Source organism: Delphinapterus leucas, chromosome 2 (genome assembly GCF_059928025.1).
Source record: "Delphinapterus leucas isolate spDelLeu-1000000601 "Yukka" chromosome 2, BTC_Dleu_Yukka2, whole genome shotgun sequence".
Classification (NCBI taxonomy): Eukaryota; Metazoa; Chordata; class Mammalia; order Artiodactyla; family Monodontidae; genus Delphinapterus; species Delphinapterus leucas.
The window spans coordinates 145,126,830-145,271,008 of NC_143130.1; the positions used below are offsets into that span (position 1 = coordinate 145,126,830).

Below are 144,179 nucleotides of genomic sequence, written 5' to 3' on the forward strand. Positions count from 1 at the left end.
GACATATGGACTTGTGTGAGTAATGCAGTGAAAGCGGTTCTAAAGCTTACTCTAGAAGCTACTCTAGGGTCAGAAGTGCCCTCTAGTGGTTCATTTAGACCTTTACTTTTTTTTCTTATTTTCTTGCTCTAGATAGAAGTGCAAAATAACACTATCCACATTTTATATTATTTTTTAAAAAAACAATTACAGTTCACAGTTTAATTTAGAAAAATATCATACACTGGGTAAAATAAACCCAAACCATCTGCGGTCCAAGCTGGAGTGACTATTAATTAATTATCATTGCTAAGACTTTCTCTTGTAAATACATCATTCTCCGCCATACTGCCAGTATTTATGTACATTCTGCTTCTTGAATGAGTCATTTTATTAAACTCAGAGGAAGGACAACTGGTGGGCCGCCGCTGATCCAAGGCTGAAAATTCTTTTTGATGCTCCGAAGAGTATAAATTCCTCATATTTTCCATTCCTTGTTTCACTTGATTTTGTTGTCATTGGGTTTCCTCTGCCTGGTATGTTCTCTCAACCTGGGTGGGTTAACGCATTTCCTCATGATCTTCCAGACTACCTTCAGTCTCCCCTGCTATGCAATCTCACAGCGTGCCGTGCTTCTTTCTCCCTCATGCCATTTCCCTCAACTGCAATAAAACAGTCAATTCTGTAATGATCGTTTAACGTCTGTTTCTTCTGGTAAATCACGAGACCCGTAAGGGCTGAGAATGTGTGTGTCTTGTTCACCACTCTCTCCTCAGCACTTAGTTCAGTGCCCAGCACATGAACAGACACTATCCTGCAGGAGACTCTTGCCACGGCTCCATTAACATGGTTCAGATCCCACCGTGGAGGAGATTGCGTTTCAGAAATAGAATTCTATTTCCTGAATACAATTGGCAATTGCTTTAGGTGCACCAGTAACAGATGTAATAATCTGTTACAAAACTGTTCCAGCTACTCTTTCAGTAGTTCAATTTAAATTTCTAGCTGGCAAAGCAACACTTTACAAAGAAGGCAGAATCCTTAGATATGACCCAGACCTTAACAGATCATTTTTTCCAAAATAGAACTAAGGCAAAGACAATAAGATGCCAATGCAGAGGAAATAATAATGAGACTATTTCACGTTGTACAGCCATATCTGTGACCCTAACCCACACACCTACTTATTCCCAGATTTAGAAATATTCCGGCACCTCCAGGACTTAACTCAGCAACGGTATCTCTAAAATGGACAGGGCGATAGTGTTTACCTACCTGAGGCCCGTAGGCCATCCCAGCCTCATCCTTAGACACTGGAGTCTGAGAACAGGGGAATGGCTTGTTGTGAAGGATGGCACCACGGTCCCCTGGGTCCTGGACATGTGGTTCGGAATTTAGTGGGAACAGAGTAAAATGCTCCGAGCAGGAAGTTGGGTTTGTGTCTATCTGGAAAGTCTGTTATTATCTTATCTTCTCCCACCCCCAAAACCCTCACCCCCACTCTAAATAGTTTAACCTCTTGGTGTTATAATTTTGGTGCAGTCTTTTTGTTGTGGGCCCTGAAAGAGGTCCTCTTCTATTGCTTGTCCAAAGGTAGCAGGGTTTTCCTAAAATCACAGCTTGAACATTTAATGGAGGCATATATGATGATTAACTCCACTCAATAGGAATTTCTTTTATTCAGAACACCTTCAGATTAAACATCAGAATGAATACAAACACACATGAGTATATTTATGGCGTGTTCTGTCAAGCTTGCTGGCCCTTCCCTCATGAGGCGCTTCCCCATGTTGTTAACACGGTTGTCTCCTTGTCATCCTTCAGGTCTCGGCTTACATGTCACTTACTCAGAGAGGCTTGGCCAGACCACCCAATCTAATTAGTCCCCTCCTCGTTTACTTTCTCTCACAGACCCTGTTATTTTTCTTCATACAATTCATCACTAGCGTTCACAGATTTTTTAGTGTTCGTTCACTTAATTCTATCAATTCCATTAGGCTGTAAGGTTCTCGGGGGGGGGGACGTTGTTTGTTTCGTTCACTTTTGTATTCTTGAGGCCTAGCACGGGTGCCTGACATGTAGTAGGTGCTCTATAAAAAAAATTGCTGAATAAATGAGTGAATACTTTCTTGGTTGTTTCACTTACACTTGTCCCTTCTACTGAGTTTTAGTTCCTGCTACTGCACTCTAACCCCCAAATTGATAGGAGAGAATTGCAGTGCCACGTCCCTCCATCACTGACTACTGAGGTGGCAATTCCTTTGTGGAGAAGCTGCTGGTTTCTCTTGGGCGGTTGTCATGTACCCAAAGGTGTGCAATAATTCTGTTCATAATAGTATGACTGAGGCAATCAGGAGAGCTGTCAGAAATGCCTTTTTAAAAGTTACCCTCATTGGGTTCTTGGGCACCCGAAACTGTGAACTACTGACATAAGTAAGTGAGAATGAGCAGAATGTTGAAAAGGTGTGTGTATGGGAAATGAAATTCAGATGTACACATCCTTCCTTGCGCGCCACGAAACTGAGCCTCTTGCAGCAGCTCCTCTGCCCAATGGGGGGCGGCAGCATTCCAGCAACTCACTCCCTGAGGTTGTGTAGGCGGCAGGAGCGATTCGCGTTCAAAATCTTTTGACTCTACCCGCTCTCCGTAGCGCCTTAGCCCGCTAGAGTTTCAAGGCGCGCTGTTCTTTGACGAAGCTGAGTCTTATACACCGCCTGCTGCTTTCCAGAGCATGGCTTCTCCGAGTTCCTTCACCTACTGTTGCCCTCCATCTTCCTCCCCTGTCTGGTCAGAGCCGCTGTACAGTCTGAGGCCCGAGCACTCGCGGGAGCGGTTGCAGGACGACTCGGTAGAAACAGTCACGTCCACGGAACAGGTGAGCTGGCTTGACTGGGCGAGGCGCCCGCGCGGGGGCTTCTGGGAGCGGGAGTCTGGTCCTCAGGGCCGCCGGGGTGCGGAACCCACCCGGGAACTACAGCTCCCACAGTGCTCCGCGGCGCCCCCCCCCCCACCTCTGGGACGCTCCCGGCGCCCAGGCTTGGGCTGGAGAGTGGAATGCTTGTGGGGCCGGTTGGGGAGGGGTCGTTGTCAAGGTTGGAGGGAGAGGACAGTACCTGGGCCCCCTCTGCCTTAGGGAGCGGAGAAAATCTTGTTCTGTGCCTGGAGGACTGAAGCAGCCCGGGTGGGTCGGACAGCCCACTCCATTTTGCCAGACATCGGGAGGTTCTCGTATGGATAATGCACTTTCCCCACCCTGCTTATAGTTTTGGGACATAGAGGGGAAAAGAAGTGGCCAGACTGCGGTCATGCCATTCCATGATGTTTAATTTATAACCCACAGTGCCAGGTTTGACGCCTGCATCGTGGGGGGACATTTTAGTAGCCATTCAATCATTTGAGCACCAGCAGTGTGTTGGTCACAATGTCGAACAATGGAAATGCAAAGAAATAAAACAGCCCCTGATCAGGAGCATGGCACAGCCTGGTTGGGGAAGACAGAGAGGAAAACAGCACAGTTTGGGAAGTGCTGTAATAAGAGTGTGAATTTTGTACTACTTGCCATTCACTGAGGCCTCGAAGTAGATGGGACCTATCACTTTGAAACGTGTTTGCGGAATGAGTAGTGAATTATAGTTTTGTTTTTCTTCTCGTTCCTCAATTGGAATTGGTCCCAAGTTAGTTATTGTGGAAATGGTTACCCATCTGTCACTAGAAGTGATCAGAATGATTTTTTTTAGCACTAACAAGTAAGCATCAGGCTGCTTACTAAAATAAGATCTCTTAGTAAGATCAATCCCTAGGCTTAATCTTGGAGGGACCTGCTTTGATTTTCATGCCTGAGGTTGGAAGCCTCAGTTTTGGCAAAAATTAGTAATGATAATTATTATATTGTATATTTATGACTAAAATAACAGAAGCAAGGGCTTGAATACACACGTATACACATAGTAGCAGAGGGAATATTTTAACTGGAGATTTAAGTTTCATGGGTTTTAGGGTAGAAAGGAAACTTACCTTTTGAATCTAGCTTCCCAGGTTAGTTAGCCCACCAGTGTGTCCTTCTACAGAAATCTTCTGCAAAAAATTGCAAAGAAATCTCCCATCAATGAAAAAGCTACTACAGGATCTTTGCAGTATTCCTAAGTGATGGATTGTTCAGTGGATTCAGGTCAAGCCTTTTTCTTTTTATCTGACCTAAGACTATGGGGTCACCTTTTGCGTAGTTAACTGAATTGACCCAGCAGGTGAGGCTATGGATAGATAAAATGTTAGTGGAGAAAAGGGAATCAGAATTTGGTCTAATTTGCGGACCAGAACAGAGACCTCCATGGTTAGAGGGGTAAGTCAAAAACAGGAGCATCACCAGGAGCTTTACTGATCTGCTCTTTCTCTTTTGCTTACACTATTTTTTCAGTCACATGCCCTGCTTAATTCCTATGAGGGAAAAACCAGCACTTATGTTCTAAGTGCTTAGATATAATGAGCGATGCAGAAATGGATGCAACAAGGTACCGGCCTGCAAAAGGGTTGGCCAAAGTCTGGGCCAGGTGTGGAAACTAGGTTCTGATATGGAGCACTGGTACTGTAGGATGTCTTTCAGATCTAGGCCCAACTGTGTGGTGGATAGCAAAGCATCTTATACTTCTTTTCCGTGTCATTATTCCAGCTCACGTTTTAAAAGTCTAAGATAAACAGTTCCAGATCATAGGAAGATAACATGGTATCTCATTCTCATGGCTTCCTCAATGTTTTAATCATTATAGTGTCCATTTATTGGGTTCCATACACAATAAATGCTCTCCATACATTGTATCATTCAATCCTTACACATTTTACAGAGGAGAAGACTGAGTCTTATAGAAGGACTAGGTTGGTAGGTTAATGATCATATAGTCGTAAGAAGAAACAACCTTGCTAGGAGTTGTTTACAGAAGACACTGCTGTCATTCCTTTGGTTCTGACTGAAGATTCCATTTATTCTTAGGGGTTTACTGACAGCACTCAATTTTGTGCCATTGCCAATAAAAAATGCTTGCCACCTGCTTCCTGTCTGATTATCAGGAGCCTATTTATTTGCTTAACAATGATTTGATAGTAGGAGTGAAACCTCTGAACAGTGGAAAGAGTCCTTAGCTATGGGTTCTTCTGTTCCATTCATTCATTTTCATTCATGCAACAAATACGTGAGTGCCTTCTTTGTGCCAGGCACTGTTCTAGACACTGGGTATAAGGGAGTGAACAAAAGAGGCCAAGTGGACGCCTTTATGAAACTTTTGTTCTAGGCCAGAGAGGCAGTCAATTAAAAAGGAGAAAAAAATATCTATCCATCCATCTATCTATCTAATGTTAGAGAGAAGTGCTGTGGAGAAAAATAAAGCAAGATAAGGGAGATAGATGTGCCAGGCATGGGTGGGATAGGAGCGAGGGAGGTTTTTATATAAGGTGGTAAAGGAAACCTCTGCTGATGTAACGTTTTAGCTGAGAGCTGAAGTAGGTGAGGGGACAAGCCATGTGTGTATCTGGGGGAAAAGCATTCTGGGCAGAGAAGGCAGCAAGTACAAAGGACCTGAGGCGGGGTGTGCCTGGTGAGTGGAGAGCTACTGAGTAGAGAGGTTAGCAAACAGAACAGGAGATAAGGTTGGATCTCGTACTTTCAGATACACTGATTGAGATGGGAAGACATTTGGCTGAATAGCTTCCATTTACCTCCCCACATTCACTCTACCCTTTTCTACCCTGCTCTGTAGATGTGCCCCAGGAGGTGGACCTGCACTGACAGGCAACCTTGCTTTCTGCCTTCTGTTTGCATTTGGCCATGGGGAGTATTGATAGGGGATGAGAGTGAGGGAGAAGGATGAGATTGGCGTATATATTCCCTTCCCGCAGGATTGTGTGGGCTGGAGTGTCTCTAGACTTAGGGTCACATCTCCAATTAGGTGCCTTCTCGGTGGAGCTCTCTGTCTCCCTCTCTACCCCTTCTCTTCACATTTCAGGTCTAGAAGGGGATGAAGTACCTTTGTGTTGCTAGCCGCTGTGTTATGATGTGAACTCTCCTCAAATCACCCACTTTGAATGTGCCATCTGTTTCCTCCGAGGAGTCAGACTGATCTATGATTGAAGGGTTTTGACACAATCTGTTGAGCATTTCAGCAGGCTCATTTAGGTCGCTGTTGAGAGTAGATTGTGAGGAGGCCAGCGTGGGTGCAGGGAAACCAGTTAGTGGCTGTTGCAGAACTGCAGTTGACACGTGATGGCAGCTTCGCTCAGGGCTGTGGTAGTAGAGGTAATGAGCAGTGGTGAGATTCTGGGTATCTTTTGAAGGTCTCTGTTGTGACAGGCTGTTTTATTTCTTGACAAGCTGATGAATTTGATGCTCGGAGAACCTTTTATGACTCCAGAAAGCAAGATGTGGTTGTATTATTAGCGATTGTCTTCCTTTTTTGTGCCACCTGCCGTCACCCCATTGCAAATGCTCTGTGATTCAGGCCGGTAGGGTAATACCGGTACAATCTCAGAGGTAGCAGGTTTGCCAACAACAGTTGTTACTGAAGGTACTACTTTTGTTTTCCCTTTAGACTGCCCTTGAACAGGGGCAGAAATATTCTCCATTTGAAATGGCATGATGTCATTAGACGACATTCAGTCAAGTGCCAGTCAACTCTGAGGGGAATCTAGAAGAATTATTTGTCTCAGTCAAAATTCTTTTCTCTTAGAGGGAAAAAAAAAAAAAGAAGAATATGCCGGAAGCAATCACAGAATGACTCAGCAGAGCATGTAATGAAGTGCTAAATTATGACTGCATTGCATGAGGATTTCAGGGAGTGGAAGCCGATCTGTTGCGGGGTGAGGCGGTCAGGACAACTTCATGGAGGATGTGGGACTCGGGTTAGGCTGTAAAGGATGGAGTTGGGGCGGCAGCCATGCCAGTGGGAGGAGCCGTTACGAGGGAAAGACCAGGTTGGCTGTGGTAGGGAATTAGGTCAGCTGGATGGGTGGGGCTGACCTGATGACGAGTGAGTGCTGGTGGCGGGTGGGGACAGGATGGAGAGCCAGGCTAAAGAGCTGGCTGCAAGTGACGGGCATTGCACCACTGCAGATCCTGAAGGAGGGAACATTAGGGATCCAGGAATGAATCCCGAACTCCTGCTGTTGACTTGTTTCAAGTTCTAGTATCTGAAAGATTATTAAACAGAGGTGGAGCAAGTCCCTAAATATAGTCACACTAACTAGATTTTTATGCTTCTGATAGATGGGACCAGAGCTCTGCTTGTTAAGTGGTCAGTAGGCTAGCTATGTGAATCAATTTTATCTTATTGAAATTCAGCATATACCATGTTGCCCAACTATTAGAAAGTGCAAATATCAAAATTTCCCCATTTTCCCTATTAAAAAGTCCCCTAAAGTGTTTTTTGGTCAACTTGAGAATACACATACTATTAGGTATGTAGGTAAACAAACCAAAGGCTTGTTTACACGATTTGCATTTTAAATTTAGGTACCTGTGCCTATTTAAAATCACATACTTTATAAAATCACACTAATTTAGAAATATTGTTCTTTCTCCTCCTCATAAATTCATAAAACATTTGTCTTCAAACTCTTCACATCCATCTTTGACCTTTGTGTTTTTATCATCACTGGAGCTATACTTTGGGTCAGTGAATATGTTTTTGCAGACCACACTTTCAGTTTTTTGAGATCCATCCCTTTTAAATATGGGGAAGATATTGAACATTTTATCACAAATTACAATTCTAATTGTTTTACAGTGTGTCCAGTTGGTGCATATCTTTGATCATCGCAACTTAAACACTTTATTAACTTTTAAAGCGATCTTTAAAAGGGTTTACAGTGGCAGTTTGCACGTGCAAGTGTGAGTTCATATCCCCAGGAATTAAATCTGTGTTTAATTTGTCTCCTTTCATTGATACCATCAGCTGACTTCTGTAGGCAGCCAACACCAGACCTTGACTGAGGTTGTTTCAGGATGATGTGTCAACCTCAACTCATACTTTGTATTCAAAATAAGGAATTGAAAGAACTCCCCACAGCAAGAGTTACTTTGTAAGGATTTCTTATAAGGTGACTTGTTTTTTCTGAGGGATAATTTTTTTTTAGGAAGAATCCTTTTCTTATAGTTAATCTATTAATGATTCTTTTACCACATCTTCAGCAATAGCATGAGTCTCAGGCAGCAAATCTGCTTTCTGGAAGGGTCCTCCTCTGGGAGAGAGGGGGAGATGTAGGGAGAAGGGAAGGTCTATGGTACGAAAGTTGGTGCATCATGAGATTTGCTTTAGATAGAAGCTGTGAAAGAGAAAATTCTAAATGCATTTGTTGTTTTTTACCACTCAGCTATGAATGGATATTATTCTGTGCTTCCGATTGGATTTCTAGAAGAATTCCAGGAGCTATGTTTTAAACAGAGCTGTCAAGAATGCAGGCAGATGGTTAGATCTGCATCTATGTTGCCATGGCACCTAAGTCTTGGGGACGTGGGTGCAGTCACTTCATCTCTGACCCCTAGATTCTCACATAATCTCTCCATCGTTGAAAACCACAAAGTAATATACATACTAGTTTATAGCATGTACACAGACTATACACAACACAAATATATATTTATTAGTTTATATTATATAAAGATACATGTGCATATACATCCACATAAATATATAGTAGGGGAGGAAAAAACCTTTTCCTCTATCCAGCTTAGGTTCTCTAGCTGGGGCCCTGTAAATTAGACTGACCAAAGACAGATTAACAAGAGAAAAATAAACAGAAATTTATTAACATGTGCATTGTTGTGTACACATGGGAGACCTATCGATGAGTCACCCAAAGGGGTAGTTAGAACTTGAGTTTATATGCCATTTTAGGCTAAAACAAAGAAAAGCGTTTGGGGCTTCTGGGTTAGGGAGACAACTTATGTTTCCCCTAAGTCCAGGAAAAGTATGGTAAACAAGAGTTGTTTAGTAAGGTTTGTTATTCAGATTTAAGTCCGTGCCTTCTCCATAGATAAGAGTTGTTAGGAGTTCTCCACTTCCTGGTGTGGAGAGGGAGACATCTTTGCAAAAGGAAACTTAATGCCCTGTTTTTAGAGCTTTTCCTTCACCTCCTGGTTATCAATGGCCTTTAGCTCAAAATAATCTATATGCCAACGAGGCATATTTTGGGATGGCATATTCTAGGACTCCTCAATATGTATAATCTTACTTCGGCAAACGTAAAACCATTCTGTACGTAGCAACACCTAGCCTGTGCCCTGTCAGAAGCAGGGGTAAACTTCTGACAAACTAGTAGACTTACCTCTGAACTCTTGTGTTCCCCTTTCGTCATATCCTAAATGATCAAGTGCCTCATGACTGGAAAAGTGAGAGATGTACTGTTAGGACTAAGTTATGTTATAAAGAGGCTTGGGAGGGCAAGCAAGGGTTTTCTAGGTATGTCTCTACTGGAGAGTTAGAATTGCTGGGTTGTAGGGTCTGTGCCTCTTCAGTGTTATTACCTGCTACCATGTTGCCCTCCATAGTGACTCTAGTAATTTAAGCACTAGTTAGTGGTGTACTGGAGATCTGTTTTGTCCACATCCTCTGTAAGACCTGATATTGTTGGCGGTCAGCGGTCTTAATTTGGGAAAAATAGTATCTTTTACATATGTTCCAAATATCTTCCCCTAGGCTCTTGTTTGCCTTTAACCTTGCTTATATTTATGTTCTTCTTTGTCTTTTTCCTTATAGTTTGGGCTTTTTGAAGAAATCTTTATCCCAAGAATATAAAGATATTCTCCTATATGCTGTTTTAATGACTTGACTCAAGTTTTTCATGTTCAAATTTAATCAACCTGGAATTTATTTATTTATTTTTAGGGTGAGAGATAGGAAGTAATTTTTACACTAGCAACACTTACTGTCCATGTTTTTTCCTTTGATATTGGATTTTCCCATCTCTGCCTTAAACCAAGTTTTCATATATGCATGGGCTTTTAGGAATTCTTTAATGAAAAATGCTGTTAGAGGAGGATTATTGAATATTATAGCACAGCGATGATAAGCACCTGTCCTTTGAATGAGGCAGGTTACTGCTGATAACATAGCCTGTGGATCTGTAGGCCATTGGGAACTTTTTTCTAGTGTTCATTTTGGTTTATGATTTAAACTTAGTTTTCCTTCATTACTTCTGGAACACCTGATGTTAAAACAAGGTTTTTTTTAAGGGAATTGGCAGTGAGGGCAGTGGGTCTCAAACCTGGCTGACCATTAGAATCACCTGGGGAGCTTTTGGTCTTGCCCACCACCCCGGGTTGTACCCTAGACCAATTAAGACAGAACCTTTGAGGGTGGGACCCAGGCATCAGTATTTTTTAAGCTCCTCAGGTAATTCTAATATGCAGCCAGGGTTGAGAACCCATGGTTCATAAGGGATCTCAGCCTTGATAGAGAGGAATGCCAGCTGGTTAAGGAGACTAGGTCAACTCTGACCTCCCTCTGAATTTTGTACTCAAAGTATTAGGATATTTGTTCAGAGGAATGTTTTACCTTCTCACCTTCGTTTATCCTTTGCTAATTAAGAAGAAGAAAAGTGTGGTGAGCAGGTTAAAAAAAAAACAGCAATAATTATAAGTTAAGAAAGTCCTGGGCTTCCCTGGTGGCGCAGTGGTTGAGAGTCCGCCTGCCGATGCAGGGGACGCGGGTTCGTGCCCCGGTCTGGGAAGATCCCACATGCCGCGGAGCGGCTGGGCCCGTGAGCCATGGCCGTTGGGCCTGCGCATCCGGAGCCTGTGCTCTGCAACGGGAGAGGCCACAACAGTGAGAGGCCCGTGTAACGAAAAAAAAAAGAAAGTCCTATTTGACGTCAAACTCAAGCATCAGCCTCTGAGCTGAAATCCAGTGACTGTTACCACTACTAAAAAAAAACACCTTTGATCTATCAAACATCAGCATGCATCAGAATCCTCTGGAGGACTTGTTAAAAAGAATCCTCTGGGTGGGCCCCATCCCAGTAGTTTCTGATTCTATACGTCTATGACCTGAGAGTTTACATATTTAACAAGATCAGCTTGGTTGCAGGTAAACTGCCTCTGAGCTACTTGATCTAATGGTTGCTGTTGCTGGTTTTTTAATCCATTCTCCTATTGATGGACAACTGAGCTGTTGCCAGATTTTGGATATAATGAATAATGCTGCTATAAACATTCTTGTAGAAGTCTTTTTATGATCATGTGTTTTCATGGGTAAAAACCTACAGGTGGAATTGTTGGATCACAGGGTAGGTGTATGTTTAGTTTTAAACGAAACTGCTGGCCTTTTCCAGAGTGATCAGACATGTTACATTCTCATCAGCAGTGTGTGAGGGCTCTGGTTCCTCTACATCCTTGCCAACATTTGGTGTTTTCCCTCTTTTCAACTTCAGTCATTCTGCTGGTGGGTGTGGAGAGGTATTGTTAAAGAAAAAATTATTCATGACAGTTGTTAAAGGAAGACTTTGTTCAAGGAGGACTGCTATGATGGGGTTTTGCAGTAGGGGAGAGAGATTGGGCTCAAGTCTGAAAACAGCAAGGAAAGGTGGGAATTTATAGCCAAGGAGCAAGGTGGGGGGATTGGTGGATGGTAAATTAGTAAGAGGAATCATCAAAGGTAGGTGGGGAATCTGGCTAAACTGACTTAAAAGGATTCCTTGTGAAGGCAGGTCAAGGTGGTCAGACATCACTGGGGGAAGGTGGAGGATGGGGAACCTGATCAGATAGTGGGGATGGGGGATTCTGGCTAAACCAACTTAGCAGGATTCTTGCTAAAAATAGGTAATACAAGGATGGACACAGAAGTATAAAAGTCAAGGCGTAGTTGGGAGGAGGATTCAGAGGAGCCTGACTAAAGTTTGGTCAAGGAAAGTCTCTGCTGGTGTCACACTGTAGAGTATTTGCTTTTAAATGGACAGAAACACTCTCTAATTGGTTTAAACATTTATTTAGCTACTATACATATAAAGTACTGGTGGATGTGTGTGCAGATGTATTTGACTTTTCAAAAATCTTTCTTATGCCTAGATAACGTAGTTGTGATGCAATCTTGGTTCCTCCAACTTTTTATTACAAAAAATGTCAAATATACAGAAAAATTGACAGTATCTGTTTGTCCTCCACCTAGTCCCCCCCCATATAAACTGTTCAAGGATAAATTTTAAAAGAAGATAAAATCAAGACTCACACAAATATAAAATGAACACATGTCCAAGATTTTATTTGACTCATGGACCCAGTAAGATATTACAGCTAGTTCAGACAGGAACTCAACATACCACCTTTAAAGTCAGATAGGGATGCTGAACTAAATTTGCAAATGGATGCAAAACTGGGCAATATTCATTATTACTTGCATTTACAAGTACTTCCATTTTACTAGATACAATTTGTATTTCTGTGGACAGAAATTGTTTGCATTACTATCAGTTTTCTGCAAATTCTACCTCTACAGAACTGTGAGATAGTCTTGTCAAGGACAAAAGTGGAGGGACTTCCCTGGCGGTCCAGTGGTTAAAGACTTCTCGCTTCCACCACAGGGAACATGGGTTCCATCCCTGGTCGGGGGAACTAAGATCTCACATGCCGTGCAGCTTGGCCCCCCCGCCCCCCCCCCCACAAAAAAAGGACAAAGGTGGAGATAACCCAGTTGAAACCATGCAACTCAGATTGGGACTCAAACCCAGCCAAAACTCGGATTGGGACTTGAGCCCACGAGGCTGGGACTTGAACCTGGCCAAAACCCCAGTCTTCCAACTGAGATCACACACCTGGTTTCAGAACTTAATGAAGCTCAGGTTCTTGATGTCTCATTGCAGAAAGAATTCAGGGAGAGACAAAGTGATAGATAAGAAGTGGATTTATTTAGAGAGAACCACACTCCACAGAGTGTGGGCCATCTCAGAAGGCCAGAGTGGCACCAGGGTACGGGGTTGTCAGTTTTTATAGGGGTGGGTAATTTCATAGGCTGATGAGTGGGAGGGGTATTTCAGCTATTTGGGGAAGGGGCGGGGATTTCCAGGAGTTGGGCCACGGCCCACTTTTTTTTTTTAATTTTTTAAAAATTTATTTATAGTTGGCCGCGTTATCTTCGTGCAGCGGGGCTACTCTTCGTTGTGGTGCTTGGGCTTCTCATTGCGGTGGCTTCTCTTGTTGCAGAGCACAGGCTCTAGGTGCACGGGCTTCAGTAGTTGCGGCTCACAGGCTCAGTAGCTGTGGCGCACGGCTCTAGTTGCTCCGCGGCATGTGGGATCTTCCCGAACCAGGGCTCGAACCCATGCCCCCTGCATTGGCAGGCGGATTCTTAACCACTGCACCACCAGGGAAGCCCCCGCCCACTTTTTGATCGTTATGGTCAGTCTTAGAACTGTCTTGGTGCCTGTGGGTGTGTCATTTAGCTTCCTGATGTGTTACAATGAGTGTATACTGAGACTCAAGGTCTAGTGGAAGTTGACTTGTCTGCCATCTTGGACCCATTTGGTTCTAATCAGTTTATGTCATGTCCTCCGGCTATGTCATTCTTTCAAGGGTAGTGCCTTGCCCCCTTCCCTCCTGTTTCATTCCCCCCTCAGAGATTTTATCCCATATTCTTTTTTTTTTTTTTTTTTTTGTGGTACGTGGGCCTCTCACTGTTGTGGCCTCTCCCATTGCGGAGCACAGGCTCTGGACACGCAGGCTCAGCGGTCATGGCTTACGGGCCCAGCCGCTCCGCGGCATGTGGGATCCTCCCGGACCGGGGCATGAACCTGTGTCCCCTGCATCGGCAGGCGGACTCTCAACCACTGCACCACCAGGGAAGCCCCTATCCCATATTCTTATGGGAAGCAGAAGGGCGATGGTCCGTCTTCTGTAACTGCTTCACCCTGCCTGTCAGGGAGTAAAAATCTCTGGATGCCTGATCTAGGGGCCCCAGGGGCAATACAGCTCCTTGTTCTAAGTCAGTATGGGCTGGAGTCCTCGCATAGCCATCATCTTGGCGTGGAACTGTTGTAACTGCTTCCAAGGCCTTTCTGTGAATCTCCTTGAGGATGAAGCACTTTTTGTAACAGCATCAGAGTACAAAAATATCAGTAAATGACAAAAGGCTTAAAAGGCATGGTTAAACATCTGGTAACAGTGTAATCGATAAAGAGATGTGGTTATAATAGCCAGAGTTACAAATGATTACATTTAACTTAACATACGAAATAATCCTAGTTAAATATTTCTCTCTAAGATACCTCAGGGGCCCTCTAAAGTACCCCAAAGTTAGCTGGAAATCAAAAGAAACAATTAAAATTTGACATTTGGGAAGCTTGTCAAAAAGTTTCAAAACACTTGGTCAAATAAGATCATAGGTCACTGTGAGACAATACTTATTCCCTAACTAAAGTTACAGGAGATCTCAAAAACAAATACAGATCACTTAAAAGGCAAAGAAACATACCAAATCCAGTCTTGTCCCAGCCCATTCCCAGCAAAATCCATTTACCCAACTAAATTTAATCCAGTCTTAGAAAATCCTGATCATGTATAACTCTTTTCAGTATTCTTCATTCTTCACACCTTCTTTTACTAAAAACACATATCTTACTTTTCTTAAAAGTTTTTTCACATTGAGTTACTTGTTGACAAAGTTGTAACAGAAAAAGGTCTTATTTGACCTCTAATAAACCTAAGTACAACAGAAGGATTATACTTGACATTGATCATTGATGACTCTAACAGGTCTGTGTTAATCAAACCAACAAGCTTAAGCCACCTTCAATACCAGGTATCAGTTTAGTACTGAATATTTTTCAGATGACATGAACCTGAAATGCACTCTGGCCATATTATTTTCTATTTCTGAATATTTACTTAAGCACTGAATTTTTTTTAAGCCAGTTAAGTAGAGCTCTTTTACGAATTCATTTTTGGCAATATCACATGCCTACAACACACATATAGATACATATGAACACACAAACAAACACAGAGGCCTCAGTTCCCATTCCAAAATTTCAGTCCTGAGTCAGATACAACATAAAACCTATCAGTTACAAGGGGTTGGATTCAAATTGGGCTTCTGGCAGATGGAACAAATCAAGGTCACCTTATGTAGATGGTTAAACCCTTTTTACTAGTGTTTACAGAAAAGACACTTAGGATTTCTATTTATCCTTGACAAGTCAAGTTCTAAATTATTTTACCTTCTTTTTTAAAATTTGCGTTTAAAAAGATGGCAGAGATAAGGGTTCCTGAGAAGACCCGATAGGACATTTGCATCTCAAAGATACTGGCAAGTTCCTCCTAAGGATGACTGTTTCCCCTTTGTTTAACACTTACAAGTCTCTTAAGATAAATAGGGAAGGTTTGGGGAGTGGTAAAAGGATTGGTGGGTTTTGGATTATTTTTGGAGCCACACCTCCGGTCCTGTAAAGACTACATTTGTGAAACAAGGGCAGTCTTGTTTTCTTTCTCAAAGAATTGGGTGGTTACCTCAATGATATTGAAGGACTGACATACCCATTCATTTAGGTTGGAAAGTTTTACTTTTCCTCATTTAGCTTAGGGGAGAAGGCCTCTTCCAAAATTCCTGTCAGGCTCTGAATATCAGCTATGGTTAGTTTAGTCAGACCAGTGGCCTCCTGTTTTGGTAATCTATTTACAAACATTTTTGAGGATCTTCCCTAGGTTTAAGAAATTTGTATCTTATATTTAGACACTATATAACCCTTTTTACTTAATAACCACTGGCTGGATACCTTTGGCCAAGCCCAGAACCTCGATAGTCCACATTCCAGGGTCTACTAAGTCTTCTATTTTAGCTTCAGATGATCTGTTCCTTTTTGCTTTTTGTTAGAACCATTTGGTGATGAGGGTGGTTCCCTTGCCCCTCAAGAAACAGAGTGGCCCCTAACTTAGTTAATAGATCTCTTCCCATTAAAGGGATGGGACAGTCAGGCACAAACAGGAAGGAATGTAAAAACAGCTGGCCGTTGATCTTGCACAAAAGGGGTTCCAGGAAGGTGTGCCCCTGTCTCTTCCCTAACAACCCCATTATGTATTCCTTATGACTGCTAAGGTTTCCGATCCTCTGGGTTAAGACCAAGGTTGCACCAGTGTCTTTAAGAAATTCTGTCATGTGGCCCACCACATCAATCCACCCAAGGCTCTACATTAGTTATGTAGATGGTATCTGTAGGCAGAGCCACTTTTGGCCTTGGGCCCCTTCAGTCTTCTGATTGCAAAACCATCAATGACTGAGGCCCCCCCGTCACTCTCTGGCCCATGGGGCATTCCCTCTTCCAATGCCCTGGCTGTTTGCAAAGAGCACATTGATCACAATCCTCCCTCCAGTCCGTTTTATCCACACAGGGTACACTGGCCTTGTATGGCTACCCATGGACCTTGTGGTCTGCCAGGGCCAGGTTGGCCCAGAAAAGCCAACTTCCCCTTTGGTGGTCTCTGAGTGGACAAAGCCACTGCCGTCATCTGGGCCTTTTGCATATTTCTCTGGGAGCGTTCAGCCTTTTTGACCATATCCCAATTACCGAAAACCAAATAAGCCAATTGGAACAAATTGTTCATCAGAGTCTGAGGACCAGCAGTTGTTTTCTGAATTTTGCTCCTGATGTCTGGGTCAGACTGGGCTATGAAATGCATAGCCAAAAGGGCCTGTACTTTGGGGGAGAAGGGAACCACGTTCCTTCGGGATCCATGGCCCTGTAGGGTGGGTCAGTTAAAATGTGCTCAGTGTACTTCCTAGAGTTATCCCTCCAAGCTACACATGCCTTAAATTCCTTTTGGGTTCCATTGCCTAGATACAAGGCCATGGAAATTTGAACACAGGGTACTTCACTCAATTTTAAATTTCCTAACTCATATTGCGGCCAAACCTGATTACATAACCTACTAAGTTTTTTCCGTTTAATTCCTGTTGTCCAAATCTTTCCCAATCCCAGAGTATATGGCCCAGAGGGGTATTGGTTGGGATTAATGCAGCCTGACCCATTTTAGACAAGCTCCTGAGCTGTCCAAAACTCCACTCTTAAGTAAAATCCACGTGCAATTTGGTGAAGATTTGCACTTATGATTTTAGATGCTGTCCCTTCCAGGGTAGTCTCCCAACCAGGTGTTAGTGCCGAAAAAGTTGTTACAAAGAAACAGCATTGAAGACATCCCCAAAGGTGTTGATAATGAGTGGGAGTTGGTCTAGCTATAAATTGGAAATAAAGGGTCAGCACTTATGGGGCTTCCCTGGTGGCGCAGTGGTTGGGAGTCCGCCTGCCGATGCAGGGGACACGGGTTCGTGCCCCGATCCGGGAAGATCCCACATGCCGCGGAGCGGCTGGGCCCGTGGGCCATGGCCGCTGAGCCTGCGCATCCGGAGCCTGTGCTCCGCAGCGGGAGAGGCCACAACAGTGAGAGGCCCGCGTACCGCAAAAAAAAAAAAAAAAAAAGGGTCAGCACTTGTAAGGGTCAGAGGGAGGGGAGTAAAAGCAATAAAAAGTACACCTTGGTGGTCACACAGGTTTTCTGGGGTTAATGGAAGAAAGAAAGAAATGGAGTAGGAATGAACAAGAATGTAAGAATGTAGGAGAAGAACCTCAGAGTCAGGGAGATGAGTATAGAGATTAACAGTTCTGTCCTGGATCTGCTGTTGCATGTGCACAAGCAACAGGATTGACCTACCGGTCAAAAATGAGCAGACATTGGCAGAGCGTCCTCCCCAGTATACCTGGCTCGCAGCATCACAAGGGCCTCTTTAGGACCAAAACCTAACTCTCAGCATTCTTACCTTATCACCATCCCTTCGTGGTTGCCAGCTGAAACCATGCACCTCAGATTGGGCCTTGAACCCACGTGGCGGGACTCGAACCCGGCCAAAAACCTGATTGGGACTTGAACCCGCGAGGCTGGGACTTGAACCTGGCCAAAACCCACAGTCTTCCAACTGAGATCACACACCTGGTTTTAGGACTTAATGAAGCTCAGGTTCTTGATGTCTCATCGCAGAAAGAATTCAGTGAGAGACAAAGTGATAGATAGGAAGTGGCTTTAGGGACTTCCCTGGTGGTGCAGTGGTTAAGGATCCACCTGCCAATGTAGGAGACACAGGTTCAATGCCTGGTCCGGGAGGATCCCATATGCCATGGAGCAACTAAGCCTGTGTGCCACAACTACTGAGCTTGCGCTCTAGGGCCCGCGAGCCACAGCTACAGAGCCCGCGTGCCACAACTACTGCAGCCCGCGTGCCTAGAGCCTGTGCTCCGCGACAAAGAGAAGCTACCGCAATGAGAAGCCTGCACACCGTAACAAAGAGTAGCCCCCTGCTTACCACAACTAGAGAAAGCCCCGGGCACAGCAACAAAGACCCAATGCAGCCAAAACGTAATAAATAAATAAATTTATTAAAAAAAAAAAAAAGTCGATTTATTTAGAGAGAAACACACTCCACAGACAGAGTGTGGACCATCTCAGAAGGTGAGAAAGGCACCAGGGTAAGGGGTTGTCAGTTTTTATAGGGTTGGGTAATTTCATGGGCTAATGAGTGGCAGGAGTATTTCCGCTCTTTTGGGAAGGGGCGGGGATTTCCAGGAATTAGGCCACCGCCCACTTTTTTTTTTTTTAAAGAAGATGTTGGGGGTAGGAGTTTATTAATTAATTTATTTATTTTTGCTGTGTTGCATCTTCTTTTCTGTGCGAGGGCTTTCTCTAGTTGTGGCAAGCGAGGGCCACTCTTCATCGCGGTGCGCGGGCCTCTCACTATCGCGGCCTCTCTTGTTGCGGAGCACAGGCTCCAGACGCACAGGCTCAGTAGTTGTGGCTCACGGGACAAGTTGCTCCGTGGCATGTGGGATCCTCCCAGACCAGGGCTCGAACCCGTGTCCCCTGCATTAGCAGACAGATTCTCAACCACTGCGCCACCAGGGAAGCCCCACCGCCCACTTTTTGATCCTTATGGTTAGTCTTCGAACTGTCTTGGTGCCTGTGGGTGTGTCATTTAGCTTCCTGATGTGTTACAATGAGTGTATACTGAGACTCAAGGTCTAGTGAAAGTTGACTTGTCTGCCATCTTGGACCCATTTGGTTCTAATCAGTTTATGTCATGTCCTCGGGCTATGTCATTCTTTCATGGATAGTGCCCTGCCCCCTTCCCTCCTGTTTCACAATGATGGACACAGCTTTTCCTTTGGGGGTGTGTGTGTGTGTATGTTTATATGTGTGTGTATGTACACATGTGTATATATGTATATGACTGGTTTTTTTTCCCCGAATCTTTGAAAGTAAGATGAAGATATTATGACACTTTACCCCTAAATAATAAAGCATGCGTCTCTTGAGAATAATGTTCTTCTACATCAGGGCTATAATATTACACCTAAGAAAATTAAAAGTAATTGTATTATATCATCTAATATCCAATTTATTTTTATTTTTAATGTTTTATTTATTTATTTATTTTTGTTTGTTTTTGGCCAAGCCATGTGGCTTGTGATATCTTAGTTCCCTGACCAGGGATTGAACTCTGGCCCTCAGCAGTGAAAGCACGGAGTCCTAACCACTGCACCACCAGGGAATTCCCTCCAATTTATTTTTAAATTTCCCCAATTGTCTCAAGATTCTTTTTATATCTTTTTGGTGTGTGTTTTGAATCAGGAGCCAATCAAGGGTCCTTTATTTCAGGCTGTTTAAAATTTTTGAAGAGCTAATCCCTTGGGACTGAATTTTTTGGTTACTAGTCCTGATGGCGTTTCTTATAACATTTCATGTAGCAATGTTTCTGAAACCTAACAGATGCTTTAGGATGTCATCCTCTTCCCAAGAGAGCCATATCACTTTCATTAACATGGTCACAAACTGTGTGCTTTGTGCTCAAGGGAAATGAACCTATGGGCTTTTTGCTGTTTATGCAAGAGAAAATTATCTGCTATTGTAGGGCTGTTAATAACCCTTTGTATTGTACTCAGTTGATAGCTGCCTTGCTTGTGGGAGCTCTCATGCAGAAAAGAGAAATTAACTAAAATACAAGAGTCCCTTCCTTCGGGATGGAAAGGAAACATGGAAATTCAAGATAAAATGAAAGGCCAGGGAAAGCAGACATGCTTTAGCATCCCTATGTTGAAGCCAATCCCTCCCTCCCTCCTTCCTTCCTTCCTTCCTTCCTTCCTTCCTTCCTTCCTTCCTTCCTTCCTTCCTTCCTTCCTTCCTCCCTCCCTTCCTCCCTCCCTCCCTCCCTTCCTCCCTCCCTCCCTCCCTCCCTCCCTCCTTCCCTCCATTCCTCTCTCCCTCCGTCCCTCCCTCCTTCCCTCCATTCCTCTCTCCCTCCGTCCCTCCCTTCCTAATTCTGATTTGAGAGCTGTGTAGTGTTAGAGTTCTTCATGACTTAGGTAACTTTGTTTTTTAATAGCTACCCCCAGTTCTCCTATATTTAAAGTGAGAATTTCGATAAAATTTTAAAAAGGAATTTAACTATAGATCTTGCTTCATAGACATTATGCAATTGTTGTGACTGCTTCTCTTAATTCTGTCCCAAAGGCTAAATTTTTAATTCTCCTCATGTTTTGGAGGTCCCCAAGACCACTCCTAGGTTCACTGATTCACTACTAGTGTTACCTGAAAACTGGTTTGCCTCTTGGTGGGTGTTGAGCCAAAAGACACAACGGAGCCAAAGATGGGGAGAAGGAAGGATTTATTACTTGCAGCAAGTAAGGAGAACGCCAGGGGTCTTTCCCAAAGCAGTGTCTCTCCCAACAGCAAAATTGGGGAAGTTTTAAGCTAAGGGCACATGCATATTCATGATGGGGCTTGGGTGGTCAACAGAGTCCAAGCTTTAGTTGATTGAAGTCAGAAGTTCAGAAAAGGTCAACATCATCAGCCCTTAGGTTCCAGTACATCTGGTGGTTGAGGCTTCAGGCTACTCTTTACCATTGAAAGAGAACTGGGAGTCTTTATAACTAATATATTATCTTTGCTGTTGTTATTTCTCTTGCTTGATAACAGTCAGCGTCTGCATTCTTTCTTCTCTTAAGATCATTGATTTCTAAGACCTATTAAAGGGCAAGCATTGTGGCCAGGATTAGATCCCAGAATGGCTTAGGCCAAAATGGCCTCTCTTATGTCAAGAAAGCCATGACTGGTTTTCTTTCTCCGGGGGCCCTCTACCTTATCTGCTTACACAAAGATTCAGAGAGCTCAGCATATAGCTGTACTCATGGTTATGATTTATTACAACAACAGGCTACAGAACAAAATCAGCCAAGGGAAAAGGCTCATGGGGTGAAGTCTGCAGGAAGCGAGGCACAAGCTTCCAGGAGTTCTCTCACAGTGGAGTCACAGGGGACGTGTTTAATTTCTCCAGCATTGAATTGTGACCACACATGCAGAGCTACCAGGGAAGCTCATTAGAGACTGGGTGCTCATGGTTTTTACTGGGGCTGGTCACATAGGCACCCTCTTTCTAGCATAATTCCAGACTCCCAGAAGGAAGATAGCTGTTCACCATAAACCACGTTGTTTATACAGTTTAGGCTCAGTGAGCCTCTCTTATCAGTTCTGGGAATGGTGAGAGCCCTCCCGAGATCCAGGCTCCCAGACTCCAGCCAGGGTCTACCTTTCAAGTAGGCCTTTCTAAGGATAGTAGTCTCAGGCCTGCTGTGTTAACTCTTTGTATACAGCTAGCTTTCTTCCTTTCCTTCCACTATGCAAATCAGAACATTCAAAGAATGCTTACATCCTCCCAGTGACAAAATTACTATGATTTATATCACATTAGCAGACTGTATGTGGAGAAGGAGAGGCAAAAGAGGATGTTGCATATTTTGGGGATTACTTTCATTTTCTTATCCTCAGATGACTAGTTTTAAATTTCTACATTAATCCATTACTATTTGTCAAAAAAGATACAGGCTTATTGCTAGTATTATTTTAAAAGTTGTACTTTAAAAATCATACTTTGTGCTCTGAAGTGATCTTTTTCTATTAAAAAATACACTAGTTCCTAAAGACAACCCACAGAATGGGAATATGACAAGGAACTTGTATCTATTGATAGAATATATAAGGACTTATTACAATTCATTAATAAAAAGACAACCCACTTTAAAAAATGAACAAAGACCTGAATAGACATTTCTCCGAAGAATATCTACAAATGGCCAATAAGCCTGTAAAAAGATGCTCAACATCATTAGTCATCAGGGAAAGGCAATCAAAACTATAGTGAGGGCTTCCCTGGTGGCTCAGTGGTTAAGAATCCACCTGCCAATGCAGGGGACACAGGTTCGAGCCCTGGTCTGGGAAAATCCCACATGCCACGGAGCAGCTAAACCCGTGTGCCACAACTACTGAGCCTGCACTCTGGAGCCCGCGAGCCACAACTACTGAGCCCACGTGCTGCAACTACTGAAGCCCACACACCTAGAGCCCATGTTCCGCAACAAGAGAAGCCACCACAGTGAGAAACCCGTGCACCGCAATGAAGAGTAGCCCCCGGTCGCTGCAACTAGGGAGAAGCCCACACGCAGCAACGAAGACCCAACGCAGCCAAAAATAAATAAATAAAATAAATAAATTTATTTAAGAAAAAACAACTAGTGAGATACTACTTGACACACACTAGGATGGCTATGATCAGAAACATAGATAATAATGTGTTGCTGAGGATGTGAAGAAGAAATTGGAGCTCTCATATACTGCTGATGGGAATATAAAATGGTACAACTGCTCTGGAAAACAGTCTGGCAGTTCCTCAAATGATTAAACATAAAGTTATCATAATGATCCAGCGGTTCCACTCCTAGTGATGCCGAAAACTCGACCTCTGTGCACTGGGGCTGAATCGAATCTTGGAGATAGAGTTTCGGGTGAAGTAGAAAGAATAGCTTTACTGCTTTGGCAGGCAAAGCGGGAAACAGTGCGCTCCTGCCCAGAAAAACTGTGTGTCCAAACCTGGTAGGCAAATATTTTTATTTCATGATCTTCCTGACATATGTTTCTCGTATTTTTTTTTTTATCCTTTTCAACGTATAGCCAAGGAAGGCACGACTGAAAAATGCAGTCTGTGTTTCATTTAGGCTGGTGCTTTGTATTAGTCCCACATCAGTGTCTGGCATGGAGAAAGCATCGTGAGGGGTCTGGGAGAACTTTCTTACTTCTTCTGAGTCGAATTCTCACAGTGACTTCAGTCTGTTTTTTGAAGTATTATAAATTCTTGGCCAGGTAATCCCTGAAACTCATGTTCAAAGGCAAATACCAAAGCATATCCTAAAACCAAATATAAATGAATTTTAGCTGACTCACATCACTGCTCCCCTCATCGTGATTTTTGGAAGCTTGTCAAAAGGACTGGAAGCTCTAACTCAGGTGTTTCAGAAAAAACTAATGCATTTTTGATATTTCCCAGAGAGGACATTATTATATATCTTGAAATCTCAGCAAGGACTTGCCTCACCACAAAGCAGGGATGGTCGTGAAGGTGAAATCCTGTATCCCGTTGACCAGCCCCCTCCTGCACTGCCGTACCCTTTCCTTACAGGAGCTGTGCTGTGTGACCACATCATGGTGTGATCTTCAGAGGAGACAGGTCATCTCATTCCTTTTGTGACCTAACTTTCCGAGATCCTTTGTTTTATGGGACTGTGGAGTCTGGTGTGTGACACAGGTCCAATGACAAGATGTGCTATTTCTTTGGTGTTTCCATGATTGATGTTCTTGTAAATCCCTTTGGGGATTTTAATACTGTTCAATCTATATTTAAACCATTAAATCTGACAATAAGAAGTAGGACCCTTGGCAGAAATTAATTGCATATTTGAGAATGGCCGGTTAACGAACACCTAAACAACTTCATAGAGCAGGCAAGAACAGGTCTTTCAAGCAAAAGGGGTCCATCTTCACCTGCTCCCTGAGTAACTGGTGACAGGGTGCCAAACTCCAGAATCGCCATTAGTTTGGATATCATGGATTAGTTTTCTGGAGAAGTCGGTTGTGATGCTAATGTGGTACAGGGCATTCTTTCTTTCTCTGTCCTTGTCCCAAGCCTGTCATCCTGCAGAGCCCCTGAATGCAGTCTTGTTATGCTGTGAGGTACAAAGTCACACCAAGGAACTCTAGCCGGTAGGCATTTGTGGCAGTAGGAACATAAAGTTGATAAAGGTCTCATCTGTATTTGTTTTCTCTCTCCCATCTCCTGCATCCTTACCAGGCAAAAGTAGAAGAAAAGATCCAAGAGGTCTTCAGTTCTTACAAGTTCAACCACCTTGTACCAAGGTAAGCTGTGGTTAAGTGTTTGAGGGGATCCGGGAAATACCATCTCCCATGGGAGCCTTTCTTCTTTCCTCCTTGAGCTTGTCCAACCTCAGGGGATGAGTCTGATGTGAGGCTGGTGTTCCCTGACCTTGTGGCTCCCTGGAGATGCTCCTGACCCCAGCTCCTTCCACTATTAGAATACTGTCTAGAGGAGCCGCTCACTTGAACTGAGCCATCAGGTGTTACATGGGGATGCCCTCAGGGCCTGAACTCTGAGCTCTGAAGGTGGAGAGAGGAAGTTCATGATCTTGAACCTTAGTTCTGACCTGCTGTGCTGGTGTTCAGAACTCTCAAGCTTTTCATATAACACTTTGAAACAGATGTAGAGTCCAGGGGGATGGCAAAGGATGGCTTCCTTTGATGTGTATTATGACTTGACTGGGAAAATGTGAGAAGTTTGAGCTTCTCCCAGCCTGGCCTTTACTGGTGACTGTGCAGCAGATTCCCAAGGGCGACATTTCAAGTGAGAAATAGAATGCCTTTTGTTTTCCTTGGTGCTTAGTAAGTTGAAGCCTTCTGAGCTCTTTGATGTCAGAAATTCCAAAAGGAGGATTATAAGCAGAAACTTATTAATTTGAACCTTCATTTTCTCTTTTTTTCCCCCAATTTTGTAATGTATCACACTAGGATTTCATAAGGTTATTTTATTTATTAGCATTTCTCTTCTAATCATAGATTGCTTCTCTGAAACTGTCCTGTGTTATCCTTCCTGATCAATAGTCCAAATTGTGTTTGGTCATTGTTTTATCTTAATGTTATAGCACTTTTCCTTGACAGTCTCTGGACGTAGTCTAGTTGGGCCGCTGGCTGATTCTCTCTGGATGGGAAGCTGAAGGGTCTGAGGTCCAGCCTGACCTCCTTTATCATGTCTCCCAATTTCCTGAGGCCTCCTAACACACTAACTCCTGGCAAGTCAGTCTCTGGGTACTTCTGCTTACTGGAGTATTACATATATTTCTAGCCTGAGTTAACTTTGTGTCTTTTTTTGCCACCATTCCATTTTGCCCTTATTTCCATGAGAAGAAATTTAGTTAAAATATTCTGATTAGCCAAGGCAGAAAACAGTTGGAAAAATGGAAAGACAGGTGGAAAAGTTCTCTTCATCTTTCTTCCCTAGAGCAGAAAAGGAAAGCATCAACTAACCAGAGGAGTCTTCTTCCAAACTGCTAACCTAAATTTCTACTTTAACTCGTAGCCCAGACCTCAATAAATGAATTATTGCTTTTGTCGTGAGCCACAGTTGGAGCTTAGCAAATGACACCAGTTGTGTAAACAGCTTGGGGAGAAGGAGCTCTCTGCCCAGTACAGGCTGTTTCCCCAGAGGTGGTAGGACTTGGTGATGGTGAGGGGCATGGTGGCTTCAGGAGGGGTTTGTGGTTAGAGTTGCATCACGATGACTCACCTGATTGTGCTCTGAGTCACTGTGCCCTGTCTCCAGCTCTGTGGACACATATCCTCTGTATTTCCAAAGGGACCTTTGATCATTTGACGTTCCTTTTTCATCCACCATCAGAATAGAGCCCTTGGACTTTCCTTTTATTCTTACTGAGACGGGAGGGAGAATAGGAAGTTACAATCTGGGAAGAAGCTCTGTTTTGGGAGTGGTGGTAGAGGACAGTAAAGGAGTAAAATCCCCTGATTCATAGGTCTTAGGTCAGGTGTGGGTGGAAAACAAAAATGTTTCTGTTGGGTTTGTATCCTTTGTGGAAATAGAATATACCAGGGCTCTGGGTTTATGTCAGGAATCTGACATTTCCCATTTTGTCATTGTTGCCTATGAAAATGAGTGTTTTACAGGATGCTAATTAGCATCTTATGTCACGGCATGCTAATTAATATTAGAGATATTACACACTGTGGCCAAATGGCTGAGAATGTAAATCAACTTATCAACATAAGGCTGGAGCCAAACATCTTCACCATAGAATGAACTTCTGGGGTTTAAGAATAAATATGAAAATTTATCAGCATTTTAAATTACTATCACAATTACAATATTTAACATTTTAGTAGTCAAATTTTAAAAGTCTAGTATTATATTGCAGGAATGAAACTTCCTTGTTAGCTAAAGTGAATATTCAGATAGAGCAATTAATCTAGGTGACGTGGCTTGTTTGTGTTTCTGAGGTCATGCTGCTGATCAGATGTGGCAGAATCACACACACTCCCAGGATCACTGACCATGCCCAGGTCCAGGGATGCCAGGAATGATGCTGAGCGAGGCCTCCATGTATTCAGCCTTTCAGAGCCACTGCCAAATGGAAGATTGGGCTGAAGTTCAAGGCTGAAGCTGAATGTTGTTACATTCTACAGTTTATTCCGCATCCCAGAAATGGTTCTCCTTACTCTCAGACTGTGAAACATGCATTCTCTCCTGGAGTGAGGTGGGCCCTCCCAAGGAGCTTTTGGACCATGCTTTGAACAGTTTTGTTTATCAGTATCCTGCTTTCCCATAAAAGTTAATTTTTCTTTCCCTGTGGTTAGTCATTCTCACAGTTTCACATGCTTATGAATTTACCCTTTTCCATGTATTATATTAGCTTTAGTAAGACACCTGAAATGCATAAACCACACACACACACACACACACACAGTCACATAAAATTTTTAAATTGTCAGGGGGTTCCCTGGTGACCTAGTGGTTAGGATTCCGGGCTTTCGCTGCCGTAACCCAGGTTCAGTTCCTGGTCTGGGAACTGAGATCCCTCAAGCTGTGCAGCATGGCCAAAAAACAAACAAACAAACAATTGTTTTTTTCTTGGGAAAAAGTAGCCTGGTGCTCCTTGTAAGGGGGAAATATTGATAATGCTAATAGAGCACTAAAGGTTAAGTGTTGGCAGTTGCTCTGAAGCCAAAATGCTCTGAGTTAAGCTCTCAAAGCAGTTTTCATACGGGCACCTGCTCAGCTTCCATGTTTTCTGCCATTTCGCTATGCGATGATACTTTAGCATTTTCCAAATCCTGAGCAGTTAAAAGATGTGGACCTTCATACTGTTGTTCTTTCCAAGGTTCATACAAGTAAGTTCATCTTCCCTCCCGCCCTCTCTCAAGTGACTTACTGCTTATGTGCCAGAGGCTTACTTTTTGACTGGAGAAGCCCCTGGCTTTCGTGGGATTAAAACCCTCCCAGCAGCCAACAATGGACTGAATCCCTGTTCTCTCATCTGTCACAAACAAAGGCATGAGTCTCAGGGATGGTCCACGTTTAGGGGGAGGGAGTGTGTTTGCTGTCATTCAGTTTGCTGTGTTCATTTAAAGTCATTCATTCCTTCACCCATTTGGCAACGGTATCTAGGGGCTCAGGCACTGCTGGGCTCTGGGAACAGGGTGAGCAAGGCTGACCCAGGTCCTGCTCCTGCTGGGCTCTCAGTCTCATGGGGAAGGTAGTTATTAAACCAATGAATTCAAAGAACATAGTTACCAAGGGGGTGACTGTCTCTCTCTTTTTTTAAAATATAAATTTCTTTTATTTATTTATTTTTGGCTGCGTTGGGTCTTCGTTGCTTCTCCCTAGTTGCCGCGAGCGGGGGCTACTCTTCGTTGCAGTGCACGGGCTTCTCACTGCGGTGACTTCTCCTGTTGCGGAACACGGGCTCTAGGTGCGCGGGCTTCAGTAGTTGTGGCTCGCGGGCTCTAGAGCTCAGGCTCAGTAGTTGTGGCGCATGGGCTTAGTTGCTCTGCAGCATGTGGGATCTTCCCGGACCAGGGCTCAAACCCGTGTCCTCTGCATTGGCAGGCGGATTCTCAACCACTGCGCCACCAGGGAGGCCCGGAGGTAACTGTCTTAAGAAGGGCACGTGGTGCTCCGAGAGAGAGTAACAGGGAGGGTGTAAATTAGGTTGGATGTAAATTAGGGAAGGTGTCTCAGTCTATTTGGGCTGCTGTAGCAACTTCCTGTAGATCGGGTGACTTAACGTTTATTTCTCACTGTTCTGGAGCCTGGGAAGTCCAAGATCAAGGCACCAGCAGATCTGGTGTCTGGCGAGGACCCGCACCTCTGGTTCATAGATGGCATCTTCTCACTGTATTCTCACCTGGTGGAAGAAGCTCTCTGGGGTCTCTTTTGTAAGAGCACTAATCCCTTCATGAGAACTCTACCCTGACCACCTAATCACCATGCAGAGAGGTCCCCACCTCCTAATACCATCACACTGAGAATTAGGATTTCAACATAAGAGTTTTGGAGGGATGTAGACATTAAGTCTGTAGCAGAGGCCTCTCAGAGAAAGTGACTCTTAGGCTGAGACCTGGGGGGTGAGTAGGAATTGGCCAGTTTAGGAGGTGGTGGGACTTTTCCAGGCAGAGGGAAAACATGAGCTACAGCTCTGAGACTGAAAAGAGCAGAGTGCAGCCAAGGCAGTGTGACTGGAGCTTGGTGAGGGCATGGGACTGCACTGTACATGCTGCACGGTACACAAGTATTTCTAAGTTACTTCTCCAACAGTGGAACCAGGCTGCCAGTACCCTAAATATATGCATTTATTTGGTCATTCCTGTGTGTCCCAGTCTCCCACCCCTCTCTCCGCAGCCACACAGATGCCCTCCTCAACCAGTTGAGCACTTGTGCCCTGCCGCGTGCCCTGCCGCATGCCCTGCAGCGTGCCCTGCCACCCTACTCCTGCGCAGAGCCTGGCTTGTTCTGCTCCACCTGATTGAATGGCTTTGGGGCTGAATTATTCAGAAAGGAAAGGGAAAGAGCTCTAGCTTTTCTTTTCTAATGCCCTACACAGAAAAGAGTTTTAGATCTAGAGGTGACTTTAGAATAAAAGAATGGTAAGAGTATTAGTTTGCTAGGGCTGCTGTAATCAAATACCACTGATGGGATGGCTTAAACAACAGAAATTTGTTTTCTTACAGTTTGGGAGGCTGGAATTCCAAGATCAGGGTGTTGGCAGGGTTGGTTTCTCCTGAGATCTCTCTCCTTAGCTTGCAGAGGCCGCCTTCTCACTGTGTGTTCACATGGCCTTTTCTCTGTGTGGACTCCTCCCCAGTGTCACTTACTCTTTTTATAGGATCACCAGGTCCCATTTAACCTTAAATACCTCTTTAAAGCTCCTATCTTCAAATGCAGTCACACTGGGGGTTAGGGCTTCAACATATGAAATTTGGGGATGGGGGGAGACACAATTTAGTCCATAACAGTAAGGCTCTTAGTACAGTCTCTGGCTGACCAAAAGAAACTGGATATATGTCCCTTCAATTTAAAAGAATCATAAACCTCAAAGAAGAAGTTAAAATTCAGTCAGCATTGTGGCCCTTGAAGCTCTAGATAAACAAAGAAACATTTCCCGAGATTTTAGAATAACATTTACATATTAGCATTTTTGTGTGTGTGCTTGCATGCATGTGTACGTGTGTTTATGATTAAGTGGATGAAAGTGAAAGGACAGTTTCCCTTGTGGAAAAAGTCACGGAAAGAAATTTCTCTTCCCCTGCTTGTGGCTAAAGTTGGTCTTCAGATGAAGCCAGCTAAAGGAATTCACTAGTTCCCTCTTAGCAGGGCTCCCAGGGCCTGGCTATCTGTGAGTGAGGCTCGGGGTGGGAGGAGAGCTATTGGGGAGCCCCCTTTGGGCTGCCTCAGGTCCCACCTCTAGGGACCAACTCAGAGCTGCAGAAAAGGTGCCTGAAGCTTCTTTCAGTTAGATGTTTCTGGTCAGGTGAGGCTTCAGGTAGCTTCTTGTCACTTCAGGGTCCTGAGGAGTAGCAGAGTCTCTTCCTCCTTACACATAGAAAAGCCTTTGCCTCTGAGGTCTTTCATTTCCTAGGACGGACAAGCCCCTTGTCAAATGAGAGGAGTGAGAAGACAAGGGAAAGGGTTCATTCTCCAGGGTTGGTTTTTCCTTTTCCCCACAATAAGGGGAAGGATTTGTTTGTGGCTTAATTCAGCTCTCTAGAAATATCGAGTCCTCCAGGGAAGTTTAACCCCTGGCTGACAGGTCTCCTGCAGTGTGGCACGTGTGACCACACGAGAGACTGATGGGAAGCACCCCTGAGCCAGAGTGGATGCCATCTGCAATCTAACCAACCCCTCCTTGTCCTCTCTGCTTGCTCGCATTTTAACTTTCCCTTTGAGGTTTGTCATTCTTTTTAATTGACAGGACACGTACCCAGGGAGAAGTCTCTTTGGGCTAGTCAGAAACTGACGCTACCATTCCTCTATTCTTTCTCTTGTTCATTTGACAGTAAATGTTGAGAGCCTGCTCTGTGCTTGGCCCAGGTGCTGAAGCTAGATGCGAGCTCCCTTCACGGGGTTATAAGGTATGCAGTAGGCAGGCAGACCCAACAGGGAATTCCAGTCAGTACCTGGTCCCTTTCCCCAGCATTACACTTAGGATCACAAAATTTTATTCGCAAGAAACCTTTAATGCTGTCTTGCCCGACATTTTAAATGAGGTGGAAAGTGTTCTCGTTATTGGAACAGAGTATTTTCCCTTCTCTCCTCTGTGGCCTAGCATCCCAGGGTATTTGGCATATTCAGATTCCTCTGACTGTTTTTCAGACTGAAAAGAACTGACCTGTAGAAAACCCTCTGTGACCTGATCCTTTCATAGTTAGAAGTCAGGAGTTCTGCCTCCAAATTCTGTGCTTGCCCTCACCTGGATTGGGTTTCTCAGCCTCCTCTCACTTCTTGAGTGGGTCCCTGCCTGCCCTGTTAACGGTCTCCTGCGCCCTCCTGGTTTTTCTCGTCCATCACACCTATGCTGGCCACACTCAGCCTGCCCAGCCAGGGCCGGGCCGCGCGGTGTGCTCTCGTCAGCTGTCCGCTGATCTCATTCCGCTCCCTCACACCTCTACCTTTCTGCTCTTCCCGTCTTACGAGCCCTAACCACAGTACCCCTGTCACTGCTTCTGCTAAAGGGTCCTAGCAAGATTGCCAAGAAAAAAAATCGTACAACAGTGCCTTCTGAATGGCTTCATCAAAAGCTTATACTCCTCAGCTTCAGCTGGGCCTTCACTCCGGTTTATCGTCCTTCATTCGTCTTGTGTAGATTTCCTAACATATTCCCCCTTACGGGCAACGCACACTCTCCCAGGTCTTGCCTCCTAATTCCTGAGAAAACCGAGGCCGTCCCACGTTTCCTTGGTTTCCCTCTTCCCCACTTCAGAGTCCTCTGTTTGTCTAACTTCACACTCTCCCATTGTTTCTGTCTCTGAGAATGTAGACTCATTCATTATTTTCAGACTCACCTCTCCTCCTGACGCCCTCACCTGAATACACCTCCAGTGCTTAAAGCCCACCTGTCCCTGTGCTCACTGAGCCCTGACCCCTGGACCTCCTTGAAAGAGAAATTGAGTCTGGCCATCTCTTCTTTATGATCTGGAATCTGCTCTTCTCACTCCCTGACTCTCTTGAAGGTCACCAGCCACTTTGTAGTTTGTCCTCTTTTTCCTCACTCTTACTGCACTGTTTGCCGCTGTTAAAAACCTCCGTGAGGGCTTCCCTGATGGCGCAGTGGTTGAGAGTCTGCCTGCTGATGCAGGGGACGCGGGTTCGTGCCCCGGTCCGGGAAGATCCCACGTGCCGCGGAGCGGCTGGGCCCGTGAGCCATGGCCGCTGAGCCTGCGCGTCCGGAGCCTGTGCTCCGCAATGGGAGAGGCCGCAACAGTGAGAGGCCCGCGTACCGCAAAAAAAAAAAAAAAAAAAAAACCTCCGTGAAATTCTCTCCTCCTGCTCTGCCTGTGAGGCGACACTGCCTTTGTCCTTCCTCTGCTTGTGTACTGCTCTTTACTTCTCTCCTCTGGCTCCTGGTCCTCCAAGCCCTTAAAGATGGGTCTTCCCTCAGTTCTGCCTTCAAACTTTTCTCTCTGCTCTGTCCTCTACTCCTGCAGCTTCACCTGTTACCTGCTTGCAGATAAATGATTCCCAGTTCATCTGTGTCACCTGGATCCCTCTCCAGAGTCTCACATGTGTTTCCAGCGATGTGACTGACATCCCCACCTGAATACATTTCCAGTGCTTTAGCATCCACCTGTCCACAGTCAGCTTGTCTTGGGCACCGTGCTAGGTGGAGCTCTCAGAACTCTAAGTTCTTCCCACCTGGTTGACTCTTAATAGCATCTTGCCCTGTCTTCCCACCTCATCTCTCTCCCCACTTACTGCTTTCACCAGTACAGTTTGTAAACACAGATTGAATACCTACTGTGGTCAGATAATTTTTCTAAAGCACAGTTCTGGTCATTTTTTCTCAGCTGAAAACCCTCAGGGTTTTCCTTTGCCTATTTTTTTAAATTGAGGTATAACTGACATAACATTATATTCATTTCAGGTGTGCAACGCAATGGTTCAATATTTGTATGTATTGCAAAATGGTCACCACAGTAAGTCCAGTTAACATTCAGCACCATATATAGTTATAAATTCTTTTTCTTGTGTTGAGAACTTTTGAGACCCACTCTCCTAGCTACTTTTAAATATGCAGTACAGTATTATTAACCATATCACTGTGCTGTACATTACATTTTCATGACTTATTTATTTTATAACTGGAGGTTGACCCCCTTCACCCATTTCACTGCCCTCCCCCTTCACTTCTCACGTCAGGCAACCACCAATCTGTTTTCTGTATCCACAAGCTCAGGGCTTTTGTTTGTTTTTTTTTTTGGTGGAAGCCCTAGAGTGCCACATATGAGTGAGATCGTCCAGTATTTATCTTTTTCTATCTGACTTATTTCACGTAGCATAATGTCCTCAAGTTCCATCCATGTTGTTGCAAATTCCCTTTGTGTATTAAATTGAGTTAAATTCCTCAGCTGGCATCCCAGATCCCTGTAAAAAGGGCCTCTTGACCATTCCTCTTTCATTCCTAATAGCCAGGCCAAATCCCCGACCTGCACTCCCTCTGCACACTTTATCCCTGTCTGCATGGTATAGTAGCCATTAGCCACTTGTACCTGTTTAAACGTAAATTAATTAAAATTAAATAAAGTTTAAAATTCAGTTGCTCAGTCACACTAGCCACATTTCAAGTGCTCAGTATGCACATGTGGCTCGTGGCTACCTATTGGACAGCACAGGCAAAGACACTTCCATCATCACTGGAAGTTCTTTTGGACGGCCCTGGTCGGTTCCTTTTGTTTTTGTTCCTTCTTGGCTAAACTGTCCTCCCACCAACTCCTCCCTTCCTCTGCCTGTTACAATATTCTCCTTCTTCCAGGGCCCCTACCTCAAATTCCACCTGTTCACACAACCTTCCCTGATCGTTGTTTTCTGAATGAGATGCCCTCCCCCAAACCCTTTAGAGCTTCTAGTATTTTGTCTGTTTTCCCTTTATGAAACCTACCCAGGTTTGCTCATATTGTAACCGCTTATGTCCTTATCTCACTTCCAGTACTGAATTAGACGTTTTGGAGTAAAGACTACGTCTTCTTGACACAGTACAGTGGGAGTTCAATAAACAATTGTTGAATTGAATACCTAGGAAAGAGACTGGCTCTTCTTTCACTTTATTTCTGGAATCAGCAAACACAGTGAATGTCTTAAATTCTTTACTTTTTTCTTTCCTTCCGTAATCACACAGACCCCTTCTGTCAGACCCAGCGAGAAGTGCAGCCCCTGTCCTCTGCCTGCCTGTGCAGGTGGCCATGGCCAGCACAGTCCATCTTAGAGCCAGTGTTGCTGACATCAGGGCCGAGGAGAGCGACTGGCTGCAGAATACACACATGATCCTCAGGCCAGGGCTGTGGGTCAGCACGTGGGAGGTGGAATTTCGGGGAGGGAATACTAGACGGATGAGTGAGGGGCAGGCAGGGTACAAACCACAGACTTCAGAGAAGTGACCCCAGAAGAAATGACCAGAACGACAGAGGCTAACCAAATCAGGGAAGTGGCGAGGCTCAGATTTAAATTGCTTACAGGATGGGGAGCTGCAAGGTATCTGTTCTCAGCTAGACCCTGGAGGAACTTTCTGGGTGGTTTGTTACCGCCTGGCTAAGTGTGCTCACAGTGGCATTTCTAGCCCAAAGCTACCGGCCACGAAGGAGAGTTTGTTTTTAACATTTTATTTATTTTTTGTCTGCACGAATTTTTTATTTATTTATTTTTTTTGCGGTACGCGGGCCTCTCTCTATTGTGGCCTCTCCCATTGCGGAGCACTGGCTCCGGATGCGTAGGCTCAGCGGCCATGGCTCACGGGCCCAGCCGCTCCGCGGCATGTGGGATCTTCCCGGACCGGGGCACGAACCCGTGTCCCCTGCATCAGCAGGCGGACTCTCAACCACTGTGCCACCAGTGAAGCTCTGATTTTTAATTTTTTTAACATTTTATTTATTTATTTTTTGGCTGCGCCGTGTGTTTGTTGCGGCACGCCGGATTTTCGTTGAGGCATGCAGGATCTTTTGTTGCAGCGCACGGGCTCTGTATTGGGGTCCAGAGGGCGTGGGCTCCACAGTTGGCAGCACGTAGGCTCTCTCTCATTGAGGCGCGCGAGCTCGGTAGTTGTGGCGCGCGTGCTTAGTTGCCCCGCGGCATGTGGGATCCTAGCTCCCGACCAGGGCTCGAACCCGTGTCCCCTGTATTGGAAGGCGGATTCTTTACCACTGCGCCACCAGGGAAGCCCCGCCCCAGGCACGTTAGGGACGTTCAGAGGCTGGGCTCTTTTCTCTGGTTTAGCCGCCCCGTGGAGCTAAAGAAGTTGCTGTTTTCTGCTCATTGACTGTGGGGGGATGACCAGAAGGTGTGAGTGCGTGTGTGCGTGTGTTCTGTAGTGGGGGAAGCCGAGGCTGTTAAGAGTAGGTTTACAAAGCTCTTTATCTTTCCAGGCTTATTTTGCAGAGGGAGAAGCACTTCCATTATCTGAAGAGAGGCCTCCGACAGCTGACAGATGCCTACGAGGTAAACACCTTGCCCAGGAGCTTTCTCTATCAAATTATCAGTCAGATCTTTCTCCTTTTTTACTGTTTGGATGTAAAAGACACTATGGGCTTGCCCTGTCGTAGATTCACTCACCGTCCCGTGTGGCTCTGGTGAGAACCGGGTCCGCAGCAGCTCTGCCCCACAGAGCCGGGACTCCTACTTCCGAAAGGACAGAACCCGATCTCTAGTCTCGTCCTCCCTTAGAGCTGGTGGAGGCCCCAGATGGGGTGGGGCTTTCACCCCTATCGTGGCTGAGGGGGGTTCACATGGTGTTCTTCTAGACACCCCTTGACCGCTAAAAGGTGGTCTAGATACCTGTTCATCCCCACCCCTTGGCCCTGTAAGCTGATCTAATTTCTCTACTGGCCAAAGGACCAGTATATAAGTCCCTGCGGTTTAACACTGTAAAAGTGCCCAAACGTGGAGTGGATCTTAAATCAATATTCCTTAGAGCCCTAGGGGTCCAGAGAGGGGCTCAGGGGAGGCCAGCGGAGGCGGAGGGGAGGGGTGTTGGGAATAGGGGTGAGTAGCAGCCAGAGGGTGAATGTGAACCAGAGGCCGCCAGTTTCCCTGCCCCACTTTACATAGAGCAGCTCTGCTTTGAATTTGCTTTTATTTGGGGGTTCTACATTTGATTATTTACAGCAGGAATTTGGACGTATAGACCCAAGCGGGTAGCATAAACGAGAGATGTGGGCTTGGTTGGGGGACGGTGCGTGGGGTGGAACTGAGGCAAAGCAGAGGACCCATGCTTTTACTCTGTTTCTGCCAGTTGCTGCCAAACAGCAGTGCAGACCCAGGGTTGCCAGATCTCTTCTTGTTTTTTCAAATGAAGCCAGAAATTCAGATTTCTCTGTGGATCTCTCAACACGTAAATGTTACAACCAATTCTAATTAAACAAACAAAACACTACAGGGAACAAGCAGTATGCATCCCTGGGTTACGTTTGGCCTGTGGACTTTCAGTATTCAATCCTCAGTGATTAGGGTCCAGGCAACCCTGATACAATTAATACCGTGACAGCTAACAATTCACTGAAGGGTGCGCTAAAAGCTTGCTGTTCATTGTCTCATTTAATCCTCACAGCTACTCCAGGGGGTAGGTAAGTCTTTATTTCTTCATAGATAAGGAAATAGGCATAGCAAGATTAAGTATTTGCTCAAAGGCACATAGCTAGTGAGAGGAGCAGCTGGCACTGAAACCCATAGCAGTGTCTTCTGTCACCATACCAGCTGCCCCCAGGTGGGGAGCTAGCACATTTATGTGCACATTTATGAAGAGGGCAGTTTGGGACAATGGAAAGAGCACTGGACTGAGAGTCTAGAAACCGGCAGTCTTATCTTATCTCTGACGTTTACTCTCTGTAATCTGGAAAAAGTTCATCTCTCTGGATCTCATATATACACTTTGGATTTGTAAAACTGGGGCAGTAATACTGCCTGCCCGCCTAGCCTTGAATGCTTGAATATTTATGGCTTGAGTTAGGATCAAGACCTGCTCACATGTCACCTTTGGAAACCTTTCCCAGCTCCCCAGGCAGAGGTAGTCAGTTTCTTCCATGTGCCCATTAATAGCGTTTATCCAGGTATATGTATGCATTAGTTTTGTTCTGCCTTGTTTCAGAAAGACACTTGTACTTACATGTCTTTCTAATTGCCCTCTTCCTCTACAGAAAACCACACACATCCTAAACAAAGTATCTTAAGAGTAGGAACTGAATTTTACTCATTACTGTGCCCCCAGAGCTTGGCATGAGGAGATACTTACTGGATGAGTTACTCCAGGTAATCCCATCCTGAGGTTGTGTATCTTCTTGGGTCTGCACTGAGAAAATAGTAGCACTTAACTTTCTGGCATGTGAGAAGTCCTCTGCTCGGCTTCTTTGGATGTCTGTCAGGGAAGGACCCATTGGGTTCAGGTTAAACTCCTTTGTCCCATTGTCCTTTTCTCACATATGGTCATTTCAGCTCCTGGCTAAAGCCACCAGGCAAAGTGTCCTTCATTCACTGTTCAGAGGTTGTCCTCCTCCTCCTTGCCAGGCTGCCAGGAGGGAGACAGATGTCTCCCTTTTCACACTGAACAGTTGGAGACCCTGCTGCCTTTTCAGCAGGGTCTTGGAACGATTCTGAATAAGGGGTGTGTTTTCTGCCCTGTTCCTTTTGCAGTGTCTGGATGCCAGCCGCCCATGGCTCTGCTACTGGATCCTGCACAGCTTGGAACTCCTAGATGAGCCCATTCCCCAGATGGTGGCGACAGAGTGAGTCTGGCTTTGGGGAACCTGGGGTGTTCTCTGAAATTGTATTTTGACTTTGGGGTTCTTTTTGTTTTGTTTCTGTTTTATTTATTTTGAATGAAAAACACAGAGCACTACAAAGAAACCGTTGCCCTTCTCTTGACCTCCAGTAACTTCCTGAAACTCTTCCACTTCAGAAGCCCATTGTATGCTCATGGGTAGAATAAGACTTTGAACTCCCAAGATAAGGATTCTATTTCTTCTGTGGCCTTTTCTTTTGGCTCTTGCTCTGGTCTTTGAGAAAAGTCTTCATCATCAACTCTGGAGAAATATGATTTTGCCAGAAAGTACAGTATGCAATTGAATAGCTTCTGTGGGGAAACACGTGGCAACCCAATGGACAAAAATGCCTTTGCTTTCAGTAAACACCTCCATAGAAGTCCCTTCTCACCAATGCCTGGGAGGGACAGTATGGCTCTTGATGGCAGTGGATGTGTTACCGTCTTGGTGTACAAATGTCATGACATCGTTTTCCTAAGCTTCTGATTTATGGTTAAAGATCTAAGCAACTAGGATTCTTCCCAAAGTGCTGGTGCACATGGTGTCCTCAGTGTGGCTTCTCATCCTTAGACGCTCATCGTAGTTTGTATTTTAAAGAAGAAACCGATCATCACTCTAGTCTGAGGGGTACCTGAGGTAGCAGAGAGCTGCCAGGAATTGGATCTAATGCTCCAGTTCTCACTGAGAGAGATCGCATCCCCTCAGCAGCACCTCGACCTCATCTCTCCTGCTGCTGCTCCGGAGGGAGAGAGTCAGAGGGAGGCCCCTGAGCCAGGTTCGTTTGCCCGCAGCACACAGGGGCAGCTGTGCCGGGATGCGTGGAGGCCAGCACATACCCCTCCCTGGCCGCAGTCCCCCTGCCTGGGTCACACTGTCAGGTCAGAAGAACAGAGCCACACATTGTCTCATTCATTCCGTCTTAACAATAACCTCTCATTCTTGCCTTCCTGGGCAGGGTGTCTTGTGATGAATGTGGATAGGGAAGATAATAAAGAATTAGGCCATTAACCCTTGTGATGTGTATGATGCTTTCAGAGGGAGAGGAAAAATATGCATTGTCTTCCACATCACAGAGCTGCTGCAAGCCTAGTTGCTTCTAGCTCTGGATGTAGAGTTGGACACAGTTTCTGCAGTAACAGGAATTTAATTGTCAAAATAAAGGCCTGTGTGTTTTTGAAATACCAGTTGGGGGTTGTGGATTGTTTGGGAAGTTCCCCCCGTCCTCCACATACACAATCAGGATGCACGCTGGGGGAATGGGAATGGGAAAGTCGTATGTGACAGAAGACAAAAGACATGGGAGGATTTTGTGAGTGAAGTGCAGATACCCCCTAAAGGAGCAGTGGTTTGGAGCAGGAAGGATGCCCCCTAGAGGTGGACGTAAACCGGTCTGAAGTGGGAAGATGGTGATAAGGGGCTTCCTGACGTGGAAAAACTCGGGTCAGCATCGATTTTAAGTTTTGTCCAGGTTGTATACTTGGTATTTTATATGTAAGGCTTTTCTGAGGGAATAAGTGTCAGAGCAGCTTTTGTGGCAACATCAGATAGGAAGAGAGGACCCCCTTAGAGGGCTTTTCACACTGAACGATTGGAGACAACCTAAATATCAACAGTCAGGGATGCTATAAGTGTAAAGTTTAGGTCAAGTATCTATGTCATGATACATACAATGAAATACTATGCAGCCACATAAAAATTTAAAAGTTAACAGGTGTTAAATAGACTTATTGTGGTGATCATTTCCCAGTATATACAGATATCAAATCATAATGTCAAATCATCTGAACCTAATATAATGTTACATGTCAATTATACCTCAATTAAAATTTTATATATATATATAAATGTGTATATTTGTATATAAAAATGTATGTATTTATATAGAAAGATATTTAAATGAGAAAAGATAAAGATTCATTTTTTATAGATTAAAAATAAAGGTGGTTCTATGCATAGAAAAAAACAAGGATATATACACATATGGTAGTAGTTATTTGTGCAGATGGTGGGGTTGAAGGTGATTTTTTTTCTTTTCTTTTTTAAGCTGATTTGCATTTTCTAAAATTTCTACAATGAAACTATTGTTTTGTAATTAAAAGAATGTTTTAAAACTAAAAAGCTGATTTGGAGGAGAGGAGAGGAAGATGGCAGAAGAGTAAGACGCGGAGATCACCTTCCTCCCCACAGATACACCAGAAATGCATCCACACGTGGAACAACTCCTACAGAACACCTACTGAACGCTGGCAGAAGACCTCAGACCTCCCAAAAGGCAAGAAAGTCCCCACGTACCTGGGTAGGGCAAAAGAAAAAAGAATAAACAGAGACAAAAGGATAGGGATGGGACCTGCCCCAGTGGGAAGGAGCTGTGAAGGAGGAAAGGTTTCCACACACTAGGAAGCCCCTTCACGGGCGGAGACTGCGGGTGGCAGAGGGGGAAAGCTTCGGAGCCGCGGAGAAGAGCACAGCAACAGGGGTGCGGAGGGCAAAGCGGAGAGATTCCCGCACAGAGGATTGGTGCCGACCGGCACTCACCAGCCCGAGAGGCTTGTTTGAACACAGCCTGCAGGGTGTTAGTGCGCCACGGCTAGCCGGGAGGGAGTCTGGGGAAAAGTCTGGACCTGCCGAAGAGGCAAGAGACTTTTTCTTCCCTCTTTGTTTCCTGGTACGCGAGGAGGGGGGATTAACAGCGCTGCTTGAAGGAGCTCCAGAGATGGGCGCAAGCCACGGGTAAAAGCGTGGACCCCAGGGACAGGCATGAGACGCTAAGGCTGCTGCTGCCACCACCAAGAAGCCTGTGTGCGAGCACAGGTCACTGTCTACACCCCCCTTCCGGGGAGCCTGTACAGCCCGCCACTGCCAGGGTCGCGGGATCCAGGGACAACTTCCCCAGGAGAACGCACGGCACGCTTCAGGCTGGTGCAACGTCACGCTGGCCTCTGCCGCCGCAGGCTCGCCCCGCACTCCGTACCCCTCCCTCCCCCCAGCCTGAGTGAGCCAGAGCCCCTGAATCAGCGGCTCCTTTAACCCCGTCCTGTCTGAGCGAAGAACAGACGCCCTACAGCGACCTACATGCCGAGGCGGGGCCAATTCCAAAGCTGAGCCCCGGGAGCTGTGAGAACAAAGAAGAGAAAGGGAAATCCCTCCCAGCAGCCTCAGAAGCAGTGGATTAAAGCTCCACAATCAACTTGATGTTCCCTGCATCTATGGAATACCTGAATAGGAAACGAATCATCCCAAATTGAGGAGGTGGACTTTGAGAACAAGATTTATTATTTTTTCCCCTTTTCTTTTTGTGAGTGTTTATGTGTATGCTTCTGTGTGAGATTTTGTCTGTATAGCTTTGCTTCCACCATTTGTCCTAGGGTTCTATCCATCCGTTTTTTTTTTTTCTTAAAAAAATTTTTTTTCTTAATATTTTTTATTTTAATAACTTTATTTTATTTAATCTTACTTTATTTTATTATATTTTATCTTCTTTCTTTCCTTCCTTCTCTCCTTCCTTTCCCCCTCCCTCCCTCCCTCCTTTCTTTCTTTCTTTCTTTCTTTCTACTTTTTCTCCCTTTTATTCTGAGCCGTGTGGATGAAAGGCTCTTGGTGCTGCAGCCAGGAGTCAGTGCTATGCCTCTGAGGTGGGAGAGCCAACTTCAGGACACTGGTCCACAAGAGACCTCCCAGCTCCACGTAATATCAAATGGCAAAAATCTCCCAGAGATCTCCATCTCAACACCAACACCCAGCTTCACTCAACGACCAGCAAGCTACAGTGCTGGACACCCTATGCCAAACAACTAGCAAGACAGGAACACAACGCCACCCATTAGCAGAGAGGCTGCCTAAAATCATAATACGTCCACAGACACCCCAAAACACACCACCAGACATGGACCAGCCCACCAGAAAGACAAGATCCAGCCTCATCCACCAGAACACAGGCACTAGTCCCCTCCACCAGGAAGCCTACACAACCCACTGAACCAACCTTAGCCATTAGGGACAGACACCAGAAACAATGGGAACTATGAACCTGCAGCCAGCAAAAAGGAGACCCCAAACACAGTAAGATAAGCAAAATGAGAAGACAGAAAAACATACAGCAGATGAAGGAGCAAGATAAAAACCCACCAGACCTAACAAATGAAGAGGAAAAAGGCAGTCTACCTGAAAAAGAATTCAGAATAATGATAGTAAAGATGATGCAAAATCTTGGAAATAGTATAGACAAAATGCAAGAAACATTTAACAAGGACCTAGAAGAACTAAAGATGAAACAATGATGAGCAACACAATAAATGAAATTAAAAATACTCTAGTTGGGATCAATAGCAGAATAACTGAGGCAGAAGAATGGATAAGTGACCTGGAAGATAAAATAGTGGAAATAACTATTGCAGAGCAGAATAAAGAAAAAAGAATGAAAAGAACCAAGGACAGTCTCAGAGAACTCTGGGACATTAAACGCACCAACATTCAAATTATAGGGGTTCCAGAAGAAGAAGAGAAAAAGAAAGGGACTGAGAAAATATTTGAAGAGATTATAGTTGAAAACTTCCCTAATATGGAAAAGGAATAGTTAATCAAGTCCAGAAAACATAGAGAGTCCCATACAGGATAAATCCAAGGAGATATACGCCAAGACACATATTAATCAAACTGTCAAAAATTAAATACAAAGAAAACATATTAAAAGAAGCAAGGAAAAAAAAAGAAGCAAGGGAAAAACAACAAATAACACACAAGGGAATCCCCATAAGGTTAACAGCTGATCTTTCAGCAGAAACTCTGCAAGCCACAAGGGACTGGCAGGACATATTTAAAGTGATGAAGGAGAAAAACCTGCAACCAATATTACTCTACCCAGCAAGGATCTCATTCAGATTTGATGGAGAAATTAAAACCTTTACAGACAAGCAAAAGCTGAGAGAGTTCAGCACCACCAAACCAGCTTTACAACAAATGCTAAAGGAACTTCTCTAGACAAGAAACACAAGAGAAGCAAAAGACCTACAATAACAAACTCAAAACAGTTAAAATGGGGAAAGGAACGTACATATCGATAATTACCTTAAATGTGAATGGATTAAATGCTCCCACCAAAAGACACAGACTGGCTAAATGGATACAAAAACAAGACCCATATATATGCTGTCTACAAGAGACCCACTTCAGACCTAGAGACACATACAGACTGAAAGTAAGGGGATAGAAAAAGATATTCCATGCAAATGGAAACCAGAACAAAGCTGGAGTAGCAATTCTCATATCAGACAAAATAGACTTTAAAATAAAGACTATTAGAAGAGTCAAAGAAGGACACTACATAATGATCAAGGGATCGATCCAAGAAGAAGATATAACAATTGTAAATATTTATGCACCCAACATAGGAGCACGTCAATACGTAAGGCAAATACTAACAGCCATAAAAGGGGAAATTGACAGTAACACATTCGTAGTAGGGGACTTTAACACCCCACTTTCACCAATGGACAGATCATCCAAAATGAAAATAAGTAAGGAAACACAAGCTTTAAATGATACATTAAACAAGATGGACTTAATTGATATTTATAGGACATTCCGTCCAAAAACAACAGAATACACATTTTTCTCAAATGCTAATGGAATATTCTCCAGGATAGATCATATCTTGGGTCACAAATCAAGCCTTGGTAAATTTAAGAAAATTGAAATTGTATCAAGTATCTTTTCCGACCACAACACTATGAGACTAGATATCAATTACAGGAAAAGACCTGTAAAAAATACAAACACATGGAGGCTAAACAATACACTACTTAATAACAAAGTGATCACTGAAGAAATCAAAGAGGAAATTAAAAAATACCTAGAAACAAATGACAATGGAGACACGACAACGCAAAACCTATGGGATGCAGCAAAAGCAGTTCTAAGAGTGAAGTTTATAGCAATTCAATCCTACCTTAAGAAACAGGAAACATCTCGAATAAACAACCTAACCTTGCACCTAAAGCAATTAGAGAAAAAAGGAAAAAAAAAACCCCAAAGTTAGCAGAAGGAAAGAAATCATAAAAATCAGATCAGAAATAAATGAAAAAGAAATGAAGGAAAGGATAGCAAAGATCAATAAAACTAAAAGCTGGTTCTTTGAGAAGATAAACAAAATTGATAAACCATTAGCCAGACTCATCAAGAAAAAAAGGGAGAAGACTCAAATCAATAGAATTAGAAATGAAAAAGGAGAAGTAACAACTGACACTGCAGAAATACAGAAGATCATGAGAGATTACTACAAGCAACTCTATGCCAATAAACTGGACAACCTGGAAGAAATGGACAAATTCTTAGAAATGCACAACCTGCCAAGCCTGAATCAGGAAGAAATAGAAAATATGAACAGACTAATCACAAGCACTGAAATTGAAACTGTGATTAAAAATCTTCCAGCAAACAAAAGCCCAGGACCAGATGGCTTCACAGGCAAATTCTATCAAATATTTCGAGAAGAGCTAACACCTATCCTTCTCAAACTCTTCCAAAATATAGTAGAGGGAGGAACACTCCCAAACTCATTGTATGAGGCCACCATCACCCTGATACCAAAACCAGACAAGGATGTCACAAAGAAAGAAAACTACAGGCCAATATCACTGATCAACATAGATGCAAAAATCCTCAACAAAATACTAGCAAACAGAATCCAGCAGCACATTAAAAGGATCATACACCATGATCAAGTGGGGTTTATTCCAGGAATGCAAGGATTCTTCAATATCAATCAACGTGATACACCATATTAACAAATTGAAGGAGAAAAACCATATGATCATCTCAATAGATGCAGAGAAAGCTTTCGACAAAATTCAACACCCATTTATGATAAAAACCCTGCAGAAAGTAGGCATAGAGGGAACTTTCCTCAACATAATAAAGGCCATATATGACAAACCCACAGCCAACATCGTCCTCAATGGTGAAAAAGTGAAAGCATTTCCACTAAGATCAGGAACAAGACAAGGTTGCCCACTCTCACCACTCTTATTCATCAAACTTTTGGAAGTTATAGCCACAGCAATCAGAGAAGAAAAGGAAATAAAAGGAATCCAAATCGGAAAAGAAGAAGTAAAGCTGTCACTGTTTGCAGATGACATGATACTCTACATAGAGAATCCTAAAGATGCTACCAGAAAACTACTAGAGCTAATCAATGAATTTGTTAAAGTAGCAGGATACAAAATTAATGCACAGAAATCTCTTGCATTCCTATACACTAATGATGAAAAATGAAAGTGAAATCAAGAAAACACTCCCATTTACCATTGCAACAAAAGAATGAAATATCTAGGAATAAAGCTACCTAAGGAGACAAAAGACCTGTATGCAGAAAATTATAAGACATGGATGAAAGTAATTAAAGATGATACAAACTGATGGAGAGATATACCATGTTCTTGGATTGGAAGAATCAAAATTGTGAAAACGACTCTACTACCCAAAGCAATCTATAGATTCAATGCAATCCCTATCAAACTACCACTGGCATTTTTCACAGAACTAGAACAAAAAATTTCACAATTTGTATGGAAACACAAAAGACCTCGAATAGCCAAAGAATCTTGAGAGTGAAAAACGGAGCTTGAGGAATCAGGCTCCCTGACTTCAGACTGTACTACAAAGCTACAGTAATCAGGACAATATGGTACTGGCACAAAACCAGAAAGATTGATCAATAGAACAGGATAGAAAGCCCAGAGATAAACCCACACACATATGGTCACCTTATCTTTGATAAAGGAGGCAGGAATGTACAGTGGAGAAAGGACAGCCTCTTCAATAAGTGGTGCTGGGGAAACTGAACAGGTACATGTAAAAGTATGAGATTAGATCACTCCCTAGCACCATACGCAAAAATAAGCTCAAAATGGATTAAAGACCTAAATGTAAGGCCAGAAACTATCAAACTGTTAGAGGAAAACATAGGCAGAACACTCTATGACATAAATCACAGGAAGATCCTTTTTGACCCACTTCCTAGAGAAATGGAAATAAAAACAAAAATAAACAAATGGGACCTAATGAAACTTAAAAGCTTTTGCACAGTAAATGAAACCATAAACAAGACCAAAAGACAACCCTCAGAATGGGAGAAAATATTTGCAAATGAAACAACTGACAAAGGATTAATCTCCAAAATTTATAAGCAGCTCATGCAGCTCAATAACAAAAAAACAAACAACCCAATCCAAAAATGAGCAGAAGACCTAAATAGACATTTCTCCAAAGAAGATATACAGACTGCCAACAAACACATGAAAGAATGCTCAACATCATTAATCATTAGAGAAATGCAAATCAAAAGTACAATGAGGTATCATCTCACACCAGTCAGAATGGCCATCATCCAAAAATCTAGAAACAATAAATGCTGGAGAGGGTGTGGAGAAAAGGTAACACTCTTGCACTGCTGGTGGGAATGTGAATTGGTACAGCCACTATAGAGAACAGTATGGAGGTTCCTTAAAATACTACAAATAGAACTACCATATGACCCAGCAGTCCCACTACTGGGCATATACTCTGAGAAAACCATAATTCAATAAGAGTCATGTACCACAATGTTCATTGCAGCTCTATTTACAATAGCCCGGAGATGGAAACAACCTAAGTGTCCATCATCGGATGAATGGATAAAGAAGATATGGCACATATATACAATGGAATATTACTGAGCCATAAAAAGAAACGAAATTGAGCTATTTTTAATGAGGTGGAGGACTTAAAGTCTGTCATACAGAGTGAAGTAAGTCAGAAAGAGAAAGACAAATACCGTATGCTAACACATATATATGGAATTTAAGGAAAAACAATGTCATGAAGAACCTAGGGGTAAGACAGGAATAAAGACACAGACCTACTAGAGAATGGACTTGAGGATATGGGGAGGGGGAAGGGTAAGCTGTGACAAAACGAGAGAGTGGCATGGACATATATACACTACCAAACGTAAAATAGATAGCTAGTGGGAAGCAGCCACATAGCACAGGGATATCAGCTCGGTGCTTTGTGACCGCCTGGAGGGGTGGGATAGGGAGGGTGGGATGGAGGGAGATGCAAGAGGAAAGAGATATGGAGACATATGTATATGTATAACTGATTCACTTTGTTATAAAGCAGAAAGTAACACACCGTTGTAAAGCAATTATACTTCAATAAAGATGTTAAAAAAAAAAAAGTTGATTTGTCCTGATTGCAAGAACCACTTGATAGTTAATGACCAAAATTTTCTGTTTCACAGCCAACTTAAAAGCTTTACCTATGGTTCTTCTGAGCATTGGTTTAATAGACTTTTAAAGAATTACTTTGACTTCCCAATAATGTACTTTGTTCTGTGCCTAGCAGGCAGTTAATCCTAGGTGCAGATAATATTTGTAATGAATAGAGCCTAGTAGCGCTGGCTTATAAGGGAATAAACTATTTTTAGTAAGAAAGAGAAATCTTAATGCTTCTATAAAAATATGGAGATTTTTTTTTTTAAAAAGACTACCTGATTTTGGATGTTGCCTTTTTATTTATTTTGCACAGGGAAAAGAAATGCTTTGAAAATGTGATTAGGTTTTTTTTGTTTCCCTCTTCTTTATACAAATATTAAGGTGACCTAGAGGTTGAGTTTAGCTCTAGAGTTTAGTTATTTTTCTGATGTCCTCTCTTCCCCCTCCTCAGCCTAGTGTGCAGCACACTCACTCACACACACACACACGTACGCAAGTTTCTCTCTCTTTCCTATTTTGTTCACTGTTGTACTTCTGTTTGTTCTGGGAACAATATGACAAGCTGAGTTCCCTCTAGTGGACAAAACCACTTTTGTCAGCTACTGTGACTGCTGACCAAAGCCAGCAAGGCCAGGCTTTTACTGCTGGTATCAGACCTTTCAAGAATAATATATTCATAGGTAGGAATTCAGTGTGACTCTCTTAAGAGATTGTATCCACAAATTTATGCATGTGTTTACCTAAAATAAATTAATATTTTGGAACCATACTAAGTGCATTTGCTTTGTTAATGATTTTGGAACTAAAGGAAGCATCTTTTAATGAGAATCCCATGCGTTGTTATTGAATGCTACGTTAATGAAACACACAGAGTAAAATGAAAACCGCAGGGAAACTACTGTACTGTTAGGTGTTTTAGCTTTTGTAAGATCTGAAAAGTATCTTTAACTTAAAAATTGTTTTAGGACTTTTCCACTTGTAAAGTTTTTCTAAAGATTAAATTAAAATTTTCATGTGTCAGTGTTTTATTATTTCCCTTTTGAAAGGTTATTAGTTGCTTGTCCCCTGGATAGCTCCTGAAATATCTTTCCTTTTAAATTTAATTGGTTTCCTTATCTTTCAATGAAGATCCTTTACGTGGTGATTTGTCTTCTGGGCATTTTTTGGCCAGGTGCTGCTGGCATCTAGTAGGTGGAGGTTGGGGAAGCTGCTAAACATCCTCCACAGGACAGTCCCCACAACCAAGAATTATCCAGTCCAGAATGTCAGTAGTGCCACGGTGGAGAACCCCTGCTCTAAAATAACCAACTTTAGACTTGACCACACTTCCACAACAGCAGCACACCAGGCATCGCCTCTTGATGAAATCAGAGAACCTGTCGTCCTCCCCAGGGCGACACTGGCCTCCTGGAATCGACAGGAGAGCCTGCCTGTCTTTCCCCTGCTCAGTGCTCTCCTCTACCAGGGAAGGAGTTTTCCTCTCCCTTCTATCAGCTGAAGCTGTCTTACAGTATGAAAATCGGAAGACTTAGCATAGATGTCTTAGCCTGATGTCAAGTCATCCATCCTGCCTTTGCATCTGCTCCTAAGTTATCTGTTCAAGGGTGACTGTGCCTATTTCCAAAGCTATCATCTTTCTAACTTATTCTAGGCCTTAAGTCTATCTGTGGTAACCTGTCTGGTGCTGAAGTTTTTCTTAAATCTAACCTAAATTCTTCTTGCTGCGGATTAGCTTCAATTTTTGTTTCTTTTTTTTTTTTTGCGGTACGCGGGCCTCTCACTGCTGTGGCCTCTCCCATTGCAGAGCACAGGCTCCGGACGCACAGGCTCAGAGGCCATGGCTCACGGGCCCAGCCGCTCCGCGGCATGTGGGATCTTCCCAGACCGGGGCACGAACCCGTGTCCCCTGCATCGGCAGGCAGATTCTCAACCACTGTGCCACCAGGGAAGCCCCAATTTTTGTTTCTTTACTAGAAAGTTTGCATAATTACCCTTTGTATTCTTGAGGTATTTTGCTGAGTAGCTTCCACACTGTGGTTTTCTCTAATGGTAAGCCTTTTAATCACTTTTATACTTAGCCATTTTTACAAGTCTATTCTGAAATTCCTTTGAGTTGGAAAATGGAGGCTTGAGCCAGATATAGTTTTGTGTTTATGATGCTTTGAAAAAGCATTTTCTGTATTGTTTACAAGTCACGGACCCTAACCTCTGGTCCTTTTTCTGCTGTGTTCCTAGTTATTTCTTATATTTATATGCTTTATATTCTTTATCCCCTACTCCTGCCATCTCTAAGCATATTACTTGCTACTTACACCTGTTTCACTTGTTTTATTCTTATTGGCTTCTGATTTGTTTTATATTATTCTGGACTTTCACTCCTTGGAGGGTTTCCCTGCTCGTTATGTATTATTTGCTTATATACTATGCATGCTTTTGAGTCCTCCATCCACACGGGTCACAGTGATGTCCAGAATCAACCACTTTAAGGCAGTCCTCAGCCATCCCCTACATCCCCTAAAAGTCCAAGTAAATCATCGATAATCTTGCTTTGAACTTAATCCTCTTACAGTTTTACATACTTTTTAATAGCTGGATGATAAAGCAGTAGTGTCCAATAGAACTTAACAAGGTCATGGAAATATTCTATGGTTTATTGCAGCCACTAGCCACATGTAGCTATCGTACAGTTGCAATGTGGCTTGTGTGACTGAGGAGCTTAATTTTAAATTTACTTAATTTAAATTGAAATTTAAAAAAGCCTCATGTGGCTAGTGGCTACCTATTGGACAGTGCAGATGTATCACATTGCTACCCAAAATGTGGTCCTCAGACCAGCAGCATTGCCATCACCTGGGAGCTTGCTAGAAATGCAGAATCTCGGGTCCCTTTGGTTCTACGGAATTAGATCTGCAGTTTGACAAGATCCTCAGGTGACTTCCACGGCACACTCGAGTTTGAGAAGCACTGATACTTGGCTGTACATTGGAGTCACATGGGGAATTTTTAAAACTATTGCCACTTTGGCCCACCCTCAGCAACTCTGATTTAATTGGTATTAGGTGTGGCCTGGGCTTGGGTTTGTTTTTTTTTAAAACATCCGCAAAGTGATTCTAATTATACAGCAAAGACTTGTGGTATTCAAACTTCGTGTGTATCCACATCACCTGGGAATTTGGTAAAAATACAGAGGCCCAGCTCTTTCCTGCTTCAGCAGGTCTGGGTCTGTGTTCTTTATTAGCCCTCCAGTGATTCTGATCTCCACATTTGGGGTTTTTAAAGTCCTGATCTGGAAGATAGTTTCCCACTTTGTTGGAAGTCGTCATTTAAGCGAGAATGAAATGCCTTGCTGACTTGAAAGAAAATTGATCTACTAGATCTTTCAGTCATATGACTAAATGAGTGATTTATGAATACTTGTTTTTCACAAAGTGTGCCACTCTTGGTGTTTGCTCAGTGTTTCCCGCGTGTGATTTTTAAAATTAGTTGGTGAATTTCTGGTCTCTAAGACAAGTTTTTCTTCCCCTTTGGACCGTTAGAAGTATCATTCACATTTTGCTTTTCAGAATTGCTAGGAGTTCTGCTCACGACAGCTGGTAGCTTCACTGTCAGTTTGCCCGTTCCTTAAGGTACAAGTTGGAAAGACTCTGGATCAGAATGTTCTATAGTACGGAAGCGTCTCAGACTCAAGAAGAGCCCAACCCCTGTTCCCCACATAGCCCTCAGTCAGTCAGATGCAGCCTGTCAGCTGGGGGCAGTTGGTGTGGAGGGGTGATTTAATGGTGTCTCTGGTACATTCAGATCCCGGCCCATACCAGACTTTAGGCTACAGGGTCAGGAGTATTGCATTTGCCGTAAGTCTGTCATGGGAGCTGGGGAAGGGAATGGATAACTAGATGACTCTTTTCCTTTTTCTTTTTAAAAATGTGCTGTTAAGTTTTATGTCAGCCAAAAAACTTTATTTTTGTGATCAGGAAACTTTTTGTATGCTAATGCAGCCAACTTTTGTTAGACCAGGAGTTTATTAGCTATTTGTTTCTGGGAAATAGGATAAGAATTGATGAGGGTTTGGGAAACATGTTAGTAAAAAACTCATTTTTCTCTGCAAAAATTAATTGCTATTAAAAACATGTCACAGAACTGTCTTCCTTCTCTGATTATCAACTTCAGTTTCAATCCTTGTGTTTCCTACCGTAAAATTGTGGGTGGAACGTGAAGTGAGTGTGGATTGCTTTTAACCTGTGATGACTTCAGGGCTTTCCTAGGAAGTCGGCAGCTTTTCTATGGCTGTCCCTGCCCAGATAATGGCACGTCTGAAATCAAAAGTCATCAAATATGACGTGGGAAAGGCGCAATCAGCTTGTGTCTTAGTGGAGATTTAAGTAGACTCTGTGCGACCTCTCTGGCAGCAGTAGATAAGAAAAAATGAGACAAAAGAGCCCAGGAAAAGAAGGCTGTCTGAGCACTAGAAGGACACAGATTTGCAGCTGGTTCTCTTAACTGAGGACTTGTCCTAGTAGGAAGCTGTGATCCTGCTACGTTGTGCGGAAACAGCTCGAGAACCAGGACTCTCCGGGGGCACCCCTTTCCGATGAACTTTAGAGGGCCTTAGACACAGAGGGGCTCTCTTGGTTTCACTTAAAGCAAGAAGATAACTTCTGGGCAGACTGATGCCATGCTTGGAAGCAAGGGCTTGGAGGCCAGCCCTCAATAAACAGTTTCTCTCAGTGAAGGAACTGAAGCCTCTGTGAGAAACTCTCCAAAAGCCTACGGCCTGGGATGCATTCCTGTGATAGGAGTCAGCAGTGCTTAAGTTTGCCACAGTGAGCTGAGCAAGCAGAAGCTCACCTCTTTCTTATTCTAACCATGGAGGCAGACTCCATTGGAAGCTTGTTTCTTGTCGGTGAGCGGAGTAAAAATCAGTAGCGCACTGGGGCTTACACGGCAATGGGGGTGAGAAGGCATCTCTTTAAATATTCCTGGTAGGCCTAGGTGATGGCTCTAGACCAGCAGTTGAGTATCACCATGATTTAGGCAAAATCCAAAACCTGGGAGGTACTCTACAGACAAGGAGAACGGGCTGGTTCCATAGATCCAGGGTGGCAAATTGAGAGAAAAGTATGGGAAAGATTGGGTCAAGAAGCATGAGACTTACTCCCAGTTCTAAGAACTGCCCGGCCTTATGTTCCTTGCTTCACGACTAGGCGAATGCTTAAATACAAAACTCAGAAAGGAGGGCACACAAAGCTGATGATAGCAGAGAATCAGGCTATCATTAGAGAATTAGGCCCTTTACAGGTGTTGACTGTATCCAGTATATATTCACTAGGTGGGGAGGGGAGGTTTCTTCCCTTTTGAGGAAGGCGGAGGCTTGGAAAGGCATGGACTGGTGGAATTTGGTGTTTTGAAATGAATGCTGTCTGACCTTGTCTTTCCCTTTGGCTGTGTACCTAGCGTGTGTCAGTTCCTGGAGCTGTGTCAAAGCCCAGAAGGTGGCTTTGGAGGGGGCCCTGGCCAGTACCCACACCTTGCGCCCACGTACGCAGCAGTCAACGCGCTGTGCATCATTGGCACCGAAGAGGCCTATGATGTCATTAACAGGTACAGTCAAAGCCAGCAGGACTGGACACCCAGCTGGGCTCCCGCCTGCTGACAGTGCACTGACCATCGCCATCTCCTGCCTCTCTCCCGTTCATTTCTCAGAGAGAAGCTTCTCCAGTATTTGTACTCGCTGAAGCAACCCGATGGCTCTTTTCTCATGCACGTTGGAGGTGAGGTGGACGTGAGGTGAGTGGGGTTTTTCTCAGGCAGCTGCGTCAGCAGATTCTCGGGTTTATCTGCCATCAGAGATGCCAAGCCCGGAGAACAACACAGGGAAACTGCTGCCTTGTCTCAGCGAATGACATGCAGAGTAAAGTGTCAGTGGCACGGTTCATAATCACTGCAAATATGATACAGATGTCCTCAGGGGTCACTGTCACTTGACTTCTTTTATGTAAATGCCAAAATATGAGTAACACAGAAATAAAATCAAATGCTTTTGTTTTAAAAATGAAAAATACATTTGTTTGGTATGAAAGGATATACTGTAAGATGTAACTGTATACTGTAATATAATCTTTCATCTCTCTGGCATGGGAATGGGAGATATTTTCTGAATGAATTTGATGAAATCATGAGAATGTTTAACAACTGTGTGAGAATTGCTTTGGGTGGTGCAGAAACCCTTAGGGGCCAGTAGGGTGTATGACACACAGTTGCATGAACTGATGGAACCAGCGGGCTCAAAATGATCATTTTTCTCAAGAATTACAAGTACCTAGCAAGTAGTTTACTCACCTGGCAGGAGGTTGCCTATGAAGCATATAGGGAATTCACTGAATTAGTCAGTACTCAAAGGCAGTGTGGATCATTGAGATTTTATACCAGATTATTATTCTTTAGTCTGATAAATACATTTTTTATGAGGTTTCTGTATCAAAGCCATCTTATTGCCTATTTGTAAATGTATTTTCCTCTACACAAGTTGATTACTATTCTGGCTTAACTATTGGTTTGAAAGTATAGGGGAAGAAAAAAACATGAAAGTTGTGGAGCACAAAACACGTTGCAGATAAAAGTAGGTAACCAGGCTGCAAAGACCTTCAGTGAAGGATATTCTTCTGTCTGTAAGTAGCCTAGGTATCTGGAAACCTAGGTACCTGGAGAACTGTCTCTCTACTCCCAACGCTTCTGACATGAAACGTCGGGGTGTTTTTTCCTCGTATTAAACAGTTCCGACCCTAACTACCCAGAGTTAGCACAGACATCACAGGTTAAGGGCTCAGTCCCACAAGACTGCCCCCATCTCAGACAGTGGTCACAAGTAGTGGGTTACCTACACTTCTGCCTGACTTGGCTACAAACCAGGGGTTCCTACAACCCCGTCCTCCTTTCAGTAATTTGCTAGGAGAGCTCAGAATACTCAGGAGAATTTTTTACTGTTTAACTAGTTTATTATAAAGGATGTCATAAAGAATACAAATGAACAGCCACATGAAGGGGTATATAGGGTGAGGGCTGGAAATGTCCAAGCGTAGGAACTTATGTCCCCGTGACGTTGGGATGTGCCACCCTCCCAGCAGGCACAGAGGTGCGTCCACAGCCCAGAAGCTCCCCAGACTCCTTCATCTAGGGTTTTTATGGAGGCTCCCCTATGTAGGCATGATTGATGAACTCATCGGCCACTGGGTGATTAACTCAGTCTTCTGGAGAGTGGGCCTGAAAGTTCCAACCCTCGAATCCCATGGTTGGTGCCGCTGGTAACCAGCCCCCATCCTCCAGGAGTCACCTCATTAGCATAAACTCAGGTGTGGTCAAAGGGCGCATTTTATGAATAACAAGACTCTCCTATCGCCCATCAGTCAGGAAATTCCACGGGTTTTATGAGCTCTGTGCTGAGGAGAAGACCAAATACATATTTCTTCTTATATCACAGTATCCGGGTATCTGTTGTTAAAAGATAAATGGAGGCCTATTAACAATTCTGTGAATTTATTTGAGCAAAGATTGATTTGAATGAGGCAGCATCCCATCTAGCGCACAGAAAGGAGCCCTGAGGAGCTGTACAAAATGAGAAACTTTATGGGCAGAAGGGAGCAGGGACAAGGAAGTTAAACCAGGCAAAAAAGCGGGTTGGCTATGTCCACCAGGCAGATTCCCTCACCGGTGCTGGTCAGGTGATTCCTGATTGACGGGTTTAAGATTCCATTTCTGGGAGGGCAGAAACCACAATGAGGTCCCGGTTTGGCAATGTGGAGTTTAGCACAAGGGACTCCCTTTTGGGCCTGTGGTCTTGTTTTTACACTGTGTATGCCAGTGAAGCCAATATAACTATTGAGGAAAACAGTATTGTCTTGGGACTTCCCTGGTGGTGCAGTGGATGGGGCTCCACGCTCCCAGTGCAGGGGGCCCAAGTTCGATCCCTGGTCAGGGAACTAGATCCCACATGCTGCTGCGGCTGAGAGTTAACATGCCACAACTAAGGATCCTGCGAGCCGCAGCTAGGGAGCCCACGTGCCTCAACTAAGGAGCCGGCGAGCTGCAACTAAGGAGTCCACCTGCCGCAACTAAGACCCAGTGCAACCAAATAAATAAATATTTAAAAAACAAAAAAAACAAACAAAAAAAACAGTATTGTCTTGACATCTAAAGAAAAAAGTTAAAAAATGTTTTCCCCCTCTTGTTTTGTTGTTTTTTTTTTTTTTTTTGCCGTACGTGGGCCTCTCACCGTTGTGGCCTCTCCCGTTGCGGAGCACAGGCTCCGGACGCGCAGGCTCAGCGGCCATGGCTCACGGGCCCAGCCGCTCCGCGGCATGTGGGATCTTCCTGGACCGGGGCACGAACCCATGTCCCCTGCATCGGCAGGCGGACTCTCAACCACTGCGCCACCAGAGAAGCCCTGTTTTCCCCCTCTTGGTCACTACATTTTCATCCTGTTCTACAAGTACTCCAAATTTAGCTTTTTAAAGTTTCCTGAGATTATAGGTGAAAGCAAAGAAACCCTGGCGAGATTGCTTTGGCATTTTATCACATACCTTTTTCAGATATGATTACTCTCTAACTTATTCGTTCTGGCGCCGGTTTCCTTCTGTTTTCTTTTTTTTTCTGCAAGAGGTGTCCATTGAATTCTGGAGTTCAAAGAGACCCAATAATTGGTTTTTTGTTTGTTTGTTTTTTTACTCACAAATAACCTGTGTATGTTTATTTTGTATTTATTAATTTTTATTAGTTATCCATTTTATACAGATCAGTGTATACATGTCAGTCCCAATCGCCCAATTCATCACACCACCACCACCACCCCTCTGCCGCTTTCCCCTCTTGGCGTCCATACGTTTGTTCTCTACATCTGTGTCTCAATTTCTGCTCTGCAAACTGGTTCATCTGTACCATTTTCTAGGTTCCACATATATGCGTTAATATACGATATTTGTTTTTCTCTTTCTGACTTACTTCACTCTGTATGACAGTCTCTAGATGCATCCACGTCTCTACACATGACCCAATTTCGTTCCTTTTTATGGCTGAGTAATATTCCATTCTATATATGTACCACATCTTCTTTATCCATTTGTCTGTCGATGGGTATTTAGGTTGCTTTTAGGTTGCTTCCATGACCTGGCTATTGTAAATAGTGCTTCAATGAACATTGAGGTGCATGTGTCTTTTTTTAATAAATAAATTAATTAATTTATTTTTGGTTGTGTTGGGTCTTCGTTGATGTGCGTGGGCTTTAGTTGCAGTGAGCAGGGGCTACTCTTAGTTGCTGTGCACAGGCTTCTCATTGTTGTGGCTTCTCTTGTTGCGGAGCATGGGCTCTAGGCGCGCAGGCTTCCGTAGTTGTGGCACATGGGCTCATTAGTTGTGGCCTACGGGCTCTAGAGCTCAGGTTCAGTAGTTGTGGTGCACGGGCTTAGTTGCTCCATGGCGTGTGGGATTTTCCCAGACCAGGGCTCGAACCCGTGTCCCCTGCATTGGCAGGAGGATTCTTAACCACTGCGCCACCAGGGAAGCCTGCATGTGTCTTTTTGAATTATGGTTTTCTCTGGATATATGCCCAGTAGTGGGATTGCTGGGTCATATGGTAATTCTATTTTTAGTTCTTTAAGGAACCTCCATACTGTTCTCCAGGGTGGCTGTATCAATTTACATTCCCACCAACAGTGCAAGAGGGTTCCCTTTTCTCCACACCCTCTCCAGCATTTGTTGTTTGTAGATTTTCTGATGATGCCCATTCTAACTGATGTGAGGTGATACCTCACTGTAGTTTTGATTTGCATTTCTCTAATAAGTAGTGATGTTGAACAGCTTTTCATGTGCTTCTTGGCCACCTGTATGTCTTCATTGGAGAAATGTCTATTTAGGTCTTCTGCCCATTTTTCGATTAGGTTGTTTGTTATTTTAATATTGAGCTGCATGAGCTGTTTATATATTTTGGAGATTAATCCTTTGTCTGTTGATTCGTTTGCAAATATTTTCTCCCATTCTGAGGGTTGTCTTTCCATCTTGTTTATGGTTTCCTTTGCTGTGCAAAAGCTTTGAAGTTTCATTAGGTCCCATTTGTTTATTTTTGTTTTTATTTCCATTCCTCTAGGAGGTGGATCAAAAAATATTTTGCTGTGATTTATGTCAAACATTCTTCCTATGTTTTCCTCTGAGAGTTTTATAGTGCCCGGTCTTACATTTAGGTCTCTAACCCATTTTGAGTTTATTTTTGTGTATGGTGTTAGGGAGTGTTCTAATTTCATTCTTTTACATGTAGCTGTCCAGTTTTCCCAGCACCATTTATTGAAGAAGCTGTCTTTTCTCTTGTATATCCTTGCCTCCTTTGTCATAGATGAGTTGACCATAGGTGTGTGGGTTTATCTCTGGGCTTTCTGTCCTGTTCCATTGATCTATATTTCTGTTTTTGTTGTCTTGATTACTGTAGCTTTGTAGTATAGTCTGAAGTCAGGGAGTCTGATTCCTCCAGCTCCATTTTTTTCCCTCAAGACTGCTTTGGCTATTCGGGGTCTTTTGTGTCTCCATACAAATTTTAAGATTTTTTGTTCTAGTTCTGTAAAAAAATGCCATTGGTAATTTGATAGGGGTTGCATTGAATCTGTAGATTGCTTTGGGTAGTATAGTCATTTTCACAATATTGATTCTTCCAATCCAAGAACATGGTATATCTCTCCATCTGTTGGTATCATCTTTAATTTCTTTCATCAGTGTCTTACAGTTTTCTACATTACAGGTCTTTTGTCTCCCTAGGTAGGTTTATTCCTAGGTATTTTATTCTTTATGTGGCAATGGTAAAAGGGAGTGATTCCTTAATTTCTCTTTCAGATTTTTCATCATTAGTGTATAGGAATGCAAGAGATTTCTGTGCATTAATTTTGTATCCTACAACTTCACCAAATTCATTGATTAGCTCTAGTAGTTTTCTGGTAGCATTTTTAGGATTCTCTATGTATAGTATCATGTCATCTGCAAACAGTGACAGTTTTACTTCTTTTCCAATTTGTATTCCTTTTATTTCTTTTTTCTTCTCTGATTGCCATGACTAGGACTTCCAAAACTATGTTGAATAATAGTGGTGGGAGTGGACATCCTTGTCTTGTTCCTGATCTTAGAGGAAATGCTTTCACTTTTTCACCATTGAGAAGGATGTTTGCTGTGGGCTTGTCATATATGGCCTTTATTATGTTTAAGTAGGTTCCCTTTATGCCCACTTTCCGGAGAGTTTTTTTCATAAATGGGTGTTGAATTTTGTCAGAAACTTTTTCTGCATCTATTGAGATGATCATATGGTTTTTATTCTTTAATTTGTTAATATGGTGTATCACATCGATTGATTTGCATATATTGAAGAATCCTTGCATCTCTGTGATAAATCCCACTTGACCATGGTGTATGATTCCTTTTAATGTGTTGTTGGATTCTGTTTGCTAGTATTTTGTTGAGGATTTTTGCATCTATATTTATCAGTGATATTGGTCTGTAATTTTCTTTTTTGTAGTATCTTTGTCTGCTTTTGGTATCAGGGTGATGGTGGCCTCATAGAATGAATTTGGGAGTTTTCCTTCCTCTGCAATTTTTTGGAAGAGTTTGAGAAGGATGGGTGTTAGCTCTTCTCTAAATGTTTGATAGATTTCACCTGTAAAGCCATCTGGTCCTGGACTTTCGTTTGTTGGAAGATTTTAAATCACAGTTTCAATTTCATTACTTGCGATTGGTCTGTTCATATTTTCTATTTCTTCCTGGTTCAGTCTTGGAAGGTTATACCTTTCTAAGAATTTTTCCATTTCTTCCAGGTTGTCTGTTTTATTGGCATAATGCTGCTTGTAGTAATCTCTTATGATGCTTTGTATTTCTGCGGTGTCTGTTATAACTTCTCCTTTTTCATTTCTAATTTTATTGATTTGAGTCCTCTCCCTCTTGATGAGTCTGACTAATGGTTTATCAATTTTGTTTATCTTCTCAAAGAACCAGCTTTTAGTTTTATTGATCTTTGCTATTGTTTTCTTTGTTTCTATTTCATTTATTTCTGCTCTGGTCTTTATGATTTCTTTCCTTCTGCTAACTTTGCATTTTGTTTGTTCTTCTTTCTCTAGCTCCTTTAGGTGTAATGTTAGATTGTTTATTTGAGATTTTTCTTGTTTCTTGGGGTAGGCTTGTATAGCTATAAACTTCCCTCTTAGAACTGCTTTTGCTGCATCCCATAGGTTTTGGATTGTCGTTATTTTCTTTTTTTTTTTTTTTTGTGGTACGTGGGCCTCTCACTGTTGTGTCCTCTCCCGTTGCGGAGCACAGGCTCCGGATGTGCAGGCTCAGTGGCCGTGGCTCACGGACCCAGCTGCTCCGCGGCATGTGGGATCTTCCTGGACCGGGGCACGAACCCGTGTCCCCTGCATCAGCAGGCTGACTCTCAACCACTGCGCCACCAGGGAAGCCCGGATTGTCGTGTTTTGATTGTCATTTGTCTCTAGGTATTTTTTGATTTCCTCTTTGATTTCTCCAGTGATCTCTTGGTTATTTAATAACGTACTGTTTAGCCTCCATGTGTTTGTGTTTTTTACGTTTTTTTCCCTGTAATTGATTTCTAATCTCATAGCGTTGTGGTCAGAAAAGACGCTTGATATGATTTCAATTTTCCTAAATTTACTGAGGCTTGATTTGTGACCCACGACGTGATCTATCCTGGAGAATGTTCCGTGCGCACTTGAGAAGAAAGTGTAATCTGCTGGTTTTGGATGGAATGTCCTATAAATATCAATTAAATCTATCTAGTGTATTGTGTCATTTAAAGCTTGTGTTTCCTTATTTATTTTCATTTCGGATGATCTGTCCATTGGTGTAAGTGAGGTTAAAGTCCCCCACTGTTATTGTGTTACTGTCGATTTCCTCTTTTATAGCTGTTAGCAGTTGCCTTATGTATTGAGGTGCACCTGTGTCGGGTGCATACATATTTATAATTGTTATATCTTCTTCTTGGATTGATCCCTTGATCATTACATAGTGTCCTTCCTTGTCTCTTGTAACATTCTTTATTTTAAAGTTTATTTTATCTGATATGAGTATTGCTACTCCAGCTTTCTTTTGATTTCACATGACATTTGCATGGAATATCTTTTTCCATCCCCGTACTTTCAGTCTGTATGTGTCCCTAGGTCTGAAGTGGGTCTCTTGTAGACAGCATATATTTGGGTCTTGTTTTTGTATCCATTCAGCAAGCCTGTGTCTTTTGGTTGGAGCATTTAATCCATTCACGTTTAAGGTAAGTATCAATATGTATGTTCCTATGACCATTTTCTTAATTGTTTTCGGTTTGTTTTTGTAGGTCCTTTTCTTCTCTTGTGTTTCCCACTTAGAGAAGTTCCTTTAGCATTTGTTGTAGAGCTGGTTTGGTGGTGCTGAATTCTCTTAGCTTTTGCTTGTCTGTAAAGCTTTTGATTTCTTCATCGAATCTGAATGAGATCCTTGCTGGGTAGAGTAATCTTTGTTGTAGGTTCTTCCTTTTCATCACTTCAAGTATATCATGCCACTCCTTTCTGGCTTGTAGAGTTTCTGCTGAGAAATCAGCTGTTAACCTTATGGGCATTCCCTTGTATGTTATTTGTCGTTTTTCCCTTGCTACTCTCAGTAATTTTTCTTTGTCTTTAATTTTTGCCAATTTGATTACTATGTGTCTTGGCGTGTTTCTTCTTGGGTTTATCCTGTATGGGACTCTCTGCACTTCCTGCACTTGGGTGGCTATTTTCTTTCCCATGTTAGGGAAGTTTTTGACTATAACCTCTTCAAATATTTTCTCGGGTCCTTTCTCTCTTCTCCTTCTGGGACCCCTATAATGTGAATGTTGTTGCATTTAATGTTGTCCCAGAGGTCTCTTAGGCTGTCTTCATTTCTTTTCATTCTTTTTTCTTTATTCTGTTCCCCAGCAGTGAATTCCACCATTCTGTCTTCCAGGTCACTTATCCGTTCTTCTGCCTCAGTTATTCTGCTATTGATTCCTTCTAGTGTAGTTTTCATTTCAGTTATTGTATTGTTTATCTCTGTTTGTTTGTTCTTTAATTCTTCTAGGTCTTTGTGTTAAACATTTCTTGCATCTTTCTCGACCTTTGCCTCCGTTCTTTTTCCGAGGTCCTGGATCATCTTCACTATCATTATTCTGAATTCTTTTTCTGGAAGATTGCCTATCTCCATTTCATTTAGTTGTTTTTCTGGGGTTTTATCTTGTTCATTTATCTGGTACATAGCCCTCTGCTTTTTCATCTTGTCTGTCTTTCTCTCCTTCTGTTTTCTTATTCATATCTGCTAGACATAAAAAATGTTTGTTTCACTGAAGAGCACTGTAGCCATATTCCTCCTCTACCTGAGCTCCTCTGGTAATGTTCTGCCATTCGAGCCATGCTTTTCATTTACAGAGGATTAAAGATGCGAATGATGGATGAAACCTAGCAGGTCTCATGCAGTTTCCCTGCTTTGCGTGGTTTCTAGTGCCCCAGTTCCATCACGTTTCACTTTGTCTTCCTTTAATTGTCTTTGCCTGGAAGCATCAGCAGTTACTCCTGAGTGCTGTTGAGTGGTTTGACCTGAAGAGAAGCAGCAGTTGATGGGGACAGTTTGGCATCTGGAGGCTAGCTTGTCTCATTCTGGGTTAGGCAGAACTGGTCTCTTGATCTTTCAGGTCTGTCACAACTCCTTCCAGTTTCTGAGATGAGCTTATTCCGGCATTCACAGCTCCTGTGGACTGCCACTAATCCAGTTGCAATGAACTCATAGCAAGCACCATTTTTTTCTCAGTTCTTAGGAAAGGAGCGGTTATGTACTCCTGACCTCCTAATCTAGGTTATATAACCGGAAGCATTCTGGGTGGGTAGTGGGGAGATAGGGACCCAGCATTTGCAAAAGTTTTGGCGACAGAGCATAGAATGTGTTCAGGAAAGGAGAAGTTCAGTGTGGCTGAAGTGCAGAGGCCTGGTGGGCAGGGGGAGAAATGAAGCTGGACAGCCAGGCTGGGAATAGCCCGAGGGGCCCCGAAGCCTCCTTGAGAAGGCTGGAGTTTATTTTAAGGGTAGTGGGAAGCCACTGACAAGTTTTAAGTAGGGAGTGACACAATCTGATTTGTATTTTATTAGAAGTTCTGTAGTTACAGTGAACAGATTGTAGTGTTTTAGTGAAAATGCTCTGGTTTCAGGGCTAGAGGGAGACTGACCCAGGTTAATGGTGACTTGGATTTGGGTAACAGCAGAGAGGATGGAGGGTAGTGGACAAATCTGAGAGATGTGATGACTGGATAGAGGGAGAGAGGAAGAAGATGCTCGAAAAAGGTGTGTTTTGTTCGCTCCCGGTCTCAGTATGAGATCTGGCAGCAGGTCTCAGTTCTTCCATTTATGAGGCGACCGCCCTGTGTTCGCCGCCTCCCTACCTCAGAGGTTATGTTCAGATTCAAGAGCAAATACCTTTGAAGCCCTTTGAGAGGCTTGAGACCTGAGAGCAGTTAGGTCAGGCTTTTGAATTTAGCTTATGGTAGATAGTAACATTTGGCAGAAAGGATTCTTTATGCTTCTGATGCCTGCTGGTATAACTCAGCCTCTGCTGTGCCTTTGGCCGGCGTGAGCAGGCTGATAAAAATGCTGGGAGGAGAATAATGCCTGTGGCTCACTGGAAAGCCCCAGTACACTTGGCTTAGTGTTATGTCCATACTGAACAATACGGAAGCTGGACCCTTCTCTCTCCTCCCTTTTATATTCCTTAGGAGCCCTTAGGAAAAGGATCTGTAAACAGAATTAGAACAAACTGGTTTTGTCTTCAACATAAAACAGAGCTGAGATGTCGGATGTTTGAAAAGACCCTGGAAGGGAAGAAAAGACAGTTTGTAGACGTGTTCCATAATAGAGGGATCAGCTGAAATAAAAGGTGTCCTGAGAAGAATTAGGGCTGGCAGAATGGAATGGCAAGAATTATTCCAAATCATGTAGGATAACATGGGGGGGAAAAGAAAAAGACATGTTCTTTCTTTTCCCTTTAAAGAGTGTGTGTGTGTGTGTGTGTACTGGTGGGATGCTTGAAATCAAAACCCTTTTCTTGCTCTAGAAGCCTAAGGAATGGATCTGAGTGGGCTCATACCTTTCAGTCCCTCTTGCCTGGTCTAAGCAGCCAGTGTGGTCTGGCGGCCTGCTTTGGAGTTGTGTCTGTTTGGAAAAGATACAGTTAACCTTTAACTTGTCCATGCCGTAAACAGACAAGTCCTGGACCTAAAAACAGTACTGACAACTGAATGAGCATGTCAGAAATACCTGAATGACAGCATGGAGTTTTGGGAGCTGTTGTAGGTCTTTGAAAGAAGAGCTGAATTCACTGTCGACAGGAATTGTTATGGCTGTTATTTCATCTGGTGTAGATTTGACCATGTGGAGGTAGGGAGAATAGAATGTCATGTTCTTTCACTGAGGCTGTGCCATGAGCAACTCTATTGAAATAGAATGTCAGAGCTCCTGGTTGGAGACCCAGGAGGACTGACCATGGGCTTGGAGTGAGGCCAGGCAGTGATTACAGCCTACGAGGCAGAGAGCAGTCCGTCCAAAAAGTTCAGTGAGCCTTGTTCAAGCTCCTCCTTAAAGCTTAACACTTCCCCCTCTATTTCTGTCCTTCCAGAAGTGCATACTGTGCCGCGTCAGTAGCTTCTCTGACCAACATCATCACTCCAGCCCTGTTTGAGGGCACTGCTGAATGGATCGCAAGGTGAGAGAAGCTGGGATTTGTCCTGCCTCTTAGACAGCAGGCGGTCAAGACTTCTGAAAAATAAAGTGCAGAAGGACCAGAGAAGGGAATATAAAATTACAAGAGATGTCTGGGTTGAAGGATTGTGCATTTCAAAAATACTTTAAAAGTTTTCTTTTTTTCCAAACTTTCTTTAATGTGATTGGCAAGGATCAAAACCTTGCATAAACAGTATTGGTCAGAGTCTAAATGGAGTTCAACCAGTTTGGAGAGCAATTTGGAAATATCTCAAAGATACCCTTGCTGATGACCCCAAAATTCCACTTCTCCAGAAACTCACACCCCATGCATGAGAGAGACAAACATAGGACTTGTTTATAATAGTAAAACGCTGGAAACAGATTAAATGTTCACAAGCACAAGATGGATAAGTGAGTTGTGGTGTAGTCATATTGAAATATAATATAGCAATTAAAATGAATGAACTAGAGCTACACGTATCAATACGGGTGAATCTCAAAAACACTGTTGAGGAAAAAAAAGGATGTTAAAGAAAACATGCAGATCACATTTGCTTAAAATTTGAAAACATGCAAAACAATTCTATACTGTTTATGGGAAGAATCACATGTAGTAATATAAAAACATGCTGGGAAGGATAAACACCAAATTCAGGATGGTGCTTACTTCGGGGGAGAAAGTAAAGAAAATGAGATTAAGGGAGGTCTGTACTTCTACTCAGGAGACTTCAGTTGTATCTGTAATTGTTTGTTTAAAATAAAAAAACCTGAAATGCATATGGCTAAATCAAAGCTAGGTGTTAGGTACATGTATGTTCTATAAATTATTTGCTATACTTTTGTGGATCCTTCAAATTATTTCATAATTTTAAGAAAAGGTATAGTAGATTTATATATATTATTGAGGAATTGTATCCAAGCTGTATTTTATTTTTTTACATTTTAATTTTTATCAAAGCAGTACTTACTACTATGAAAATACAATTTTCAGCTAAACCAAATGAGATACTATGATCATATTTACTTTTTTTTTTTTTTTTGGCGGTATGTGGGCCTCTCACTGTTGTGGCCTCTCCCGTTGAGGAGCACAGGCTCCGGACGCGCAGGCTCAGCGGCCATGGCTCACGGGCCCAGTCGCTCCGCGGCATGTGGGATCTTCCCGGACCAGGGCACGAATCCGTGTCCCCTGCATCGGCAGGCGGACTCTCAACCACTGCGCCACCAGGGAAGCCCCATATTTACTTTTTTGTATAACTTTTACTTTCCTGGAATTAATTATTACCTCTTAATTCCCGAATTTTCTGCCAGAGCTATAAAATTATTCTCAATACAGTTAAACACTTCAGGTAATGTATCAGTTCTCTTTTGTGTGTGTGTGTGTGTGTGTGTGTGTGTGTGTGTGTGTATGTGCGTGTGCACGTGCATTTTGAGTTATCCCTCCTGGGGCCTCTGCCCTCCTGCTTCAGACTGGACAGATTGCCCTCAGCTTGCTGCACAGCAGGCATCCAGCAGCTTCCTTTCAGCAGGAAATTCACTTCACTTCTCTGCTTTGTTAAAGCCCCATCCTCCTTTTTCCTGGTTTACTCACTCATTTTAATGAATCACATATCGTATTCCAACAGATCCCCAATAAGAGAACTTCGGCGGTACATTTTAAAGATTTTGCATGTATTTTTATTCTAGTCTCCCACTTGATTTATAGTTTATTTGGTTAGAGACTTCTAAATTGGAAACTGGATCAATTGTATTCCTTCAGAATCTTTAAGCATTCCTCCATTATCTTCTGGCTACCAGTGTCATTGTTAGAAAGGCTGATAATAATGGTAACCAGCATTTACTGAGGATTTGGTTATGTAATACTCAATAGTAAGAGAGCGATAGTTTAAAGATTGAGAGTGTATAGCCTTTTGATCTGGACTACCTGGGTTTGGTTCTTTTTTATACTTTCTGTTTTTCTCAGTTGAGATTTCCCATCTTTTCATTCATTACAAGGGTATTTTTCTTCACTTCACTGAGGTAAATATAAAATTATAATATCTACTTTAAAATTCTTGCCTGGTCATTTCAACATCTGGCTGTCTTGGAGTTGACATGTCTCACTTGCCTGAGTGTCTATGTCAAGTAATATTTGGACTGTACCCTGGACATTGTGATGTTATACTGCAGAGATTGGATTCTGTTAGATTGCTTTAAAGAGTGTTGGTATTTTTCCTTTAGCAGGCAGTCAACTTGGTTAGACACACCTGCAGTGGGCAGGGGCTCAGGTCTTGGATCAGTTCTTGGTCAGAAGCTGCTTTCAGTTTGCCCAATGCACGTGTGATTCAGGGTCAGGTAAAATTTTAAGCAAAGTTTAAACATGGAATTTGGGTTTTCCTTCTCTGGCTCTCCTCTTTCTGGGATTCCTCCTCAATTACTGTCAGCCTGGTTCTTCTTGCCAGAAACATGGTGGGCCTTCTGTTAGCTTCAGCTGCCTTCCCCTGACCTGCTGCTGCCACTGTTAGGTGACTGTAGCCATCCTCAGGGCAAATCAGGAAGAAAAAAAATAGGGTGGGGGAGGGGAGGGACTGACTGCTCCAACTTTCAAATCCCCAGCTTTTTTCAGTTTGCTGAGCCCTCAGGAAGTTGTTTTGTCCATAGTATATAGTTATTTGCAGGACTGGTTTGTTAGGCACTTAACTAGATGTGAAATTCTGACTGCCTGGGTTTGAAGCCCAGTTTTGTCATTTATTAGCTTTGTGCCTTGGATAAACTGTTTAACTTCTCCATGTCATAGTTTCCCTATATATAGCAAATGATGGGATATTGAATATGACATTAAGCTAAAATACAAAGAAATTAAGTGACCAAAACCTGTTAGGGTAACCACTGTGCTTTACTGCCTCCCAATCTACTGTATTCCCAATCCATTGTTGTTTTTGTTTTGTTTCTCTTATTCTTGCTGTTTGAAAAATTCATGATGATGAACCATGATATGGATTTCTTTTTGCATTCATTGTGCTGGTCACCCAGCAGTTATCTTCAATCTAGAATTGCATGTGCTTTACTTCCAAGAAACTTTATTATTTCTTTGATAACTTCTTCCCCTCCATTTTCTTTGTTTGCTCTTTTTATAACATCCAATAAGTGGAATTGGTCTTCTAATTTTTCAAAAATTTTTTGCCTATCTTTCATCTCTTCATCTTTCTTATTGTGCTTTCTAAGAGATTCCCTTACCTTTTATCTTCTAATCCCTCTGTTGAGTTTTTATTTCTGCAGTTCTATTTTAACTTTTAATCTCCATTTATAAAGAATACTTCCTTTTTATATTCTCTCCTGTTCTTGTTTCAGGGATATTTGTCCTTGCAGTGTTTTTATTTTGTATATAATATTTTATCTAAAGAAATAACTTAAAGTTTACTTCTGCTCCCTACATTATTTCCTCCAATTTATTTTTGTTTATTTGTCTTATTTTTGTTTCATGTTTTACATAAAAGTCTCTTTCACGTAAGAGACTTTGCTCAAATGTCTGGTGTTCATATTTAAGTGTCAGGTGCTAAAAATACTGTGTGTGCCACGGTGGGCTGGGATGCAGCCATTCATGGGGGAATTCTCATATATCAATATCTGTAGGGTTTTTCCCTTGGGCTTATCCATTTCCCTAGAGAAGAATCTTCCAGATTCCTGGTTGGGGTATGAAGTTAGCGGCCAGCTGTGTGAAATACTAACAGGGAAAGGGGTTGAGGGTGCTTGTGCTCAGATCTTAGACTCACTTAATCCCCCTGCTCAGTACAGCGCCTCCACCTGCTCTCAGCTGTGCTGGAAATCCTGGAATTCAGTTCCTCTTCATTCAGCCCCTGAAACCTCCCATCTTCTGCTGGGTACCTGGAGGTATAGCTGATTATCTTATAAATTTACCACCAGAAAACTTGGTTCAAACTCATCCCACTTTAGGGGTACTTTGTGTCCCCCGGCTTGTCATCGGAACATATCACCTTGCTTTCTATTTCTTCTTCCCTCCTTTCCTCCCAGGGCTGGTGTAGGTTTGTCGGTTCTGTTAAGTCAGTTACGTCTTACCTCTCTCCTTTTCCAGCTTTCACAATTTTGTTATCTCCTGTCTGTATTCATATCCTCTCCTATTCTCTTTACCCTTGTGGGTTTATCCTTTTTTAAAATTCCTTTACTTTCATTTTACTGGACTCTTGTGTTCAATCAGTTATATTTAACTAGAAGATACTCCCAAAGAATTTTACTAAATTTCTCTCATGCATGTAAAAACAGGGATGGCAAGTGGAATATGTAAATAAATGTATATTGTGTGTGTGTGTGCATGCGTGTATGTGTGGAGAGAAAGAGGGACTGAGACATAGAAACTCAGCTGGTGAGAGGAACTAGGAGGCCAGGCTCAGCAGGAGTTGTAACTTTTTATTGTTTATTCTTTTATACTGTTTTATTTTTTTTTTAACTCAAAAAACATTTTTAAAGGTAAGTTAAGAAAAAAAAAATTCAGAGGTCCTTTGCATGTTCTTCACTCATCAGACCTTTCAAACTTGAGCTGTTCCTGTGTGCCATGAAGCCAAATGCACTGGAAAGAAAACTTGGATTGTGTGTCTTTGGGTGGTGGTGGGGTTAGGGGATAGAGGATGCTGAAGAATCTGTTCAGGGGATGGTAGCCAGCTCTTGACTCTGCACTCTGCTGTGATCTCCCGGGATCTTGGGCCTCTCTGAAAAGGGCCTCTGAGTTCCCAAGGCCTCTCCTTTAACGAGAGGTACCTGGAAGACAGGAGGTGTTACAGGTTCCTTTCTCTTCTACCCGGAAGTTGGATTAAGTGCGCATCCACCTGTGCACCTGTCAGGATTTGTGAGGCAGACACACCTGTAGGGAGTGTGACTCTACATACCTGTAGATCATTGGAAGTAAAGTTCTATATTATATGAAAATATACTGAAAAGAAAATCTCTTATTTCACAGATAAAACATGTTTATTATAAACAAGCAAAAAGAAAATCTAACTGCTTGTAACCCACCACTAACCGCTTATTTGCTGTATATGTTTCCAGAATTCCAGAAAAATCATGCAGTGTATTATCATTTTATAACTTTTTCATGTAATGTATTTGGAACATTTTTAAGTATACTTCTGTAGCATTATTTTAAATGACTGTAGTATTCTGTTATACGGATATACCATAATTTATATAACGAGTCCCTTACTGTTGAGCTTCTGAGTTGTTTCTGATATTTCACTGTTATAAATGGGAATACAGTAAACATTCTTACAATCTGACTTTTGAACACATTTCTTACTTTATAAGATTCATTCCTAGAAATGACCCTATATTGCTGAGCCAAAGATTACTCATGTTTTTATGACTAGAAAATACACTCTTAAATATATAGTCTAATCCCAAATAATTACTATGATAATAAAGTAATTTGAAAATGTAGGAAATTGTAATTAAAAAAAATAAGTTTACTTTGAATGGTTATAAAGGTATGTATTTTCACTATAGAAACTTTTTGAAAATACAGAAAAATAAAGAGGAAAAATATCAGCAATAGACCTGTACTGAAAGATAACCAGAATTAGCAGTTATTTTTCAATTTTATTTTAACCTGACGGTTATCACACTATACGTATGATTTTATAACTTTTTCCAAAAAGTAGTGATTTGAGGTACTATGTTTGTTACATTAGTAGACTATGTCTGAGTTTCCTTTCTTCTTTTTTTTTGAGGAAAAGGCATTTCTAAAAGTTAATTAGCATCTTTCCATTCATAGTTGCAATGTTGTTCATTTTTTTAATGAAGTATAGTTGATTTATAATGTTGTGTTAGTTTCTGGTGTACAACAAAGTGGTTCAGTTTTATATATATATTCTTCTTCATATTCTTTTCCATTATAGTTTATTACAAGATATTGAATATAGTTACAGCTATTGCGTATAGTTGCATTAAACTAAGCAAACTCATCCTTTGCCATCCAGGGTGGTCCTGCACTTGTGCTCATTGGTTGACACTCAGTCTGCTTTTCTCAATCTCCTTCCAGGTGTCAGAATTGGGAAGGTGGAATTGGTGGGGTGCCAGGGATGGAAGCCCACGGTGGCTATACTTTCTGTGGCCTGGCCGCACTGGTCATCCTCAAGAAGGAACGCTTCTTGAACTTGAAGAGCTTATTAGTAAGTACTTGGTGATCCGTCTTCCTCTCAGGCCCCAGGCCCCTGAGATGTGACTGCTCAGGCATGCCGGCTTAAGGGACGGTTGGCTGTGGGAAGGGCTAACAGTTCCTGCCTGGAGCTGTGAACTAACAGTCCTGTAACGAAGCTTCAGACGCAGTTGTTGGAGTGCTCAGCACTGTACCAAGAAAGTGCAAGGGGTGAACATCTGTGCCCAGTTTCAGTTCCCTTCTTCCTGCCTTTCCATCTTCCTGCTCTGAACTTTCTGTACAATGTGTTAGGCCAATTCCAGAGGCTTCTTGACTCCCTCAGACATCTGGTATGGGCCAGAGTACCTTCCTCCTACTTCAAAGAGAAGTATAGCTTCAGCCTCTTAAAATTAGAGGTTATCATGTGCCTTGGAAAGATTCTCCTGGGAGAAGAAATTATGAGAAGAGTTTTGAGGCATTTTGAAGCTGAGCTTTTATTACCTGCTGCACTATGTGGACGTTTAGTAACCACCTTGACACGAGCTATAGGCACAGCCGGGTCATGCACAGAGCAGGTGGCCCAGGCATTTCCATCTCAGCTCCAAGCTCCTGCCCAATATTCAGCATGAACTCAGAGCACAGTCAGCTTCAGGGACTTGTTAGATTATAGCTAAACTATCATTGGAGGCCTAGTACATAAACACACACACACACAGAGCCACGAAGGAGCTATCTTTGGGGAAGCATTTATTCCCTCACCATGACCTCAAAGCAAACCAGGTGCAACTGATACTCATCTCCTCTCCCCAAGTTCAGATGTCAGGTTCCCATCATAGGAACCATTGTGAGACCCATCTTGAGCTTCCAAGACAGTTTCTATTATACTCTATAAGATATGACCAGCAGCATTTTGTCCTCACCTTTAGGAAGCCTCCTATAGCATACTCTTCCTGAAGGTTCTTACAGCCTTGAAGGTTTATGCCAAAATGGCCAACTTTGTGCGCAGACTTCGAGTTTATCAGACATTTTGAAAACTGATCACCAACAAGGCGTGAAACATAAAAGCTCCATTTCCAAGGCAGAGATAAGGAATAAGCACATGCCTCAGTTACAGTAACAGTGTTCTGGATTTGAACCCTGTCTGTGCCACTTCACAGCCATATGACCTTGGGAAAATGGTCTAATCTCCTTTAACTTCAATTTTTTTCCTCTGTAAGGTAGAAGTAACAGTTCTTTGAAGGTCAAAGGAGAGAACAGGTATAAACAGCCTGGTACATAGTAGGTGCGACCTTCTTATCCAAACTACTCCCTCCCCTCTGTTTGCTCTGGGAGCACTAGGACCCATACTTGAAGGATTTTATGAATTCATATAGGCAAGGGAAACAGCATAAATCCATGGACTTAGGCACTGGAAAAAAATAATTAGGTTAGAAACACTTCATCTGTGGGGTAAGTAAAAGTGAAGAATGGACTCCCTACTGTAGTGCCTGTTTTCTTGAGTAATGCTTCGCCTGCTTTCATTGAATGGCATCGATCCTAAAGCGCTGGTTCATTTAAGACTGACTGGGGATACGTTAGTGCCTGCATCTGCAGTGCAGTTTTTCTGTGTCTTTTTAAGAATTTTGGATTGTGACTCTCTATGGGTGGGTGTTACTTTGAACAGGGATATAATCTAAAGTCTACAATTATTAATTAAAGGAGGGCTGGACTCCTTCTGAAGAGGGTCCTTAGTGACTCCTTTCAGGAGCTCAGTCTAGTAAGAACGTAGGTACAGGGGAAATACCGTACTCTGTACCTTTCAGTTTGGTGAGGCTGCTCCGTGAGTCGCTGGCAGGTGGCTGGAACTGCCTTGGGGGGCTGGGAGGGAAGTGGAGATATTATCTGCTCGGCTAGTTGGTTCTACTCATTCCTCGAGGCCAAACCCTTCACTATCTCCATATTCATAGCAGAGTGTGTTTAGAAAACTTGGAGATAAGTATGCATCATGTGTGACACCAAGAGCCATCTTACAGGTTCAAAGTAAACTCTTTTCTTCTGTCAGCCAGCCAGTTTCTCCTGGGATAGCAGAGAGGCTAGACCACACAGAGCCATCCTCGTTCACCAGGGCTAACGGCTTCTGCCCCCAGTCCTGCGAGGGACAAGGGCCATGCTAAGAAATCTTGGATGAATTTCCTCAGGTGCCAAGTAAAAGTCAAGAGTAGTTTGAGATCAGCTGATGACTTGTAGCACAAAATTCCATTTATCTGCTTTTAATAAACTTCCCCGAGCAGGGAAGGTGAATAGAAATGAGCCACTGGTGGTCTGGCCTTAAACTTCCTAGTTACACCTTATTTATTAAGAGATGTTTGGGCTTCCCTGGTGGCGCAGTGGTTGAGAGTCCGCCTGCCGATGCAGGGGACACGGGTTTGTGCCCCGGTCCGGGTGGATCCCACGTGCCGCGGAGCGGCTGGACCCGTGAGCCATGGCCGCTGGGCCTGCGCGTCCGGAGCCTGTGCTCCGCAACGGGAGAGACCACGACAGTTAGAGGCCCGTGTACCGCAAAAAAAAAAAAAAAAAAAAAAAAAAAGAGATGCTTGCAGGTTTCCTTTCAGGCCAATTTGGCGCACTTGTTCTCTCAGCACCAGAACCCACTTGGAACACGGGAAAAGGTGGTTAGTTGTCTGTTAGGCTCTGAGCGGAGATTCATGCTGATCGCCTCAAGAGGGTTAGACTAGATGTTGCACTGTAGTCTGTGGCAGTGAGGGTGAGGAAGTCCAAGGCCAAAGCACCAGAACTCGGGTGCCAGGAAGCCAAGAGATGGGACCCCTCCCTCCCAGATTGGCCTCTGGGGATCTGGGCTTGCTGGATTTCGGGTCTCTTTTAACCTACAGCTGCCTCTCCCTTCTCTGTCTCACGCTCAGCAATGGGTGACAAGCCGGCAGATGCGGTTTGAAGGTGGATTTCAGGGCCGCTGCAACAAGCTGGTGGACGGCTGCTACTCCTTCTGGCAGGCGGGGCTCCTGCCTCTGCTCCACCGTGCACTGCACGCCCAAGGTGAGCCCAGGGGCTGTACGCAGGATTGGGTGACTCCCCTCAGCTGCTGACCGAGTCGGAGGCCAGGGCGCTCTGTTAGAGGGTTGAAATAGGCTGTCTGTCCTGGATTTTGAGGTGCCCAGTGTGGACCTTCCCGCCTCAGGCTAGGATTCCGTCCCATTGGTTTAGGAGCCACTGCTGTTTCACTCTGGCTGTGGCTAGGGGGAGGCAGGTGCCTGGCGCCACGGTGACCACCACCTCAACTCCACGTGAAGCTGCAGTTTCTGGAGCAGAACTCTCTGTGTGTCACGTCAGAACTGAAAACCCACACTATGCACGTGGTCACAGCAGTGACAGAAAGGCAGTTGCGTAAGCGGGCAGAGAACCAGAAACCCTGGAGCAAAGACCCACCATGCCTGGCTGTCTGCGTGGTTGCCACCATTAGAAGTGTTGTATTTTAGATTCATTGAAGAATCCTGGATGCGGGTGTGTCCCCCCTGCCCCGCACCACTGGAGCGGAGAGACCTGGGTTCATCTCTATGGAGCCTCAGGTGGGAGTGCAGATCCAAGCAGTGAGAGAGAGAGCAAACCTGTGGGAGCCTTCCCTTTACCTCTCGACACTGGCTGCCTCCGGAATCATCTTTTTCATTTATTTTATGTGAGAACAGGGTGTCTTGAGGAAACCAGTGGGAGAGGGGAGGTCTGGAGGCCCTGCTGGGCGCAGATCTGGTCTTGGAATGAGATCCCTTGGCCCAGAGGGAAGCTTTTCTTTGGACTTAGTAGTTGGGTTATTCATTGCTCAAATGTAGAAGATGAGATTCTTTTCTACTGCCCCCATCCCCCGCCCTGCCCCACACACGTTTTCTTCTTGTTTGGCTGTCTTTTTCTGAGCCCCTTTCTTTCATTTCTTAATTTCGTTTAAGTTGTGGCCACTTTGGGTACCGAATTGAAGTCAGCAGAGCCTCTGTCCTGTCTCCCCGTCGCTCTATCCTCCCCGTCGCGGTCTGTCCTGAGAATCCTTGGCCTGGAGCCCCCGGGCTTTCAGTTTCAGGGTGCTAAGATATGTCTCAGCTGAGATACGTCCCCTGACTCTGGAACCTGCATGGTCTCTGGCTGAACACTATAGTAGGGAAGTCAGAAGTCCCCCGAGAGTCCGGCGTTTCAAAACAGAAATAACTTGGGGTTTTAGTGATCTCTTTATTTGGAACTGGTGAGGTCAAGCCTCTGGGTCACACCCTCAGCCTTTCACAAACCTGTCCCTGGCAGGATTAAGATGCAGTCATTCTGCAGCTGCCAGGAAAATCTAGTGAGAGCGTAACAGGAGGGCTACCTGCCAAAGTCTTCAGGGGGGCCCTGGTTCACATTTTGTTTATCATAGTGCAAGTTCTGGAGGACTCGTCACATTCAAAGCTCTGCCTGTGGGAAAAGTTAGTTGCCTGTGAATCTTGGTGCTTCCAGCTTTTTTCACTGCCTGGAAGGAGGCCCATGTTAGGCCCAAAGCTCACGTCTCAGCAAACAGTGGACCTGGACTAGGCAGGGCTCCGGAAGACGGGAGTGTTTTGAGTGGTGGGCAAAATGCTGACGTTGAGAGTCAAAAGGAGATGCGACGTAGAACGATATTCACAATGTACTGTGATCAAAGTTAGGTTTCAAAGCAGTATGTATGTAATTCCATTTTCAGTGAAGAGTTGACTCCAAAAAATTAATGGAAGTTATCTGGGTTGTGAAATGACAGGTGATGTTTGTTTTCTTTCTTTTTTATTTCTATTTTCTAATTTTTCTACAATAATATATCTTTCTTACATAAAGGAAAACAACAAAAGTTATTTTACAAAAGAGAAATTCTATAGACGAAACTAGTAGCAAGGTGGGGAAAATATTTGGATAAATGATGAAGAGCTTAATTTCATTTGAGAAAGTCATACCAAGCAGTAAGAAACATGAACAACCCAACTGAAAAACAGGCAGAGGATTCTACTACACTGCTACTTGTACTACAGCTGCTACAACTACTGAGACTTACCACGTGCTCGCCGCAAGCCAGGGGCAGAACTGAGTATTACATATGTATTTTCTCATTTGATCCTCCAAACAGCCCTATGAAACAAATACTATCCGGGAATTCCCTGGTGGCCTAGTAGTTAGGATTCCGGGGTTTCACTGCTGTGGCCCAGGTTCAATCCCTGGTCGGGGAACTGACATACTGCAAGCTGCATGGCCAAAAAAAAAAGAAAAAGAAAAAGAAACAGGTTCTATCATTATTCCCATTTTACAGGTGAGGAAACAAAGTACAGCATGGGTAAGTGACTTGCTTTATAATACCTGATTGCCACCTATCATGGTATCAGAGCCCTGCCATCTGTAGGTGGCCATTAATCAGACGAAAAGGTGATAGTTAAAGAAATGCAAATAAAAACAGTGGGACCCTATTTGTTTTTACTGTCAGATTAGCAGAGATTAGAAAATTTGATACCCTGTGTTGGGGAAAGTGTGGGAAAACAGGCACTTTTCACTGTTAGAGGGGTGTAAGTAGGTGTGTCATGTTTTGGAGGGTAGTTTGGAGACATCAGTTTAAATTATTTAAACCCAGTGAGGACACTGGCAGGAATTTACCTGCACAGACATTGCAAAGGATGTGTGTTGAAGTGGAGTTTTAATAGCAAACAACCCAACTGCCCACCAAAAGGCTAACAGTTAAATAAATTATGATCTCTTCATACAGTAGCTGCATTACAATGGGCTCACGTGGAAAGCTCTCCAGGACACAACGGAAAGTGTCAAAGGCCAGGCCAGACCGAGAACAGTCTGTCTGTGTGCACACAGGCTGGCATCCACCCAGCTTTCCTGGAAGTATACACAACTCCCCTTTAACAACGGGTACCTTTGGGAGAGGGGTAGGAGATGGAGGGAGAGAAATGTACTTTTCCTATTGTACTGTAGGCTGCTATTTTTTTCCTTTTTTTTTTTATCATGTGTGTTACTACTTTTATTTTAGTAAGTGAACAAATACATTTTTAAAAGGTGATGGTGATGATCATACTGATAACTAAAAAGATGACATGGGACCGGCACGCTGTAGCACATGAACCCAGGCCAATCCCTATCTCTTCCGTAGTCCATGCGGTGGCTGCCTTACATATAGAAGACAGTATTTGAGTACAAGAACAAATTGCTATTAATATCTTTAAAATATCAAATGCTGACTAAATTAGTGAGTCAGTTTGTTTTTGTGGAGCAGTAGGATAGCAGCAGGCCTGTGAGTTTCTGTTTGGATTGATAGTTACTAGTTGCTATGTTCTTTGGGATGCAGCCCAGGCTTTATTTGTCCACCTGTGAAATTGAGCTACATGTGGCTGTACCTGTCAGTTACTGTTTGAAAAACTTTTGATTTCTCAGATAAAAGGAACCTTTGAAATGCAAAATGACATTATAATGGGGACCTGTATTTTAAGGGAGAGATGTAAAGGATTTAAAAGGCCGACTCCAGTGCACAGTTATCAGCCTGTAATCATATCTCCCTTCATCTCACCGTAATTATGTGTGTTGATGTGCAAATTCAAGATCTCAGGAAGTTCCTTGTCGAGTTTATGAACTTTGAGCCTTTAGACTTCAATAGTGTAGGGGGTAACTGAAACACTCTGTAATCTTTTTAATAATAAACATAGCATTTTCTTTTCAGATTCCAGTTCTAGCGATAGGTTATCATTTACCTTAAGGTAACAGTCTTTTATTTCTTATAGGATATGAAGTAAAGGTATATTTTGTACAGATGTTTAATGCAGTTACCCTAAAGTTTAGTAAATATGCTTTTAAAAATAACAGCTTTGTTGAGATGTAATTCACATACTGAACAATTTACCCATTTAAAGTGTACAGTTCAGTAGTTTTTAGTGTATTCAGAGTTGTGCAACCATCACTATAATCAATTTTAGAGTTTTCATCACCGCCCGCCCAAACCCCTGTACCCACTAAATGTGCTTCTTAAAAGAAGAGATCACAAAGGAAAAAATCAACACTGTGATTACAGCATATGTGTAAACTATATTTATGCAATTAAAAAAAACCCCATATAACCAAAAAAGTAGAGCCAAAAGGGAGAAATAGGTATACCATATGATACAGATAAAGAGTAAATATAGTAAAAAGCTAGATTAATAAAATTGACTCTTGGATCTCAGAAGACAAAAGGACAGACACTCTCAAAAGGAAATAGAACTAGTAAGCAAAAGTTACGGGAACAGTTCACCCTAATTAGTAACTAAAGGCATGCACAGCAAAACAAATGATCAGGTACTGTTTCTTTTTAACATTTTAATTGCTGAGAACTTTTTTTTCAAAGTAACCAGTGCTAGAAGTAGTACAGGAAAATCTTAAATTTTGCTGGCAGCTATATAAAGTCTTAAAGCAGTTTATCAGTATCTATTAAAAGCCTTAAAAATGTTTATTCCCTTTAACTGAATCATTCCACTCCTGTGAATCTACTTGAAGAAAATAATCCTAGACATAGAGAAGATTCACAAAGATGTTTATTGCGGCATTTTTTATGATTGCAAGGAACTGGAAACAACCTTGGAAACAAGGTAGAGTGAAGTCCCATCATATATGTATGTATCTCCTACAGAGTCGACTGTGCTCACAGGTGGAGAAAGAACCAAGAGGAAAGTAATGAAAATAGTGTGAGCGTTTCCTTCAGTAAGCCTGCGTGCCAGGCTGAGCATGAGAGGGGGGACCTGAAAGTGCTCCTCCTTCCTTGGGCTCAGTTCCCATGTGCCTCTTCTAGTGTGAGCATCTCAGGGGCAGGGCGGGACTCGGGTGTTGAAGATGAGTGGTTTTTGCACGTGGCCCCCAAACATCAGCTGACCGTGCACCTCATCCAGTGCTCAACCCAGGAGACGGCGATCGCTTTCCAACTGCACCCATCTCTCCTCCCATCTCTCATTTAAGAAATTAAAAATGATTATTTTCTATAGTATTCTGTGTATATGAATATTCCAAAGTTAACTATTTTGCCTACATATTCTCTTTATATACCACATTTGCTATAAACTTTGATGAATTTTTACCACAGAAGATTCTCTGCTCATATATATGAGAGTTTGGATCCAGAGCCTATATTGATGCCATTACCTTATGTGTCCACTTAATGAAATGCTGTATGGCTCTTTAGAATGATGGTTATGAAGATTATGTAGCAGAACAGAAAAATGTATGCCTGTAGAGTTAAATGAAAAACTAAGATACAAAATTATCATACCTGTATAGAAAAATGCATAGAAACACAAAAATTAGCTTTCGGTTGTCATTTACAGATTGTCTGCTACCTTTGTAGCCCAGGTATCAAAGTATAAAATTAACCAGAGACTTAATGCACATTCTATGTGTGTATTCCCACATAAATGTTTCCGTGCACATCTATCTATTGATTATTTGTCCCTCCTCCACCCTTGATAACCGACTGGTCCACAGGAGTCTCTGACTGCTGATTGGCAGTACTTTAATATTATCACCAGAATTGTCCATTTCTGCTTGGGCTATCATATTATATGATGCAGGAGGGTGGCTATTAGAATGCTTCTTTGGGAAATTTTTTGAGCCAAAACGCTAGCTGGAGAAGTCCCTTTAGAGATAGACTGAATCCAGGCTAAGACAAGTATCAGTAGAAGAAACAGACATTATCACCCCATTAGAGTTCTCTTGGCTAATTAGAGTCTGGGTAACAAGTTTCAGAGATGCACTGGAGGAAATGTCTTAAGAAGCCCAGGGAAAGGAATTGTGAACCAAGTCAGGAGCAGTAGCAGAGGGCAGTCTGGTAAGCTGAGCTAAACAGTTTGTCCGTGCCTGCAAGGGATGTGGTTTAGGGTGGTCATCCAGGGTAAGGGGACACTTCAAGTAAAGCCAAGTGCTGCTCTGACCTGCTGCTCTTTGACTCTTCAAGGTTCAGGAGAAGGGACGTGTCTCGGGACTTGGGTGAAGAAATCGAGTGTCCCAAGAATGTAGTTTTCAAGATTAGTCCAAGGAGACTGGAGGGAAACCCTGACAGTTCCTAATGGATCCTGAAATACAAAGAAGTCATTGATCCTTTGCTGGACTTCTCCTAGGCTCCAGCCCACACTGATCCTTTGTCTTCTCTAGGTGACCCTGCCCTCAGCATGAGCCGCTGGATGTTTCATCAGCAGGCCCTGCAGGAGTACATTCTTATGTGCTGCCAGTGCCCCACCGGGGGGCTTCTGGATAAACCTGGCAAGTGAGTGCCTTGCCTCTGGGGAGGGAGGGACGGGGCGGGGAGAGAGGGGTGAGCACCTCAGGCCTACTCAGAGCCAGACGGGGTGGGCCTTGCCTTGTTGCTGCTTAGTGCGCGTGTGGCATGGGAGGAAGCAGCCCAGCCGGGAGCACCCCCATCCAGTGCCATCCATACATCCTGGCCCCTCCAGTGCTCTCCTTTTTACCCAGCTTACTTGCACCCCCTCGCCAGTTAGGTAAACAGATTGCTGTGTTGGTAGTTTTTCTTTCCTCTTTTTTATTTTTATTTATTTTTTTATAAATTTATTTATTTTATTTATTTATCTTTGGCTGCGTTGGGTCTTCGTTGCTGCGCGCAGGCTTTCTCTAATTGTGGAGAGGGGGCTACTCTTCGTTGTGGTGTGGTGGCTTCTCTTGTTGCGGAGCACAGGCTCTAGGTGCGTGGGCTTCAGTAGTTGTGGCTCACGGGCTCTAGAGTACAGGCTCAGTAGTTGTGGCTCATGGGCTCAGTAGCTGTGGCTCACGGGCTCTAGAGCACAGGCTCAGTAGTTGTGGCACACAGGCTCAGTAGTTGTGGCTCGTGGGCTCTAGAGCACAGGCTCAGTAGTTGTGTCGCGCAGGCTCAGTAGTTGTGGCTCGTGGGCTCTAGAGCACAGGCTCAGTGCTTGTGGCTCGCGGGCTCTAGAGCACAGGCTCAGTACTTGTGGCATGCAGGCTCAGTAGTTGTGGCTCGCAGGCTCTAGAGCACAGGCTCAGTAGTTGTGGCTCGTGGGCTCTAGAGCACAGGCTCAGTAGTTGTGGCTCACAGGCTCTAGAGCACAGGCTCAGTAGATGTGGCGCGCAGGCTTAGTTGCTCCGCGGCATATAGGATCTTCCTGGACCAGGGCTCAAACCCATGTCCCCTGCATTGGCAGGCAGATTCTTAACCACTGCGCCACCAGGGAAGCCCCTCCTCTTATTTAACCAAACTGATTTAAATAGAAGAGGATACAGGATTTTAAAACTCCTGAGTGTCATAAACAGAGATTATAACCAAGGCGACTATTACCGAGTAGATTCAATACCTTTAGGTGCCAAAAGGGAAACCAGTCAAGTCCTGTTGCCTTTGCTGCTCACTCCCCACTCCCCCAGCACACACACACCCTGCTACCTCTGCATCCTGGTCCAGCTGAAGGCCAGTCCCCAGCAATTTATCAGGAAGAATTTGGCCCATTCCTAGAAATTTTGTTGTGGGATTTTTTTTTTTAAACTATATTAATTTAGCCAGCACTACCCTGGAGAGCCCTTTCCGGAAGACAGCTGACAGGACTGACTGTAAGGTTACAGTTCCTGCTATCAAGCAGGGCGGAAGGATGGGGCTCTGAAAAATGCTGCTGGGGGAAGCCAGGCTTCGAGGTTCGTGGAGGGTGGGATGGGATGCGTGAGTGCTCCCCAGGCCTCTTTGTCTGTGCGGTGGCCTTGTCAGAGGCTGTGCTGGGGCCGGTGGGGAGCAGAGGACACCTGCTAAGAGTCGCCCCATCCTTCCAGGTCCCGGGACTTCTACCACACCTGCTACTGCCTGAGCGGCCTGTCCATAGCCCAGCACTTCGGCAGTGGAGCCATGTTGCACGATGTGGTCCTGGGTGTGCCTGAAAACGCCCTGGTAAGGTGGGATGGGGGGCTTACCACTGCTTCTCCACGGGGCCCCCAGGATGGGGCTGGCAGGAGAGCAGAGCACCCGCTCTTGGCCTGCAGAACCGGCTGCATGAGGACATGGACAGGCTGGTGAACTCCCCGTCCCCACCCTCTGTCTGCAGCTCGTTCTCTGTTCATGAGCATCTGGCTGGCAAACTCGAGGTTCCAGGTGAGGGTCCAACCTGTGACAGAGGGTTTGTGCCTTTGTCCCACAGCCTAGGACCCAGACCACTTGTCATTAGTTCCCATCTCCCAGGAAGCTGGCTCAGAGGTAGCGAGTTTCTGCATCTGTAGCCAGCAGCCCTCCCCATGTGGCTGACTGTCTTCTGGAGCTCTCAGCTTGCGGCCATCCCTCCGGAGAAGCCCTCTCAGACCACCTTCTGTAAATGAGATGACCCAAAACACTCTGCCAGGGCCTGGTTTGTGCCCTTCATAGCACCAGCACGATTTGTCATGTGTGTGTTTAACTGGGTTTTATCTGCTTCCCTCGAAAACTGTCAGCCCCGTGCGGGCGAGCTGTTCACCACTGCATCCAGTCCCAGGCCAGCCTGGCTGCAGGAGATGCTTGTGAGCCTAGTCACGATCCTGAGACTCAACTCCGGCTGAGATTGTCTGCGGCTGTCAGATGATGGTGCCTGTGCAGATTGTCATGAAATATTCCAAGAGAAGAAACACAAGTGGCCAGTAGGTGGATGAAAAGATGCTCAGCCTCACTAGTAATTGAGAAAATCCAAGTAACAACCCTTCAGCTGTTTCAAGTATTTGCCTCCTATGCAACCCTCTTCCATTCTTTTCCCTCCCTCCTTCCTCAGCATAACCCCATCCTAAATGACATTTATCATGCCTGCAAATATTTTTGTGCTATTACTACATAGGTATGTATCCACGAACTATATAGAGAGTTGTTTTGTATGTTTTCAGATGTTTTTTTGTTTGTTTGTTTTTTGCGGTACGCGGGCCTCTCACTGTTGTGGCCTCTCCCGTTGCGGAGCACAGGCTCCGGACGTGCAGGCTCAGCGGCCATGGCTCACGGGCCCAGCCGCTCCGCGGCATGTGGGATCTTCCCGGACCGGGGCACGAACCCGCGTCCCCTGCATCGGCAGGCAGACTCTCAACCACTGCGCCACCAGGGAAGCCCTCAAATGTTTTATAACAGTATCTACCCCACCATTTATTCTGCATCACTTTCTCACCAACCATTACCCTTTTGAGGCTTAGTCGTCTTCATATGTGTTGCTCTAGTTTATTCATATTAACTGCTGTACGGCATCCCCTTGTCCAAGTGTCGTCTTCACTCCTGTGCGGCATCCCCTTGTCTAAGTGTCGTCTTCACTCCTGTGCGGCATCCCCTTGCCTAAGTGTCATCTTCACTCCTGTGCGGCATCCCCTTGTCCAAGTGTCGTCTTCACTCCTGTGCGGCATCCCCTTGTCCAAGTGTCGTCTTCACTCCTGTGCGGCATCCCCTTGTCTAAGTGTCGTCTTCACTCCTGTACGGCATCCCCTTGTCCAAGTGTCGTCTTCACTCCTGTGCGGCATCCCCTTGTCTAAGTGTCGTCTTCACTCCTGTGCGGCATCCCCTTGCCTAAGTGTCGTCTTCACTCCTGTGCGGCATCCCCTTGTCTAAGTGTCGTCTTCACTCCTGTACGGCATCCCCTTGTCCAAGTGTCGTCTTCACTCCTGTGCGGCATCCCCTTGTCTAAGTGTCGTCTTCACTCCTGTACGGCATCCCCTTGTCCAAGTGTCGTCTTCACTCCTGTGCGGCATCCCCTTGTCTAAGTGTCGTCTTCACTCCTGTACGGCATCCCCTTGTCCAAGTGTCGTCTTCACTCCTGTGCGGCATCCCCTTGTCTAAGTGTCGTCTTCACTCCTGTACGGCATCCCCTTGTCCAAGTGTCGTCTTCACTCCTGTACGGCATCCCCTTGTCTAAGTGTCGTCTTCACTCCTGTGCGGCATCCCCTTGTCTAAGTGTCGTCTTCACTCCTGTACGGCATCCCCTTGTCTAAGTGTCGTCTTCACTCCTGTGCGGCATCCCCTTGTCTAAGTGTCGTCTTCACTCCTGTACGGCATCCCCTTGTCCAAGTGTCGTCTTCACTCCTGTGCGGCATCCCCTTGTCTAAGTGTCGTCTTCACTCCTGTGCGGCATCCCCTTGTCCAAGTGTCGTCTTCACTCCTGTGCGGCATCCCCTTGTCCAAGTGTCGTCTTCACTCCTGTGCGGCATCCCCTTGTCCAAGTGTCGTCTTCACTCCTGTACGGCATCCCCTTGTCTAAGTGTCGTCTTCACTCCTGTGCGGCATCCCCTTGTCTAAGTGTCGTCTTCACTCCTGTACGGCATCCCCTTGTCTAAGTGTCGTCTTCACTCCTGTGCGGCATCCCCTTGTCTAAGTGTCGTCTTCACTCCTGTGCGGCATCCCCTTGTCCAAGTGTCGTCTTCACTCCTGTGCGGCATCCCCTTGTCTAAGTGTCGTCTTCACTCCTGTGCGGCATCCCCTTGTCTAAGTGTCGTCTTCACTCCTGTGCGGCATCCCCTTGTCTAAGTGTCGTCTTCACTCCTGTGCGGCATCCCCTTGTCTAAGTGTCGTCTTCACTCCTGTACGGCATCCCCTTGTCTAAGTGTCGTCTTCACTCCTGTGCGGCATCCCCTTGTCTAAGTGTCGTCTTCACTCCTGTACGGCATCCCCTTGTCTAAGTGTCGTCTTCACTCCTGTGCGGCATCCCCTTGTCTAAGTGTCGTCTTCACTCCTGTGCGGCATCCCCTTGTCTAAGTGTCGTCTTCACTCCTGTGCGGCATCCCCTTGTCTAAGTGTCGTCTTCACTCCTGTGCGGCATCCCCTTGTCTAAGTGTCGTCTTCACTCCTGTGCGGCATCCCCTTGTCTAAGTGTCGTCTTCACTCCTGTGCGGCATCCCCTTGTCTAAGTGTCGTCTTCACTCCTGTGCGGCATCCCCTTGTCTAAGTGTCGTCTTCACTCCTGTGCGGCATCCCCTTGTCCAAGTGTCGTCTTCACTCCTGTGCGGCATCCCCTTGTCCAAGTGTCGTCTTCACTCCTGTGCGGCATCCCCTTGTCCAAGTGTCGTCTTCACTCCTGTGCGGCATCCCCTTGTCCAAGTGTCGTCTTCACTCCTGTGCGGCATCCCCTTGTCTAAGTGTCGTCTTCACTCCTGTGCGGCATCCCCTTGTCTAAGTGTCGTCTTCACTCCTGTGCGGCATCCCCTTGTCTAAGTGTCGTCTTCACTCCTGTACGGCATCCCCTTGTCTAAGTGTCGTCTTCACTCCTGTGCGGCATCCCCTTGTCTAAGTGTCGTCTTCACTCCTGTGCGGCATCCCCTTGTCTAAGTGTCGTCTTCACTCCTGTGCGGCATCCCCTTGTCTAAGTGTCGTCTTCACTCCTGTGCGGCATCCCCTTGTCTAAGTGTCGTCTTCACTCCTGTGCGGCATCCCCTTGTCTAAGTGTCGTCTTCACTCCTGTACGGCATCCCCTTGTCTAAGTGTCGTCTTCACTCCTGTACGGCATCCCCTTGTCTAAGTGTCGTCTTCACTCCTGTGCGGCATCCCCTTGTCTAAGTGTCGTCTTCACTCCTGTACGGCATCCCCTTGTCTAAGTGTCGTCTTCACTCCTGTACGGCATCCCCTTGTCTAAGTGTCGTCTTCACTCCTGTGCGGCATCCCCTTGTCTAAGTGTCGTCTTCACTCCTGTGCGGCATCCCCTTGTCCAAGTGTCGTCTTCACTCCTGTGCGGCATCCCCTTGTCTAAGTGTCGTCTTCACTCCTGTACGGCATCCCCTTGTCTAAGTGTCGTCTTCACTCCTGTGCGGCATCCCCTTGTCTAAGTGTCGTCTTCACTCCTGTGCGGCATCCCCTTGTCCAAGTGTCGTCTTCACTCCTGTGCGGCATCCCCTTGTCTAAGTGTCGTCTTCACTCCTGTGCGGCATCCCCTTGTCTAAGTGTCGTCTTCACTCCTGTGCGGCATCCCCTTGTCTAAGTGTCGTCTTCACTCCTGTGCGGCATCCCCTTGTCTAAGTGTCGTCTTCACTCCTGTACGGCATCCCCTTGTCTAAGTGTCATCTTCACTCCTGTGCGGCATCCCCTTGTCTAAGTGTCGTCTTCACTCCTGTGCGGCATCCCCTTGTCTAAGTGTCGTCTTCACTCCTGTGCGGCATCCCCTTGTCCAAGTGTCGTCTTCACTCCTGTGCGGCATCCCCTTGTCTAAGTGTCGTCTTCACTCCTGTACGGCATCCCCTTGTCTAAGTGTCATCTTCACTCCTGTGCGGCATCCCCTTGTCTAAGTGTCGTCTTCACTCCTGTACGGCATCCCCTTGTCTAAGTGTCATCTTCACTCCTGTGCGGCATCCCCTTGTCTAAGTGTCGTCTTCACTCCTGTGCGGCATCCCCTTGTCTAAGTGTCATCTTCACTCCTGTGCGGCATCCCCTTGTCTAAGTGTCGTCTTCACTCCTGTACGGCATCCCCTTGTCTAAGTGTCATCTTCACTCCTGTGCGGCATCCCCTTGTCTAAGTATCATCTTCACTCCTGTGCGGCATCCCCTTGTCTAAGTGTCGTCTTCACTCCTGTGCGGCATCCCCTTGTCCAAGTGTCGTCTTCACTCCTGTGCGGCATCCCCTTGTCTAAGTGTCGTCTTCACTCCTGTGCGGCATCCCCTTGTCTAAGTATCATCTTCACTCCTGTGCGGCATCCCCTTGTCTAAGTGTCATCTTCACTCCTGTGCGGCATCCCCTTGTCTAAGTGTCGTCTTCACTCCTGTACGGCATCCCCTTGTCTAAGTGTCATCTTCACTCCTGTGCGGCATCCCCTTGTCTAAGTATCATCTTCACTCCTGTGCGGCATCCCCTTGTCTAAGTGTCGTCTTCACTCCTGTGCGGCATCCCCTTGTCCAAGTGTCGTCTTCACTCCTGTGCGGCATCCCCTTGTCTAAGTGTCGTCTTCACTCCTGTACGGCATCCCCTTGTCTAAGTGTCATCTTCACTCCTGTGCGGCATCCCCTTGTCTAAGTGTCGTCTTCACTCCTGTACGGCATCCCCTTGTCTAAGTGTCGTCTTCACTCCTGTACGGCATCCCCTTGTCTAAGTGTCATCTTCACTCCTGTGCGGCATCCCCTTGTCTAAGTATCATCTTCACTCCTGTACGGCATCCCCTTGTCCAAGTGTCGTCTTCACTCCTGTGCGGCATCCCCTTGTCTAAGTGTCGTCTTCACTCCTGTACGGCATCCCCTTGTCTAAGTGTCATCTTCACTCCTGTGCGGCATCCCCTTGTCTAAGTATCATCTTCACTCCTGTGCGGCATCCCCTTGTCTAAGTGTCATCTTCACTCCTGTGCGGTATTCCCTTGTCTAAGTGTCGTCTTCACTCCTGTGCGGCATCCCCTTGTCTAAGTGTCGTCTTCACTCCTGTGCGGCATCCCCTTGTCCAAGTGTCATCTTCACTCCTGTGCGGCATCCCCTTGTCCAAGTGTCGTCTTCACTCCTGTGCGGCATCCCCTTGTCCAAGTGTCATCTTCACTCCTGTGCGGCATCCCCTTGTCCAAGTGTCGTCTTCACTCCTGTGCGGCATCCCCTTGTCTAAGTGTCGTCTTCACTCCTGTGCGGCATCCCCTTGTCTAAGTGTCGTCTTCACTCCTGTGCGGCATCCCCTTGTCTAAGTATCATCTTCACTCCTGTGCGGTATTCCCTTGCCTAAGTGTACCCCAGTTTAATTTTCTAGTCTCCTTTTGGTTAACACTGAGATGGTTTCAGATTGTGCTATTACACAAGGTGTTGCAGTTAACATTCTCGAGTTACAGTTTCTGAGAGAGATACACCTTCATCCTCACCAGATAGCCCTGAACCTCGCCCCTATGTGCTTGGGTTATTTAACGCTCACATGGCACCAAGATGAGTTGCTCCATAGTCAGACTTTTCCTTTTTGCCAACTTGACAGATGTGAAATGGTGTCTCAGTTTTGTTCTGCATTTCCCTGATTACTGGTGAGGCTGAGCATCTTTTCAAACGTTTGTTGGCCATTTGTGTTATGTCTTCTGTGAATTGCCAGCCAGCTCCTATCCTTTGCTCATTTTCGTATTGATTTGTAATTTTGTTTGCTCTTTTCTTATGTAGTAGGAGTTCTTGGTGTGTTCTTGATACTAATCCTTTGTCCGTGGTGTGTGTGTGGTGAATCTCTTCCAGTTTGCGACTTGTCTTTTCACTTTGTTTTTAGTGTTTTTGTTGAATAGAAGATTTTAATTCTAAAGTGAATAATTTTATTTGCCTTTTCAGTTTTCGAGGGTTTTTTTTGGGGGGGGTTGCATTACTTAAATCTTTTCCTACCCTTAAGAAATCTTTTCCTACCCTGAGGTCATAAATATATTTTCTTCTAAACAATTTAAAGTTTTGCTTATCCCATGTAATTTTTTAATTCTCTTGGAATTGATTTCCGTCTATAGTGAAGGTGGGATATGATTTTATCTTTTTCCCATTTTGGTTAACCAATTGACCAGCACCATTTATTGAAGTTTACAACCTTTCCTATTGATGTGTATCACATGTGTCACATACTCAAGTTTCTGTATATGAGGTGACTGTTTCTGGACACACTGTTCCATTGGTCTGTTATCTTTGCTGTCTTAAGCAAATCTTAAATGCAGGTAAGCAAGTCTCACCTACCCACCTCATTTTCTTCAAAACTGCTTTGGATATTCTTTGCCTTCTGCATTTTAGGATTTCCTGTGCATTTTAGGATCAGCTTATCAAGTAACACACACAAAAAAAAACTAGTGGAATTTTTATTAGAATTACATTGAATGTAAGATTAATGGGAGGGAACTGACTGTAACATTCAGGCTTCCCATTTATAAACACAATTCTTCAGATTTTTTACATTTCTTTTAATGGTCTTTTATCATTTTCTCCATAAAGGACTAGGACATCTTCTGTTAGACTTACGTCTAAGAAATTTATAGTTTTTGTGTCTATTGTGACTGGAATATTTTTTTCCATTTTATTTTGTAATTTGTTGTTACTAATGTATAGAAATGCTATTGATAATTATAGTTTAATTTTGCACCCAGCAGCCTTGCTGAATTCTTTTTTTTTTTTGGCTGCTCCGCATAGCTTGCGGGATCTTAGTTCCCTGACCAGGGATTGAACCCGGCCCCCTGCAGTGGAAGTGTGGAGTCCTAACCACTGGACCGCCAGGGAATTCCCTCTGAATTCTCTTGATAGTTGTAAAATTTGTCTATAGAATCTCTTGGATTTCTTATTTAGAATGTAATGTCATCTTCAAGTAAGGAGTTTTGCTTTTTCCTTCCTGATTCTTAAGAATTTTCTTTCCTTCTTTTTTTCTTTTTTTTTTTTTTGCGGTATGTATCCACGAACTATATAGAGAGTTGTTTTGTATGTTTTCAAATTTTTTTTTTTTTTTTTTTGCGGTACGCGGGCCTCTCACTGTTGTGGCCTCTCCCGTTGCGGAGCACAGGCTCCGGACGCGCAGGCTCAGCAGCCATGGCTCACGGGCCCAGCCGCTCCGCGGCATGTGGGATCTTCCCGGACCGGGCACGAACCCGCATCCCCTGCATCGGCAGGCAGACTCTCAACCACTGCGCCACCAGGGAAGCCCAAGAATTTTCTTTCGTTTCTTGCCTTGTAATGTTGGCTAAAACCCCCATGGAGTGTTGACTGGAGGTGGTAATAGAAAGTGTTCTGATTGTAATGGGAAGGTTTCTATAATTCCATCATTAAGGAGGATGCTTACTGTGAGGTTTTGGTAAACATTTCATATCAGGTTAAGGATGTTCCCCTTGTTCCTGGTCTACTGGGTTGTTTTTTTGTTTTATTTCAGTCATAATCTATTGTTAAATTTTACTGAATGCTTTTTCCTCATCTGGCTTTTCTCCTTTAATCTGATGTTGTGTTTTGTTAATACATATTCTGATGTGACCTTGTCGTTACGGGATAAGCCCTGCTTGGTGATAACAGAGTGTGGGGGGTGTATGTGCTGTTCTAACACCTCCTGGATTCACTCTGCTGGTATTTTTGGCTCGTATTTTTATTTAGGATTTTTTGCATGTGTGTTCATGAGAAAGACTGATCGAAAATTTTGTTTTATTGTATTCTTTTCCAGTTTGTGTTTCAGGATAATATAACCTCATAAAATTAGACAGGTGTCTTCCTACTCTACTTTTTCTTTGGAAAAGTTTGTATAAGTTAGAGATTATCTTGTAAGCTAACACTTGCTTGAGAAACCATGTAGGCCTGGTATTTTTGGGGGGGGATGGTGGTAGCAGAAAAAACAATTGTTATTGATTTAACTTATTCATATAGGTTTTAAAGAATTTCTTCTTGAGCAATTTTGAAAATTTGTATTGTTCTATAAAACTATTCAGTTTATCTGAATTTTTATGTTTTCACATGAAGTTGCTCATAGTATTTTCTTAAAAGTTTTTAAATCTCTTGCAATTATGTCCCCTTCTTCATTGTCCTAGGGTGGAAGAGTCCTGAATACTGGCCTAGGATTGTGCCCTGTCTGAGACCAAAGTTTATTTTGGGTTTCTGTGGTGCAGTGGGATAATATAAAATAATTTATATATGGCCTGACACCTTTACTTAAGTGTAACAGGGTTGTGGTCCATTTTCTTGATTATAAATATAGATGCATGCTCATTGCTTTAATAATTGGAATATACATAAAAGTATAAATAAGAAAATTTAAAACAGTCATGTCATGGTTCCTGTTTTGGCATATGTCCATTTTTTGCCTATTTATATAAATCACATCTATCAACACTTTAAAAAGTAAGTTTGGAATAATATCACGCATACTGTTTTCCTCACCTTAATATAAGTATTTGCCAATATCATAAAATATTTGAAAGCATGTTTTTTAATGGCTGTATAATGTTCCTTTGTGTCCCACATACTGTAACATGTTTTTACCAATACCCTGTTGTTGAACATGAGGGCCTTGTGAGATCCTAGTGCATCTCTGATGATTCCTTATGTTACATTTTTACAAGTGCATTTAATGGGCAGAGGCTGTGCACATTTCCAGGGACCACTGGGGTGATTAATTGGCATCTGTTCTTCTCTTTGCAGCAGCCCACTCACCCTGTGTACAATATTGGACCAGATAAGGTGATCCAGGCCACCATGCACTTTCTGCAAAAGCCAGTTCCAGGCTTCGAGGAGCATCAGGATGAGGCAACAGCAGAGCCTGCCACTGACTAGAGGACATGGTGTCCCGCAGCTCTGTGTTCACCCACCTCCCCAGTCAGACCAAGGTTTATACATTTCGATACATACTGCATTCCGTGCTGCACAAGCCTTGGCCGCTGTGAAGCTTGGTTCTCTGTCCTTTCTTGTTAAACAAAACAAAACTGATGGCTCTGTGTTTAGAGAACACAGTGGTGTGGTTTTTAAAAAATTCTTTCCACTCCTGTCCAACCAAAAATCTTCAGCCACGCGGCATCTGGACCCGCTCTGGCCTGGCCAGGGTTGGTTGGAAAACAGTGCAGCTCTCCAGTGCGACCGTCGCATCGAAGTGAATGATGTTTATGAGTGTTACGGCATCGGGAGTTGCTGCTGCGATTCCTCTTTGTGCCACCGTTAAGTCACCAGGAAGGTGGCCTCCGTGGGTGGAAATAAGTCTGCTCCATGCCTAGGCAGGGGCTTTGGGTCCCACCAAAATGAATTCTCCAGGAAAAAAACATGGTGGCACTTCACTCAGAGGTGCCCGAGGCGCTCACCTCCCAGCCTGGTTACTTGCAAGGGGAAGGAGCTGGGGTGGGAGGAGAAAGGTCTCGGGAGGTGTGAGTCCCTCCCTGGCCACACTGGGCACTGACCACACATCTCCAAGGCCGGGTTGGGCAGGTGCATGGGCAGGATTTGCTTCAGCCCCACTTGTGGTGACTTAGACCCGGAAAGCCAATTATGAGTGGAAAATGAACCTCTAGTTCAACTCTGTGCCAGAGGAAGCAGCCCCAGAGTGCCGCCCCCCCAACTCAGCCCACCCCCCAGGTGCCCTGAAAAGGCCCTCTGAGGACCGCAAGGCAGCACCTTCAGCCTGTGGCCAGTCTGTTTCCATCTGTCTTCCACCGACTCCCAGCCCACCCTCCTCAAAGACGGTGTTGTCTTTTCTCACCCCAATTATTAACACTACTAAGAAAGACTTTCACCGTAATTTCTGACTCAGGATTTATTCACATCCTGCCCACTCCAGGCTCAGAGAAATAAAGCCAAGCGCTAGATAAGCGGGGTGCTGCTGAGGCAGTAGCCACGTAAACCTGGCTGGGGCAGGGCTGAGCGCTGCCTGCTGTGTTCAGCCTGGCAGGGCCTCTGCTGCCCTCACAGAAGAACCCTTTCTCAGTCAGTGGGGTCTTGAGGAGTTGGCTCACTTGTCCACTGCTATGGTCACAGCAAGCTCCAAGTCGCCGGTCTGGCCTTTCCATAAGCAGCCATGGGCTGTGGGCAGATGGGGCCTGGAGATGCAGCATAAGGCTCTTCGCAAAAACTCTGGCCATCTGCTGCCTCTAATTCCCTAGTGCTTTGGTGTATTGGGCTATGTATTACCTCCTTGAAATAGTAAAAGAATAACCTTTTCTATGATGTCTGTCATTTGTGACTGGTACCAAGAAAATTCCTTCCGAGTGCCCAGCGTTCGGAGTTCTGCAGCTTGCTCGTGGGTCGCCAGTCTCCTCCCGCGTGCGACTGCAGGCCGGGCAAGTCGGTAGTTACAAAGAGGTCTGACTTGCCTTCCTCCCTCACCTCTTCTCCAGTCGAGGACAAGGAGGGGAAAAGCGCGCCGGAGTACTTCAGTTTGTCCCAGCACTCCACACACAGTTTCAGGGTCTGGGAGTCTGTCTCCTCCACCTGGCTACGAGCAGGGACTGCGCTCCAGAGCCCTCACGCAGGCACTCAGCAGCAGGTGGGGTGGGTGACGTCCTGGCCCTGGGCAGGGCGGCTGTCACAGGGACGGGTTGGAATCCTGTGTCACCTGGCGTTCCTCGTCTGGGCAGAGACCCTCTCCCAGGGAGAAGCCAAGAAGGCGGGTGCTCTGTGGCCTGCCCCTCCTTGACAGGAAAGGAGAGGGTACCCTCAGAGGTGGAGCACGAGCCAGAGCCACGTCCTGGAATGTAATTCCTGCCCCCATGCTGTTTTTTGCTGGGATAACAAAAGTTCAGGAGACAAAGCAACATATTGAAATGCACCCTTCTCATCTCTACAACAAAAAGCCAGACCCTCTTCCACCACTAGCCTCAAGGTATTACGAGATTAATTGCAGTGATAATTGGTGTGGTTAAGAGACAGAAGGGATTGCTTCAGTCTGAACTGGCTTTATACCAAGGAGGGAGGATTTGAGGTGGGCCCCAAAGGGTAGGGGAGTTTACACTGGCATATCCATGAGACTGCTCTCTGCTCCCATTCGGGTCTGGAGGGTTTCCCAACTTAAAGAGCATTCAAAGTGGGTCCTGCAGGTAGAGTCTCAGATTTATCATGTGGATCCTTAAGTCGGAGGCACTTACATAGCATTCAAGGTAGGTTGCCCCAAATAAATATTTCCCCTATCAATAAAGAAATATAAGCCGACTACAGATCTCTATATCCAGATGGGCCCCAACGTCCCCCTTGGAACTATCTTAGACCCACCTTGAATGCTGTGTAAGTTGGGAAGCCTTCCAGACCCTACGGTGAGCAGAAGGGGGACCTCGTGGATAAGCCAGCGTGGACTTGCCTGGGATAAAAATACCAGTCAACAATATTCCTAAACTGCCCTCTGTTCGTGGTATCGTTTCTGAGTTAGAAGCCACTAGTTAGATTCTGGCCACTGTGTTGTGACAATGCAGGAGTGTCCTTGATGAAGCCACTTCTCAGGAAGACCTCACACAAAAGCAGAGGCCATAATATTAAATAACAGTTCCACGATGTCCTACCATGGAGGACTAGCCTTAGATTTTGGTATGTTGCCTCCTGGTGATTTAACTTAGCAGAGAGATGGAGTTTAGAAACCCCCGGCAGGGTGGCTGCTTACATGACCCTGGCTATTGCACTGCTATTAATTATGCTGTGCTTCTGGCAGGAGCTTGATAGCCGGGAACTAAACATGGAGCTTCTTGAGTGCACTACATTGTTGGTAGAAGTGGAATCCATTGGCATCAGAAGTCAGAGGTGTACAGATAACAATGCTGACATTCCATTATGAAAGCAAAAGAACTTGTCTCTTCTTCCCACCATGTTTACATTGATCCCACCTCCTTATGGAAGAGGGTCACTGGGCTACGTGCAGGAAATAGCCAGTAGCTTCAGCATCCCGAGTCAGAGGAAAGGGTAATGGCTGGGGTGGGAAATGACTGTTCTTAGGCCTGCAGGCTTCCTAGACCCTCTGTGGCCAGGGCTACTAAGATACAGGCACTGCAGAGACCAAATCTTAACAAAGACATAGGATGTCTCGTTCACCGTCTGGAATAAGTTCGGTACAATGAAAGTCTGCTCTCCTAACGCTGATAATAGGGCTTGATGTTAATACAAGGATACGGAGGTCTATGATGGAGGGCTGTCCAGTGTTGCTTTCATTTGGGGACGCAGGTATTCATTTTGGGGAAGTATTTTGCTAATATTTTGTTCTTCCACGATTTGCACCAGAGGGCAGCAAACTTTCTCTGTAAAGGGCCAAATTACTAAATATTTTAGGCTTTGCAAGCAACTACTCAACTCTGCTTTACCACTGTAGTACAAAACAGCTGCAGACAAAGCATGGCTATGCTCCAGTAAAACTTTATGAAAACACGGTGGGCCAGATTTGGTCCATGGGCTGTAGTTTGCCTACCCTGATCTAGACTAAATCCCATCCATATTCATTTAGCATTCTTCTGCATCTTTTCATGGCTGGGATGCTTTCCAGGTACATAATATTAGTGTTAAATGACAAAATGTACTTGGTAAAGTTCGGCCCAAACATTTTAGCCACCCACATGCACCGCTCAGGGCATTCATTGCCCTTGAACGGGAAGGAGAATTGTATGATTTAAGGAATTGTTGCAACTGACAGAAAACCTGACCCAAACAGGCTTAAAGCAAAGAGGAGATGTGTTGATTCTTAAACTGAATCGTCCAGGAATTAGCTTGGCTTTCTGAGTGGCTTCAGTGGCTTTCTTTCTAGCTTTCTGTATCGGCTGCAGTCTCAGGCTCCCTCCATGTGGTTCTACAATGGCAGTAGCAATAGCTCCAGACCTTACATCCTCAGGGTCAAGTTGAGCAGACAAGAGCAGCTGGTGCTTTCTTCCCAGTGAGTATCATTGCGTTTCACTGACTCTGATCAAGCCAAGTGCCTTTCTGAGATGCAATCCTGTGGCCAGGAGATTACAGTGCACTGACTGATCAAATGCTTCATCCATGAGTGGGAAATGGGGCTCCATCAGAAGCACATAGTCCAAAAATGGGGAAGGAATGAAGCCCCCGTGCAAATTAGGGTTGTAGTCAAAAGGGGGAGATGGATGCTAGAGAGGCAAAATCACCACGTTCTCTCCAATGGTGGATTCTAGAAACCTGTAGTGGACACTGTGGCATCCATTCCTCCCCTCCCCAGCTGTGGCAGCCAAAAGGCTTGTGTGGGTGTGTCCCCCCTCCTACCTCCAGGCTGGGCCCTGATTGGCCTAAACCAATCATTTTAATCCATCCCTCTGCTTGAGTAATTTGTTCAGGTTTAATAATAACCCAGGCCTAAGCCAATCAGCATGGTTTGTCCTAGCCTCAGTGATTGATTCAGAGCCAAGGATGTGGCCTAAAATAGACCAAAGAGAGAGAAGCCCTGGACATTTGATGACAGGGGAAAAGCAGTTCTCTCCTATTAGGGATGGTGGAATGTGTGGCCTGGGACTCCAACCACCATTTTCCTACCTAGAAGGAAGCCAGTCCACACAGACTCCCTGAGACACCGAGAAACACGGCCAGAACCCTGTCACATGACTCCTGCAGCCTGGATCTGCCTCTGCATTTTTCAGCTGTGTAAGCCAGTTTGAGTTGGATTTACTATTTCTTGCAACCCAAAGCATCCTGATACATAGAAAACTCTATTCCGGATTAGCCCCAGAGCCATGAACTCCTTACCTGCTGCCTGAAGAATGCTGATCGTTCTTGTCACCTCCATCCAAACAACCCCTGAGAGAGAGCCTCCTGGTCACTGTCTCTCCTCATTTGATCCTTGACTCAACCTCATGAGGTGGGTGAGGCAGGTGTGTGTCTGCATTTTACAACTGGAGAAACAGGTCAGAGAGCTTAAGTGACTCACCCAAGGTTTCCTAGCTATCAAGTAGTGGAGTCTGAACCTGAACCCCGATCTGCTGCCTCCAAAGCCCACGTGCTTCCACCACCCCAGGTCTCTGAAATGGGCGGCCTCGGGGGTGGGGAGCAGTAGCTGAACATGCACGAGTTAGCTCCAGGGGTGGACGACCGAGGCCCTGAATGCCTGCTCCCATCTTCCACCAGGACAATGATGGTGACAGCGAACAGCAGGTGCAGGCTCACCTCACCCTTCTAACCCGCTGCCCACTGTCTGTCAGGTCCCTGGCATAGAGCAACGCCCCCTGCACCAAACGCGTGCCACCCCCGTGCAGAGCGTGATGCTGCGTGAGTCAAAAGCAAGGCGCCGGTGAGGCAGTCTTCCCGGGAGCTGACCACAGCCAGCCTTCTCCACTCCAGCCCGGCATGCCTGACTGGTTCCTGGACATCCTCTTTCACTTCCTCACAACAACCTCCTTGCCTCTGCTTTTTACCAGCTGGTGCAGGAGGTTCAGAGGACGGGGCCAGGCGGCTGATGTTCCTCCCTCCTACTTCTCGGGCACATCCAAGAAGAAAGCCAGGCAGGCGGGCAGAGTGCTCATCACCAGCCCAACTTAATGGGAAGCTTTCTCTGCCCCCTGCAGAAACACAGATGTGGAAAAATAACAACAATGACAATAATGCATTTTAAAAAACAAACTTTCACTGAGTTCCCATATACCCCTGAGTCAGTTTCCCCTCTTGTTAGCATCTCATATAAATACGATACATTCATCCTAACTACTGGCCAATACTGATATATTAACTAAAGTCCATATTTTGTTCAGAATCCTTAGTTTTTACCTGATGTCCTTTCTCTGCCCCAGGATCCCATCCAAGATACCTCATTACATATAGTCACTATGTCTCCTTAGGCTGCTCTCGGCTGTGACATCCTTAGATTTTCCTTGCTTTGAATGACCTTGACAGTTTTGAGGACTCGTTAAGTATTTTGCAGAATGTCCACCAACTGGGATTTGTGTCACTTTTTTTCTGATTAGACTGAGTTTGGGGGGAGGAACACCACAGAGGTCATGTGCCCCCTGATCATACCCTATCAACATGCTATCAACATGGCTCATCACTAATGCTGTTAACCCTGGCCACCTGGCTGAGGCTTGTCAGGTTTCCCCACCATAAGGTTCCTCTTTCTTCCCCTTCCCCTGCTGTTCCCTTTAGAAGAAAGTCTGTGTGCACAGCCCACACTTAAGGGATGGGGAGTTATGCCCCACATCCTTGAGGGTAGAGTAGCTACATAAATTATTTGGAATTCTTTTGTTTTGGGAGGTTTGTCTATGCTCCATTTATTCAGTCATTTATATCAGTATGCACTCATGAATATTTATTTTATACTCTGGGTTATGTATCAGTGTTCCAATACTATGTTTATTCTACTACTCAGCTTGTTCCAGCTTTGGCCACCAGGAGCTCTTTCAGTTGGCTCCGTGTTCCTTTGCTAAACCCACACTTTCTTACTTTTAATAATAATGCATTTTCTATCCCTTTTCTTTCAAGAAGTATTGCATGTTGGTAATCATTGACATTGGGTAATGGGTACATTAGGGTTTTTTGGGGGGGGCAGTGTTGGGTCTTCGTTGCTGAGTGTGGGCTTTCTCTAGTTGCGGCGAGCGGGGGCTACTCTTTTGTTGTGGTGCACAGGCTTCTCATTGCAGTGGCTTGTTGCGGAACATGGGCTCGAGGTGCATGGGCTTCAGTAGTTGTGGCACGTGGGCTCAGTAGTTGTGGCCCACAGGCTTTAGAACGCAGGCTCAGTAGTTGTGGTGCATGGGCTTAGTTGCTCCGTGGCATGTGGGATCTCCCCGGACCAGGGCTCGAACCCGTGTCCCCTGCATTGGCAGGCGGATTCTGAACCACTGCGCCACCAGGGAAGTCCCTACATTAGGGTTTAGTATTCTACTCTCACAACCTTTGGTCATATTAAATTCTTTCCATAATAAAAGGTATTGCATTTTTGTCCTTTTTTTTTTTTTTGCTGTACGCAGGCCTCTCACTGTTGTGGCCTCTCCCATTGTGGAGCACAGGCTCCGGACGCACAGGCTCAGCAGCCATGGCTCACGGGCCCAGCCGCTCTGCGGCATGTGGGATCTTCCCGGGCCGGGGCACGAACCCGTGTCCCCTGCATCGGCAGGTGGACTCTCCACCACTGCGCCATCAGGGAAGCCCAACATTTTTGTTCTCTTGGATGTGGGACTTCATGTTGCCATCTGCTGTACCTGTGATGGCCTGGGCCAATGAGACAAAGCGGATGACAGGAGCCTGGGACTTCAGCTACCAGAGTCAGAGCAGACTCAGTGGCACAGCTCTCTCAAGGGGAAGGCTGGGTGCACCCTGGGGCTGCAAAGACTCTGCTGCCCAGGCGTGCTGACCAGTGCCTGGCAGGAGCGTGGTGAGTGCCCTGCAGTGGCCCCTCTGTGAGGGGGATGATGACGGGGATGATGTCATGGGTACCCTGGAGACCTACACCATGCTCTTCCAAGGAAGGTGAATGCTTCACTGGGCTCCACCCCTCGAGTCCCTCCCCTCCGTCTCGAGAGCAGTGGCTGCCTTGGGCCTGGATCCCACGCTGGCCAGTCTACGTGGTGGGATGTGAATGGTTAGCCAGCCCGTGCAGGGGGGAGGATCTGGCCCACCTTCCTTTCACCCATAGCCTCCACCCAGCTTCTCTGCCGGCTGCACCGGGAGCCCGGGGCTGGTTCTGCTCGGGTAGGAAGGAGAGTGCAGCAAGAGCTTGAGAAGCAATGACCTGGCCCTGTTCCCTGCCCCTCCGACCTGCCAGCCCTCTCTCGTCAAGGGCCCCAGCCTCTGAACTCCTCTGGCATTGTAGCCCGGACATGCACACTTGTGCCACGTGCATGAATCTGGTCTCCAACTCCTCTAAGCTTCTTGGCGGCAGGGCCTAGGCTTCATTAGGCGCCCTGAATCTCCCCAGTGCCTGGCACAGGGCTGGGCTGAGAATACGTGCCGGTCAAATACCCATGGATTGAACTCATGCAGAGGCAACCTCAGGACTGACCTAACAGTGCTCAGAGATGAACATACACACACGCTTGTGTCCGTGTGTGGTGCCTGTGACAGGCCAGGCACTGTGCTTGGGGTGCAGTAGCAAGCACGAAGACCACACCTGGCCTCATGGGAGCTCCCAGATGGAAAGGCCTGCCAAACCGTTCACGGCAGCTCTCTGCAAAGGAGTGGGCCCTAGACTCACTACCTGGTTGGGAAACAGTCAAGTCATTTGAACCAGAGTTCCTGTACCTGAAGTCTCCCACTAGCCTGCTATGGATGTGGCATTCCTCCTCTCAGCTGGCTGGCCTTGCTGTGGCCTTTTGGTCCAAAGCCACTGGCCACTGTCCTTTAGCCCCAGATCTGTCCCTGCCACCTCTGAGCCATTGATGACTCCATGTATTTCATTTCCTAAGTTGAGATATTTTCAGATGGGAACAGATTACATATTGCTGGAAACCCTTCAGAAGCCAAGCAAAGCCTGTTTGTTACCACACCCTTTGGTATTCAACATATATTTACTGCCCCTTTCTTGTGAGAATCTGAACACACTGAAGGATAGGGTTTATTCACTCCATATTTCAACAAAACTCAAATGTTTGCGTGGCCAGGACCCATGCCGGCGGATAGACCTAAGAATTGTTAACATGTGAGTCCTTCCAAAGTGCCAGGCTTTCCAACTTATGCCTTCACACCTCACAATGGCACCTTGTGCTACTGCTGTCCTCATGCCTCAGGAAACCACAGCAGTGTCACCCAGAGCCAGTCCAGATAGGTGGGCTCAGAGCCTGTGACCTAAACCACCCAGGCACTGGTTCTGAAGCTTTCGGGCTCCCTGTCCCCCCCTTGACCCTAACGGAGCAAGGACAACACTTACCAGCTGGGTAATGATGTTTGCTGGGAGAGCCTCCAGAACTCGAGCAGGGGCCTGATGCCATCAGTCTTGCGTACAGCTAAGCCTGCTTCTCAAACCTGGTCCGGGAATGATTATTTGGCCAATTGGATTCTCTACCTGAGAAATGAACTAGAAAATATTTTTGTTTATCCCCTTCTCACGGCAAGTGTGGGGATGTATTAAGCCCGTGCCTTAGTAAACCCCAAACTATCGAACCCCACAAGTGAAGGACACTGTCTTTGCCCGTTCATGATTCAGCAGTGCTTCAGAAGGGTCCTAGTTCCTACCATGGTTTTTCCACTGTGCATCCAAATGTAGAGGCTGGTAAACTCCTTTTCCCTACCTGGGTTTCCTCCTCAGGCTAGAGAAACTGTTTTGAGCAAAGAAAAGCTCTAGTTTCATGTTCCCGGAGGCTGTCCAGAACAGAGCCTGGCAAACAGGCCTGAGAGATAGCCTTGCTCTGGCTGGCTTATAAACCTGCCTGGTGACAGAGGACAGCCAGTGTGTGGCATAAAAATGGGTGCTGCCCCATGATATCACCCTTGCTTAGGGCTTCAAAAACAGGTGGCAGGGCAGCCCTCACTAGTGTTGGAAACCCACGTGGAGAAGGGAAACACCATCAAGGCAGTCCTATTAATAGGACTGTTTAACAAGCCCCTCTCCGCCCCCTTTCCCCGAGTGCAGCCTTAAAGAGCCCGGTCTCAGACCCACCTGGCTAATTCAGCTGTGACTCACTTTCCCCAAGAGCTTCCTTTTGTTCCCTGGGTTACTTTGCTGTTGGGAGTCAAACCTGAGTGCATGAGAACCACCTGAGAGAGCTTGTTAAACAGCCCAACTCTGGCTGGTGGGCTGAGGTATGCTGCAGGTCAGAGCTCGAGCCCAGGAATCCTTTTAACAAGCACCCCCAGGGCATGGCCAAGGATCCACTTTAAGTAACAACACCATGGGGGCTTCTGAACAATTCTGCCAGGCAGAGCACCAAGTGCCCAAAGTTTAGAGATGCCACTGAGTAGCAGAGGGAGGGGACGACACAGTCTCACTCCGGCTGACAACAGATCTAAGGTGCATTCTCCGGTTTTGAACCCTGGAGTGTGTCACTCCAGTTCTGGGGTCCCCTGCTATCTCTTTATTCACTCTGCCTTGTACAGGGAGGGCACACCTCAGGGGTCGGAAGCATTTGTGAGATACCCAGAAGTCCACCCTCACGCAGTCTGGAGACGGCCGCAGGAGCCGGATTTTTCCGTCTTGCAGATTCAGCCCTGGTCACATGCTCTACGTAGATGACGACGTTGGCACCCGAGTGCTCCCTTGGTCCTGAGGTCAAGTGCATTATAAGCATTATTTCCTTTAGTCTTCACAGACACATCATGTGGTTAAAGCTACTATTATCCTCATTTTATAGATGAGGACACTGAGGCTGAGAGAAGTAACTCGCCCGAGATTACCAGCTACTGACAGAGCCAGAATTTTGAACTCAGGCAACCTGACTTCAGAGCCCAAGCATAATCTACTACGCTCTATTATTAGAAATCGAATGTGGCTCTCTTCAGTCCTAGTTCAGGGCTCTCATCTACTCTAGTCTTGTTTTTTAAACCTTTCCGAGTTGATAGCTCTGTAAGCTGAGGTAGTTCTTTGCTGAAGTGGTAGCTACTCTACAGATGGGATTAGCATATCAAGAATTTTAAAAACTGGGCCATTAATACCCTTGACCTTGGGGCAACTGTAAAGGAAAGAAAATATCAAGCTCACCTCTGCAAGAGAAAGAGGTGGCTTTTCACAGGACCAAGCAACTCACCTGGGCAGTCCAGAGCGCAGTGCCGAGAACCAGCCACCAAGAATAACCTCACTGAGTGAACCGTGGTCCAACTTTGGTGACGTGGAGGACATACACTGGCTTCCTAGACACACGAACCGGAAGGAACTCAGCTGTGGCTTTCATCTGTCCCCTTCAGCAAGCACAACCTCCAGCCCGGCTGCTCTTACCTGGTTCTCCTTTCCAGGCAGCTGCTCCCAGTGGCACCGCCTCCTCTCCACCACTTGTCAGTCAGGTGGTTTGGATTTTCCCAGGTGAATCGGCTATCCTGTTGTGGCCCTTTTCTTCCAACTGGTTTATTGAAATTTTGAGAAGCCTAAAACTCAACCCCTTGTCCAGCCAATATCCTGGAGCCAGGGACTGGCTCTCGGGGACGTCCCCTACCCCAGGGCTGGCTCGACTGTTTGCTTCACACTCCATCTCCTGACCAACACGGCCGCAGCTGCAGCTTGGTTCTGATGCCCAGCCTGACCAAGCCAAATGTGTGTAATATGGAATCTACAAATAAGTCCAGATATATAAAGGGATGTAGTAAAGCGCAATGAAAGGGGAGGAAATCATACTAACTTTGAAGGCTTAGAAAATCACCTGACCTCTCATTACCATTTTTTTCCCCTTATTCGTGTCTCTTTCCATCTTAAAAAGAATGACTTCAATAAATGGGATGCTGCTCTCTCCCAGCATCCTTGTTTTCCTTATCGCGATCATAGTTTTTGGGGGTTGGTTTGATCACGTTACAAAATGCCTCTTATAAATATGAAAAAGAATATATATATATAACTGAGTCACCTTGCTGTACAGCAGAAATTAACACATTGTAAGTCAATTATACTTCAATAAAATATTTTTAAAAATGCCTCTTATGGAAACATGATCCACCAGCACCTGTCAACTCCCATTAACCAAAACGAGATACCATGGATTTGACATCCAATTGATAGAAGCCCCAGCACCACCACTCTAAAGAGTGACAAATCAAAGAACTGATTTGACTTCTCTCCCTCCCTTGGACTAGGAACAGCAGTATTTCCTGTCAGCCAGACAGGAAAACCAAAGCTGAGCTGTATTCTGGCCACAAATCCTTTCTTTCAAGGTCAAATGAGTTCAGGCCGGTGTTGGTCCCTAGCCCAAGTAGAGCTAACTGGATGCTGTTGAAGCCTCCTTGACTTCCAGCCCGTGGCAGCACTGCTGCCTCCTATTACCATGTCGGAACTCTCTAGAAGCTGAAAAGTCCTAGAGCATACCAACCACCCCTGGACTGGACGTTTCGTTACCAGGAGAAACCCAAACTCACAGCTCTGGGCTACCAATTCCCCAAGGGTCATTTATTTAGCAGGAACTGGATCCAGAAATGTTGCCCTGGGTAACCCCATCCCTGTTGGAGCCTTAAAAGCTTCTATCCAATGAGCGAAGTCACCACCACCGGGTTAGCTACCTTCCCCTGCCCAGGCTGCACTGAGCCCTTAGAGCACAAAGGGAACCACTTTGTCTTACGGTCGCTCCCAGCCTGTAGGCTCCTCTCTCAGGCTCCCACACAGGCGCAGCGGCCTCCAGGGGGTGCTTCCCTCTACCAAGATATCTTGGCCTCTGCCGGGGCAAGAAGACACCACCACCAAGAAGGATAAAATAAGTTTTTATTTATAGTCTTATAGTAAAGGGGAAGCCTTAACTTGCAAGACAATTCTTCAGCAGTATGTACAACATACTTTTTATCTCCATGGAATGGAATCAAACACGGACTGAGACTACAGAGTATACACTAGAAATCAGCAAATGCCAGGAACAGAGTAGGAAAAAGACAAAGAAATGAGGCCTAAACACACAAAACCCTTCACTGGGATCTGCGGACCGCAGCCAGAACCAGGGCTGGATCACATAATGGGAACAGGTTCCAGGACAGCTGGAAGGGGAGAGGGACGAGGGTGGGGAGGGGTCTGCACTGGGGTGTGGGTTTAGTATGAGGTGAACCGCTCTTGGTATTTACATAGAAAATCAGTTGGCTCTATTTCTTAGAAATACACACGGAAAGAAAGGAAGATTTGATCATTACTTTATGAATCTGTCGTTTTGCAATACTGACATCATCAGAAATAGGGACAATTCACTCAGATTCAAATTTCAGTAGCAGGAAATAAATATCAAAACATCATCACTGGCCCTCAATACAAAACCTCTACCCCACCCTACCCTCCCTCCTCGTCCCACCCCCTCCCACCCCCTGGTGGCTACCGCCTCACTGCTGCTGTCCCCCAACAAACCACACGAGTGTCACGCGGCCCTCCCTAAGGCTGGCTGAGAGAAGCAGGAGTGAAACAGGCCAAAGACTCTGCGCTGCAAATCTGTCCCCACTTCCTTTTATACCACAAACTTCTTCAAGGATCTCTGGTCTTTCAACAGGAGCGATAAATAGCCTTTTAGGGAAAAAAAAAAAATCCTTAAAAAGAAGGGGGAATAATTCTGATTACTCCAAACTGGTCATCTTCTTAAAGTAGAGCAGTCCACAGATTCACAAAGTCTATCAAACAGAGGTGAGGGTGGCCCGGGAGGAGAGGCCTGGGAGGGGCAGGAGTCCCCGGGGCACATGCGCCCGGCAGGGCTGGAGGAGCTGGTGGGTGGTCAGGACACCATGTGCTCAGAGGTCTGGCCGGCCGTCTGTCCTCCACAGAAAAAGCTGCCAAGTTGGGGTGTTTTGGTTTGAATATTCCTGGTGGGGACAGGGAATCCCTGAAGGGAAACGTTAAAAAAAAAAAAAAATAGTGGAAATGGGGAAGGAGAACGAGAGCTGTTGTCCAAGAGCTTCTACGTAAAAATAAAATTAAAAAAAAAAAAAGAGAAAAAAAGAGTCTCTTAAATGGTTCTGAGGGTTTTAAAGATGAACTGAAAAGAGGATAAGACGATGGAGGAGACAGACAGTTTTTATTGCTGGCCTGCCCCGTGGAGCTTAGCTGGCCTCCATCCGGAGCTTCTTCCTGCTTTGGGGCTCTTCGGGCTCCGACTCCGAGCTGGAGTCTGAGCCCCCATCGAAGGCAGAGATGGTGCTGCCCTTGGCGTTGGTGTAGAGGCTGTTGTCTGAGGAGGGGTAGTTGGTCTGCAGTTGGGCACTCGACCTCGCCTTCTCCAGTGCACGGACTGAAAGGCAACCAAGCGAGCGGGTTATAGCCTTCTGGAGACTGGGGGAGCAACCGAGTCTCAGGTCAGGGTCCAGCCTGTTCTTCCGAAGGGCTTGCTGGCCCCCGAGGCTCAGGGTGGCTCATAAGTAACTCCCTTCTGGTGTCTGTTCCACCTGCATACTTCATTTCCCTCTGCCTTTCCCAGCCAGAGCTGAGCGCTCAGTGGATGTGGCCAGCCACTCTGCAATGCCACCCAACCCTAAAGAGAAGGCTTGTGATGTCACTGTCCTGCTGTGGAAGCCCAGTACAGAGACAGGAGCACGAGCTCCCTGTGGGACCCAGCGGTGCAGTAACAGCGAAGCTGGCCTGGCAATGCCAGGCTCCACAAGGGTGTGAAGGCCACACATCAACAGGAAAGGATGACAGAAGATGTATCAGCCAAAGAAAAGTTTTGGCTTAGCTCTCATGTACAAGATCCACTTGGAAAGACAAGCTGGACACTTGGAAGCAAGTCACCAATACACACAGAATACCTGGGCTTTCCGACACACGGCCCCTACATGCAGGCTGCTCGGCCCGGTGACCAACCCGCTGCCGCCTCCCGCTGCCCAGCCCTTGTTTCAGCTCGTCTTGAGCCTGGAAGGTCAGCCCATTTATTTTAGTTTAGTTTATTTGAGGTGTTCTAACCCAGGTGGTTACTTGCATTTCCTTTTACTTGCATCTTCCATGAGGGAGGAAGAGAAGTGAATTCCCCAGGAACAAAGAACTTGATCAGCTCTCGCTTTCCCCTGTGGTTGTAGGAAAAGGCGGATGTGAGCATTGGAGAACAGCATGGGCCTGGCCCATAGGCTGCCCTGATTGGACTACCGTTGACAACGGGGAGCGCTCACTGTCCCTGAACACCTGGAGTCTCTGTGGCGCTTACACAGTACACTCCAATTCAAGGACCTCACAGCTCTTTTGAGACACCTGATGCCAGGTGTGACCCCTATGACAAGCAGAGCACCTGAGCCCCAAGAAGGGGAGAGAGAGCAGGTCAGAAAAAAGTCTCCAGTGTCTAACCCCTACACTCCACTGTCCCCTCACCGAGGGCTCAGGTCCTTCCTCAGGATGGCGCTACACTCGCTACTCAGGCCCAAGAAGCAGGGCCGCAGCTGCTTAGGAGCACATGCTCCGTAACTGGTTCTGACTCAGCAGGCCTGGGTGCGAAGCCCTGACCTGGCTGGAGCACAGCAGGGCCAGATGCCCCACAAGCTCTGCTGCTCACCTTGCTGCTCCAGAAGAGCATTCTGCCGCTTGAGGTCATCAATATCTTGCTGGTGTGTGTGGTTTTTCCTTCGCATATACTGGATATACTCTGTGGCTTTGTCTAGGATTTGGGCCCGGGATGCCTGTTGCAATATGAGAAAAAGCAAAGGGGACAAAATAAAGACCTAGTCCACGCAGTGAAGAAACCATGCCTTTCAGCAAAGACGGCATGAGGGAATGGAAGCAGGAGGGTGAGGGGGCACAAGGCTGAGGAAACAGCGTAAGTGCTATCGGGAATCTTGTTCATACCAGTCAAGGCACCAGCTGCTTTACATAGCTTACCTCACTGGCTCTCTCTGAGAGAGGTAGCTCCACCAGGAACCCAAGGCTCAGAGAAGTTTACTGGTTTATTCAGAATAAAAGAGTGTAGAGCCTGGATTCAAACGCAGGTCCAACTCACTCCTGAACTTGTACCCTGCCCACCCGCTTTGGTTCTTTAGGTTGCTTTCATGTCTTCAGCCAGGCTATTCTGAAAACATTAAAATGCTACTTAACTGAGACCTTGGGCCATTCACTCTCTGCTAGGGCCTGGCTACAGGCAGCTGGTCCAGCAAGACAAGATCAAGATCTCAGCTGGAGGTGGCTCAGGATGGGAATGGGTACAATGTTGTTCATCAAGGTCCTAGATTTCAGACAAGCTTTCAGACCGTTGTTAACTAGTTCCAACTGAGCCATGCTGCTTTGTCATGATTTCAGCCTAACTGGCTAAAGAGAATTTTGTGAAAGCTGTCAGAGCTTGATGTCAACACAGGAAGGGCATGAGATTGGGCCATTTCAGGAAGCAACCACACCTTTACCATGGCTGTGGGTAGCCTAGGCACTGCCCTGTCAGAGGAACAAGTTAATGAGCTAATAAAATGGATGTCAGGTTACTCGGCCCCTGGAGGTCAAAAGTACCTGGAAGATTCCCTCCAGGTTGCAAACATGGCCAGAGTTACTCATGGCCAGGCAGCCAACCAGCTGAACTGGTGGAATGGTACAAAGCCAAAAGAACTGAAGCTCAAGGCAGGGTAGTCTAGTAGCCGAAGTATGGTGGTGAGGCACCTCAGGCACCTGAACTGCAGCAAAGCTTCTTAAGTGGCAAAGAAAACAGCCACACTCAGGCGAGCAAAACTAAATCCACCTGTAGTATATTCTGACAATCTCAACTCACAGACTTCAGCAGGGCTGGGTATCAGAGAGGTTTGGAAGGCCTGGGTTTATTCACCAGTTCTCACAAGTACTAGAGTTTCCAGGCTTTCCTCTTATAGCATCCTTAAGGCAACTTCCTCAAAGGGAAATTGTTCATATTCAACCGTTTTTATTTGGTGCTAATTACATACAAGGCACGGAGCAGACACTGTGGGGAAACAAAATGTATTAGTCATGGCTTCTTTTGCCCAGAAGCTAACTTACTATCTAGTTGAGGAGATAAATGTATTTATATACAGACAAATCACAGGGCAGTACCAACAAGTGTAACTTGAGTAGTACAGATTAGAAAGGCCATGGGAAAGATGGCTTCTGGCTGGGGTGATCACCTTCTGAGTGCCAAGCATTAGCCTCGGCTCTGCACACACAGGCTCCTATCTGAACCAGTGAACCCTGGGTTAGACTGAGGTGGAATCTGTGGGAAAGGTTGCTCTGGGCAGGGAGAATAGCACAAGCAAGGGCATGAGGGTGGGGACAGGACCAGGCCTATTTCTTTAGTTGAGTAAGTCAGCTTATGTAGAAAAGAACGAGAGCACCTACCAACGGGGGCTTGCAACTCTGGCTACAAGGTCGCTTCAGAAACTGTTTCCCATTTCTGCCAAAGGGGACTTATTAGGGTTAATTACTAGGTGATAAAATGAAAAAAAAAAAAAAAGGTGGGCACATATTTAGAAGGGACTAATTAAAATACCCTGCCTCTCTGGACGCTAGAGATGGGATTAAAAACAAGTATTGTGGGATAGGTGGCAGAGTGGGGAGAAGAGTTTAGGAATCCAGGAGACGGGTACCTCCTAGGTCCTGTCTTTAATGGGCTCTGTGACTGCAGACACAGTATTTCTCTCCGTGGCTACTCCTTATCTGATAAGAAATTCTCTCAGATCCCACCTAGCCTTCCAAATTCTATGCACTCCATCACTGATCTAATTGTTATGCATATTTACATCCCAATCTCTCTTTATATTTGTCTATTTTTTCAACTAACTGTTGCTCCCAGAAAGCAACATTAACCCTTATTTAACTCCTCATTTGCATCTGGCACAAGGGAAAAAAGCAAAATCTCTGAACAAGAGAGCACTTGCGGACTTCCCTGGTGGCGCTTGCAAATGTTCAGAGATAATTTTTAACAAATGACCACACTGAGTAGCAGCCTGAGCGCTCCCAGTTTCTTCTTCACATATTTATACATGAAACCACGAAGTGAAAAGGGAGAAGCACAGCACAACAAACCAAAGAGAAAGATGCCACGAGAGACGGAAGTTTTTCCACCTCAAGGCAGTTTTTGGATGAAGATAAAATTCATAGATGCTCAGAAAACAGTGTCTTGGGATCAAGAGGTCTCCATAGAAGGCTAGATTGGAATAAACCCAGCACGAGGCCTCCAGAATGCTAATAAGCACCGCCCTTCCTCCACACACCCCCTTGCCTAAGTAGAAGCACCTAGGCCACTTGGGGTATCCCTGACCCTCACTTACTAAGTCCAAAAGCATGGTTCAATTAACTTTATTTTGCCCCCTCCAGGGTACTCAACAAGAAGTCCCACAAGAAAAAATTTAAAGTACGAAACACAGAATTCCCCCAAATTTACATGTGCATCTAGTCCAGTGAAGAAAAAGCAAAAGGTTGAAGGTAGAAAATGCTAGACTCAACTAAAATCCCCTCTTCCAGTTTTACAAACCATGCAAGATCATGTGACCTGCCACAGGGTTAAGGTGTGGGCAGGCCCTTTCCTTTATGAGTTTATACTGCGAACAGCAGACATGAAGCCAGCAAGAACCCTGGGCTTGATAGCCTGGACTATGGAGTGGCCCTGGGCTTTTGGTTTCTGTTTTCTAAACCGTGCCCAGTTGGCTAAGTCAGCAATCTTCGTGTGAGTGTCCCTGAGCAGATAACACTTGGTAGGTCAACATGTCCACAGATTGACTGTTGCCTTTGGGTACCCAGTAAGGATGTGAATGATTTCTTTCCTGCTAGTTTTTACAATTAGAAGGTACCAATTCTCATTCTGCCTTTCTAAGCAGAAACATATCTCTTTAATGGTTTGGACACAGGATGGCCCATGGCCAAGGGCACTGAAAAGGCATTGGGCCTTCTGGGTAGTAGTTTAGCGCACAGCGGCAATCAGGCTTCTCTTTCCCTCTGGGAGCCACGCAAAAGGACATTGGACGCCCTTGCCCAATCGCGTTCCAGAGCCTCGGCTGCACACAGCGATACAAATGATGATGATAATGGCAGCAGCTGAGTACTTACTAAAGCCAGGCACCCTCATACAATATTCTGATGTGTTATTTCCCCTATTTTATAAATGAGGAAACTGAGGCACAGAGCTGTAACTTGCCAGATATTACATAACCAGTGGGTAACAGTCAAGATTTGAACCCAGGCCTCCAGGACACCCTATTTTGGGACCACAGAGGAGGCTGTGGAACTAATGAAGAAGATCAATGGAATTTGGAGAGTCTGAGCAGGAAGAAAAGGACTATGAAAGAGTCACCCAATTTGTCTATAAGGATGTCAATGAAGAGCCTGGTGAGGGTGATTTCCTTGAAGGAGTGATTTTAGGTAAATCATCTTCACACAGGTAATGGGTGCAGGAGTGAGTTGAAGGTGAAGCAAAGATGAAGACTGGTTTTTAGAATGAGGCTGAAAAAATAAGAAATGGAAAAAAAGTAGCGTGTAATAACAGCAGCATTGAAGGAAGACTGTTTTTCTTTTTCTTTTAAAGGCAGATGAAACTCAAAGTGACCCCTAGCAGAGAAGAAGCAAATACAGAAGAAAAGCCAGAAGATGCAAGTTAGCTTGAAAGAACTGACTGAACCTGGGCCTGGGCCAGGGGAAACACTGGCCCCCCGCACTGCTCTGGCTTCATTACCTAAGAAGGGGAAACCCAAAATGGACAGCGGAGAAGACCCAGCGTGGCAGAGGGACCCAGCGGTTCCTGTGCCACCTCTCCTGCTCGTACGCAATTGCTGGCCTGTTTGCATCCCTGCCCAGAGCAGCAAGGAGATGGAGGAAAGGGCCACCCCAGCCTCCAGAGGCACCCACTTGAACAGAACTCTGTTTGGGAACAGAGTGTACTCACCTGGTGTGCTGCAGCAAGAATCAACTACCTATTTCACGCGAGGCCCCAAACCCAAGAATTTGATTCCAATTAGCACCTAAAGGTCCCAAATGATTCTTGAAGTAGTTAACACTGATATTTAGGATGACATCCAAGGTCATTAAATCCCATTTAAGGTAGTGGTTCTCAAAATTTTTCATATAGGGCAAGAGTCCCACACATTTCCGGAGCTGTAAATCTTTGTTTAGACAAAAATCCAAGTTGTTTAGAAAGCAGGTGGGGAGAGGTGAGGAAGAGAAGAGTCGTACTAGCTTGTTAACATTAGCAACACCGTTGCTCTTCCCTAGGGTCCTAATGCTGACCTGAGAAACAGTCATCTTTGCTGTATTTATCATTTTTTCCTCCTGTCAAAATCAGATCCTACCAGGCTGCCCTGGTTCTGCCAAGAACCAAAACGCCACATCCTGGGGAATGAAAAAAGAACTACTGCCTGACTCACCAGTTGACATGTTTTGTTATTTTAAAGAAAATAAAACCATTATTTTCTGAAACCTGCACAAAATTCTATGCATAGTAAGGTAAAGGGAGGCCTAGGGCAAAGCTGGTGTACATTTTCAGTTGAATAAGCCATGTTCTGGAAACAAATATCAAAGCACAATAAATTCGGGTCTGTATTAAACTAGTTCATTCCAAAATGGAACCACCATCAATGCCAACAAGGGAGGCTGGAAGGCTGTGGGCTCAGAGCCAGCACAGCCATGTGACCCCTCAAAGACTTCTTGTGCCTGGCCCTTCCAAGCCCAAAGGACCATTTTCTTGATTACTAGGGGAAGGCAAAGCTATCATGCCCCATTAAGGGCTTAAAGCTGGGAGCCAGACATTTGTTTAAGGGTCAACACAAATCATGTTTCAAACTTTGTATTCTTTTATCTTGAGCCCTTGGTAGTCTGAAATGAAGGTGTGACATTTCCCCATCAAACTCTGACCACAAGGGACGGGAGCACAGGGTTTCCTCAAAGAAGAAATACAACTAGTAAATAAACATGCGGAAAAGGATATAATCTCACAGGCAATAAACAAAATACAAAATTAATTACTACCTTTTGCCTATTAAATTAGTCACCCCCTCCAAAAAAAAAATTCCAGTGGTGGTAAAATTGCTACTCTCAAAACAATACCAAAAGACTAATCTTTAGAATTTGCTTGAGAAAGAAAGAAAAGAAAAGAAAGAAGACATGAAAACAATCCTCCTGGAAAGCATTTTGGCAACATACAGCAAAAAATCAGATGTTCTTACCACTAGACCCAGCAATCCAACTTCTGGGAATCTGTTTTATAGAAACAGCCACATGCACCAAGATGTTCATCACTACATTATTTATAAAGTTAAAAGACTGGAGGCAACCTGAATGGTTAAAAGAAACATGCCTAATGGCTAAATATGAAAACTCTATCACTTGGGGAAAGGGCACGTTATGTGAAAGCATCAAGCTATAGCCTTTACCCATGCAAAGCATGCGTATGAAGAGACCAGAGGGGATACACAGATTGATAACACCATTATTCTCTTGTCTCCTAGACTCCATCAATAAACACGTGGATTTAAGAGCAGCCTTTGCCGGGGGAGGGAAAAAAAAGGGGCGAGCTTTGTTTAACATCCACTTTAAGATGGCACCCAATTTCAGTCATGTTAAAATGGGGTGTGGGATGGGGAGAGTGCATCTTTGAACCGCACTGTCCAGCACAATAGCCACCAGCCACAGGTGGCTAATAAGTACTGAAATGTGACTAGTCTGTAATGCACTGTGGTATCCTAAATGGGCGGGAAATCCAAAAGGGAGGGGATATATGTATGTGTATGGCTGATTTGTTTTGCTGTGTGGTAGAAGCTAACACAACATTGTGAAGCAACTATACTCCAATAAAAATTAATTAAAAAAAAGAAATGTAACTAGTCTGAATTGAGATGTGCTGTAAGTATAAAACACACACTGGATTATCAAAACAGCGCAAGAAAATAATATAAAATATCCCACTAGTAATTTTTACTATACTGATTATATATGGAAGTCATACTTACTTCTGTATATTAGGTTAAATAAAATATATTATTAAAATTAATTTTACCTGCTATTTGTGGCTCACATTAAAATTCCACTGGACAGCACTTGTCTTAGAATCTTAGAATAAAGGAAAGGTTGTAGTTGTGTTAGAGGAATGGAAGTACTGTTTTTCTTCTTCCCATTTTTCCAAAGTTTCTGCAATTTTGTTAGAGAGGAAAGAAAAGAGAAATGCTGGAGGGAAGGCCCAGTAACCAATTCCTCTTCTTTCAAATCTCCAGATGGAAAAGCGGTGAGTTTCCTGACTCTCTAGTCTTCTCTATGGGAGTGAGCCCTCCCCTACTCTGTAGTGCAGAGACTTCCAGAAGGATGGACAAAGCTTCTGCCCTCAAGGAGTGCACCCTTCAGTTAGGTGATAAGAACTGTCACAGAAAAAAGGAAGACACAGGAGAGGCCCCATAAAGCGCCAGTGGGGTGTCAGGGAGAGTGATAATCCAGTGTTCTCAGGGTGCTGAGGCATTTGATACAGCCCTTGAAAATGGGCAGGTGGAGACTGACTGGCAGGGGAGGCCTCATTGGGGAGAAACACAGGAAGGCACATGGGCAGGAAACATGGGGAGCTGGGGAGCCCTTGTAAGTGGGTCTCTTCATTGTGAAACCCCAATGTCATCTGGGTGGTGAAGCTGGAGTTGAGACCTTGGTGGAAGGAAAGAACTAAGATAAACCTGAAGATGACATTCCTGGGGAAACAGAAGAGGGTGTACACTGCTTCACAATAAGGGAAGGAGCAGAAAAAGCAGGAGGACAAGTTGGGTACCTTATTCAGAGAACATGGAATGCCAGTCCTTACCTTGATGGGCACTGAAAAGCCCTTGGAGGCTCTGGCAGTGCAAAAATACAGTTAAACAAAGAATTCAATGAATCAGTACATTTACAGTTGCTGAGCCTGGAGCTTAAGGGAGACCTGGACAACTATGGACAACAACTTAAGATGTAGAAAATTTAAGAATAAAAGAACTGCCCAAGTTGGAGTCTGGTCAGGTAATAACCCTGTTGAGTAATAAGGTGAAATGGGTAGGGCTGTAGTTTGCATTTCACTTAAAAGACAACCCCCTTAGCAGCCCAGATATGATGCAGAAACACTGCTGCTGAATGAACTGCCTGCCTTAAAAGGGTGTCCACTAGAGTGAGCTCCTCCCAGTGTAACAAGGCCAGGTGGAGAGAGGGCTTCCTTCCTTCAGTCAATCAACATTCGCTCTGCTCCCTACTGTGTGCCAGGCACCAAGGGAAGAAATATGACCAAAGATATTCTCCCTGCCTTCAGTACTTACTACAGTGTAGTATGGGAGACGGGTAGACAGTCATCAAGTAACCACACAAATATGTATATAGTTACACCTGGAATAAGCCCGGGTCACAGTGCTGAGTGAGTTTAACAGGGAGACTGACCTTCAGCAGTAAGAACTACTATGTTCCCTGGTATAAGGGGCTATTTGGTTTCAACATCTACCTGTTAAGGACACTGGGCTTTAATGAAGATGAAACAAATTAGCTCAGTGTTTTAACCTCTTACTTGATGCTCAGCATGTTATCTTATTGTTAATTGTTAGGTATAATCCTCTCCCCCAACAAGAGAGCAAGATCCTCAAGAGTAGACACCATGCATTAAACCTCTTAAATCTCTGCGGGGCTCACATATAAAAACGTGAGCACAACCATGTGGGCTGTGGCGGTTTTCGTCAAAGAGCTGAGCAAGCCCACCGTTTCCTCTGGCACTCTCACTCCTCAGCTCCTTTCTGGGAACCTACCACGAGCCGGAGTCTGTGACAGCAGCCGGCAGAGGCAGTGCCTTCATAGTCTCACCTAAAACAAAGGGACTGACTCACTGACTATAAGAACTCTTACTTGCTGACTAGAAGAAACACTTTTCTTCTTTATTTTCATCTTAGGTTATAATCTCTTTTTAACATAACATAGCTCTATCAAGAAAGGAGAAATTCAGAGCACAACTGCCTGAGAGAGCAATTAAGTATGATAAATAAGCATTTAGGAAGAGACCTAGAAGATGAAAAATTACTATACACCACTGTTCAGCTACATATGGCACTACTGAAACAGAACCTTCTTTCACTAAAGTCAGCCATGCTAAGGAGACACTGTGATTGGATACAGTCACTCTGGTGCAGGTGCTGGGGCTAACTCACCAGGGGTGGGCACAGAATTACAGCCCCACGCAAAGGCAGACTGATGGGCTCGCCACCACGTTTGCCCCCCACATAACAGCGTGAGCTCAGTGCCAGCAAGCCACTGGGCAACACTCCCTAGCACCCAACCAAGGACCCTCAAAACAAGGAATAATTCTGTTCAAGAACACTAATGTCTTCCTTTGAAAAGTGGGACCACAGACGTTCCTGCCCTTGCTCCCTTACTCTGATTGACTGGCTGATGGTTCTAACGCCATTCCATCTTTCCTGTGGGCTCCATGTCCAGCTGAAAAACTATGGGAAACAAAAGGCTCAGGCAACAAGAGTTCAAGAGTCTACTTGTGAACAATGTGACCTATGGCAAAACCCAGCTGGACTGCCACCTATAATGATCTATTTCTCAGAACAGCTACATGGACTCAGACAAATTTATAAACTTTCAGTGACCCTTAACTCTGCACTTTGGTGTTGTCTACATATGCTACTTCAGGGGACAATATTTTAGTAGCAACCCTAGTATGACATACTGCCAAGATTACTGACCCTATCCAGGGGAAGCTCCCAATATAAAGACAAGATATAAGAATTGAAGCAAGATTTCTTTAAAATATCCTTAAATTGTTTACCCCTATGGTGTGGTAGAAAGATTGAACTTGGCAACCAGCAGTCCTGAGTTCTAGTCCCTGTCCAGCTATAGACTGATCTTGAGCCTGTTTCCTCATCTCTGATACATTAAGGATGGCAGGAGCCCTAGCAGTAGTAATTGTCCAATTATAATAGTGTAGTACTCACCTCAGAGAACTGGTGTGCAGATTTCATTTTACATTGCAATACAGATATTAGTTAATACTGAATTTTTTACTTAAGCAAAAGGTGACCATTTTATAGTAGAAATATAGGGAACAAAGGATATATAGAGTTTGAGTCTCACGTTTAAAGGGGTTTTTTTTGTTGTTGTTGTTTTAGTACAAGTACCCCCCATTCTCGGTTAGGATCCAATTCAATCAGTATTAGTTTCTCTTTAAAAAACAAAAGGCTTATTAGAACACATAGGACAGATAATCCAAATACTAAGTGAGAAGTCACCTGGAACATAAAGGTGAACAAGTCAAAGGAGACTGGGGGCCTTTGCTTCAAGAAACTGATCTAAGCACCCCCAAAACTCACAGGGCAAAATGATCATTTCATGATTATTTACATAATGTCAGAACCTTAATTACTGCAATCCAAATCAAGAATTACTCAATTCCCTTTGGTTCAAATACCACTTTAAAAAAAACTGCAACATTTAGGGAGAACTAGGAAGTCTGAGAGACCAAAGTATTCTGTTAGACTCACTGCAGCATCTGTGAAACAGTGTTGGCAGGGAAGGAAAATAATGAAGATTGTGGAACTTAGTGGGAACGGGTTGGGGTTCAACCAGAGCTAACAGCCACTTACTTCCTTTATTCATGCTCAACATGAACATTTGCACTGGAACACACAAAAGCATTCTGAAATCAGAAAGGCACCTGGTTAACTTCCACTGGGGCTTTGATCAGCTAGAAGAAACCTGGCCCCTCGACCACTCCTTTCCCCTAGTCGTGCTACTTCTCTGACCTCATCTCCTGCTATGGTCCCTTCACTCACTCTGCTCCAGCCACTCTGGCCTCTGTCTCCTTGACAGGCCCAGGAATGCTCCCAGGTTCCTGCCCCTGGACTATTCCACTCGCCTTCCCTGGCCTGGAATGCTAATCACCAGATAGATGCATGGTTCTTTCCTTCACTTCCTTCAAGTCTTTGCTCAGATGTTGCCTTGCCAGTGTGTTTTTTTGTCTGCCCTAATGAAAACTGCAACCCTTCCTTCCCTGTTTTTCTCCATAGCACTTATCTGACATACTATATATATATTTAATTATTAGTTCATTTTCTATCTTTTCCTCACCACACTAAGAGCTTCTGCTTTTGTCTACTTTGTTCACTGCCGTATTCCTAATATCTAGGACAATGACTGGTATGTAGCAGACCCCCAGTATCTGCTGAATGGAGTAAGTGAACAAACGAATAGGCCACAAAGAATGACAACTGTCTGGTTTGTAAGGTTACCAAATTCAAACTGTCATCTTCCTTGAAGAAAGGAGACAACAGGATTTAGGGTAATGTGATTTTAAGGACTTAAGGAAGAATGTTATGACAATGTAAAATAGACTGGATAAAGAAAAAGGTATAGTTGAGCTCTTAAGACTGACCTCTCCCAAAGTGTTCTTGAACTTAAGAAAGCCTAAGAATCACCTGACTGCAGGTTATAAATACAGATCTCTAGGTCTGCCTCCAGAAAGACAGATTCAGTAGTGATTCTGATGGGGGTGATCCACAGGCCATTTCTTGGGATACGCTGCCCCGGCGCCACTCCTGATTAGATGTGAGACTTAGAAAAAGGTAGCTCTTGTCCATTTACTTCACCAAAGCCATTTTAATTGATACCATGGCATATGAATAAGCACCTACTGTCAATAGTTCAGACAAACACAAGAGATAACCCTTTGTACATGTGTACTCTGACTAAAAGTGTGAGCCTCTCCCCCCATCATAAAGATTTCCTGTGGTGCTTAACAGTGCTGTACCCAGGAATGTTGTTATTCCAGGTAAGCACGTTGGTCCAAGGCCATTAAGCCAAGTGCACACTAAGTAGGCCTAACCTAGGGCAAATTCTGGTTTTGCAATGCTAGGTATTTACATGGCCTATTTTATGTTTTGCATAAAGGTCAGACCTACCCCATCCTTTATAGCCACACAGCCACACCTTAGATAACATATAAAGCAAGTGGCTTACCAGACTGGCAGTATAAATAAAATGAAACCATAATGGTCCCAAGTTTAATTCTGGATAACCAAACAAAACCAGGACTCCTACCACAGAGCTAAATCTGGAAAGCCATTCAAAGCCCACCTGAAAGCAACAATTTTTCTTAAAACGGTTGCTTTTTTTTTCGGTTGCTTCTTTAACACTGCATTATTGAACCGAAAACCAAAAACACACAGGTCTTCTTCCAAGTTTTCCACTTATACACTGAATAGCTGCAGAGAGCAGCCAGTTATATTGTGTGTCAAGGATGGAACGAACTGTGCAAACACACATTTTCTCCAAATTCCAAGGAGTGACCCTAACCCACAGACTTTTTACTCAAAGCTTCGGACTTTGTTTTGCAAATGTAGAAACAGCTGGTGCCTACCTCTCCAGGGAAAACAGTTTCTGGAAGGCCACCAGTGGGGTAGGGGGATGGTGGAAGAAGAGTAGTTATTTTTTCTTCCATTTCGTATGAACACGTCTCTTTACTCAAGTCCCACATTAAAAATGCTGTTTATATGCCTTTGAAATAGTAACTGTTGGACTGGGAGATCACTGGTGTCCAGACTGGTTCACATACATTCCTGGGAAGTTTCATTTAAAATAAGTACTCACTTCGAACCATATAAAAAGAATTCTCATGGAGGTCCAGAGAATCACTGACCTCTGGAATCCTTAGCATTATCCCAAACTACTACAGGCTACTCTCTATATTACACTGTATAGTTATAATTTCTTGAATGAGTAATTTATTATACATAATACTAATTTTAAAAGAGAGCTCCTACTGATGTCTTAACAAGCAGCTCCATTACATCTGAGATCATTTGCTAAGGATGAACTACAGTAGGTAAGGTGTGTGATGACTCTCTGAAGAATCAAAGATTAAGGAAACCATGTCACCCAAATATCGCTGACTCCATTTCTTTCCAGAAAGGTGAATGCCCTGCTAAGCCCCACAGTGAGTTCCAAGTCAGTGGTGGCTAAGCTAATCAGCTTTCTCAATAAACTCACCTTCTCTCCTTGGAGTGATGGGACCGAGTCCCGCAAACTGTGAAAGCTGTCTTTGATGTGGTCCCTACGTTTTCGTTCCAGTGCATTATGATGAGCCCGTTTGTCAGCCTGGAAGAATGGGAGAAAGAGCACATTAGTGATGTCAGTCCTTCTGCTTGGTACAGGTGAGTGGGTACAGCCTGGAAGTATATGCTGTCAGCGCTGTCCCAGGTGACTGGACTGGGAAGGATTTGTCGAGGTGGGCAGTTAGGAGTCTCCAGAATTAGGCTCTGCTAAAGGGGGAGAAAGGGGTGAGCAAGGCTTTCGACAGGAACATCCAAAGTAGCTCGATGCATCCAGTTCATGCATAAGTAAAATAAAAGTTATTCATGGGGACAAGGTGTGGCTCTCCTGCAGCATCAGTTTTCTCCCACAACTTACTTATGTGACACAACAGCCGCCAGTCCATGGCTGGGAGGTGACCAGGGAAAAGCTGCAGTGGGCCCCTTCATAAGATGTGATCACCCCCACTGTAAGAGATTCCCCACGGTGGGTACCCAGGAAAGGAGTCAGGTCACTGGTGCACTGTTTCTTTCCATATGAAACCATCACCATGAGTCTGCTCTGGTCTCCAGCTCGCTAAGAGGTACCAGTTTTAAGACCTTCTTGCCAAATCATACAATAGAAACTAAAACCTCTAGAAAACCCAGATGCATGAATCTGTGATCATTATGACAGAGCTGATATAGACGCCAACTGCATTCTGAGCTCCTACTTTTTAAAGTGCATTTAAGGTGATATTCAGCCAAGGGCTTCCCTCACACAGGCTGCCAGAAAGGCGGTTCTCAGACAGTAAACCTCTGACACTCACATATTCTCAATACACCTCCTCAGGCACCTGTGGCACGTCATGCTTATTTGGCGGTATCTAAATACCCACAGACCAAACTCCTTATCCTGTCCTGCTTAGAATCACAAAGAACAATCAGCTGGAGAGGGACAGAGATGCCAAGTAATCAGTGGCAAAATACACTGGCTTCAGGTGGAAGTGACAGTGCTGGAGAACACTGCAAGAGAGCTTTGGCAGGTCCCTATTAAAGGGGCGGTCCCTCCAATGAAGCACAAACGCTCACTTAACCTAAAGCAAGAACTTCACATCTGCACTCCGGGAATTATGGGAAATACTATACTCTGAGAATTTACCCCCAATACACAAGGTTGCACTGGGCTAACCTAAAGAGGAAGTCTACAGAGGAAGTTCAGGTAGCTTTAATCTACCCAGACACAGCACCAGGAATTTTAAAAATGAAGCAACAGGAGTAAATAACTTGGCTTAGCACAAGAATGCCTCAAATGAATCTTTATACTAGACAAGATGTTCGGACAAAAGTCTATAGAGACAAGAGTTATAGGAATGAAAGGACTTGAAATTCTAGTATCTAATCCTAAAACTCTGAGTCATTACAGAGGAAGAGGCTGTGAGCAGCTGTGGTAATTTTAGTCACTTCCTGGTCTCTCGAGCACAACACCTCACCTATAACTCTGCTGAACTGGAAACATGGTTCCCATCACAGCCATGATTCTCCATGGCATAGCACTCATTTTCAGGGCAGATGCCTGGAACACTTCTAAAGCTCTCCTAATCTTACGCCTGGATTCTCTGTAAAAATGTGTGTCTGCCGAACTCCAGGGATATGTGGAATTTACAGGGAAACTGAGGGAATGATCAGATAACCTGAGGCTAGAGGAAGGTATCATACAGCATTAGAGCAGGAAAAGTGCAGGTTCCTTCTATCAGCAGTATGAAGAGCCTGAAAGAATTAAACGTATTTAAGTACCTAGTCCTTTTCTAACTTACCATTCCCTCTAGTCATCTGTTGATACATAGGTAAGTTGGCTGGGTCTCAGACTAAAGACTTAGAGGGCTGAGAGATGGCATTTGGCACATGTCTGTCTCTCCTGTGTTTGCTACACACTCCCTAGGATGGTTTATTTACGTGCAAAATAATCGCCCAGCTTTGGTATCCAGCAGCAGCCCAAGATACTCCTGTCTACTAAATCACCCTGATTCCTGGCCCTCCTCCCAGCTTAAGAGCTGTGCACAGAAGCAGTGACACCAGTTACCCACAATCCCTCTTGTTGATACAAATAAAATTCTAATTGTCTGTTTTCTTTCTGGGAGAGCCCTGCAAATCTCAAATGGCTAGAATCAAGTTGGACTTGGTTTCACTCACGCCTGCACTAGAAGGGTGGAGCTAAGTATAATCTAACACCAAAATCATCCCCACAATGCACTACCCCCTTCCCATTCACTGAGCCCTGAAAGGACTCAAATGGACAAGTCTTCGGTTAGAGGATTGTAAGTGAACTTGGCTGTGGACCATCAGCAGAAATCTTGGCTTCTCATCTGGGAAGCCAGCCAAGTTTGAGAAGTTGGCTCAACAAGGAAAGGCAGCAGTCCACTGCCTGGTAGAAAGCCTGGGCTGGGGACTGTTGTTCTCAAAGCAGTGGATGGAATTTCTGTGGTGGTTCCAGGCCCAATTTAACCAGCAGAAGAGTGGAATCTTAGACCATTCCCTGCTGCCATGTCCATCCCCAAGCTGCTGCACTTAACCAGAGTCCATTTTAAAGCTCTCAGAGACAATGGCAATGATGCATTTTTCTTCTTCTCCAGCCTCATTTGAAAGAGCAAGTTAAAAACATGCAGAACTAACATGCCTAATTCCAGGCAACTCTGAACTAAATAATACCTCTAGTGGCTTGAAAGACCTTTACACGTATGAAAAACCTTTACACAAGACTGAGAATTCTGTTTGGGAAACATTTCCAAACGTCCAGCCGGATGAATTCCCTTCCCCCGCAACTCATCCAAATGGAGGGCCAGTTGCCAGGCTTATCACTGCTTTGTTAACTATCTTTGCTTGCTGGCAACCCTTTCTGAAAGGGACAAGATTTGAAGACTCCCAGTGTAAGGCACCTGAGATCCTCCCACAAACTCAAAACTAGTTAAAAAAAAAAAAAAAAAAAAACAGGTGGGGAAGGGCCAAACAATTGTTGTGTCTTGAACAAATAAACCTCAACTCAGATGAGTCAGCTTTCTCTCAGCTATACTGAGAAAGATGTTTGATAATGAAAAACGGGTGATACCAAACAAATTCTAGGAGACAACAGAAACATTCTTGGGCTGAACAGCAGGCCCACAAATACCTCCCCTATACATCCTACAGGAGCAGTGGCTGGATGCTGTCACTCCTGAAGTACGCTGGATTTGCAGTTTCCAGCAGACAACCCTTCCTTCAGGGCATCCTAGGCTAACAGAAATACTAAAGAGCCGTGTGATCTTAAGAGTGGCCCACAGATGCTCAACAGGAACTCCGACACCAAATCGATTCCAGCTTTGACATCTCTGCCAAGGTTTTTATTCAGCCTCTCAGTATTATTTCCACCAAACTTTCCATACTGGCAGCCAGAATAAAAATCTTCACCTACAATTTGTCCATCTCTGACACTAACAAGCACATGTTATCTTAAGTGTTGTTAAATGTTGAAGGCAAATGTTATTTTATTAGCCAAGAAGATGCTAAACTGGCAGTAGGTCATTCAAGCTAAGGAGGGCTGTTCAAAACTGAAGAAATCTCTTTAAATTATTTCCTTCCAACTTACTGCATAGAGAATACATCTTCCTTAAAGGCATTACATCCGTCAGCAGCATTACTTCCTGCAAGTTCTAGGTAGGCAAATCACAAGGGGAAATGAATGATCCATTATTCAAGTATGACCAAGGTTCTCCAGAGCAATGCCCTCTCTTGCAGGTCACGGGACACCTAACCCCATCTATAAGGGGAATCTTCTCAATTCCAATATAGAAAATTCCCACCATATATGGAATTAGAGTTGCCCAGTAAACATTTACTGCCTTTAAGAAATTTAAAGGCTATATTTTAGAAAGAAGATAGTGTTGCTTACGATTACTTAATAAGCTACTCTTATTAAACACTAACACTGGAAATACACAGGCTCAAAATTCTCATCAGAAAAGATCTATTTACTACTTCTGATGGGAAGCAAATAGGATAAATAAAACTGAATTTCTAAGCAACTTAATTCACTTTAATCAACATGAAAATTGCAACATGAAATTATGGGCAGCTAGAATGAGAAATTCACAAAAGTCCTTAATAGGAGATATAAATTGCAACTTCCCAACACCTCTCCTGTTTGAAGCCGACTGCCTGGTATACATTTTGAAAGTCCAATACATACATGTGTTTTCCAGGCTATTCAAAAGAATCACTTGGTGCCTAAAAAAACTTGGGATTTCTATCATCCAAATATGCCATCATACTATACCCATTTTCCTTGATCAACTATTTTACCATTACTGGAATCTTGAAAAAAGACTTTTAAATGTAAGAACACCCTTCAACAGGTATTTTTAGGAACCAAACCTGGCATCCACATTACTGTCTACTCTACTGTCTACTCTAAGCAGACACAAAGTACATGTATCATGTAGCACTTCTGCCACGCAACTAATCCCGGGAAAAAGACAGTAGTTTCCTGAGTAAATTCCCATCTCAAAGGTGACCAAGCTCATTCCCTTCTGAATACATTGCAATTTCTAAAGAAACAAAGAGCTCTGAGAAGTTAGAAATATTTCATACCAGAAAGGTCCAGAAACAGAATTGTACAAATCTGTTTCTAACCCCCCCCCGCCAAAGATATACTGTAACTGAAACACGTGCAGCTGTCATGAAGGATAAGCTGAAAAAGGTCTTAGGCTTCCGACTAACACACTAACCCTACGTTTCTTGTATACGTTCATTCTTTAAAAAAATAAAATAAAATCTCAAGCAGAAATAAAACGAAGATCACCTTGCATGAAATATACCTGCCCCAGAAACTGTCTTTGAAATGCAACTTTTTCCCTTCAAAAAAATAATAAAAATAAAATATCAGTGGGATTCTGAGACATATTGAATTTAATAATATAAATTATTGTTTGGGATTACTTCCTTTAACAAAGCTTACTGGTCACCGGAGAAGTTGTTTTCTGTTCACACTGAGGCAACAGAAAAAAATACTCGTCAAATCAGTTTCACTTTCTGTTACTGTTAGCCTCACTTCCTAACTCTGTTATTGCTGAGTATCCTACATTTCTTATGTAGTAAGGCTGTAGCTATTGTAGTGACATTATAAAACATGAATGAATACCTCTTTTTATATTAGGACCCACAGGACCGTTTCAAAATAACTTTTTAAAAGTTCTTTTGCAGTTCTAAATATTTGGTTGTTCACAGTCCACACCCTTTTCTGAACGAAGGCAAAGCTTAAGAACAGTTTCCCCCAAATTAAAAAATATATATATTTATCTATACTAAATGTCAGGAAATAAACATAGTCACACAGAAAAAAAAATCCTTTTTACCCTACGTGTTCACAATAATTGCTTGATATGCTATGAAATTTGTCTATTGCTTCTTCTCTCTATGCCATTGTGATTATCTTGTAACAGATAATATTTAAATGTCTCAGCAAGTAGATGTGTCAAATTAAAAACAAAGGGTCAGAACCACTCCCTGTGCCCACCCTCCAAAATCAAAGGGAAAAATCCTAAGTACCTTAACAGCGAACTGAAAGCCTCCAGACCAGACAATGAGATGAGCACTCTAGGAGAGTGGGGACATTTTCATAATTTAATAAAACGATTTACATCAACAGCCACGTGGACGAGCATTCTGAAAAGCAGAAAGCGCTCAAGAACTGGAAGCCAAAATTTCACAAAGAAAATCCTTATCTCACTGGAAAGCCAATATAATTCCAATTTAAATAATGATTCTTCAAAGGAAGCCTAAACAATCCCTACCCTCCAATCCTGATCAAGCCCTAGGGCAGATTTTACAACCAGAGACTTGGAGGAAAAAAATGTTTTAAATAGACTGTGTTCCAAACATGAAATTCCATGTTTACATTATTAAGGATAATAGTAACTGAAAAAAAGGAATTTAATTTTCAAACGTATGTATAAACATTAAGTATCTGACAATACTTCAAATATTCAAAGTATTGTCTTCAAATACTTCAAGGAAAAATAAAACAAAACAAATTCTTTTTTAGTGACTAGTACCCAGGGATAATTTTAAAACCCCTGGAACAACTGCATTCTTGGGTTTTATGGAAATATCAGCTTTCCATAAGTAAAGTTTTTCTAAATGCCTAATTCCTTCGACAACCTTAGAATCTGTGCTCTAATGAAAAGCAGGTACAATTAAGAGAGCTTGCTTTTATCCTGTGATAATAAAATTATTAGACCAGAGGTCTCAAAGTGGCATCTGGCAAATTGTAACAAGCCCCTAAACAACTTGATTGTCTCATACATTATTTTAAAAATCAGAAAAATAACATCAAAGTCTGGATTTGTAATCTTTCTTTTAAAATAGGAAGATAAGACAACACTAAGCCCTCATTCCCACATAACAGCAACCCACTGGACTTTAGTGACTGCCTTTTCAGAAGAGGCATGTGCTCTCTAGTACCCCAGTCCTCACCTCTGCTCTCTATTCCTGACTATCTCACTGCCTGGGCCCCCCTAGAGACATCTAAATTTTGGACCCTCATTCTCTACACTTCCTACTGCTCCCATCTGTCAAATGTTAGATGCTATGGTTTACTCATTTCTCTTCTCCTCTGATTCTGATTTATTTTGTCTCTATTCCTTTTTCTCCCTCTAATCTATTCATGGAACACCCATAGTACTATCTCAGACTCCAAGGACATGAGATTTGTGTCTATCTTAATCCACAGAACCATCCACTGAGAACATTAATATCCAAACTCTGAGAAATTATTGACAACACCTTATGGTCTCAACCATCACCTCTTAACAAACCTCTCTCTACAGTGCCACTTTTCTTCAACAGTTCTTTTTGTCTTTATACTGCTCCTTCAACTCAAATATAGTCAGACCACAATAAGCAGCTGAATGTGACACGTTCACATTCAACCTTTGGCCCCTCTACATTTCCAATTTCTGCATTAGAATAATACCAGGTTGTGCTAGATTCCATAGGTCTACAGCAGTCACGTGACTTTTGGTTAAAGGTGATTACTGCATGTGCCTTCAACTTCACACAACTATGCAGATACGGTTTAGAACCTACTTGTTCCTAAGTAAATCTGGCCACTTTTCCCTGATAAAATACTACAATTTACTTCAACATGATGTGTTTCTCATTTCCCACTTCTATAGTGACAGCTAGAGCCCCCAGCGGAAACCTACAGAAGGATTCATTTCCTTGCATACAAATTCTCACTCACCTACAGTCACTGAACCTCACCACCTGAGAACCTAGAATTACGAGGTTCGCAAGCCCGCCGCCCCCACCTAGAACCCCAGAACAAGGCCCCACCTCACCTTAGCGATTAACAGGAGAGTTTACTACAATATTAAAAGTAATAGAACGATCTCTTTTTCTCTGACCCCAAAAAGGACTAGAATTGAACGGAAATGAAAATGAAACGGAGAGTAGGAGACGTACCGCTGATTGAAACCTCGGTTGCTCTTCCTGGAATAAGAGAGAAAAAAAAATAGAAAATATAGAAGTTATTTTTACACTTCACATTCAATAATAAGAAAGAAAATGCCGGCGGCAGAGGAAGCGGCGGGTGGGGAGTCAGCCCTACCCCCCCTCCCCATCCCACGCCCCCATCCCCCCTAGCGGGATCCGGTAGCGGGGCAGGGGGGTCCCGAGCGCCGCCCCTCCTTCCGGCATCCGACCCGGGACAGAGAGAGGGGGTCCAGAGCACTGCCTCCTCTCCTCGCACCCAGCTCAGGGCGTCTGGGCACTCCCAAGCCCTCTCCGCCCTCCTTCACCAGCCAGGATCCGCCGCGGGTCACGGGAGGAGGGGGTCGCGGGCCGAGGGAGCAGGTCCTAAGCGCGGTGCCCTTCCCCAGGATCCGGACAATGGGATCCCGGGCGCACCCCGTCCCTGTCCCCCGGATCCTGAACTGGATAGGATGGGAACGGGAGGCCGCAGCACCTTCCTCCACCGGGGGAGGTGGGGGTCCCAGAGGCCGCGTGTCTCCTCCCCACCTCCAGTCCCAGAAGGCCGCTCCGGCCAAGAGCCCGGAGGAGAGCGAGCCGGGAGCGCGACGGAGACGGTCCCGGCCCAGGGTGAGGAAGGGGAAGGAGGCGGCGGCTGCCCGGCCCCCTACCGCCGTCGCCCTGCTGAGAACCCCGGCCGCTGTCCCCGCCTGACAACCCGCAAGGGAAGGAAGAAGCCCCAGGACTCACGTCGCTCTCCACCTCGATGTCATCGTTATCGCTCATTTCCTACGGCCCAGGGAGCGGCCACTGCAGCGGCGGCGGGGAAGGGGGAGGGGTGGAGGGGAGGGGGAAGTCACCGACAACAACAAGCCGAGTCCCCCCACACACACACTCACTCACTCGCTCTCTCACTCACTCACACACTCACACACGCACGCACACACACACACACACACAACACGGGCGAGAACCACCTCCTCACTGCAGCACCGGATCAACGGCGGCACGCACGCCCGGTCGGCCCCCTCCCACGTGACCAGGCTCGTCACGCTGGGGCCGCCGAGACTTGTAGTTCTTGTCCCTTTGACTGACAGCCCAGTTAGCTCCAGAAAAACTACAAATCCCATAAGGAACTGTAAACAGTCGTCGCCAGCCCGGCTTGTTGACGGAGCCCAGAGCGCCTGCGTGCCCCGTGGAGGGGGGGCGGAGAGAGAAGCGGCGCGGTGCCTGCTGGGAGTCGTAGTCCGCAGACCGCGAGTTGTCAGGAGATTTTCCTCCCGAGGCAGCAGAGGTGGCTGCTGGGAAGACAGGACACGTGGAGGGAGCTGGGGCTCCTGGAGCCGGGCACAGGCTGAGCGCCGGGCGCCGGGCCCAGGGGACAGGGTGGAAGCTCTGGAGGAGTAGCCGCCTGCCTAAATAACGCTGCTTCTCCTTGGTGCGACTGGTTTTACTCTGTCTTCTAGATGTGTGAGTCGGTCTGCCTTGCGCCCTGGGGCGTAACGCCCCTGCTGGGGGGATGCTGCTGCGGCGAACTTGGGGGCGCGGCTCCGGACGCCCACGCGGACCTCTGGGATCTGGCTATGGGGAGGTGTCAATAGTAGGTGTTAAATGGTATTACAGGATAGGCAAGATGACCGGCCTCGCTGAGGGATCACTCCCAGCCACGAGAATCGTGTCTTCATTCATCCGGGAGTGACCATCTTGTTACTCACGTGAGGGTCGTCCATTCACAGACAACCGCCCCTCAACAATCGTTTACGTGGAAATAAAAGCTCCTTCTGAATTTGTTGTAGTCTAAGCAGTTTGAGGAGTGCCCCAGTTCAGAGTACCATAATTAAGAATTGTGAAAAGTATCAAAATGGAAAACTGTTGCAGCTCCCTATCCAGTTAAAATCTTATTGAAGTACTGTGGCACGAGGTGTGATCGTATCCATTTCACTAATATATATTGAACGTCCAACATGTGCCAGCACGGGAATGCCATAATACCTAAGACTGGAACGGACCCTGTCTTCATGAAGCTCACGGTTGTGGAAACAAAAGTGAGACTGCCCTGCTGCCATTTTAAGAGTGTACATCAAGTCCCACAGGAGGAAGAATACTACTGATAATAAGACACTTTCAACCCTAAGACAAAGTATCCGAACTACTTTTTTAAATCTGCTGTCTAGAATGAATGAAATCTTGAGTTTTTCCCATCAGTTACTGATTCCCTAATGCAAACTATTTTATCCCTGACTTTTGAATACAGAAATTTGGGAATATGTCATTTGTGACATATCTTCCCATGTGAGCATACTGTCTATGCTGAAGAGATAAATGTAAACATGGTAATCTTTACATTTTTCCTTTAAATATCTGTGGTATTTCTTATTCAGTGGTCCAATCCTACTGAAGTCAGCACGTCTTTGCAAGTAAACTTATCTTTTCTAAATGCTTTTGTCTCAGTCTTCCTTTTACACTAAGTGGGGGAGAGAGACAGAAGCAAATAATTATAGGAGCTGCTGGGCTAGAAGGGAGACAGGGAAGGTAGTTCTTGAGTGAGTTAATTAGCTGGTACCTAGGGCTAATTCATGATTACAACAATTACTGAGTGGCAGTTATGTGCAAAGCACTATAAGGCAACCCAGGCTACAAGTTAAAATCCCTCTGGGGGTTTTACAAATTCTGATGCCCAGGCCACACCCCAAACCAGTTAAGTCAGAACCTCTGGGGGTGAGAACCAGGTAGCAGTATTTTTTTTTTTAAAGCTCTACAGGTGATTCCAATGCGCAACCAAGATGGAGGACCCCTGCTACAGAGGATGCCAAGATAAATAAGATAGTCTTCCACTGAATTGTACACTTTACAAGAGTGAATTTTATGGTTTGTCAATAATTTTAATGAAGCAGTTATATAGAAAATAGGAAACTCTTTGCTCGTGTGGAGTCTAAAAGCTGGAGTAAATTATGAACACAAATAATTGCAAGGAAGACAGACTGAGTGTTAAATTTGCTACACAGGCAGTGAATGATGTAAGAGCTCAGAGGAGGGAGAATTATTTCTAGGTCTGAGGTGAGGAGGGGAGGTGTTGGTGACCAGGTAAATCTTCTTAGACTGTCAGCTCCACGAGGGGAAGGACTGGATCTGCAGAGATTGGGTCAGATTTTGGTCACCATGAGTCCCCAGTTGTTGGATGGAAGACTGGGCAAGTAGGAGAGGTGAGGAGGAAAGGCTTTCCAGGTAGAGAGACAGGTGATTTTAACACATCTTTTCTTAGTAATTGATAAAATATGAAGACCTGTCAATCCAGTTAATAAGCACCCAATTGTAGAATATGTTCTTTTCAAGCACTCATGGAACATTTACAAAAACTCACCATGCTTTGAGCCATAAGCAAATATTAACAAATTCAAAGGACTGTGATCTTAGCATGTTCTTGGGCCTAATGCAATTAAAGTAGAAATAATAACTAAAAGATAACTAGAAAATCCTAGTAAGTTTTAAGTGACCCAAGTGAAGGGACCTTCATGAGGAAGGCACATATGTAGGACAGAACTAGACATATTAGTGAAGAAATTTCCTCTAGTTTTCCTTGTTAGTAATTTTCTGATGTGAGTAATAATCTAAGACCCTAAGAATTCATTTTTATATCTGTACACTTGAGTGTCTTTGGTAAAGCACTTATCAAGACCGGGCCTTGGCACTGGGCAGCCCAATCTAACCCCTTGCTGCTTCAAGTTTGGTTCAGTGGTATCCACATCACCAGGGAGCTTGCTAGAAATATAGAGCCCACCCCAGACCTACTGAATCAGATCTGCACTGTAACAATATGCTCAGGTGATTCATACACACATTAGAGTTTGAAAAAGCTCTGATGAGGGAGGAGGGGGACAGCAAATTGGGGGGCAGACTACCTCCATTTTCTCCTCAGCTCTTTTACAGTTCGGCTTCCACTCTACCACTTGACTAAAATCACTGGTTTTTTTGGCCATGCCAAGTGGCTTGTAGGATCTCAGGTCCCCAACCAGGGATCGAATACAGGCCCCCGGCAGTGAAAGCGCCAAGTCCTAACCACTGGGCCGCCAGGGAATTCCCAACTAAAATCACTCTTATCCAGGCTACCAGCTACCTTTTTACTGCTAAATCCAAAGCCCTTACCTCCCTTGACCTGACAGTGGCCTTCTTCACCGTGGACCACGCCTCTTTCTCAAAGGCCAAGAACTCTCCTTTCTCTTACTTAACTGTTCCTTCTCTGTCTCCTCTGGTTCTTCTTGAACTGTCAGTATTTGAGTTCTAGTGGCTCTGTGGTGGCCCTCACCTTTTCCCCTCCCACCCTCTGCCTGATGGGATCCTCTGCCTCATGAGGCTTTCATGACCATCTCTCTACTCTCTGATGGCGACCTCAAGACTTGAACTCTAGATGACTATATTCAGTTTGTTTCCTGACAGGTCTACTTGGATTTGTCCACTGGCAGCTCAAAACTTGAGGCTTATGGATGAGAAAATGTAGGTTTGATTCAGCATTTGGAGTATGATTCATTCATATGAAGTCTAACGTATCTGTATGAGTATATATGTATAGAGAAATGTGTAGAAAAATATTCAGCAAAAATGTTAACAGCATTTGTCTCTGGGAGGTGAGATTTCCAAAGATTTTTCTTTTTCTTTCCTTTTTAAGTGAGCAGCATCATTCTCACCAAAACAGTAGGGCTATTAAAAGACAACCACAGGGCTTCGCTGGTGGTGCAGTGGTTGGGAGTCCGCCTGCCAATGCAGGGGACACGAGTTCGAGCCCCGGTCCGGAAAGATCCCACATACTGCGGAGCAACTAGGCCCGTGCACCACGTCTACTGAGCCTGCGCTCTAGAGCCCGCGAGCCACAACTGCTGAGCCCGCGTGCCACAACTACTGAAGCCCGCGCACCTAGAGCCCGTGCTCCACAACAAGAGAAGCCACCGCAATGAGAAGCCCACGCACCGCAACGAAGAGTAGCCCCTGCTCGCCACAACTAGAGAAAGCCGGTGCGCAGCAACGAAGACCCGACGCAGCCAAAAATAAATTAATTAATTAAAAAAAAAAAAGACAACCACTATCTCAGTAAGACCATTATCTTTCTTAAGCAGCAAACTTCTCCAGCCATAATCCTGAGGAAGATGTCCCATCCTTTCCCCATGTCACTTATACTTGCTTTCTCTTTTTCTCAGGGGGGCAGGGGGGATGTAACCACAAAGATACCAGCAGGAACCATCTGGTGTACTCAAATTAGGATCATTTGAGGAGTTTTAAATAACAAAGTTGTTTATAAATATGTGGGCAGGGTATAAAGAAACTACAAGGGATTGCACACTACCATTGGGACTCTGTGCCTGCTCCTCGGCCTGTAGGGGAGAGGGAATGAGTGGTTATTAGAGCTGGGAGGGGGGCTGTATGGAGAGGGCCCTCTGACAGGAGCTCAGACCCGGGACCCAGGACAATTCGACCTGGAGGGCCAAAAGGAAGATCTCTAGCACAGCAAAGGACCCTTTCCTCCTTTTATCACATTTTCAGAGAGGGCTGGGAACTTCCAATCCTTCTTCTTTTCTCTACCCTGCAGCCAGATTGATCTAGCAGGAATAATATATCTTCACTCTCTTGATTAAACCTTACTATCCCTCTCAGTGCCCTCAGGATAAAGCCTAGACTCCATAGTTTGGCACATAAGGCCCTTCATGATCTGGCTCCTTTGCTAGCTTCATCTTTCAGCTGCTGATCTCTCACCCTCTATACTCCAGCCATAAGGAAATTCTTGCCTTTCCCCCAAAGGACCATGTTTTCTTTTGCCTCCAGGAATTTCCACATTCTGGCACCTCCCGCAAACTACTCTCTCTTACTTCCCTTTTATTTTCATCCTTTGGTGCTTAACCATCACCTCCTCTGGGAAGTCCTCCTGGATTCTCCAAAGCTGGGTTAGTGGGAATGGGGTGAGCCATGGGCAATCAGTTTCTCCTCTTGTTCTCCAGGCTGATGAGTCACTCCTTCTCCATGGGTAATAAAGGAGGGAGGACAGAACCGGAGTATTCCTACTATATTTTTTTCTCCCTGAAGAGTAGACTGTTCAGTGCCTTGAACTTTCAGCCTCCAGAACTGTAAGCAATAGATTTCTGTGGTTATAAGCCATCCAGTCTTGTGGTATTTTGTTATAGCAGCACAAATCAACTAAGACGATCACCATCTGTTTTTATTTGGTGTTTATTTACTTATTTATGGACAATCACCCCACTGGACTGTAAGCTCTGTGAGGTCAGGAACCATGCCCATTTTGCTCCTAATCATATCCCTGGCACGCAGCACGGTAGCTAGCACGTGGTGGGTATACAATAAACAGTGTGGGACTGAACCTTGCAATTGTTTATTTCCATGCCATCATACTTTATAGACTGCATAGATAAATGTTAATTCATTCTTAGAAGTACCTGGAGAAAAAACACGAAGATGGTTTCACCTTTGCCAGAGAGCTGAGTAGCACTTCCCTATCTGACCTGAATACCCAGGGTTGATAGAAAACGATGAGGCTATTTGTTTGGGTTTTGCTCCACACATTGTGCTTGGCAGGGCAGTCCCTGCTAATAATGCCTGGCTCTGAATTCCTCTCAAAATGTGTTTCAACAATTCTGAGGACTTAGGGGTCAGCGTGGAGAGGAGGAGATTATGTCAAGGGCCAATCTGTGTTTAGCCATGCCTTACTTGTAGTCCTTGAACTAATTTGACTCCTTTGTCAGAAAACGAAAGGCATCTGTTCACAGCTTTCTTAAGAAAGGGCCAGCAGAGGATGTTTTGTTTGATAGGGTTATTTTCCTTATAGACATTGGAAGTTTGTTGATGGAATTTGTTCCACTGATAACTTTGGCTACTGTTAGTGATATAAAATAGTTTATATTAGGTAGGAGAAATTTTAATATAATGGAATAATATTTCTCATATGTTTGATCATATGATCAAAGCTCAATTTAAAAAGAGTAAACAAGCAAAAATCACAGATCTTCAATGGAGATGTTTGAGGTTGAATGGGACAATAGCTTTTATTTAAAATAATAATTCAATCAGAGTCTTCATTGTGAGGCTCTCCAAAAGCAAAATGCATTCCTCAAGGCAGTTTGGAAGTCACTGCTAAGTGTGACAGATTCTGCAGCTTTGATCTGTCTTCTTGCTTACCATGCCAAGAATATTTTGCCTACCAACCCCAAGTTCCACATGTATGCCCCAGGGCACGTGGTTTCTTCAAAGAAGTGTCCTTTGTCTCCTCCCTGTGACAAAACTGGGGACCTTGGAAGGAATACGGCTCTCTGAAGCTTTGTGGAATTCAGATACCCACCACTAAACATTTAATTAACAAATTAATTGATTAATTCTTGGTGTTATTTAAACATATGGCTCAAAACTTTAGACATTTATGGGAAAGGAAAGATGGGAGAGAGAAATGACTGCAGGGGCTATAATCTTGGAGCACCTCACAATCAGAGTGGATGTAGCTCTAAGTAAGGGGGCTTGTCCTGATTCTACTGGAGCTCCACGTCCCTCTACAAGCCTCACCTTCCCAGAGCAAACAGGAGAGAACCCGCCCTAGGTGATGGAGCTATGCAGATAAAATGATATTATGCATGTGCCAGTATTTCCTTTTTTTTTTTTAAGAATTGAGGTATAACTTACATAAAGTAAAATTCACCCTTTTAAGCATGCATTTCTGACAGTCATGCAACCTAGTACCACAATCAAGCTATAGAACAGTTCTACCACCCTCTAAAATTCTCCTGTGCTGCTTTCTAGTCAACCTCTCCCACCGCCCCCAGTCCCTGAAAACCGTGGCTGACCTACTTTCTATAGCCATAATTTTACCTGTCCTAGAATATCACAGAAACGGCATCATACAATATATAGCCTTTTGGGTCTAGCTTCTTTCACTTTGCATTTGGGATTCATCCAAGTTGCTGCATATGTCACCAGTCCATTCTTGTTATTGCCAGGTAGTATTCCATTGATGGATATACTAGTTTGTTTATCCATTCACCAGCTGAAGGACATGTGGGTTGTTTCCAATTTTTGACAATTATGAGTAGAGCTGCTATAAACATTTGCATACAGGTTTTTGTGTGAACATAAGTTTTCATTTCTCTTGGATAAGTACCTAAGAGTGGGATTGCTGGGTCGTATGGTAAGTTAATGTTTAACTTTATAAGAGACTGCCAGGCTGTTTCTCAAAGTGGCGGGTACTATTTTGCATCCCCACCAGCAGTATATGAGTATGTATGACAATATTTTGAAAAATAAAAATTTCTACACATCACATAAAAGCAGGTAGAGAGTAACTTTCCCAGGATTGTGAAGGGCAGCTCAGAGACAGGTCTAAATTTGTGTGCTAAACTAGCGCACAGAGGCCACAGGAAGCAGCTGAGAATGTTTACTGAGTATTTGGAGCAATGCTGCAAAGGACAGTGTTTATTTAGAATCACAGTTAATACTGGCAGACATTTGTTGAGCACTTTCCATGCCCTGGGCATTGGGCTTCCTGCTTTACATGCCTCTTCACAATGACTGTTGTTATTTTCCCACCTTACAGGTGAGGGCATGCGGCCCAGAGAGGGTAATGACATGCCAATTGCAACCCAGCTCATAATAGACCTGACAGGAAATAAAATCCAAGTGTGCTGGATTCCAGACACTGTACCCTTATAACTGCTCCCCTATGCTAGTCTCTTAGCTACTAACAATTACTACTAGTTATTAATGCTCCTCAGATTGTACCTTCTGCTTTTCTTTGCACACAGAAACCAGGCCAGAACATGGGCAGATATAAAGTTTTCTGCCAGGTAGCCCTGAACTTTTCTGCTGCTGCTCCTTCAGCCCAAACCTACAGGTCTTCCCTGCCAGGCTCAGCTCTCAACTCTCAGCCTTACTGGCTTCCTCTGAATCATGCTGTAAGTCGCACATCATGTCTTTGGCGATTTGGAGAATATTCTAGGAAGAAAGCCTCTTGCCATTGAATGTGGGGAAGTCCAATGGAATGACGTTTCTCTTTCAGTTTGAGAAGGTCAGGCTGAGAGTCTGCTGCCAAGCAAAGATCAGGTTCTTCCTGTCTAGCTCTTGCTTTGATGTGAGTCATTCCCACCAACACATGGAAGCACAAGGAGGCAGAGTTTTTAGGGGGATCATCTTGTGCTCCAAATGTTGGGTGCCTCAGAGTACCTTAGAATCGTAAATCCTCAGATCCCATACAGCCGTGATTTAGAGCTGACAGGGACCCCGTCACATTCTGACCCCCTTGGACCCACTGAATTAAATTGCTACCAGAATTCTGACTCTACCACTTACTGGCTGTGTGACCTTGGGCAACGTGATTAACCTCTCTGTGCCTAAGTTTCTCTGCCAGAAAATAAGGAAGTGACACTTACACACAGGGTGTTTTAAGGACTGAGTGAACAATGATTCGAGTACAGTGCCAGGCAAATTGCAAGTGCTTAACAAATGATAGCTTAACATTAATACAACCCAGAGACTCTGAGTGACACTTCTAATACCAAGGTATCTCAGAGCACAGTTAGAGTTAGGCAGCGTGGTGCCGCAAGCAGGATGCTTGACTGGGACACAGGAGAAATTTGAGGTTAGGAACAGATTGGCAAATTAATTAGCTTTGTGACCTTGAACGGTCATTTAACCTCCCCTCTCACTTTTCTTCAGTAATTACCTCTGAGAACCATACCTTATGGTAATCACTCTGACCTTTTAAAGTAAAAAAAATAAAAAGAACCGTCTGACCAGTCCTCTCTTTCAGATTGTCACATCCTCGTTTATTCTACTCAGTAACAGTTTCAGAAGGAAGGATCCTGGTGTCTAGAAAAACTTTGTGTGTTTTCCCAGAAAGAGACATTTCTTAATCATCATCATCATAATAATAATGGTAGCACAGTGCTGTGTATTTTTGCTGTGCCAGGTGTTGTGCTAAGTCCTGCATCATCACAGCCCATTGAAGATGAAGAAACGGAAGTTGAGCAAGGTCAAGTGACTTGCCCGACATCACTTAGCTGGTAGATGGCTGAATCAGGATCTGAACCCAAGCCTCTCTGATGCCGAAATGCATGATTTTAACCACAGCACTGCTGCCTTGGCTGGGAACATAATAGAGAACTTTAGAATGGGAGGGAACTTTGGAAATGACCTAGCCATATGATCCCAAACCACTCCTTTTAATCGAGCTCAGCATAGTTGTTGCCACCTCTACCAAGTTACATAAGCTCCCTGCCCGCTCTGATTGGTAGCGTAGTGAGTTGGAGAACCCCGGCTTGCAAATTCCTTATGTGGGACCCTTCGGTGATCAGCACAGTCTGAAGTTGCCACACACTTGACTGAGACGGGAGGTCAAGGGTGTCAGGGCAATGAAAGGCAGCAGTCTGAGATGCTCAGGCTGTGAAGTAGACAGTTATGTGTCTAGAGCACTCAGGTGCTCTCTTTTAGGGCAAATAGGGAAAACGCTGCTGAAGCTGTCCTTTACCTTTCCAAAATCTAACCGTCTCTTCCAACTGCCAACACCGAAACCCAAGCCTCTGGGCATTTCCCTCTGGGTTTGGTAGGGATGGCAGCTCCTGGCACAGCCTTTCTGCAGGCTGAAGTCAGCACAGCCACCTTGCCCCCTTCCTTCCCATCAGCGCCAGTGGCTTGTTTGACCTTGAACAAGTCTCTCAAGGATCAGTTGACTTGTTTAAGCTGTACGCATATTGATTCAAATAAATAAATAATTAGGAATGACGATGTTCTGTGTTCATAGGAAAATTTTCTTGCGGGGCCACACTCCCCTCTCCCCCCACCCCTGCAGCGCAATTACAGGCCAAGTGCTGTGGCCATTCAAGAAGTACGAGAGGAAATTTGCTTTGAAATAGGAGGAGAAACTGACCTGGCTGGTTTGGTAATAGGTCCAAGGAACACAGTGTCCTCTGGAGGCTGACAGCCGCTGGTATAAGTCTGTTCTTCTTGATGGTCAGGATGACCCTCTCTGGCCAGTTGACTAATGGCAAGAGGAAATGGTCAACAAAAGGTATGGAAAGCCTACTGCATCCTTGACAGCGAGGTATGCTGAGGTGGGAGATGAGAGAGATTTTTACGTACTGATAAACAGCAATGAAAAGTGACATGCATGAAGCAGGTTCCAAAACAAGGCATAACATGGTATCACATTTCCGTATTTTTAAAAATGTAAGTGAGTATGCATAAAAGTATTTGAAAGAATATACACAAACTCTTAATAGCAGCACGATGGAAGAAGGCAGAGAGGGGATTTTCATTTTTTATTATGTATTCTTTGATATTATTTGAATCTTTCTAAAGAGAATGCATTGTTTCCCTCCTCCAATATTCTTTGGTATTTATTACAATATCATTGTTTAAAGTCAGGTTTATTGAAGTGAAATTTACATATCATTATATAGTAATTATACATATATGATAGTAAGATCACTCTTTTTAAAAGTGTATGGCTAGATGAGTTTTGAAAAACGTACACAGTCGTGTAAGCATCACCACAATCAAAATATAGACCATTTCCACCACCCCCAGAGAGTCTCTTCTGTCCTTTGGCAGCCAATCTCCTGCCCTTACTCCCAGACCAAGTGACCACTGCTCTGATTTCTATCCGTACCGTTTAGGCTTTTCTAGAATATGAATAAATAGAATCATACAGTAAACACCTAGTTTTTTATGCCTGGCTTCTTTCATACAGCATAATGCTTTTGAGATTCATCCATGTTGTTGCTTGTAGTAGTTTATTCCATTTCATTGCTGAGTAGTATTCCACTGTACTATAGTTTGTCCATTTGCCAATGTGGCTTGTTTACTGCTTTTGGCAATTATAAATAAAGCTGCTATATACATTGTTGTATAGTCATCGTGTAGACATAAGTTTTCTTTTGGGTAAATACCTAGGAGTGAGATTGTTGGGTCGTAAGTTAAGTATGTGATTAATTTTTTTTTTTTTTTTGCGGTACACGGGCCTCTCACTGTTGTGGCCTCTCCCGTTGCGGAGCACAGGCTCCGGATGCGCAGGCCCAGCGGCCATGGCTCACGGGCCCAGCCGCTCCGCGGCATGTGGGATCTTCCCGGACTAGGGCACGAACCCGTGTCCCCTGCATCGACAGGTGGACTCTCAACCACCGCGCCACCAGGGAAGCCCATGTGATTAATTTTTATAAGAAACTGCCAGACTGTTTTCCGAAGTGGCTGTACCATTTTGCATTCCCGCCATGCATATCCCAGCTGCTCCACATCTTCATCAGCCTTTTAGATATGGGCAGCTTTGGATCTGAGTCATTCTAATAGGTGGGTAGTGTTATCTCATTATGGTTTTAATTTGCATTTCTCTAATGACTAATAATATTGAACTAATAATATTTCATGTACTTATTGGCCATCCGTATATTATTTTTGGTGATTTTTTTGTCCACTTAAAAATTTGAGTTTTCTTTCTAATATTGAACTGTAAGAGTTCTTAACATATTCTGGATATAAATTCTTTATCAGAGGTGTGTTTTTGCAAATATTTTCTTGCAGTCTGTGACTCATCTTTTCATTTTCTGAACAGTGTCTTTTGAACAGTAACACATTTTCATTTTGATGAAATGTAACTTATTTTTTTAATGTAGTTTTTCCTTTTTGTGTCATATTTCGGAAAACTTTGCCTAAGCCAAGGTAACAAAGATTTTTTCCATATTTTCTTTTAGAACTTTATAGTTCTAGCTCTTACATTTAGGTCTATGATTCATTTTGAGTTAATTTTTTAACAGCTTGAGATAAAATTCACATGCTACACATTTAATCTATTTAAAGTGTACAAGTCAGTGGTTTTTAGTATATTTAAAATTGTGCAATCATCACCACAATCTAATTTTAAACATTTTAATCAAACCGAAAAGAAACCTCATACCTACCAGTAGTGACTTCATATTTACCCTCCCATCCCTTCAGCTCTAGGCAACCACTAATCTACTTTCTGTCTCTACTGATTTGCCTATTGAGTTAATTTTTATATATGATAAGTGTAAAGTTCATTTTTCATTTAAAGTTCGTTTTTTGTACATGTATGTCCAATTGTTACAGCATCACTATTTGTTGACAAGACTATCTTTTCTCCACTGAACTACTCTGTCAGCTTTGTCCATAATCAATTGACTTACATGTGTGAGTCTATTTCTGAACTCTTTATTCTTTTCCATTGATCTACATGCTATCCAGATGTCAAAATCACCCTGTCCTGATTACACAATAGATCCATAAAAAAATTGAAATATGGTAACGTGAGTCCTCCAACTTTGTTCTTCTTTTTCAAAATACTTTTGACTATCTTGTGTCCTTTGCATTTCTATAAGTCTTAGAATCAGCTTGTCAGCTTCTAAAAAAAAACCCTGCTGGAATTTTAATGGGGATTGCTTGAACCTTCAGGTTAATTTAAGGAGAACTGACATTTTAACAATACTGAGTCTTCTGATTCATGAACATGGCATATCTCTCCATTTATTTATGTCTTCTTTAATTTTTCTCAGCAATATTTTACAGTTTTCAGCATTAAATCTTGCATATGTTTTATTAGATTTATTCCTAAGAATTTCATGTTTTTTATGCTAATGCGAATGTTATTTTTAAAATTTCAATTTGTAATTGTTTACTGTTAGTATGTTGAGATATGAATTTTGTGTATGGACCTTGTATTCTGTGACTTTACTAAACTCACTCATTAGTTCTCTTTGCTGTTTTATGGATTCTTTGGGATTTTCTACGTAGATGATAGTATTTTTATTTTTTCCCAAATGTATGCCTTTTATTTCTTGCCTTATTGAACTGTCAATGAGCACCAGTTCAGTGTTGTATAGAAGGGGTGAGAAGAAACATCTTGCCATGTTCCCAATTACAGGGGGAAGATATTCAGTTTTTCACCATTAAGTATAATGTTCTTTATCAGTTTGAAAGTTCTCTTCTGTTCCTAGTTACCTGAGTGTTTTTGTCATGAAAAAATGTTGGATTTTGGCAAATGTTTTTTGCCTTTTTTTTTTGCATCTATTGAGATGATCACATAGTTTTTCTTTTTAGTTTGCTGATAAGGGGAATTACAATGTTGATTTCTTTAAAAGTTGAACCAACTTTGCACTCCAGGGATCAACTCTACTTGGTCATGATGTATTATGCTTTTTATATATTGCTGGATTTGATTTGCTAATATTTTGTTAAGAATTGTCACATTTACTTCATAAGGATATTGGTCCAATATTGGTTCTATTTTCTTGGTGAGTTTGTGTAAAATTGGTACTATTTCTTATTTTCTTCCTTATTTTTTAGTTTGAATACTTCTATATTATTTAAATTTTTTCTAAAGAGAATATAATACATTTGACCATTGAACACGTGGGTGTGAACTGCCTTGGTCCATTTACATGCAAATATTTTTCAATAGTAAATACTACAGTATTACATAGTCCGTGGCTGGTTGACTCCACAGAAGTGGAGGAACTATGGATACAGAGGGCCAACTATAAGTTATACATGGATTCACATCCGAGTTGTTCAAGCATCAACTGTACTTAAAAAAATTTCTATATTGAAATAATTTTATACTTATAGAAGATAGTACAATAATAATACAGAAGGTTCCCACATACCTTTCACCCAGATTCCCCAATGTTAGTATTTTACATAGTCACAGTACAATGATCAAAATTAGGAAATTAACATTGATATAAAGTTACTAATGAATCTATAGATCTTATTCAAATTTCATTGCTTGCCAAATAATGGCCTTTATCTGGTCCAGGATTCCACACTGCATTTTGTTGTCATGTCCCCTCAATCTCTATTCTAAAAAAAATTTCCTCAGTCTTTATCTTCAATGATATTTGCATTAATTTTTTAATTGAAAAATAATCAGGGACATGTTTTCCTTATCTCCCTCCTTCCTTCTGAATAATTTTGGCCTATTAGGTTGGGCCAAAACAAAGTATGGACAAATGGAGAGTGGGTAGTGGTAGTTTCAGTGGCCTGTCACAGGTATAGGGACCCAAATGGAGTGAGGCATCATCTATGAATAGGGGGTAGTGATTGCCCAACAGGGTTGTCAGGATCTGAGTTGAGTGAGAAGGGCCTCTATGCCAGCGTATGGGAGAAAGGGGGCCAGGTGAGGTGATGAGGGCATCTGTGAAGGGTTGTGATGGCAACAGAAGATTGGTTATATACAGGGGTCTTGATCAAATAAATGTATCAAGAATAATGAAGGACGGGTTTCCCTGGTGGCGCAGTGGTTGAGAGTCCGCCTGCCGATGCAAGGGACACGGGTTCGTGCCCCAGTCTGGGAAGATCCTACGTGCCGCGGAGCGGATAGGCACGTGAGCCATGGCCGCTGAGCCTGCGCTCCACAACGGGAGAGGCCCGCAACAGTGAGAGGCTCACATACTGCAAAAAAAAAAAAAAAGAATAATGAAGGACAGGTGTTGCCATATCAGACAGAGAAGTTATGATATATCTATATATCTATATCTATATAGATATATAGATATAGAAATATAGGTCTCCTTGGCTCTATACTCTGAGAAATTCAGGAAGGAACAGCGCTGTAATAGCAATGAACATACCAGTACCCAGGTTTCGTCTTCTAAATAACATTCTTCACTAAAAGAACTCTTTAAAGAAATGGCTAATTTCAGGGCTGGGGCAAGGAAAGTACAAGAGGAGCCTAGAATCCTTTTTGTGTCAGAAATTAAGGAAGATCTAGAAGAAGAATGGAGATATGTCAAAAGAACAGAGAAGCCAGTTTGAGGGACCCCAACTTCCCAAATCTGGGATAATTTGAGTATCAAGGCAAATAACAATAGTTACAGATTATAACCCACTTAATAAAACGAGAATCGATGAGTCTATACTGAAATAAATGAATAATAAATGGAGAGAGGAGAAAGATTTTTTATTTTTAACCATGAAATGTCAACTAATGAATATGAAATAAAGATAGAATTAGAAAGTCACTTTGGCAACCAAAATAATAAAAATTCAGCCAAAATGCATGAAGCGGGGACTTCCCTGGTGGTCCAGTGGTTAGAACTCCTCACTTCCAATGCAGGCGGCAGGGGTTCAATCCCTGGTAGGGGAACTAGGATCGCACATACTGCGTGGCGTGGCCAAAACATTAAAAAAAAAAAAAAGCATGAAGGGATGTTTAAGTAATGGGTGAAAGTCAAATGAGGAATGGATATTTACATAACTTCAAAGTACCTCCCAACAAATATTTGATGATTACAAAAAAAAATGTGTAACTATGGTAGGAAAGATGGGCAGATACCACCTAATCAAGTGATCAAGGTTAACATCACAAGCAATGGGACAAATCAACATCGAGCACCTCTTGATAGAATGTGATGAGAAGCACACAGCATCTTTTCTGTGATATTCCTGACAAAAATGCATAAACTAAATTTAATCATGAGGAAACAACAGACAAACCCCAAAAAAGGAACATCTTGAAAACAACTGCCCTATAATCTTGAAATGTTTCAAGGCCACTGAAGACCAGGAATGACTGGGGAACTATTTCAGACTGAAGCGAGTTGAAGACACATGACAATAAAATGCTATGCATGATCCTGGATTGAATCCTTTTGCTATAAAGGGTGATATTGGGACTATTAGTGAAACTTGAATGGAACATGAGGATTCAATAACAGTAATGTATTGATGTTGGTTCCTGATTTTGATGGTGAGATTACTGTAAAGAGAAATAATCAGAGAAAAGAAACAACTATTTTTCTATCTACCCAAGACCTGCTACTTCTCTGGTATTCTCTATCTTAATTGGTGTTACCACCATCTATCCAGAAATACAAGCTTGTAATAAGGGAGTCATCCTTGACATCTTTCTTATAACCTAAAAGTCCATTTGGAACAACCTAAATATCTACTGATAGACTAATAATATTTTGAAACATCTCTGCCTTGGAATATTGTATTGTTATTCAGGGGAATGAAGTACATCTGTGCAACATAAAAATAAAAGGAGAAAGTTGTGAAATAGAATAGATCCCCAATCTTGTCAATTTTTATACCTGCAAAGACCAAGTGTGGTGAAGGATATATTCCAAAATGTTAAAAATGTTATCTCTTTGGGATGAAATTATGAATTTTCTTCTTTACTGTTTGGATTTTTTTAGGGTGATGCATTTAAAAAAACACAATAGGGACTTCCCTGGTGGCGAAGTGGTTAAGGATCTGCCTGCCAATGCAGGGGACATGGGTTCGAGCCCTGGTCCGGGCCACAGCTACTGAAGTCCGCACGCCTAGAGCCCGTGCTCCACAACAAGAGAAGCCTCCACAATGAGAAGCCCGCGCACCACAACGAAGAGTAGCCCCTGCTTGCCGCAACTAGAGAAAGCCTGCGTGCAGCAATGAAGACCCAATGCAGCCAAAAATAAAAATAAATTAAATTAAAAATTTAAAAAAATTAAGAAAAATTTAAAAACACAATAAAGATTAAAGATATTTTACTTTTGAAGAATCATTTAATATAAGTGATATGGTAGAGATTTAAAAAGGAGATAGAAGCTATTCACCTTCAAATCTAATAGAACAATGTAAAAATTATGTATATGGTACAGAATACTTATAATAACAAGAGGAAACACAAATTTACAGGCAAACTGCAGCTATAAAAAAGAAGAGGACATAAGAAAGAAGAAAGACTGGACTTCCTTGATAGTCCAGTGGTTAAGAATCCGCCTTCCAATGCAGGGGACACAGGTTCCATCCCTGGTTGGGGAACTAAGATCCCACGTACTGCAGGGCAACTAAGCCCATGCACCACAGCAAGAGGGAAGCCTGCGCGCCACAACCAGAGAAGCCCATGCGCCGCAACGAAGACCCAGCACAGCCAAACTAAACTAAACTAAAATGAAATAAAATTTAAGAAAAAAGGAAAGAAGAAAGACTGATACTGGCAGACTTGGACAGACTGAACAAATGGGGCACAACTAGGAAGGTCTTGGCTATGTGATGATTTTGAAGAAAAGAGGCTCATGGGAGGCAGAGGGAAGGCTGTTTCTGAGAGTGGGGAAGTCGGTACCTGGTTCAGAGATTTGAGCCAGGGTGAGGGGCTAGAGGGAGATGCTTAGCTGGCATGAGAGGCAGTTTTCTTCCTGAGTGTTTGTCTTTCCTTTAACTTCTCTCATTTTTGATTCCTCCTTCCCCACTGTTCAGGGCCCTAGGGGTAAAACGTACCACCTATTCACTCCAAGGAAAGCATGGACAAAACTCCCTTAATAGAGTTGAAAGAGTTAATGGGAACAAAAGTTATTTTATGAAAAACCAAGGGAATATATAAAGAAAATAATGTCTGATAATACAACGTAAAAACAATTAAGCCACCTATGTCTGGTTTTTTGTTCTAAAAAACTCTGTGAAAATATCTAAGACCTGTACATAGCCCTAAGTTTCTCTGCTCTTGAAATAATTTCACGCTAACTCTTCAAGGCCTAGCATAACTTTGCAGGCACCTGGTCTGTTTTCCTATCCTCCCAGTTCCTCTGCCTGCCTCTTAGTCATGTGTTCTTTGGGTGCCATCTTGTTTCCTAGTGCAGGGAAGCTGGTCCAACAAATACATCTTGCTCCACGCAGGGACAAACACCAGCTACGTTAAAATTCAACCTGCTGGAATCTCTAGAAGCCTCTCATTTTCTCCTAGTACAAGTTAGTATACGGGCACACCTAGTTCACAGCTGAGCTTTCAGGCAATACGGATGGACATCTTTAAGCCCTTCCTACTTAAGTCTTTGGCTCTACTTACTTTAGAAACATTCTGTGATGATTCACTCAAATGAGTCCCTACACACAAGGAAGGGTCTTGTAAAATCTGCCGATTATAGTTTCACAACCTGATAATAACCACATAGTAAACATACCATTCATATAGTATGAATTAGTACATTTACAGCACGAGGAATGTCATTCTCATTTACTAAGTGAGGTGGTAAAATCTTGCCTGGAGGGCACATGTTGGGGAGGCTTGGGAGTAGCTTTGCAAGCAGGTAAAAGCCGGAGATCCTCTTTCCAGCTATTCTCTCAACTAGGTGGTTTACAGATTAAAAAAAAATTAAGTGAATTCCACTTCAATAAATTATTTTAAAAAATTGTGTCTGTATCCAACTCAACATAGGGATAGCTATAAAACCCACCTCAAAATATAAGTAGATTAAATTCCTTTGGTTAAAGTAATTCTGTTTATAATAGTTTCAGGGGAAAGTTCATTTTGTACTGGGCTTATTTGAGAGTGGTTTTTGTAAAGATTTTTCTAAGACAAGGATCTGCAACAGGTGTAACCTCAGCTCATGATAAGTTTTTGAGCTTCTGT

The 144,179-nt window shown here is 44.2% G+C and overlaps 2 protein-coding genes across 9 annotated transcripts; one reads left to right on the forward strand and one right to left on the reverse strand.

Annotated features, from left to right (window-relative positions):
* The first annotated feature begins 2,587 nt into the window (after nt 1-2,587).
* FNTB (farnesyltransferase, CAAX box, subunit beta) lies at nt 2,588-91,567 on the forward strand. 4 transcript variants are annotated; one of them, XR_002644090.2, is made up of 13 exons: nt 2,588-2,854; nt 24,168-24,232; nt 35,030-35,102; nt 37,290-37,381; nt 52,120-52,266; nt 52,369-52,452; nt 63,346-63,432; nt 69,457-69,586; nt 72,453-72,585; nt 78,697-78,808; nt 80,332-80,446; nt 80,980-81,162; nt 89,558-89,664. XR_002644090.2 is itself a non-coding variant. In XM_022570346.3 (12 exons), exons 1-12 carry the CDS (start codon nt 2,711-2,713, stop codon nt 81,082-81,084), a joined length of 1,287 nt encoding a protein of 428 aa, XP_022426054.1. In that variant the 5' UTR covers nt 2,588-2,710; the 3' UTR covers nt 81,085-82,165. The 4 variants fall into 4 exon arrangements, 3 of the variants coding, with proteins under 3 accessions (XP_022426054.1, XP_022426057.1, XP_022426052.1); XM_022570346.3 differs by lacking the exon at nt 89,558-89,664 and having other exon boundaries at nt 80,980-82,165; XM_022570344.3 differs by lacking the exon at nt 80,980-81,162 and having other exon boundaries at nt 2,590-2,854; nt 89,558-91,567.
* Nucleotides 91,568-102,120: 10,553 nt separating this feature from the next.
* MAX (MYC associated transcriptional regulator X) lies at nt 102,121-125,831 on the reverse strand. Of its 5 annotated transcripts, none has more exons than XM_022570353.2 (5): nt 125,549-125,831; nt 124,793-124,819; nt 117,276-117,383; nt 104,881-105,010; nt 102,121-103,632 (listed from the first exon to the last, which is right to left on the reverse strand). In XM_022570353.2, the coding sequence occupies exons 1-5, from the start codon at nt 125,582-125,584 to the stop codon at nt 103,445-103,447; spliced, it is 489 nt and encodes a 162-aa protein (XP_022426061.1). In that variant the 5' UTR covers nt 125,585-125,831; the 3' UTR covers nt 102,121-103,444. The 5 variants fall into 5 exon arrangements, with proteins under 5 accessions (XP_022426061.1, XP_022426062.1, XP_022426063.1 ...); XM_022570354.2 differs by having other exon boundaries at nt 104,881-105,004; nt 125,549-125,827; XM_022570355.2 differs by lacking the exon at nt 124,793-124,819 and having other exon boundaries at nt 125,549-125,830.
* Between the last annotated feature and the right edge of the window lie 18,348 nt (nt 125,832-144,179).

Bases quoted from the DNA above. Each gene is read 5' to 3' on its own strand.
- MAX (XM_022570353.2), bottom strand. From the start codon at position 125,584: ATGAGCGATAACGATGACATCGAGGTGGAGAGCGAC. The intron at 105,011-117,275 runs GTGAGTTTATTG...TTTCTCATATTG, and splicing joins CATCACTCCAAGGAGAGAAG to CAACAGGCATCCCGGGCCCA. The intron at 103,633-104,880 runs GTGAGCAGCAGA...GTTGCCTTTCAG, and splicing joins TGCTCTTCTGGAGCAGCAAG to TCCGTGCACTGGAGAAGGCG.
- FNTB (XM_022570344.3), top strand. From the start codon at position 2,711: ATGGCTTCTCCGAGTTCCTTCACCTACTGTTGCCCTCCATCTTCCTCC. The intron at 24,233-35,029 runs GTAAGCTGTGGT...TTATCTTTCCAG, and splicing joins TTCAACCACCTTGTACCAAG to GCTTATTTTGCAGAGGGAGA. The intron at 52,453-63,345 runs GTGAGTGGGGTT...CTGTCCTTCCAG, and splicing joins GGAGGTGAGGTGGACGTGAG to AAGTGCATACTGTGCCGCGT.